Consider the following 144,179-nt stretch of genomic DNA (forward strand, 5'->3'; position numbering starts at 1 on the left):
CCCGGACTCCTGTCCGCTAGAGATAGCGCCAACTTCTTTTAAATATTTGGGGATCCATATTACCCGAGACGAGGCAGAGTTCGCGCGGCTTAATTTGCAGCCTCCCTTGCTCCGACTCCGTAATGATGTGCAACATTGGAAGGAACTCCCTTTGACACTACTGGGAAGGGCAGCGCTCTTTAAAATGATGGCCCTGCCACGTTTCTTGTATATTCTTGAAAACTCTCCACGTTTGATACCGGATAGCTTCCTCCAAAAGATAACGGCACAGATCACGGGCCTGCTCTGGGGGAACCGGCCAGCCCGGATCTCGCACATAAAGTTGAATAGGAGCTGGTATGATGGGGGCATCGCATTGCCTAACGTACGACTGTACTACTGGGCGGCCCAGCTTAAGATCCTCAATCAGTGGATACACGCCCCGCAAGAGGATCCAGCGTTCAAAGCAGATAGGGCACAACTGGGTACGAACAGTTTGTTGGCCCCACTGTACCACCGCGGTATTGCGGCGAAACTCATTGGGCCCACGAACCACACTGTTCGTCTATGGTATAAGGCGCAAGCAAAACTGAAATGGGATGGGACCATTACAAAACTTACACCTCTATGGGACACGAAAGCATTGGGACATTTACGACGCACTAAGGGCTTCACCCAGTGGGACAACATCGGGATCTCCACGGTGGGGGACCTGTGGACGAGGGAAGGGGTGATTCCTTTTGCAACTCTACAGGAGCAGTATGAACTGGGGGATAATGAGCTATACAGATATATACAGGTTAGACACGCCCTACAAGCGGCAATTCCACCGGACACTTCCCCACCAGAATCCTCACCGCTAGAGGACCGCCTGCTTACGGACTTCCTACAGGAAGGGGCGACCTCGATGACTTATCGCAAATTGATTAATAACATGCCTGACCCACTGGAGAAGCTGAAAGACAGGTGGACAACGGATGTCGGAGATTTAGATGAAACCGACTGGAATGCAGCCATGGCGTCCCCTCGTGAGGCAGGCATATCCTCCAAATTCCGCTTGGTGCAGTTAAAGATTCTGCATAGGATTTACTACACTCGCACGACACTACAGAGACTGCACAGGGCGGATCATCCATATTGTCTCAGGGGTTGCGGGGCAGAGGGCACGTTTATTCATACAATATGGGAATGCCCGTTGATTGTTGGCTATTGGCAAAGGGTTATACGTACCATAGCCCAGGCACTAAACACCTCACTCACCTTGGACCCACGAATATGCTTACTAAATGTCTGGGGGCCTACTGACCTTACCTTCTATGCAAAGGCGTGGACCACAATAGGGCTGGTCACGGCCAAACGAGACATAGCACAGAAATGGGGATCGGCTGATCTCCCCACACTGGCTCAATGGATCCGAAACATGGACATGCTCATGCTGACTGAAAGAGCAATATACAAATTGCGGGATAATCCGCGTAAATGGAATGGGGTCTGGCAGCCTTGGAATTCCTATAGGGGGGACATATGTGAGCCACTGGACGAGGAAGATCTTGAGGATTCTGAGAATGAAGAGGAACACTGATTGGGACTGGGGTTGGTTGATGAGCAACACATAGGGGAATGGGATGGTTTTGTGCTGGGGGATTGCTAGAGGGGGATGGGGTGGGGTTTGGGATATGGGAATGTATGATTGGTCCCTTTTGGCAACAGTGATGCTAGCTGCTATAGATACTACCTCAACGACATGCCGATTTACGTGTGCAGTTTTTCTAGTTTATGTTCACTGTTATTTTCAAACAAAAAACACAAAACGCAAATTGTAATTTTTACGGTATACTTATGCTTTCTGTTCATCGGATCACCTTGACTAATGACATCGCTACAAGATCAGTGGGAGCTATCACGGTACATATCGTTTCACATTCACCTTGTGTTATGGATAGGCCCTACGAATGTAAGCTTTTATGTGAGTGATGATTATGATACTATTTGTATTTTGCAACAAAAAAAAAATTAAAAAATAATTTAAAAAAAAATCTGGAAATCTGGCTGAAAGTATGCAGGTCATCCACAATAGCCGGTAGGTTGGTTAAGGGGTGCGCTACCGAGAAAGTGACATCATCCGCATAGAGGCTGATGAGTTGGCGATCTAACCTGAATGGAATACCTTGTTCCAAAGGGTTGTCTCGGACCGTTGAGCCAGGGGCTCCATATAAAGGGCCAACAGCAGAGGGGAGAGGGGACAGCCTTGTCTCGTCCCTAGCTCCACTGCGAAGTAATCAGAAAGTAGGCCATTGACACGGACAGCCGCCTGAGGGGCACTGTAGATGTTTGCTACTCAGTCCCGAAAACAGGGCCCCAACCCAAAACGCTCGAGAGTAGCGAGTAAATACGCCCAATGCACGCGGTTGAAAACCTTTTCTGCGCCAACCGCTAGCAGGAGGGCTTCCTCTTTGGACTGCTGCACATTATCAATTAAATGGCAGATACGTTTGGTGTTGTCTCGACATTGTCTTCCGGGGATGCAGCCTGAATGGTCCGGGTCGACCAAACCCGGCAGTCGAGAATTCAGCCTGTGCGCCAAAATGCTTGAGAACAGCTTTGCGTCTATATTCAACAGGGAAATCGGTCGGTAAGAATTGCAAAGTTCTGGATCCTTTTACAGTTTGGGGATGACCGAGATAGAGGCCTGTAGCATGGAGGATGTAAGGGACCCCGTATCAGCAAAGCAATTAAACAGACAGGTGAGCAGTTGGGCGAGTTCTACGCAATAGGTTTTGTAAAAGAGAGCACTGAAGCCATCTGGCCCTAGGGCCTTCAGGACTTCAGCCGGACAAAAGCAGAGATCACTACATCAGTGTGGATAGGAGCTTCTAGGGCTTCAGCTTCACCTACTGGCAGAGGGGTCACCGCCGCGCCTCTCTGATATTCATTAATGTCGGGCAGCATGGAGGAATCAGCAGCATAGAGAGTTTGGTAGAACGATTGGAAGGCTGGCACTATACCAGCATCGTCTGTTATCGTCTGTCCACCCTCCCCCCAAAGAGTTTTGATAGTGTGCTTCTTGCTGGCTGCGCAGGCAGTGAGCCAACATGCGGCCGCCCTTATTAGTGCCAACAAGGTATTTGTGCTTCAAGCGGACCAACGCATGTTTAGACCGGTCAAGATCTTGGTGCCAAACCTGGAGGCGCTCCTTTTCAAGCTGCCACCAAATTCTGGGAGCACCAGTACGTTTGTGAATAGCTTCTAATTTTCTAACGGTAGCTTTGAGCTCTGCGCGCTTGGTCCGCCTGACCTTGTTCTCGTAGGCTGCCTTGGCAATAAAAGCCCCCCTCGCAACCAACTTAAGTGCCTCCCACACTGAGGAGAGTGGTGTGGAGCCCCCATTATTGGTTGCTGAGTAGTCGGTCAAACAACGGCTGATGTCTTCTACCACATCTGGGCACTAAAGTAGCGAGTCTCTCAATCGCCAGTGTGAAGTGGGGGAAGGTCGCGCAGGAGGATGGAGCAATATGTGGGTGGTCAGACAGGGACCGGGCTACAATAGTGGAGTCTGTGACATAGGCCCAAGCGGATGCAGTAACAAGGAAATGGTCAAGACCGGCATATGTCTTGTGTGCTTCTGAGTAATAAGAAAAATCCCGCTCGTCAGGGTGCAAGCAGCGCCAGGCAACCTTAATCCCTACATCGCGCAGCCAGTCGCCTCCTCTCGCAAACAAAGCACCCATGCCCCCAGCCTATGAGCAGAGCGATCCAGCCTGTCATCCATCACTAATTTGAGGTCACCCCCTAACGCCACCATAGGATAAGGAGTGTGCAGCACGTTGGCACAGGCATCCAACAAGAACCTCTCCGGATGGTCATTAGGGGAATAAATGGAGGCCCCAGTGCAGGAAGAGGAACTCAAGCGGAAGCGCAACACCAATTGACGCCCCTTTATCTCCGTGACAGGCCCCACCACAGAACCTCTGAAGTGTTTGGAAAACAGGATAGACACCCCTCCCCGTTTATCGTTCCCAGAAGACCAGAACTGATATGGGAAGTGACCATGGTGCATGCAGTGTGTGTCCCCATGGAGCAGATGGGTTTCTTGGATGAGACACATATCGACCCCAGAGTTTTCAAGCAAAGAAAGGACGCCTTCCACTTAGTAGGATTGTTAAGACCTTGAGTGTTAAAGCTAACTAACTTAAGTTCCAGTTAGGAAGGAAGGGACTGAGTAAGCTACTATGGGGTCTCAGGCAACACCGTGGGGCAGGGTACTAAAAAGAGTGCCAAAGAGGAGGGAGGTCAGCACTGCCAGACCGGGGTGCGTGCAACAGAAAAAGGGCTCACTGGGGAGAGAACTCATCCTATCCACCAAAAAAACAGCCCCAAGAACAAGACAACAGTAGTCATTACAAACAAATTAGGACCAGCCCAAGGCAGGTCTGTACTGGAACCAAATGAGGAGCTGCTGCAACAGTGCAGGAATGACAAAGATCCGTCAGGTTGACGCAGTTCGGGGATAGAGGGCCCGATTCACAGAAAGAACTTAAGACTAAATCCTAAACTTACTACTATTTTGGCATTCACAGAATGCACTTACTACTTTCAGTATTCACAGAATGCACTTACTACTCTCGGGATTCACAGAATGAACTTACTACTTTCGGGATTCACAGAATGAACTTACTACTTTCGGGATTCACAGAATGAATTTAAGACTACTAAACTTACGTCCGCCGCCGGGCCGCCGGGCCGCCGGGCCATATTTTACGGCACCGGGCCAGAATTTACGGCACTCTGGTGAATTTTGCGAATTCGGGCCACAATTTACAGAAGAGTGCCGTAATTTACGATTACAGGCTGGAAATTCCGATTACGGGCCGGAACATACAGATTTTGGCAGTTGGTCATATAATACAAGGGTAAACACCTGTTTAAGTGCCTACCATCCCCCACCAGGGATCAGCTGATACACTGCAGCCAATCCCAGCCCACCAACATGGATAAATGCAGAGCAGACACAAACAAACCTTTTCAGGATGTCACTGAATGTGTTCGTAGCACTGCCCCTTGCCATGCGGCAAAACTACTTGAGGAGGAGGAGGAGAGCTGAAAGGACTTTCAGGCAGGGGATCAACCTATTTGGAATGACCAGCCAAGATGTAAGGGCCAGGTACCGTTTCCCACCAAAAGTCATCTTGGATATGGTCTGTGAGTGGGAGCAGGAACTTGATTCTGTGACCTGCTGCTCACATACAATACCAGCATATCTCAAGATCCTGCCTGCCCTACACTTCTTTGCCACTGGGTCATTCCAAAGGGTCACCAGTGACCTTGCGGGCATTTCCCAGTCGAGCCAGTCGCGGTGCCTGCATCAGGTACTGAGATGCATCACTGCTAGAGCCCCCAACTACATACAAATGCCACATACACTGGCCATGAGACAAACCGCAGCAAGAGATTTTTATCTCCTTGCACAATTCCCACGTGTGCTGGGTGCAATTGACTGCACCCATGTGGCCCTTCAGCCACCCTGCCACATTGCACACATCTTGTGCAACAGACACAGATGGCATTCCATCAATGTGCAAGCTGTCTGTGATGCCAGTGGGAGGTTCATCGACGTGCATGCAGTGTTCCCAGGCAGTACGCATGACAGCTTCATATTCCGCATGTCACCTCTTTCCCGGCGTATGGCTGCAGGAGAATTTGGCAACATGTTGCTACTGGGTAAGTACCAAGCACTGAAAATGAGTGATATGTGCCATTGAAATATCTGAATGTCCCCCAATATTAACCATTGTACAATGAGAATCAGGGCCCAACAGACACTGTATGTACAAATGTATAGGTCATGTTCTGTGCAAGTTAAAAAAGGGAAATGTTAACAACTGCCCTTTCTTCCCTCCTCAGGTGATGCTGGCTATGCACTCTCCCCACATCTCCTCACCCCTTACAGGCGTGCAAACACTGAACCTCAGCGTAGGTACAATAGGGCACACATACCGACTCGAGCCATCATAGAGCGCACTTTTGGGTTGTTGAAGTCGCGATTCAGATGTCTCCACCGTACAGGGGGTGTGCTGCAGTACTCCCCCGAAGTCGTGTGCAAGATTATTTTAGCCTGTTGTGTTTTGCACAACATTGCTCTAACGCATGGATTACACATGCCTCTGGAACCTCAGCTAGCTCTGAATCTGGGAAACCGGGTCATTGCACATGACCGACGGCAGGGCGTGCAAGTCCGTGATCAGCTCGTTGCCACGTTTTTCACATGAGCAACCTGTAGTGTCATGGACAAAATGTGGTTTGCTGTCTGTTGTCAATGATGAAACTTGGATAGACATGACAGTGTCAATAAATCCCACCCTGAGACGACTTTGCAAGCCAATGAACTGCATGCAAATCACAGCCGCTGACAGTAGTCAAAAGGCGTAGTGTGCCTCAGGTCATGTGCCCATGTCAGCGATCAGTGTAGTGGACATCCCTAAAACCAACTATGCACGCTGTTGACAAACAATACATGTCCTGAGAGACATACCTGGACCACATAAGGATGGGTCACCAATTCACAAAAGGTTGCCTACTTAGGCATGTGACCTCCACAGATTTGACTCCACCACAAACGATGGGCCTTGAATGTGAGTGATGATGTCATGGGAGAATCAGGCACCATGGCCCAGACCTACAATAACTGGTGCATCCCAGCATATCAGCAGGGATGCCACAGTTATTGTGCCTCACAGCAGACACCCCAAGCTCCATCATGGATATGCTGCATTTACAATGTGGCGCGCCATGAAGCAACTGTAGACAGAAGCGTGAAGGTGAAGCACTGCTAGAGTGGCGTTGCAAGCGCAATGCAGATCCAGCAAGGCAAGTGGTGACCCTATGCCTATGCCTAACATGCTGCATCAATCCTTACGCCTCCAACAAGCAGGCACAGGGTTCTGACGCAGCGTGGCCATTAAAGTGACTGAGTGAAATGTTTTAGATTTCACTTTTGAAAATTTAACGAAGATGCACTCCTTTCTTCCTATTTATTCTCAGTATTAAACTTTTTATTCAATCTACTTGACTTTGATCTGCGTGCTGTAGGGGTAGCGCGGTTGTCTTTCCCGTGCCTTACTGTGAACCTCCCTATCTCGAGATCCAAGGTCCCGACCCCCACGCACTGTAGCAATAGGCTATACCTTACTGAAGTAACACAAATTTCTCAAAATAATCTATAAATTACACATTCTTTGTGTTTTATTTTGACACCAAAATGTACATTTTTGACATAAATCATCAGAAAAACAATGCTTATTCATGAAAATATAGTCACATTACATTTCACACATTTTTTCATAAAAAGAATTGATTTCCACAATTTCTTCTGTGTTTCTTTTTAAGTGCTCAATGCATTTCGGGTCATACAAGACCCTTAATCGGGAGCCTTTTTCATTTTATCCTCACATCGAAAAGATTTCTAAGAGTTCGATACTAGAAACTGCCCGCTTTCACTCGAAATTTTCCCAAATGCCGATCTCTCCTGAAGGTCTATTCAGACTGATTACTGTGCAATTGAAGATTCTTGCTCCTTCAATCAAAACCTTGCTTCCTTGCTCTCTTCCGTGATTGAAATGTAATGTGACTATATTTTCATTAATAAGCATTGTTTCTGTGATGATTTATGTCAAAAATTTACATTTTGGTGTTGAAGGACCAGTCACTTTTAGGGCCATGCTGCATCAATACTCTGCACCTGCTTGAAGCAGGTGTAAGGATTGACGCAGCATGTCAGCGATCGTGCACCCCCGAGCCTTGCTGGAGTGGGGTTGCACTTTCCACGTCACTCCAGCAAAGCACCGCCATTACACCGGGGATGCATCCGGCATCTGCCCACCCAAGCGCCACGGTGTGCCGCATTGTAAATGCGGTGCTTCACGGGTGGCGCACGGGTGGGCAGATGCGTCGCAACTCTTCTGGCTCACCTCTGTTGCTTAGCAGAGATGCGCCAGAAGTAGTAAATCGGCCCCTGACAACTGTAGAGTGTGATCAGAGGAGAAATTAATTCTGACCTTGGCTCATCTATGTATGTGCATCGTCCTGCATGAAACAACCACCACATCAGGATTTTGCTTACACTTCTGCAGGCACGGCTGGTGAGACAGAAGATACACAGGAACAAGTCCGGAGCAGGAGGACATCATTTTGCCGGCGGCTACACCCTCTTTCCACCAGCGAGGAAGAGGAGGAGGAGGGGCCCTCTACATCTGCAGGCCAGGGGGTTGCGCCCACCCGGGATGAGGAAGAAGAAGACTCTGGTACTACGTCCCGGGAGGAGACTGTGGACATTGTAGGGGTGGTAGAAGGACCGGACACCTCGGACCATGATGTGGTGGGGAGCTACTCACCACCCACACACTCTTCACCAGTGGGTAACGAAGAGGTGTCCCCTTTGGCAGGCCAATATTCAATCTAGGCCTGCCACCTGCCCCTCACGACCTCTAGAGATCCCCATGCCATCGGGGGTTCCAGCTCGATCCCCTGAAACCTCTCCCCCTCCTCGTAGCGCCAAGCCGAACAAATCAGCTCCGGACCAGAGGCACCACATCCCTTCTGTCCCCCCCCTTCCCACCCCTCCCAGTGTTGTTCCTCCTGTGGCTGTGCCAGGGGACTTGGGTTGGATGGTCGAGGGTCAACCTGACAGGTACGCTCGCATGTTCCTACAAGTGTGTCGCGAGATACGGTCTATGCGAGCGGACCTTGCACGATCAATGGACAACTTCGGCACCCACATGCAGTCCATGAGCACAGCCATGCTGTCTTTTGTCTCACAAATGCCCTCCCATACCACCGTCAATGTGTCCCCCTGTCCGTTGCCCCACACAGTTTCCCCCCGCACTCCTCATGTGTCACGTCCCCATGTGGTGCTGTTCCTGCACAAACCAGCCGTGTGGATTTGTCAGACCCTGAGGATCTAGCTATTGTGGTCCTGGAGGATGACCAGAAAGACACTTGACTTTTGGACTGAGTCATTGTTCTTGACGAAGATTACTTTTTCCCCTTGTAAATAGACTGGTTTCCCTGACGCTCCCTGACATATTATATTTGTTTTGCCCCCCCCCAATCCAAGTTCCCTTCTCCATTAAGATCATCATTTGTTTTCCTTTCTCCCTTCCAAACGGACGGTCAGTTATTTTTGTCTACATAAATATCTTTGAGTAATTCTACTTTGTTTAACTTGTTTGACTTCATTTTGGATGTCTGTTTCCAAAGATGGACACATATTTATTGAGTCAGATGCTATGCACATAATAACGTGTTGCTATGATGTGTTACACTTGTAACTGTCTCAAACACACACACACATGCTTACATCGTTAGACAGGACATGATACACAACAGGATATTACTTTTGTAGATCTTTATTTTTCAACCCCAACACAAATTGCCCAGTTGATCATCACTGGCGATCGTGTTTGCGTTTCCGCAATAGTGGGGGTGATGAACGCGGTGAGGGGTGAGGTTGTGCTTGTCGCCTTCATGTATGTGGCTGTACTACAGGGTGATCAAGAGGTGCAGGTGGAGTCTGCACATTTGGTGTCTGTACCTGGACAAGGGCTGGTTGTGCAGGTGGTGGGAGTGACTGTCCAGAGGTTTGTGGTGTTTGTGCGGGTGGTGGGGTGGTGGTGGTGGTGGTGGGGGTGCCTGTCCAGAGGTTGTTAGTGTTTGTGCAGGTGGTGGGGGTGCCTGTTCAGAGGTTGTTGGTGTTTGGTAAGGTGGTGGGGTTGCCTGTTCAGAGGTTGTTGGTGTTTGTGCAGGTGGTGGGGGTGCCTGTTCAGAGGTTGTTGGTGTTTGTGCAGGTGGTGGGGGTGCCTGTTCAGAGGTTGTTGGTGTTTGTGCAGGTGGTGGGGGTGCCTGTTCTGAGGTTGTTGGTGTTTGTGCAGGTGGTGGGGGTGCCTATTCTGAGGTTGTTGGTGTTTGTGCAAGTGGTGGGAGTGCCTGTTCAGGGTGCTGGTGTGTTTGTGTATCTTGGCTGTGGTGCTGTGCAGTTGATGTTACAGGTGTGGGGATGTGCTGTCCTGCAGGCCGATATGATGGTTCCCCTCCCTGCGTTGGCCGTGAAGGTAGACTTTGGATCACTCTCACCATGCCCTCCATCATCTTCATGGCCAAGGCATGGTGTCTTGCACTCTCTTCCCTTTGGATGGATATTAAGGCAGTCATATTCCTAGACATTTCCTGCCAAGTGCTATCCATCCTATCCAAAGCTTGGCACACCGTGTCCACCCCCTGAGGGATCTGGACCATGTCCTGCAGGGACCCTGACATGACTGACAGTGTAGCCCCTATGGCACGAATGTCCTGCCTCACATCTGCCTGCTGTCGGAAGAAGTCCTGCTCCCACTGGCCACCATCCCCACATGCAGGCCCCCTCTGCAGGTGTCTGCCAGGGATGAGATGAGCAGGTCGAACAACAGGGGGGCTGGCAGGTGGAACAATGTGGGCAGGAGAAGAGTGCCCAGGGGATACCTGCTCCACAACAGGACTGGTATTTCCCACAGATGGTGGAGAGGGTGTCAGGGATCCACTGCGTAGGGAAGAGTGGGTAGGGGAAATATAATGTGGGTCCCGGATGTGAGGGCTGTGAAGGAGTGATGCCTGTGATTGGATGTGTGTGAGCCGTGGCTGGATTGATTTATGCCCAGTTTGTTTGAGAGGAGACAGACGAGTGTTGCTTGGCAGAGGATGTGATGCCGTGATGTCAGTACCGTCATCCTCGGAGTCAATGTATATGTGCTCCTCCTCCTCCTCCTCCTCCTCCTCCTCCTCCAAGTCAACTTCCTCTTGGTCTTGAGCCTCCTCTTGGGCATGAGTTGCTGCCAACATCACTGCCTGGAGGATCAGGGGATTCTCCCCTCTGAATCCCCATCGGCCAGCACTGGTTGTCGGTCTGTCAGCCTCTCCGCCAGCATCATCTGAAACACAGAGGTTGCAACCGTATTAGTGATTGACCAGGTATTACATGTGCTGCGACACCAGGGTTGTTTTAACTTTACTTTGCAACAGCAGATGAGCATCATGTGATCTGGTCAGGGTACCACCACAAATGACTGCTCACACCATAGCACTGAGGTGTTACACAGAGATGTACATAATACTAGCAACTCACCAGCTCCAGCCACAACTCTCTGTCCCTTCGCGTTCCCCCCTAGTGTATCCTGCTGCACCTGTCACCTCATAGTTGTTGTAGACATAGCTGTAGAGGGTAGAAACTACATTCTCAATGATCTGCATCACCAATTGACAGACAGGCATATGTGACACTCCTGGTTAGTTTTTCACTTTGTAAAAAACAACTGTTGATTCCATGCAGAAGGGGATCTCGATCTCTGTCATGGCTAAGTATTCTAAGCTGGTGACACACCTCATGCCCAATTTACCTGAAGGACAGGTGCGCAACGGTTTAGCAGCTGCAGCCAGGATGTCATGCATCCCCCGGGATGGTGTCCGCTGCAGTGGTCTCATCCTGTCAGCACCTGTGATGAGAAATACATGTCCATATTTTAGTACGACAGATTGTAGCTATGAGCCAACATGTTATTCTCATTAACCATTTGCGGATAATCAAGGACGATGTGCAGCATGTTTACCTCATCGACTTTACATGTGGGCACCTGCTCACAAGCAGCATTTGACAGCTGTTACATCCATGCAGTCTTGACATCAATAAGATGACACATCAACTGACAAACTTGTATGAGAAGGTTACTGATATTTCAAGGAAGGGGATAAATCTGCATCACATTGATTTCACCGTTACCATTGAGACTAACTTTTATCATGGGTGTAATGTTGTCTGTTAACAAGTCAGTAAGGAATTAATGTGTGAGATGTGCAGTTGTCAGGGCCATGATCTTGCCCATTTGTGCTTCCTTACCCATGAGGTCACACAGCTCATATTTGAATGAGAGAACACAGATTACTAATGTCCATCCTTTGAGTGTTCTCTGTTCCCATACTCCATTTCCAACATCATGGTACTACTTACATGACAACGGATGGTGTCTTGTACAGCAGACATCCAAACCTCTTATGTCAAACACTCACCTATACATGTGAATACGATCGAAGGGAGGCAAGCAGAAAACAAAATTTGGTTATGATCACACACTGCAGATGAGCTGAAAAGCTTTGAGGCTTCCCACCTGCACTGGATTATCGTGTAGCTCTTTAGCCAATTCATTTTGCAGGTGTAACTGCATGAAGAGTCACCTTAGCAGCCCCTACACCCATCTGAAAGGTACACAACTGGCACCAGTGTGTGCCTCGGCCATACCAATTTGACCATGTACAGTTTTCTACGGATTAATCCTATCATTGAATTGCAAGCCTGTTGTGTTTTGGTCAGTTCATATGAGACATTGTTCTATTGTATGTCCATTCTGCACACACTTGGCATACATTTTGTGTCAGCCTCTCATTTGCACCAGGGTCTGATTGTCCATGTGTTCAGATGTCCTATGTGAGCATATTGTGATGCAGGACAACAGTTTTATACAACACATACGGTGGAGGTGAAAGGCACAATTTATGTGCATTCAGCCAGGTTGACTTACCTTGTCCCAGCACCGGAGCAGTGTGTGGTCCCTGGACAGATGTCAAGTCCAACCTAGTAGCAGGAGTCAGTGTGCGTCTTTGTATCTGGGAGGACCGCATTGTACCTACAATGATAAGTGTGTTTTGCAACTTTACATTCCTGCTGCCACATGTGATGCTTTCAATTTCTGGCACAGAGGACAAGCACAAGCAGTTGTGGACAACACCATTGTAGAAGTGTGTAATACATAATGTAAGGAGTGCTCCCACATATCACTTGGAATGGGCCCACTACCTTGATGCTACCTATATCACAATGGCATGCCTACAGATTCTGAGGTAAGGTCCACTATCGTGTTTTGTTGATGTCCAGAAAATTATCCATCCAATGTACGCAGTACATGACCAGCTGTGTGGACTGTGCAATTTAATGTTGGTTGTTAAGATTTGAAGTTAGACAGTGTATGCATTGTCAATACTACAGAGACTGGTATCTCACTGTTTGTTTTTCATTTCCATATCTGTGCAAATAGACTTTATTGATGAGTTCTACAGACACTATGACAATATAGTGGCTACACCCTTTTGACTAGTTGTGGCCTTCGATTACAGGAATGGTTTCCCCGGTCTGGGTCTGTTGGTGAAATACAAGTTGTGTACCACATTTACAAAGGTATGATGAGCCAAGACATATTACATTTTATCTTTGGCTGTTCACAAATGTCATATGGTAAAGGTGAATGTCCATTGACAACTCCAATTGTAATGAAGCTAATTTTGCATCACTGGTTGATTACATATCTGGGCACTATTTGTCCCTCTGTTGTCTCATGACAATGTATGCATTTTGACCATCTCCTGGCCAGCATGACTTACCAGTTCTTGTGGTTGTCATGCCTTCCTCTGTACATTGCTGATTCCTCCCATTAGATGTGGTGACCTCTGCTACTGCAGTTGTCCGTGCTCTAGCTGGATGTGTCAATGGGTGAGAATAGAGAAAAGTAAACAAATGGGAAATGTGTTTGTGGAACGTTTTGGGGATTTGCCCATATCTTCTGCGTGCTAACAGTGTTGTGAAGTACTGCCGCAGACGGGGCAGGTAGGAGCAGTGGTGTGTTAGGGATGTAATGGCGTGGCAGAGTAGAAAATGGACAACAGAATATGTGAATGACATATTTACATCTGATGATACTCTCACCTTATGCTTTGTGATTCAGGCTGGCACAGGGTGATGTACTCCTTATAGATTTTGTGGCAGGTTTACAAGCCCCTTGAATGAGATTTACACTGCTGTTGCATCACTTCTGTGACACAACGGTGGTGTACAACAGATGACACATTTAGAATAATTCACAAGGTGACGCGTCTATGGTGAAGCGTCACATTGTGAGGCCCTGTGCAACATTGAACCTGCATATTTCAAATATAACTAATCCTAGGCAACTTGAGGGTCCTGAAAATTGTCAGGTACATCAACACAATTTGAATCATTATGACAGTGTACTGAACTAATAACGGCAAATACGTTTAAAAAATATATTGTTTATTTATTAAAAAACATATACACAGGAAAGTTTAAAAACCACATGGGGTGGCAGGAATACAGTGAATGACAATAATGTCTAGAACAATATAGGACATGAAATGACATACAATGCATATATAAAATTAAATGAAAATACTGAACAACAAAACAGTGGGTAAAAGGTAATCTCTACACGCATTTTGGCGTTACACACGCCTTCTTCTGGAGAACCACTGGAAGATTCTAAAACACTGAAATATGGGCGCAAGATGACGCAAAAGAAGAATTTCAGAAGGGTGAAATGTATTCAGAAAGGTGTGCACTGTGTTGCATGAGCCAAAGATGGATGGCGCCTGCAGTGGTTGAATAAAAGTATATCTTCACTTTTCATATGTAAGTACTGATCAAATGGCAGATGAAATTCTGCAATTGAATAGACCTTTTAACAAATGGCCCAATTATGGAGCACTTCAATACTAAGCAGAAATGATGTACTGCTGGTTACAGGGCAACACTCGGGACCCTTAGTGACCTTAAATAATTTTCCAAGTACAGATGATTTTGAGGTATCATCGGGTAAGTTTACCAGTTGGGTAAATTATGGACAAGACCATCACGGGCGCAAAGGATTCTCGATATTAAGGGTCCCGAGGCAGAGGACATTGAGCCTGCGTCAGCTATGGTGTAGCCAGGGTGGGCATTCCTTTGGGAGGAGCAGCGTACAAGTGGTTCCGTGAAATCTACAAGGTTTCACAGAGTCACATTTCAGAGGCCCCTGCAACGCAACCTTACACCTGATTGAAGCAGACGTAAGGAGTGGCGCAGCACGTTAGGTATGGGCAGTGCATGGACATTATTGGGGTTGCATCGCTCTTGCGACACGACTCCAGCAAAGCCCCCCTACACACCATCCGATTCAACACACATCTGTCTATCCCTGCGCCACAGTGCACCACCATCTAAACACAGCGCATCCGTGTATGCGCAAGTGTTGACTTGCACGTCACATTGGTACTGGCACTTCCCTGCTATTAACTGTCAATTGCTACTTTATATTTGTAACTTTATTTAGCATTTCCATATAGCATTGCACATTTTCAGTCAATATGAACAGTTATTAAATTAGCAGAGTTGTGTATGTACGGCTGCAGTACTGTGTCCATGTTTTCAATAGGGAGGGGAGGGATTTGCCATTTCTAATGCAAAGGATTCTGGGACTTGTGGTGCTATATATAGAGGGTGACACATGAGTCTCTGACTGACTATATTTTAATTTACACTTTGGACAAGTTCTTTAATACCAATAACAGTGTAACGCAGACAATCTTTTCATGCACTTTTCCTTTTCATTCCACTTACCTGGTACCACGTAGCGGACGTCACTGACAGGCAGCCCATGGATCAAGGAGGGGTGTATTGTTAACAGGATATCCTCCTCCAGTGGGGTGAGCTGGATGCGGGGTCCAGGGCATGCAGCAGGGAGGATCCTGGCGGCGGACGTAAAGTTAGTAGTCTTAAGTCCATTCTGTGAATCCCGAAAGTAGTAAGTTCATTCTGTGAATCCCGAAAGTAGTAAGTGCATTCTGTGAATACCGAAAGTAGTAAGTGCATTCTCTGAATACCAAAATAGTAGTAAGTTTAGGATTTAGTCTTAAGTTCATTCTGTGAATCGGGCCCAGAGTGTCTACTTAGGTCCATGAGAGCAAGGAAGCAGCGGTCCTCCGGCCCTACCGCAGTGACTTTCCCAGAGGTGATCTAGACAATAGTATCAGGCGGGAGACGAGTGCGAGGGATTGTCAGTCAGTGAGGCCAGAACATCTTCCCTTTCTTTTGCCATTGCCACTGTGTCAGGTCTATGAGACGGAGAGGAGGACTTGCCCACTACTTGCTAGCGGTCCAGTCTGCCGTCACTGGCGATAGCTGCGGTTTGCTGACCGTATGAATCTGGGGGAGGAAGGCCCAGAAGGTCGGCGGTCTCTCCTAGTGATCACAGTTGGCGTAATGTGCCTTCAAATTTGAAGATAATGCGAAAGGGATGTCCCCACGCATAGGGAATCCCCTTCTCCCTCAGATGTTGGGGGATCGACCAAAATCAAAAGATCCAGCGCCAATTGGTCTTTGAGTTCCTGGAGATCTTCCTTGAGCGCAGAGAAGAGTGACGTCATGAAGGCCTTCGTGGCCGCACATCCGCTCTGTTGCGCGGTCCTGCCGTCGTCTCTGCGCCCTGACTCGTGGCCTTAGAATGCAGCATGTCTTTCACAGAGCGATTCTTCTTGGGCAGTACATTTGCCATGTCGGTCCATGTGGTATTTGCCTCCAGCCATTGGGCTCCTGCAGGTGAATCAGTTATCCCCTCCTTACAGGGCCAAACACCTCTCCGGCAGTGATGGGGTTTGGAGCATGGGGGCACAGGTTTCGAGGGCTGATGATAGCGGTTCCACTGGAACGAGGGGCTCAAGAGCCCTGCAGGCCCCTTACCAGAGCTGCCTACTGTGTCCACAGGAGACCTCCACGGATGCCGCCGGCTGCTCCGCTCAGTGTGCAGAAAAGTGTGGGCCCTTGCCATAGTAACTCCTCCACCCGGTGTCCCACAGGCCACAGCAAGTGCTTTTACCCTGCTCCAAGATGGCCAGCACTATCTTATTATCCCTTGCTGCCAGACAGAAGTGTCGGCCCCGGGGTAATCTTCTCGGCCATGCCACGGGGCTGTGGGTGCTGACAGGGTGGCAGCGCGATCGCCCCGGTCCCTCTCTGCTCACTCACGGGATGTAGCCGTGGGCTCGCCAGGCAGCCACTCTTGGGGTGTGGGGTGGAGCGATGGCTGCTGCTCCCGATATCCGCTTTCACGGCCCCTTCCACCAGGCCGCACGTTAGGCTGTACACGTGCCAGGAGGGTACTGCGATAGTAGCTGAGGGAGCCAACTGGGGGCGATGCATGCTGGACTACCGGGTGGCCTTCACCGAAATGGTAACTCCTCCACCTGGTGTCCCTCAGGCCCCAGCAAGCGCTCTTACCCCACTCCAGGAGTGCTGGCACCGTTGTACTGTCTCTTGCTCTCAGTCAGAAGCATCGACCCCGGGGTAGTCTTCTAGGCCATTCCACGGAGGCTGTGGGTGCTGGCAGGGGGGCAGCGCGGTCATCCCAATCCCTCACCAGGTTGCCGCTCGCGTAGCGCTGGGTGGGCTGTTGACTGCTGAACCCTACTAGTGAAGCTCTCCAGGGCCTCCGGGTCTCTGCCTTGTGTGCGCTACTTGCTGGCACGGCCCCTGTCACAAGGCTGCACGTTAGGCTGGACCCGTGCCAGGTGGAATCTGCTACTGCAGCTGGGGGAGCCGGGTGAGAGGTGATGCACGCAAGACCACCAGGCGGCTTCCACTGCGATGCTGCTGCGACATGTAACTCCAGCTGGGGGAGGCTTGCTTACTGATTTCTGATGGACCTCCGGGAGACCACAGTGTCGTACCGCCACACCACAGGCCTCAGCTCCCTGTAGCCACGCGGTCTTCGCTTGCGCCCGCAAGGGTTATGACCCTCGTCTGATGGCCCCTCAGGAAGTTGCAAGTCATCAGAAATGCTTTATTTGTGTCCCCCGCCCTTTGGAGCGGTGAATGGGGTGCAATAACAAAGCTATAAGGAGCGGCAGGCCAGAGAGACCGCAAAACACGTCCTATGCGGTCACCATCTTGGACACGCACCAAGAGAGCCATCTTTAAACATAATACATAATAGCATGGGCGGGGCACTCCTCCACATGGTATTGTAAAGGTGACATTTTAAAGTGGTAAAATAAAAGATGCATAATATGGCTCCATACATTTACAGTGGCCACAGTACCATCATATGGGAAGTTAATAAGTGAAGAAATATTGCATTAATTTATAAGGTGGATTACAATGAGATCCTCTCCCAACAGAATGATGGAAGTAGATACTTGAAACTAGATATGAACCCTATCCCTGAAATTATGAAGACTAACTGAAATATTGGTTATGTAAACAATTGCTTAATGAGGAATCCATGTCACATCATTGTTTACGGACGACATACTTTTTATCATTTTTTTAAAATAGTCTGTATTAAGCATTTTTCCACTGTTAACTAAAGACCACCCCACACATCCAACCCTCATGATAGGGGATAATATCAGAGAAGCAATACATAATTATCGTACAAGCGAGATACAGGGATAGAGCTAAAAGCCATCAGTGATAAAAAGCCCAAATGTAAACATCAGATCGTACTTTACAGTGTAAAGTGTGGTGAAAGGATAGAGACAAGGCTAAAAGGGGCATACCTGTTAGCAAGTCTTCCTGCCTTATATATCAGTTTCACGAATATGAATGCAAATGCCCATATTAGCTATTCGTGCCTCTTTTCGTGCACCCCCATAAAAAATTTTTTTTCAGACAATGCCAAATAATCATGAAGGTAATAATAAGGAATTTAAGGTTTTAGGCTGAAAAACATCGGCAATCGAAATCGTGTAACACAAAGAGATCTTTTATCATTAGATAAATCAACATAACTGTGAACATCAGACTTGTTTAAAGTAAAAAGTGCATATATAAGAAAAGACAACATTAAAAACCAATAAATCTCAGCAAACCATCCTGTCTTTGCGGACACCAACAATTAGCCAATCTAGATAGTGGTGCCCATATTACTTGCCTTTTTTTCCTCGCTTTAACGCCTTTTCTGCAATAAATCGCCTTCTCCAGGTTGGAGGTGGAAAGTAGGCAGGCAAGCAAGTGTTGGTATTGAGGGGGCTGCGGGTCAAGCCACACTGAAGCAATTAAAAGTCTAACAAGCATTTGCAATGCAATAGGTCTCGCATTTACAGAGTTTGAGCTATTGGCATTGCAAATGAAAATGCCTTTTATTTATGCCTTATTTTTTAAAACATAAGTAAAAGGCATTGTCATTCACAATGCCAATAGCTCAAACTCGTGTAAATGCGAGACCTATTGCATTGCAAATGCTTGTCTACAATATGTTGTGCTTATGTAGAAAGTCTACACCCCCTTTCACAATGTTCAAATTGTATTGCCTTGTAACTAGAATTGACAGACATTACATATTTGTACTCGTCTCTCCAACCTACCTCACGATTCCCTCGCTTCACTTATACTGTCAATTTGGTAGGCGCTATTGAAAGACAACTGGTTAAACTTGAGGTACTCCAAGATTAACTGTCCCCTAATGTACAATGGCATTATTAGCATGATTTCAGGACAGATTCAGCATTCCCCTCCGGTCTCCCGCGGTCACAACGCAAATGCTCTCAGGGGATGCCAGATTAAGTAGAACATGTGCAATGTTACAGGCACAGCGTTGCAGCTATGGTTTAGCTGTAGGGGGTTTACAGCTGCTGTTGAGAAATCTATCAGCGATTTTCCTTGAAAAGTTAAGGACATGGCTGTAGAGCCCGAGAACAGTTACTTGTAGAACCCGGCACAACTTGCCCCTCATAAAGCCACAGTCCAAGATTCCCAAACTGGGTTCTCCTTTCCACGAACACCAAGTTCCAGTCCTGGGCTTTGCTTTTACCAATCATTGTTTTCACGTGCGCTCCTCCAAGTGCACTAAGCCTACAACTCCCAGAATGCACTAGATTATTGAAGGAAAGTCCTCGACTGGGAAGCGGAGTCTCCCCAGCAGCTTGCAACGTATGATGAGGCACTGAGTGAAGGCAGAGGCACGGACAGCAGGTCTCGGCTGTGTGTGTGTCATTGGACGCATGCACTGCCATGCTGACAGCCTCCCGCGCTCGATGCGGTCTGCATAGAAGCGACGCTTCCCCTGAGCCCACACAGAGGCCTCCGAGGGGAGGTGGCACGGGGATACACCGTCGTGCTCGGTGTGCGGGAAAGGTGCCAGGGGAAGGATGCCCATACATGGCGCTCACGCCGCCCCCGTGGAAGTCCTGCATCAGCGCCCCCCGCCCTTCTATTCAGCGCCGAGCCGAGCGCACTCACCGCCGGCCCCGCTGCCCCCTCAGCAGCGCGGCGGACAAAGGACGCAGCACTTAACGCCTCGGAAGAGGGCAGCGTGCGAGCCGGAGGCGGCCGCGCTCCGGTTCTGCCAAACACAGCCGTTCAACCAGTCTCTGCAGCCAGGCCCGGCGCCTCCAAAGGGGGGCCCTGGCGCCTCCAAATGGGGGCGCCGCCGCCCCCCGCCCGCCGCCATGGAACAACAATCCAACGTGCAGAGAGACACACGCCTGAGTAGAGGTGTGCTACAGACAACTACGTGGGAGCTTTTCTTGCGCTTTCAGCCATTGCAACTACTTCGTAGCGCTGTAAACATATAACGTTTGCTACCATCAGCCTACACAATGATACTATTCATCTGCCTCGGAAGGTTGACAATCTGAGCGCAACACGTATTGTGAACGTGCAGTGAGATCTCAGCAGTCACCGCTTTGCTTGCGAATGCATGGGTGGCACCTGTTCACACCTACAGGAGAAAAATAACCCTGACACGCCTGATCGAGCCCTCGTCTCGTCTGTGTGCGTGAAACCCCCTCTGCTTCCGGGCAACAACCGAGGCAGCTTGTGTGATGCCGTGGGTGCTGGAACCGTCTTCACACTGCCATCTATGATACATCACAGGGATTGTGAAAAATCCTACCTTCACACAGAACACAAATGTAGCAAATCTACTGTGCGGGAGAGTAGTTGGGTGTGGTATGTGTCAATGGGGCATTTTAGTGCACCCTCTCGCACGTATATCACGAAACCATGGTGTAATGGCACGCCCCTTTACAGACAGTAGCTTTACATTGACATAGTCACTATATTTTAACAAATGCACAATTACCATATTTTCCCCATGAAACGGATATGCTGACACAACAAAAAGTGAACAAGTTCATGTTGTAGGGTGCCGCCGCGCTGCCCGCGGCGACCCGGAAGCTCTTAGCCGGCCGGCCAATCCGGTCGCGGCCGACCGGAAGTCCCGCCTCCCGAGGTCCGCGAGCTGACGGCGCATGGAGCGCCCTGCCGGTCCGAATCAGCCCGGGTCCCCAGGAGGGGGCCGGGGAGAAGGAGAAGTGTGGCGCCTGTTGCGGGGCTCCTCGGACCTGAGGGAGCCCCGATTGTGAAGAGGAGATGAGACGCGCCGCGCCGTGAGGAGCGGAGTGCGAGAGGAGCCCGCCGGAAGAGCGCAGTCGGTGAGTGGGGGCCCAGGGCTAAAGTGAAGTGCGTGCGTGCCTGTGTGTATGCCTGGGAGGGGTGGGAGAGGGGGGGGGGAGTGTGTGCGCGCGTGTGTGCGCGAGGGAATGTGTGTGCGCATGCGTGACTGTGTGATTGAGAGAGAATGCGAGGTAGGGGATAGTGTGTCTGTATGTGTGCCTTTATGTGTGTCGTATGCCTGCGTGTGCATGCGCGCGCCTGTGTGTGTGTGTGTGCGTGCATGCAGAGGGGTGGGGGCTGCCTGTGTGTATGTGAGCAAGGGATTTGCTTCGCTCATGCGCAGCTACCAGACGCTCGCTCCCGAGGTGAAATCTGACCTCGTCAAAGCGCGCGTCTGGTAGCTGTCCACATTCCTAAATACGGGCCACAAAAGGTCTGAAGCAGACACTCTCAATGCTCACGCATTGAGAGTAGGTCTGCTCGACCTAAAAACTGGTATTGTAAGGGAGGAAGTAATCATATCAGGGGCTGATTTCTCGTCAAGAACCCCTAGTAGGATTAGTTGGACTCAATGAAACTTTTATATCTAATTTACTAAGAAGAACATTTAGGGCCAGATGTAGGTAATCCATTTTTACCGATTCTAAAATACCGAATTTAACCGATTAGGTATTTTAGAATCAGGAAATGGGATGTAGATAATAATTCGGTAAATTTTACCGATTCGGAAATTCTCATTCATTACAATGGGCCTGGCGGTATTTACCGATTCATGTTTACTGAATCCTTACTTTTTGCCCTCCTACATCTCGATGGGCTAAATACCGGTCGGTAACGGCTAATTTACGGAATATCGGCCGTTACCAACCGGTATTGGGCTACCTACATCTGGCCCTTACACAACTTGAACATCATCTCCTATGCCAACGACACCCAGCTGATCCTCTCACTCACCAACGACCCGGCCACCGCTAGAGCCAACCTCCGGGAAGGATTGAAAGACGTGGCGGAATGGATGAAGCTCAGCCGGCTGAAACTGAACTCTGATAAGACGGAAGTCCTCATCCTGGGAACATCCCCCTCCGCCTGGGACGACTCCTGGTGGCCCCCCGCCCTGGGCTCCGCACCCAAGCCAACGGACCATGCACGCAACCTGGGCTTCATCCTGGACTCCTCCCTCATGATGACCAAACAAGTCAATGGCGTCACGTCAGCCTGCTTCAAAACACTGCGCATCCTCCGAAAGATCTTCTGTTGGATTCCCACCGACACCAGGAAGACGGTCACCCAGGCCCTCGTCATTAGCCGACTGGACTACGGAAACACCCTATAAGCTGGAACCACAGCCAAACTACAGAAAAAAACTCCAGCACATACAGAACGCCTCAGCACGACTCATCCTGGAAACCCCCCCTCTTCAGCCACATCACTCCCCAGCTGAGAGACCTGCACTGGCTCCCCATCAGCAAGAGGATCACGTTCAGACTCCTCACCCATGCACACAAGGCTATCCACAACATGGGACCCACATACCTCAACAACCGCCTCACATTCTACACTCCCACCCGCCGTCTCCGCTCCGCCAGCCATGCCCTTGCCTCCATCCCACGCATCCGCATGACGACCACCGGAGGAAGATCCTTCTCCTACCTGGCGGCCAAGACATGGAACTCCCTCCCCATCCACCTACGACTGACCCAGAACCATCTCGCCTTCAGGAAACAGCTCAAGACCTGGCTCTTTGAGCAATAGCGGATCCCCCCCCTCCAGCGCCTTGAGACCCTAAGGGTGAGTAGCGCACTTTACAAATCCCGTGATTGATTGATTGATATGAGCCAAGTTTGGGCGGTGGCTTTTCTTTCTACAAAAAAACTGCTATTTTAGCCATCGACCAAGAATCTGGTGATGTGGTACCATTAAATATATATTTAAAAAGTGCAAGTATCTGATCTTTCAGCTGAGGGCAAAAATGTTATAAAATTCAGAGGGAGTTGTATCGCCCCCAGCCCCTTTATCCGGTGGGAGACTAAAAATTGCAAGAAATATCTTTTCCCAGGATAACTCCTCCTCTAGGACTTCTCGTTTGTCTATAGATAATTTACTTACAGGCACTGCCTCGATGAACTCATCGGTTTACCTAAGGCAATCCCTATTATCTTTCGTATACAAGGTTTGATAAAACACTTGAAATGCCTCACTATTTGTACACCTCTGCCTTGCTCTCACTGCCAGATGGTGTCCAACCTGAACACTACATTCATAAGTTCTTTCTTTCCAAGTAACATATTTTTCAGCTGCCCTGTTTGCCAATATCCTCTCAAATTCTCCCCTTGTGAGTGTTACCTTAATTAATGCTTCCCTTATCTCCCCTGCCCGTTGTATTGCTTTTACTAAGTTTTTCCTCAGCTGCTGCTAGGTTATATTGTTTGGCTTGTATCAACCTTCTGTCTTGCTTCCCTTTGTTCAATTAGAACTTCAAGGTCTCTCCCCTTAGGCAGGCCTTACATGTATCCCAGACCATACACACAGAGACACTACCATTATTCTCCTCAAAGAATATTGAGAGCCACCTGCTGATATGTTTGCAGTAATCCTCATTAGTGAGGAGTGAGCGTTCGAAGATCCATGAGCTTAGTGGTTTCCCCCTATTACTTGCAGCTCCTTTACAAAGGGATTATGATCTGAGAGGAACCAAGGCTATCTATCAATTTGACAGGACATGATAAACTTATTGGACATGAAAAAATAATCAAGGCAAGCATGTTTGCTATGTAGCACAGAAAAATAAGTGTTCCCATCCCCCATCAGATTCTTTTTGTGCCACACATCTATCAGACCATGATCTTTACATATCCCTTTGAGAGTTTGCCACTCCTTAGGTTTCCTCCCGATGTACAATGACTGGCCTCCTATATTAAAATTTACATGAAGATTAGTATTAAAATCCCCACATAAAACTATAGGTAAAGGGCGGTGCGTTACCTCTTTGGAAATCTGATGAAAAATAGAAGGGTCATCAGGTATACTACCATAAATTGAGCCCAGCGTAAACTTGCCACCACATGAAGAGTGACACACTGTTACTACCCATCTCCCATTGGTATTGGATCCTATTTGGCAAAATTTTAGCAGGCTACCTTGGGCCAGAACTGCAACACCCCCAGAGCGAGCACCTTGTGAAGTACGGCTACTAATCTAGTAGGAATTTAAAATAACCCTCTGCAACGCCTAAATGTTTGTCTCCTGTAGTCAGACAATGTTTGCCCTCAGGATTTTTAGGCCTAGGGAAGTCCTAGCTTTTTTTAGGATCATTTAGACCACATATATTAAAAGAAGCGATTTGGATCGTCTGGTTAATCATCATTGTCCTATTTCACCCTGCGTCCTTAGCATTACCCCTTCAGTATCATAATAGCAGTGTAACATCCCCCTAATAACCAACCCCCAATCTCTAAGCTGGTCTCCCTTTTCAACCTGATCATGTTAGGCTACCCATCCCCCGTCCCCCCTGAGCCCACCACCCCCTTCCAACCCCCACACTCATACCCCTCCACTGAGCAACTAGGCTTAGCCTGAATGGTGTTGACTGACGAGATGGATCCACTCCCTGCGCTCCCACCACCAATCCCCTTATAGAACACCCTGCTCCATAAGATAAGCTATTTATGCTTTTCTCTCCATTTTTTTCTTTTTTTTCCCTTTTTAAAATTATTTTTTTATTCAGTTTCCCCTTTTCCTCTCCCTTAGACAGTGCCTCCATTTCCTTCAACTCTTTCTCCCCTTCTGCTTTGTGTCCCCTATTGTTCCTCTTTTTTTCTGGTTGTGTTTTTAGTCCCACTTAGCCATTCTTGCCTTACACTCTCCCAAGGGATCAGAACCCGCTCTGCTAAGTATTCTTGGCCTGAATCTCAAATAAGAGTGTGCGGGTATGGCCCTTCAACATCCCTTTCAATTTTGGGGGGTTTTGTAGATACACTTCAGCAACTAGCTTTTGAAAGGGAGAAAACATCTTTCTTAACCTCCATCTTCGCTCCACAGTGGTATGGGTAAAGTCTGGTCATGTTAAGAAGGATACTCCCTCAAATTCTCTTTTAGCATTAGGACACGCTAGATCGAAAATACTTAATTTTAGAAGAATATTTCTGAAATAAACGAGCACAGCCCTAGGGTATGCATTGCTATCTGCCTGTTGCTTCTTAAGGGTTAAAGGGAATCAGTGCACCCTCTGTACTTCCGTTTGCCATTCCCAGCCCGACACTTCAGGGAACGCTCCTTTTAGGAATTTGCCTACATACTCGCTGGGATTCCCTCCCTCTACCCCTTCTGGAATGCCCAACAGTCTCAAGTTATTCCTCTTTGCCTATTTTCATGCTCATCCAACTTCCACATCATGTCAGTAAGCTTAGGGTTTTGGGAGGTCCTCAGAGTTAGTAGTTCTGCAACCTGTGCCTCAACACTAGTTATCCTGTCAGAGATCTCGGTGCAGGTTTGACTTATTTTCCAGACTGCCTCCGCAGTTTTTTAGATGCCTGTCTTTCTCATCCTATAACAGTCCAGATCTCAGCTTGCATCTGCTTTATCATGACCAAAATCAGGGAGGGTGGGGGCTTCAATGCTGTTGTAAGGGCTTATTCCTTATTTTGTTTGAGTTATCAAGGAGTTGAATGGTACAATAGTCCCATCTGAGCCTGGAGGCCTCTTTCTTAGAGTGATCTTCGTGATTTTTGCTTGTTTTTTAGTCGCTTGCCATCTGATTCTTTTTCGGGCTTGTGGACCTTTTCTTCTTTTTAGAGCCTCCTGATCGCTTCTTTTGATTTGCAAAAACAACAGACTCAGCCATCAAGCTGCTACTAGAAGGGTAGACAGTGAGTAAGTTGAGGTGCTTAGTTCGGACATGAAAGAGTCCGAGTCATCTTTCAGAGAGAAGAACTTCTCTCCACCTCCAATAGGATCGGGTGAGGTCAGCAGTCTAAGACTCTCTAAAGGGCCATAACCTGATGATATAAGGCCTGCCTTAATTCGTTGGGCGGAATGGGATCTCAGGGGCCCTCCGGTATCAGCCGTCTCAATGGCTCCGGACCTGGGCAGATTCAGCTCAGTTGGGAGTTGCTCCCCAATATCTACCAATGGGGTGGCTGCACAGTTTACCTTTTCCCCTGATTTTGGGCTTCTGGGCAGAACTGGCAAGGTCGGCTGTTCCCCTCAGGCTGATGGCTAGAAGCAGATGCTACAGCTGAAGGGAGGGGGCAGCAGTAACCATATCCTGTTTTTTTGAGGGCCTGGAAAGTTTTAAGGGAAAAAGATCAGATATTGCTGGTTGGCCTTCCACAGCTGCTGAGCTATTCCCTCGGGTTGATATCTTACTAATATCACAGGCAAACTCATCCCCTTTCTTCATGTTCTTTGCCTCTGCTCCAGATTCCTTGGAACTCTCCTGATGCATACTGGGCTTCATAATCCCAGCCGGGGGCGGACCCACCATGGCAGAGACTGTGTTCGTAAGTCTTGTCATGGTGGTTTAAGATCCTCTGCCAGCCATCTGTGTGGTAGCATTAGCCTTTCCAACAGTTGTGAGGGGAACGCGTCTCAGCTTTTCCCTGAGAGCCAAGTGGAGCACTGCAGCGAACTCCACCAACACTGTGCGATGTCTCCCACTGGAGCTCCACCTCGAAAATGTGCTGCAGAAATGGACCGAGGGACTCCAAACAAACCAAAGTATAGAGAAGGTCCCACAGGCAAAAAAATGCACACAGGTTTCTTTGTTCTTGCCCTTATCATCGCCAAACCGACACCAAAATGACCATAAGCCTGAAGTGGAATCTTCGGGCGTCCCTGTCTGCCTGCAAGCGCTATGTCGCTGAGTGAAAGCTGAGGCTACAGCCCTGCACATAGAGGAGGCGAGAGAACTTCTCCACTGCTCTATAGCCCACGACTGGGAAGCATTGCTCTCTATGATAGCAATAGATAAGCCTGCGGGTTTACCCAGTGATTTCACATCCTTGTACCGTCACTGCCCCCACCAGGTCACTAGTCAATACCCCCGAAGGGAGATAGTGGACTGGGCAGCTAATCAATATCTACCTCTATCCTCGCTGTTTGTGATTATGAACTGCCGACCTATCATCACATGAATTGTTATGTAGTGCCCTTCTATTATGTATAAGTTATACAATGCTAATAATAAAACCTATCTTCCCTTTGCCTCTCTGTCTGGGAGCAATGCACTAAAAAACAATTGCCTGCTACAGCTAGTTATGAGACACAGGAACACGCTGCAGGCACCAAATTGTTAGGAAAATAAAATGGCAACTTTCTAAAAGTGAGAACAAAAGAACCTAGGATCAAGTTCTGGCCTGCATGTGCACTACAAAAAACACTCAAAGAGTGTAGACACAATGTGAACAACACTTGAAACAACAGTAGGAGGACTTGATCAATTGATAATAAAAAGCAAATGTCTGTTTTCAAAGTAATCCTGTCTTCAAGGGGGAAGTAACCAAACTCCAACTTTGGCTCGTCAAGTTCGTGTTTATTCAACAAGCGAGACAGTCAACATTTCGTGCAAAACTGAAAATTTCATCCCGAAGCATTTCGGGCTATAAAAAATAGCCCTTCTGCAGGGGATTCTGTGAACAATGTGACAAAACATGCAGCGCAATACAAAATTGCACTTATTACAGCAAACAGGCAAAACAGTAAACCTCAGAAAATCAACAGTGCATGCTAACAGAACCATTAGCTATGATGATAGTCAAGATTGTCTAGGACTCCCAGAGTAACAAAATGTTCGTGGTGAATAACAAAATGAGCACATCAAAATTCATGCTGGCGTTTAAATTAATAGATCAAGCCCAGAGGTGTATGGAGTTCAGTGTGTACAGAAGGGATGACGTGATCCAAACTAAAAATCAACCGAATTACGAACACGAGTGTCCAAAACCCAAAGGTGCGTCCATGTGTGTAAAGCATATGTGTATGCTTGTGTCATGCTGGACAAAGCTACCTCAAAGAATGTGCTGTGCAGGTAAGTAGAGACATACCTTGTTGCAAAAATTGTAAAGAAAATCGACCAAATGACCACAAGGACTTCAGACTACATAAAGAGAGCCAAAGTGAGTTTAGAGCACGAATCTCAGTGGCAATAAAGAATAAAAAGAAAGAAAGCCTTCACTTACCCGTTCCACAAAAGAAGCAGTGGGCCAGTCAAGACTGCAACCAGTGATGGAGCAAACAGCCTAGTTCCCGTGGTGATAGGGAACAAACTCGCACAAACCGGCGCGCATGCGCTGTGTGTAGTGTAAAAAGTCTGACCCGGAAATGGAAGTAAATAGACTTAATAAAGTCAATAGAAATAAACAAAGGGTCAAACCAAGGTAAAAGTGGTGATAAAAATTCAAAATAACGCTGTATATTGCAAAATGTGTAAAAAAAAGTGGAGATAACAAGTGATCCATGTGAGGAGAAACCAGAAACTACTGAGGTCCAACGAACAACAAACATAAATATACATAAAGCACAATGAGCAATGATGAATTGGATGCAAGAAAGCTCAATTACATAAATGCTACAAAAGGATAATAATACTGAATCCTGAGAAACAGGAAAGTGTGCGCAAGCATTATGTCAGAGCACAAGCATGAAAAACATCACAAGTGCGACATCAAATATTATTAGTGAAATCCAACAGTAAATTACTAATATACTATCTAATTTGTATATTTAGACAGAAGAGAATATTGAACCTCTGCATAAACAGAACTCCCAGTGATCATAAACGAATACAGGAGGATTGGGCGGACCCTCCTCTGCTGGTGCACACACCACTATTTTACTGTGGTTTAGATTGTTGATTGGGTTTACTATTTCATTTTAAAGAGTTCCACGTTTCACTTAGTCAGAACTTTCTAAAAGTGGCATTTTCAGAATTGTGACAAGAAATCTAACTTTACCATTATTAGAGAGGGCATTTAATTACAATTTTTTGGATACCACGTGTGAGCTGTCCACCTGTTCCCAACTGGAAATTACAGCTTATTAAATGTAATAAGGTCACCCCAATGCTAATCTATGAGGGAGGAAGGCTTTGCAGTAGTGAAAAATGAATTTAGGAGTTTTTCACTACCAGGACATATAAAATGTAAATGTACAACTTTTCAAACACACTGCATCCTGCCCTCTGGGCTTCTTGGAGCATACCCTAAGGGTGACTTATATGTTGTAAAAAGCGTTGGGTCTGGTGAAAGATTTATTTCGCCAGGTCAAAATGGCAGTTTAAAACTGCAGACAAAGGTTGCAACGGCAGACCTGAGACATGTTTAAAGGGCTACTTAGGTGTAGGTGGCATAATCAGTGCTGCAAGCCCACTAGTGCATTTAATTTACAGCCCCAGGCACAGGTAGTACCACTTTATGAGGGACTTATAAATAATTTAATTTGGCCAATTGAGTCTAAGCCAATTCCTCAATGTTTTAAACAGAGAGCACAAGAACTTTGCGAACAGTGTGCACATTGCTACTTCTAACCAGTGCTAAAGTCCTAAGGCTAGAAAAAACAAAGTCAACAAAACAGAAGATTTGAAGCTAGGGGATAACCAAGCCAAGGATAACACCAAGGCGTTTTTTCTGGTAATGACGATCATCGTGCAGGGTGTGCTGATGTCATTACTGTAAAGTGAAAGTAAAACAAGCTGAAGGGATCATTTTTCTTTCACTGCATCAGCACTCAGGGTATATGGTATCTCTGCCCAGTGGATCCTTGATTGGGGATCACCAGAAAGAGCGATCCCTAAGCAGGGATCCACCTACTAGACCCCAAGGATTTGGGGGAGTGGCCCCTCATACAGGGGATTGAGTTTCCCCAACTCACCCCCAATAATGTAAGTCTTCCACCCCCGCGGGGGCCAATTAGGTGATTACCCCCAATCTGCCACCTTGTGGAGCAGAAGCCCCAATAAACACCAGGGAAAACTTTTCAAAAAAACAGTATTGCAGAAAGGCCACTAGACACCAGGAATAAATGTTTGGAAAGAAACATAGGGGTGGTGGCAGTACACATGAGTACAGCCATAAGCCCACACCAAAAAGGTATAAACAGTCTTTCTGCCCCTCTGGGGGGTGGATGGCAGCAATTACCCCCAACCTCCACCCCAGGGGAGGGCATAAAGTCCACTAGACTCTAAGGACTGCATTTCTGCTGTTTTATGTTGGGGGTGGGGGTCCCTGTAAGGATCGATTTGTGCTTCCTCCACCCTAAGGACCAATAAATAGACTTTCTGCCCTACCAGGAAATTAGTTGGAGGTATTCAGTCTGAATCTGTCTCCCACCGAGGGGGGGGCAGAAAGGTCTCGGGAAACCAGGGACTACATTTATGCAGTATTTCTTTGGGGAAAAGGGGCCCCCTTCAACACAAACCCTTGCTTCTACCCTAACCCAGGGGCCGATAGACTTTCTGTCCCCTGGATAGGAATATTCCCTCTGGTCAAAATAGGGCCCGAAATGGAATATTGGCCTTAGTAATTTCGATTGGAATGCCATCTAGGCCTGGAGCTTTAGCCACCCTTTGATGGTGACCTCTAGTTTAGGGGCACTATCCTTACTTAAGAATGGGGCATTATTAACACACCAAGGGCCCGATGTAGGTGGCCTTTACCGGTCGGTAACGGCCGATTTCGGCCGTTACCGACCGGTAAATGGGCCAATGAGATGTAGGGGGACCTTGTTTACCGAATCGGTATATTTACCGAATCGGTAAAGTTACCGAATCTGTAAAATACCGAATCGGTATTCATACCGATTCGGTATTTTACATATGTAGGTGGGACTCTTCTGAGTCCCAGAGGCCTTACAGAATCGGTATTTTACCATGAAATAAAACCTCATGGTAAAATACCGATTCCGGTGTGCATGCACATGTGTGCATGCACACCTATGCCATGTGACAGGCAGACCTGCCCTTAGGGCATGTATGCCTGCCACATGGCACCCACGCCTGTTTAGGGGGTGCCAGGGGGTGTCAAAGGGACACCCCCTGCACCCTTGTGAAATTCGGTATTTACCGATTCGGTAAATACCGAATCGGTAAAGCCTATTGATTCCTATGGGCTTTGAAGCCCATAGGAATCAATAGGCTTTACCGATTCGGTATTTACCGAATCGGTAAATACCGAATTTTACCGATTCGGTAAAAGGGAACATCTGGATTCCCTACATACCAACCCCTCACATTTACCGAATCTTAATTACCGAATCGGTAAAATTCGGTAATTTTCGGTAATTATGATTCGGTAAATGTTACTTACCTACATCTGGCCCCAAATGGCTGAGCAATCTTAAGTCAAACTGGCTTCAACTAAAGATTCCCAGGCAGCATCAGTTAGTTCTATTTTCCTTTGTTTCAATGCTAAGCTGTACTCATGTCTACACATTCTCACTTCCAGGATGCAACGCAAAGTATTGTGAAGGGCAACCATAAGGGGCTTATGAGCTTTGGAGCATTTATGATCGAACCAACCTGGACTATTATAACTAGTCTGAGGAAAGAATCTGGTTAATCGTTTTTTAATTCTGTGGTAAATACTAAGGAGCGCCTCCTTGATGTCAACGTCATTAAAAGGATCACCTAAACAGATATCAAACGCACCCTTATAATCGATAACCAATTTTTTGAAAAAAGTTATCCGGACTGTCCAAAGACCATCGTAATTCCATTATGGGTGGCTAACGCAATGTTGTCAACGGTGCTCTCGGTGTGAATAATTTCTTGACAGCATGCAGATTATGTCAACACTCTGTGGATAGGGATCACTCATCGATACAGGGTGATTAGTAAAATTGGATTATACCGTACCAAGTTTTATAGGAAGAGAGAATATAATCAGTAACAGTATTGTGACCACAGCCGTTAAATGTGCAATTAAATGAGACAGGAGGGGGACACAATTCATTAGCAAAAACAGAATTATACTTTGACATTAGATCATTCAATTTCACTTCATGATAACTTTGAAAAAAGGGGGTTTGATCAGTATCATGTATATCTACCCTGCCACAAACCTTTTTAGGTGGGGATGGCCTAAATGTACATTAAAATCACCACCTCATATTAGAAAGAGCTCCTTCCCTTCACAACAATATAAGATTTCAAGATCATGTTCCAGTGGATACAATACAGTATATCAGTTAGTGGAGAATTACTATAGAAGTTTGCATGAGCAAAGTGAAGATTATAAGAAATGTCAATAACTAATATATAATAATATGGACAGCTAATCACTGCTTTCTTTGCAATATAAAACAATACATTTGAAATAAAAATAGACAGCCCACCCTTGGCTCTATCAACTTACAAACAAACTGCCGGTAGGTGAAATGTCCTGAAACCATTCATATGAATGGGCTCTGGAGCCCACGTCTCGTAGAAACATAGATTGTGGAATTTAGTTAGAAAATCAATCCAGAGTGGAAGAAGCACCCTAAAGCGTAAACCTGCCAATTTGCAAAATAAAAAAAACACACTGTGGTTGACATCCCTGCGCCTCAAAAATGAGAACTAAAGGAACATGATTAAACACGCTGGTCAGTAGAGAAGGCCAATGAGAACATGACACCTCCAAATGACCCTTAGAGCTGAGTGGAGAAGGTCTGGTACCCAAGGTCATAAAGTTAACAGAAGGATCTGACTTCCTAGGCCTAACTGTGAGTCAAGCTGTTGTATCCAGTGCAGCCAAAGGTGCAAAACGATTATGAGTAGTAACCATGGGATGAAGTTCATGAGTCTGTATAAGACCAATACGAGGGGTGGGTTGTGGCCAATCATTAACCGTCAGAGGGCGATAGAAATAACCAAGAGGGAGAGTTAGAACTTGATTGGGAGGAGCATTGGATCGACTATTTCTACACAAAGTTTCCTCAACAGTTCGGCAGATTCAAAGGACATGACTATTCAATCACGGGGTAGAGGTTCAGCTCCCCTGACAACTCAACTTACTCTTCTGGCCATTTTTAAATCAGCAAAAAGAGCCTTAGTCAGTCCAGTTCCCTTACCACCCAGTGAATTGATTTATTCTTTAAGTTAGCACAGGTCTCAAGCTCTGGTTGAGCGAGCGTCGGCACGGTAGCCAGTATCATCCCATATGGAGTTGCTTCTGGGGAAAGATCAAGAAAATTGGGCATGCCCCAGCTCTAACAGGACCTGAGATTTTTTTGGGTTGCATGCGGATGAGGGGGTCAGATTTCCTTTCGGATCAACATAAGTTTAAACAGTAACATTCTCAAGGCTAAATAATACTGAATGGTTATTAGAACAATGTGGTGGTTGGGGGGAGTATGATAGAAGGAAGTGGGCACTAGTCAGATTCAGATTATGGTGAGAGCAGGAGCTACCTTTAGACAACTAGCAGTCATTTCTCTCTACTAGTGTTAATCTTGCAGAGAGATACTCTAACAATGACTTGACTAGAACATCTAGGGCTTGAACTGAGACAAGTACATATTTAAGATCTGCTGTGTTGATTACTGTGATTTTGGCAGCTTACTCATTTTTAGTGGTAGGCCAGTGAGACATGGCTGCTGTTACAAACTTGTCCTGCGCGTTAGTGCCTAAAATTTTTATGAATAGGCCACAGATTTTCATATGCTTAAGAGGTGGATGGGATATTGACTCGGATGGAGAAATCGAGATTGTACAATCTAGGTTATTCTGCACATCCTATTAACTGCCTTACCCAGAGCAGCCCCACTTGTCCCCACATTAATTCTAGGTGAAGAAATTAACGGTAAAGTACTTTTAATGTAGTAATCTCTTGATCGCTTCTACTGCACTAGTTAAAAAGTTCATAATCAAAGAAAAGTCTTACCCTGAGACACGGATGGAGGATGTTTTCTCTTCATAATGGAAGGGTGCGGTGTAGGGAAATAACACGATTAGGGTGAAAAAACACACTAAAAACCAAGACAGTAGGTCCAGCCCAGTCTCGTCTGGGTTCAAATGGGTGCTGACGGGACTGCTCTTGTCCTGGTAATCACCAGGGCCATTCCTAGGTGCACCCCACATACGCCCCACACCTCAGGAAGAGTGGAAGCCTTATAAAGTGCCCAACTGGTGCACTGTGAATGTTCTCCGCCATCTTCTGGCAAAGCACTCTGGGGGTTGAAGTCAACACCCGGACCAGCAAATCCAGAAATGCGTACCGTACTCCGAAGAGAGTCGAATCCTTATAAAATGCCTCCCTTGTGCGCTGTGAAAGTTCCCTGCCATCTGCTGGCAATGGATTCTGGGGGTTGAAGTCCTCGCCCCCACCAAACCTCCAGAAATGAATCCCTACTCATTTTCAATATTCCTTTATTTTAATAGTTAGTTTCTGTGGGAAAACCCTGACAGATCTACACATATGACCCCTTGCTGAGTTCAGACGCTTGTCTGCTTTTCAGAAATCTATAGCTTTCCTGGATCACCAATCGGTTTTACACTGCCATCCACCTCAAATTGGAAGTTGTTTGAAAGAACATATATAGGACATTTGGCTAACTCTCTGAAAAAATGCCAAAACAGTGGTTAAAAAAAATCGTTTTTTTTTTATTCAGCTCTGCATGTTCCTGAAAGCTGGGAAGATGATGACTTTAGCAATGAAAACCTTTTGTTGATCCAGTTTCAGAAAAAAACACAGACACTTTTTTACGGAGTACCTTTTTTTTTAACTTTATTTTTCATTTTATTGATTGAATAACAAAACATACAATTGGAAGAAGGAGTTTTTAGTGCACAAAGTATACTCCATTGCAGGCAGCAAGGTACAGCAATGGGTGGGAGGTATTGTTGCAGGTTTTTCAATGGGAAACATAGACTTACATCAACATCACATATATATATATATATATAAATACATAGGTCAAGTCTCGTACCTTCTTAATCGTCAGGTATGGATTAGACATCGCAGTTATTATTAACTTATTTCTGGCCTGCCGCGTGAAAGGTCTTGACTTCCCCCATCTGCGTCTAAGTCCAGATTGTAATATTTTATTCACAGCACCCAAACTTTTTGTAATGTATGTGGGCTGCCCCTCACCTTATAAATCACTTTCTCCGTAACCATGTATAGGTCCATGCTAGCCTTCCATTCCGCAAGTGTAGGAAGTTGCTGAGCCCCCCAGTACTTAGCTATGTCTCTTCAAGATACTACTAATCCTAGATTAGTCAGCAGGAGCCTGTATCGCAGCAGGTCAATGTCTGTGGCGATACCCAGTAGCAGAAGTTTTACATCTGACTCCAGGTGAACTCCCAGTATATTGTTCAATTCTCCTAGGATAGTGTGCCAGTAGGTTTGGCTGTATCTGCATTCCCAAAGGGTGTGTATATATGTGCCTCTCTCCACATGGCACCTGAGACAGGCCTGGTCCCCCACCCTCCCCATCACTTGCAGGCATGCCCTGTCAAAGTAGACCCTGTGGAGGATCTTATATTGTATGAGACGCAGCCTCAGTCTGATCGCAACTTCGTGGGGGTGCATAAGGGCCGCCTCCCAATCTATGTCTTCAAGTGAGCCAGTGGTGAGTTCCCACTTGGCCGCAGTGAGCCAAGGTTGTTGGGTATATTGTTGATTTGCGTCTTATAAGTCAGATATATCGCCTTGGTCAGCATTTCTTCCTGAAGAAGCCTACCTTCTAGTGGGGCATATTCTGGCAGCATCACACCATCCAACCCCTCAGCCTGCCAGGCGTGTCGAAGTCCAAAGTATGCATAGGCTTGGGAACTAGGAAGCTGATATTTAGACTGCAGGGAAGAAAAGGAGGCTAAGGAGCCTCTCTTCAACAAATCTCCTATCTTAGAGATACCTATAAGGTCCCACCTCTCAAAACCCCTCAGCTTTCCGATCTTAGTCAGTCTGGTGCCCTCCCACAGGGGGGTCTCACGCGTAGGTTTCCCTTCTCATTTCATCTGTTTTTCCACACTCTCCCAGGCCGCTAGCACATGTTGGGTAGCGGGTAGGAGGCGTGCGATCCTGGCTCCCCATATATGTAGTGCATGTGAGTGTGTGTATGGAACTGCAGTCTTTCCAATCTATATGTCGGGTGATCTCCTGGTGCGTGGCTCCAGTCGTTAATGACTATGAGGTGGACCGCCCTATTATAGGTTCTGATATCTGGTAAGGCCAGACCTCCATTGTATGGGTTACATTTTAGGATTCGAAATGATATTCATGGGTGGGCTCCGTCCCATAGAAGGAGACATAGTTCACAGTCAATTAAAGCAAAAATAGCGTCTGGTATTTTGTGGTAGGTGTTTTGGAGAATATAAAGGAGTTCAAGGAGTGTTACCCTTTTATACATGGCGGCCCTCCCCATAATGGTCAGAGGGAGTTTTCTCCACCTCTTCGCGTCTGCCATTTTCTTCAAATTTTTGCAGTATGCAGAATATAGTCCGCATATAGTGATATACGTTCTTCTTCGAGAAGGCCTGAGTCATCAAGAAAGCCGCCCAGCCCTGGTTGGGTTCTAACCAGACAGGCCAGCGGTTCTAGTATGAGGGCAAACAATAAAGGGGATAAGGGGCATCCCTGCCTGGTGTCGAGCTGTATCGGCCAGTTGGCAGAAAGTATTCCGTTAAGGAGTACCTTTTTACTCTTTATCCCACAAAACTCAATTTTTAGCTATATTTTGCCTATTTTCCCAGTCCCCTCCAGGGGAATGCACAAACCATGGGTACCTTTAGAATGCTGAGGATAATGGAAAAAAAGGATGCACATTTGGTGTGGATAACTTATGTGGAAAAAAGTGTAGGAGGCCTAAGAGTGAACTACCTTCAAAGTCCCTATGAATTATTTAAAGACTTAATGAATTAACAATTTTGCCAATTCACCATAAATAACATGTACAATTTATAAATATTTGTTTAAAACACATTTTCCCTACTTTCCTCTAAACCAAACCACCCACCAACAATAAACAAATTTAAATAATTATTATAATTAATCAAACACAATAAACACAAAAAAAATATAAAAAATAATAACAGATATTTCAAAATATATTTAACAATTTTACAAAACAACCAAATGCTCATAAAATGTTACCCAAAACTGTATTTAAATAGTTTATATCATATTAATAAACAAATTAATGAATTCATCATTAATAACTTATAACAATAAATAGGTATTTTAATATTACCACAACTCTATAAATCCAACATGCCAACAAACTCAAAAGAATGTTATTTCTTTAAAAACAATTATGATTTTAAAATAAACACAAACATTACACTAAGGTAATAATTAATCAAATATATATCTATAACAATAAAATACACAAAAATGATGCAAATTGACTTGATTAAAATAAATTATAATCTAATTAACCAATTAAAATGTAATAAAATATTCAGTAATACATAAAACATTTTACAAAGCATATATTTTAAAAACAATTCCGATCCTATGCCCCTACAATCCGAACAAACTGCCAATAAGTTTTAAATAGAACATAGTTTCTCAAATAATATTATTATTGTTATTATTTAAGTCTTTATTGCGTGAATAAGAAAAATCATTGCAATTAATAAACAAAGCAAAATAAAACGAAGCTCAAATCCCAGGATCTATAGCAATATGCGTCTGTACAAAAAGAACATTTCTACGGTTACATGCCGTACCAGACAGTGACACCCACATATAAATATCTTTTAACACAAACGCTATGGAATCATAAAACTGATAAGGGATCATTGTTACATTCCCAGGAATATACAATAAAAACTATAACATTATATTACATTGTGCAAATGTGCTAGAAAGTGCCTATGTACACATTCTGTATCATTGCGTACCAAAGTGCATTAGCTTTAAAGCATTTTATCTACAATTGCCTAAAGGTTAGAATTTTACAGAAAGTTCCATTGTGCAAATGAGCAATGAAAGTGCATTATTGTTTTCATATTTTCTATAGGGCCTAAATACCGTAGTAGCTTAGACACTAAATCTTACAAGGAGTCGGCAATCTTAAAACAACCACTATGATTCATAATTCGTTAAAATGACCTTCAGGTAGCAGATACCAATAATTTGTCTGCATTAGCAATTTTTTTCATCAGTTTACATAACAATGGGATCAACTCGCCGATAGACATAAAATAGGGGCCTGACGACCTGATCCTACCCCAGCCTTAAGGAATAGAGGTTTTAAGAATGTGCAACGTATATTGTGCAATTAAGGGCACAAACATGGCCACCCACACAGTCTACATGCCACTCTACTCTGCATCACTAGACTCTACACCACTGTAGGCTATGCTACTGAACTCTACAGCACTATATTCTACTCTGCACCACTCTACGCTGCTCTACTCTGCACCACTCTAATCTACTGGGCTATACTCTGCACCACTCCACTTTACATCATTCAATGTCACTGCAGTCAGCAACACTTCACTCTATTCCTCTCTACTCTACTTTGCACCACTCTACTTCATGCTAATACATTCCACGCCACTCAACTCTACACCACTGCACTCTTCACCACGGCACTCTACATCACTCCAGTCTAGGTCACTCAAATCTACTCCACACCTCTATGCCACTATACTCTACACCACTCTGCACCACTGCACTCAACACAACTGCACTCTATGCCAATCCATTTTACAACAATGCACTTTACTCTTGTTAGATTCAACTCTAAGCCCTAGCATTCTATGCTAATCCACTGTCGCCAGTCTAATCTACTCTACATCACTGCACTGTACGCCACTGCACTCTACACCACTTTGCGCTATGACATTACACACTACACCCCTCTATTATATTCGACTGCACTCTACCCGGCACAACTCCACTCTATGCTACTTCACTCTACGCTACTTCACTCTTCTCTGACACTCTACTCTACAGCACTGCACTCTAGGATACACAAAAGATGGCTTAGCACCCTTCTGATAAATCCAATTTAAAGTGTGTTAGTAAATATCAAACATTATACATTATTATGTACAAATTTAAAGATCCATGTCCATTTTCCCAAAGTGAAGTCAGTCACAGGCTCTTGAAGTTTAAAACCTAGGGCCCGATATAGGTGGCCCATTACCGGTCGGTAAACCCGAAAATCAGTAAATTTCAGGTTTACCGAACGGTATTAAGCCATTTGCTATGTAGGGGAGATTCAGTAAATACCGAATCGGTATTTACCAATTCTGTATTTATTGAATCAGCATTTACCGATTTGGTATTTACCGAATCGTTAAATGACATGTAGGAAGCACGTTGAAGAGTGCTTCTGTGCTTTAAGGATTCGTTATTTACCACCAACTATTAGTTGGTGGTAAATAACGAATACCTCTGAAAATGCAAATCTGTGCATTTGCACCAGTGCCATGTGGCAGACATCCATGCCCTTAGGGCATGTATGTGTGCCACATGTGCACACAAGCACTATTCAGGGGTGCAACAGGGTGTCAATGGGACACCCTGCCACCCTTGACTCTTTCCCTATTTTACCGAATCGGTATTTACCGACTCGGTAATTCACATTCATTCCTATGGGCCTCAGACCCATAGGAATGAATGTGAATTACCAAATCGGTAAATACTGATTCGGTAAATACCAAAACTTAACGATTTGGTAATACTTACTGAATTTTTCCCTACATAGCATTTACCGATTCTAAAATACTGAATCGGTAAAATTCGGTTTTTTAGAATCAGTAAATGTACTTTACCTACATCTAGCCCCAAGGCTTTTTTCAATTTTCTTATCAATGAAATAGCCAACGCGTTTCGTCCGTTGCCAGACTTCTTCAGGGCGTAATCAGTTTATAATAATCCAAGGTATATGGACCTGTTGTTCATCAATTGAGCCCAGTTAGTCGCAATAGTGTGCGTAGCGTCGTTCAAGTGGTCATTTGGTTTGGCGGTTTCACTGCACTCTATGCCACTCTAATCTGGCCCTCTCCACTCTATGCCAATGCACTCTACACAACTGCATTATACAACACTGCACTGTACTCTATGTCATTGCACTCTGGGCCAATGCCGCGGCGCCAAGGCACTCTACATCAATGCACTCTATGCCATGCAACACCACAGCACTCTTTGCCACTCAACTCTGCAACACTGCATACCCCACCAGTGAACTCTCTGCCCCTCTGCTCTCTACACCACTGCACTCTTATCTGCATCACTCCACACCACTACACTCTATGGCACTATAATCTACCCTTCACGACTCTATGCCACTCTACTATGCAATACTCTATTTCACTGCACTCTGTGCCACTCGACTCTACACCACTGCACTCTATGCCACTGTACTCTAAGCCAATCTACTCTGCACCACTGCACTCAAACCACTGCACTCTAGTATGCAACACTCACATCCACTGCATTGCACTATGCTGCATTGTACACCTCTGAATTCTATGCCACTGAATGCCACACCACTGCTCTCTACGTCACTGTAATCTGCAACTCTCTTCACCAGTACACTTTTCACCAGTCCACTCTACTCTACGCCACTCCATTGTAAGCCACCCAAAGGAACTTAACTTTATGTCGTTCCAATACATGGCAGTTTCTGCTACTCCACAACATTTTACTCCACTCTTTGGCATTCCACTCTACGACACTCCACACAACTCTTTTCTATGCCATTAACATTTATCCATGATGAACAGCAGTCATAGTGGTAAACAATATGGCTAAAACACTTTGGCAAAGCCAATAGTTCTTGCATAGGTGAGACCTGTAGCCTTTTTCAATGTTTGTTTTTCAACTGTCCCTCTTACAATGGAAAGAGGCAAGTAGTAATATCCATAAGTGTGGATAGTGGAAGAAAACCCAAGAAAAGAAGGAAAGAAAAAAAAATAACCATAAATATCACCAAAAAACACCTGGTGCATGTACTTCCCCTCCCTCCTCCCACCTTACTGAATCCTTCAAATTCATCCAAGTTGTCACAGCCCTCCAGGGCTGTGGCCACTACTCCAGTTCTGTTGGCAGTGATGTAGCGCAGAAATCCATTTTAATTTGTAGGGGTGCATTATAATCACAAGTGTAGAAGGCATCAGTATATATTCTTCTGTCGTGATAACCTACGTTTTAGGATCTTGAAATGTAATAACACAAATGTGATGTTTTTAGGCCAATATGTAGAATACGTGAAGAAGTAACGTGGAAAATCAAATGTAACCAGAATGTAGATGGGTATATTAACTGAATGTGTCTTAAATCCTATACAATTTACAAAGCTAACTTTCCATTTCTCTTATGTTGCCTGATCCTTGAAGGCCTGATATATATTTTCCCTGGAAGCTCTTGCATTAGAGTTAATACTTTGAATTTCATGTGCACGTTGGATTTTGCTCTTTCTAATGTTTGTGTTGCAGGTGAAAGTAGTACCCTTGTTGGTTAGAATAATGTCTTTGTTTTAGGAGGTAGCAAGGAGAGGCGAGAATACCTTGGGAGTTAATACGTAAAAGGGGAACTGTTGCATTTTCTCACAGGAGAAGGTCTGGGAATCAAGGTCATCTTGTTACTGTTCGGGAGCATCACCGTCCTGTGGAAAAATACCCATGAGAATGTAGGCTGATCGGATGGAGTGACCTGAAAGGAATCCTAGGAAGACACCTATGATATTGGAAATCTGAAAGTAGGGAGAGAGCCTATTAGAACGAGCTCTGTCTACCAGACCCATTGAAGTGGAGAGACTTCTTATATGGCTGAGATACCCGCCACCCCCTCTCAACACAATCCCCAAGGATGGGAAACCGGAAACAGTTCTGAACTTTTGGAAGACGGGAGGGAGTGACCCTCCCGGCCGTATTTATTAAAATATGAAACAAAATTAAAACATTAAAATAACAGTTTCATATTATGTACAATTTCATTACCACATTGCGATGTTTGGCTAACCTTAACATATTCTCTAATACAAAGGTTCTCCTAGCCGAACTAACATCCTACAAAACATTTAACTTGAAATTTTGAAATTGTACATCCTAACGTTTAAGGGCCAACGGCAAGGTCGTAACCGGTATCAAGATCCCTAAACCAGAAATATCCCCCTCACTTGTGAGGGGCGACCGCACAGAGGTGTACCTCGAGTGCAACTACCAATTTCCCTTGACTTGACGGGGGCCCCAATAAACTCGACGCCACTTAAAGGTCGTCCGAGGACTCGTGTGAGGTATCTAGAAGGTAGCGTAGACCCCCCCCCAAACCCCACACAACTTACCGCATCTGCCGTCGCAGATGACCTGGCCCCGGGAAATTCTCCAGGAGGGGGCTGTAGCCCCTCCTACCCAGGAAGGGGCCTTGACCGCCTTTCCTTTCCTTTCGGCGGCCCATCCTTAGAAGGGACCGCCTACCCCGTTGAGGGGCCAATGGCCACCTCCCTCGAGCGCTCCCATCCGTAATGGGTGACGCCCACTCATAGGGATCTTCCAATTAGTGCTCACCGATCATGACCTTACCGCCCGACCAAAATAAATACGACAGTTCTAAACTAAATGACTAAATTACTTAAAGGACAGTTAAGAGCAACCACTTTATTAAAAGCATGCTACTGATCAACACTAGAGCAGGATTACTTTATTTGCCAAACCTACCACAATTGACCATTTCTTTATTGCATATTCAAAGTTTATCACGATAATAATCCGGTACCTGCAAAACAAAAGAGTTATCACATCAAACTTTATTCAAAACCACTTGCTGTCCTCAGGGGCTGGTGGGTGGGTCAAAATTGGCTCTTCGTTCCGTCTCGAGCTCACGTGCAGCGAGGTGGTGCAGCTTCAGAGCACAGGAACAAGAGGATGCTTCCTTGGCTTGTTGCTCCTTTTATCCGTCTTCAGGGCGGGCGTAAACCCGCCCCGGCCTGCCCCGTGGGCGTGGCCCGGCCTCGTCAGTGTCTAGTCCAGCCCACTCCAGGGCGGGAAAAGGCGCGCCCCGGCTACGCCTCTTCGGGCATACCAGCCGAGACTCGCCTCCCGCCCAGATGGCTTCCCGGGGGGATCGTGGTACTCTGCCATACGTTCGGGGGGACCGAATGGTCGCCCCTTTCCATATGGCTGAGATACCTGCCACCCCCTCTCAACACAATCCCCAAGGATGGGAAACCGGAAACAGTTCTGAACTTTTGGAAGACGGGAGGGAGTGACCCTCCCGGCCGTATTTATTAAAATATGAAACAAAATTAAAACATTAAAATAACAGTTTCATATTATGTACAATTTCATTACCACATTGCGATGTTTGGCTAACCTTAACATATTCTCTAATACAAAGGTTCTCCTAGCCGAACTAACATCCTACAAAACATTTAACTTGAAATTTTGAAATTGTACATCCTAACGTTTAAGGGCCAACGGCAAGGTCGTAACCGGTGTCAAGATCCCTAAACCAGAAATATCCCCCTCACTTGTGAGGGGCGACCGCACAGAGGTGTACCTCGAGTGCAACTACCAATTTCCCTTGACTTGACGGGGGCCCCAATAAACTCGACGCCACTGAAAGGTCGTCCGAGGACTCGTGTGAGGTATCTAGAAGGTAGCGTAGACCCCCCCCCAAACCCCACACAACTTACCGCATCTGCCGTCGCAGATGACCTGGCCCCGGGAAATTCTCCAGGAGGGGGCTGTAGCCCCTCCTACCCAGGAAGGGGCTTTGACCGCCTTTCCTTTCCGTTCGGCGGCCCATCCTTAGAAGGGACCGCCTACCCCGTTGAGGGGCCAATGGCCACCTCCCTCGAGCGCTCCCATCCGTAATGGGTGACGCCCACTCATAGGGATCTTCCAATTAGTGCTCACCGATCATGACCTTACCGCCACAGGCCGGATAGTTGACCGGCTATCCGGACCCCCCACAACACTCCTACCTAAAGGTCATGTCTTAAAGTCTTTAGCCAAGCTATACAGTCCCCTATGAGTAACTCGTTCCCCACCCGGGACAAATGAACACCATCCCCCAAATACATACTGTCACCAGTAATACAACCATGTGAAATAGAATGCAGTGTATTGGAACGGAACAATCTACTCACTTTGTTATTAATTTTCCTTACTGAATGATTCAGAGCAGAAACAGAAATAGCCCCCCGCCATACTTTTCGTGGGATCATATGTGACCATGCAATCGTGCACCCTGGAACTCTCCTCGCCAACCAACTTACAGTGGAAAGCATCGCCTCAAGGAGAAGTCGTCTACCAGTGGTGACCAAATCATTGCCCCCAAGATGTACTATGATTATAGACGGCGGTGACCTCGTCCGCCCTAGCAAACCCTCAAAAAATGATTGAAACTGGTCAATACAGAGTCCGCCCTTTCCGTAGAAGGACATACTGTACCCGTATTCCCCAGCTACGTGAATCATGTCACCTGCTTTGAATACGTCCGCGGCACGCCTCACGTATGAGTGGCCCACGACCCACACCTCCTTTTTCACAGCCGGTGAAGTCTGACCGCTGGCCCGGTGTTGGGTCGACTGCATAGTCCGCCCCGCCTCGTAGGCTTGCGCAACTGAAACCAAACAAAAACAATTGGAGGACCAACGCCCCACACGTTTAATTTGTTCGACATTCAGCCCCCTGGCTGTAGCCTCTGTAGCAGCCCCTATCCGAAAGGAATGGGTCCCAAACTCGCCCGGGTTCAAGCCCGCAGCCGTAATCGACATCGCAAGCACCCGCTGAAACTGAAACCTCGTCAGTGGGGTGGTGTCAGCGTGTCTCAACAAGGTCCCCCCCCATGATGCCACCCTTTGTGCCAAATATTCCTCTACACAACTCACCGGGCACATGGAGGACCCGGGGATCCTTTGTATGATTATGCAATCACCCCTTGCACCCTGATCGGTCTTGGACCTGACGAACGAGAGAGTCATCGTCTCCCCTCTGATCTGAACGTGCTCTCGGCACAGTCCCCCCATAACGTCCTGCTTGTTCCTCGCCACTAGTTCGCTTACTCGCATAGCCCCATGGAATGCCAGCGTAAAAGCGGCTCGGAATAACACCGTTTCATACTGGGATGAACATGTTGCAGGGAGTCTAGATAATAACAGGGCCAACCTATCCAAACCTATCGGGCGCCTTTCATCTACTCTGCGACCCTCAAGGCGTTGCCACCCACGTAGCGCTTTTTGCACAACGAAAGACGCTGTCGGGTCCTGGATCCCATGAGCCCTAGCCACAAAGGAAATGGCGGCCCGATGCCTCTGGGCCGTAGCCACTGATTTGCCTGCCTGACGTAAAGACAGCAGGAAGTTCACTACCAACTCCTCCTGGCCCCAAAGCTCCCCTCTAGCCGCCCCCAAAAAGGCCCAATAGGAACGGAACGCCCCTTCATATGCCTTCCTCGTCCTGGGTGCTAAACTCTCTCCCACGAGGTTCTGTAGTTCTGGGCACCGAGAGACCAGAGAGCTTCGGGAAAGGGTGCTGCCACCGGGTCCGCTGTGGGCAGAAAACCCCAGAAGGCCTGCATATGAAAACGAGAAAGCGCATCAGCCGCCTGGTTCATCACCCCCGGGACATGTCTTGCCCTAAATAGTACATTCAATTGCATACACAATAACACAATTTCCTTGAGCAATCTCAGAATCCATTTGCATCGTGCTGCCTGGCTATTGATACACTCAACAACGGTCATGTTATCAGACCAGAATACCACAGAGTGATCTCTGAACCCCTCGGGCCAAGTTCTCAGGGCCACCAGTATGGGAAAAAGTTCTAGGAAAGCAATGTTGCTTGTCAGACCACTATCATGCCACCATGTCGGCCATTTTTGTGCCGACCACTGAGTGCCGAATATGGCACCAAAACCAATGCTCCCTGCCGAATCTGTCCACAGCCCTAGCTCCTCAGAGGACACGGCCGGTTTGTTCCAGACAACTCGACCATTGAAATCCGCCAGAAATGCCAACCATATGCGCATGTCCTGGCGAACCTCTGCCGAGAGCCTTGTGCGATGATGACCCTCCCTCAGGCCGACCATGGCTTGAGCGATCGAGCGAGAAAAGGGGCGGGCCATCGGTACAACTCTTAGGGCAAAATTCAACTGTCCCACCAATTGCTGTAATTGATGTAGCTTCACCTTAGACTCACTTATACACATTTGCAAGGATGCCCTGAATCTTAACACTTTGTCATCTGGTAAACGAAAACAACCTTCTTTGGAATCGAGCTCGATCCCCAGAAACTCAAGGCAAGTCGAGGGACCCACAGTCTTACCTGGTGCCAATGGCACGCCAAACTGATTCATCAAGACACAAAATGCAGTCAAAGCCTGTCCACATTCTGGATCCCCGGCTGCCCCCAGAAACAAAAAGTCATCGAGATAATGCATAACATGTTTAAACCCCGTCTTCCTTGTGAAGACCCATTGCAGGAAGCAACTGAACTTTTCGAAATAGGTACACGATATAGAGCACCCCATCGGCATACACCTATCCAGGTAGTAGTGACCCTGAAACATGAAACCAAGGAGACGCTGATCGTCTGGATGTACCGGGAGCAACCGGAACGCTGACTCGATATCAGATTTTGCCATCAGCGCTCCGGGCCCCAGGCGATTCAATATGGCTACGGCCTCATCGAAGGATGCGTACCGCACCGAACACACTTCCGGGTCTATTGCCTCGTTTACGGAAAGACCACGTGGGGCTGATAAATTATGTATCAGCCGAAACTCACCCGGGTCCTTCTTGGGGACCACCCCTAAAGGGGAACAAACAAAGTTAGCAACTGGTGGCACATTAAATGGACCGGCGACTCGACCTCGAGCCACCTCTTTTCCGATCTTTTCCTGTACCACGGTCGTATGCTGTAAGACCGATATCTGGTTTTTACATTTTGCTATACCCTGAAACTCCCTCACTGGGATGCGGAAACCATACGAAAATCCGTCCCGTAACACCCCAGCGGAAGCGTGATCCGGGTATTCACTGAGCCAGGGAATCATTGCCATGGTATCAATCGGAGTAGGTAAAGGCGCCCCTCGGACTATGTCAGACCTGTTTGGCGCCTCCTCTACCCCCGTTATCACCCGTTTTGGCTCTGCACATGGACTCAGGATGGGATGATTGCCCGCACCCCCCACATTCGTGCCTAAATTTGCATGACCCCTGGGGCCTAGTACATTTCCCCCTGTTAAAGTTCCAACAAACCCCCCTTTTACCTGCGTTGCCGATTGGCCTCGAGTGATTGTCGTTACTCGTACCTGATCGAAAGGGCGTCCCCGCATATTGGCGGGAGGATTTACCCACGTAACTCCCTACCAATGGCACCTTCAACATACCAGAATCCTCCATTTTGGACCAGGACACAGAATCATAACAATCCCAAGTTAAGTTTTTATCATGCTCTTTTGCTTTTCTGAAAATATTGTCGTAACAAAACCAATGGTTGCCCTCGTGAGATACTGAATACCCCATGATCCGTGATTGATAAATCGGCAATTCGGACAGCAATTCGGGCCTACGTTCACCCAAGATGGATGTAAAAACCCCCCATGCTTTGCCCCAATTACCAATGTTTTCATTTACCTTAAAGGCGGCCATCTTTGCGCGCCAAACACTCGGATGCATGAGCTCCTTTTGACTCTTAACATGCTCCATCTCATAATGATCGGTAAGCAACGAGAAGATGTTTATATACTCCCCTGCCCATATCTTCTCCTTGATAGCCAGAGGGACATGTTGACCCAACTTTTCCCTTCGAGAGGGTGCCGACTCATCCCTCGCAATCGGCAATGGCCGCTTACCTGAACCGGAAGCTGTATCTGCGACTGGACCTGACCCAGGTGGTTTCTCAACTGCCGCAGCCGGCGATGGTGCCTTCGTCGCTTCCCTTGTTTCCCGCAGCTGTTTCATCAACACCTGCGCGTCGTCAGCCGTGGCGCCCTTGCTACCTTTACCCAACCACGCTGCTAATTGTGCTGCCAGCTCGGGCGGCATATCCTCCCCGGACACGGGGGTGACCACTACGGGAATCGGATTTCCTTCCTCCGGGACCGGAGTGGGTGCTTCGAGCGGGGTACAGGGAACTGGGACGTCTCCCCCAGCTGTTCCCCTCCTGGGCCTCTTGCCTTTTCCTCCTGGAGCTGTTCCCGCCAGAGGACGTTTCGGCCCCCCTTCCTCGTCTTTCTCCGCCATTCGTTTCTTTAGGTCGGTCACCTCTTTCATGAGAACACGCAGCATCTGCTCGGTAGTCATTCGCTTTCCCGCCTTCTTAGGCATTCTCCGACAGAGTATCTGCAAAACAAACAAGAACATTATAACGCTCAAAATTGGCTCTTCGTTCCGTCTCGAGCTCACGTGCAGCGAGGTGGTGCAGCTTCAGAGCACAGGAACAAGAGGATGCTTCCTTGGCTTGTTGCTCCTTTTATCCGTCTTCAGGGCGGGCGTAAACCCGCCCCGGCCTGCCCCGTGGGCGTGGCCCGGCCTCGTCAGTGTCTAGTCCAGCCCACTCCAGGGCGGGAAAAGGCGCGCCCCGGCTACGCCTCTTCGGGCATACCAGCCGAGACTCGCCTCCCGCCCAAGATGGCTTCCCGGGGGGATCGTGGTACTCTGCCATACGTTCGGGGGGACCGAATGGTCGCCCCTTTCCAGGAACACTCCACGGCTGACACCTTAACTTATCCTGCCTCGAAGAATTCTTAAATAGGAATGTCACATTAGTGCTAGTGTAGGGACAGATTAATGCTTTATTTTAATGAACCCTCAATGGTGGGAACTTGGACTCATGTTTTCTGATTTTCTGCATCCTAAATCTTGAATTAATTGTCTTGTGCATGTTGCAACGCCTCAACCTTATTTGCAGATTTGGCTTCATGTTGATCTTAATGTATTTCTACACCCTTATCTTGAGGTGTCTGTATGTTCAGCTATTTTTGGCTTTGTAATAAATCAACTAACCTTACTCAGTAGTCTGTGGTAACTATGGATCTAGAGAAACTGTGATTGAATTGATTGACATTGTTAATGATTTCTCTCCCAAACACGCTTTCATTCTGAGAAAAAGTACCATTGAATTAAGGTTATAGATCAGATCTAGACCATACGGGTCCGGCTCCTTCAGTAGGGTCCATCAGTCTTCTGTCCTGATGTCTTCACCCTGGTCTTTATTGTACTCCTTGTTAGCCTTGTTCCTTTCAGGCTGGATTTGTTCTAACTTCTACTCTTGATTACATTCACTGTCAGTCATCCTGGGCTTCGGACAAGTGTTTTTCCTTCACACGCTCTCTGTACGTTTCAACTTTCTCCTCTGTCTGCGTTTCCTGACTCAAGCTCCTCCCCCACTGCCAAATGTAGTCCTTCTTTAATGTCAACTCATGTGTTTTTTCCTTGTCATTCCCAGCCCTCTATTGTTGTTGTCCTTCCTTTCTTTTCCACTTTACCCACTGATTCAGTTCTCTTTTTATTTCTAGGTTGCACTCATGAGGAGAAGGAAAATTCATGGAGGAGTTCCTAACAGGGACCACAGATTCAATGTAGAGTGCAGTGGTGTGGAGTTTAGCGACATAGAATTCAGAGGCATACAATGCAGTGTTGTAGAATGCAGTGGCATGGATGCAAGTAATGCATACTAGAATGCAGTGGTGTAGAGTGCAGTGGAGCAAAGTAAATTGGCTTAGAGTACAGTGGCATAGAGTGCAGTGGTGCAGAGTAGAGTGGCACAGAGCACAGTAGCATAGAGTGGTGCATAGTAGAATGGTATAGAGTCATGCAGAGTAGAATATAGTGCAATGGAGTGAAGTGGGGTGCAGGTATGCAGAGTAGAGTGCAGTGGTGTAGAGAGCAGAGGGGCAGAGAGTTCAGTGGCGGTGTGCAGTGCTGCAGAGTTGAGTGTCAAAGAGTGCTATGGTGTAGCGTGGCATAGAGTGCATTGGTGTTGAGTGCCTTTGCGCAGAGTGCATTGGCCCAGAGTGCAATGGCAAATAGTACAGTGCAGTGTTGTAGATCGCAGTCCTGAGAGTGCATCGGCGTAGAGTGCAGTGGTTTAGAGTAGAGTGGCGTTGAGTAAAGTGGCATAGAGTGGAGAGGACCAGAGTAGAGTGGTGTAGAGTGCAGGGTTGTAGAGTAGATTGTTTCAGAGAAGAGTGAAGTAGCGTAGAGTGGAGTGGTGCAGGGTAGCGTGCAGTGACGTACAGTAGAGGGGCGCAGTGTGTAATGTTGTGGAGTAAAGTGGTGTAGACTGCAGTGGCGTACAGTGCAGTAATGCAGAGTAGATTAGAGTGGCGTACAACGGATTCTCTTAGAATACAAGGGCGTAGAGTTGAGTGTTACAAGAGTAAATTGCATTGGTGTAGTATGAATTGGGATAGAGTGCAGTGGTGTAGAGTGCAGTGGTGCAGAGTGGCATAGACTAGAGTGGTGTGGAGTTGTGCAGAGTAGATTGGAGTGCCCTAGACTTGAGTGATGTAGTGTACAGTGGTGAAGAGTGCAGTGGTGTAGAGTTGAGTGGCATGGAGTGCATTGGCATAGAGTAGAGTGGTGCAATGTAGAGTAGAGAGGACTAGAGTGAAGTGTTGCAGACTGCAGTGACATTGAATGATGTAAAGTGGAGTGGTGCAGAGTAGAGCACAGTGGCTTAGTGTGGTGCAGAATAGAATATAGTGCAGAAGAGTATAGTGGCATAACATACAGTGGTGTAGAGTCAAGTGATGCAGAGTGGAGTGGCATAGAGGGAATTGGAATAGAACCCAGTAGGGCAAAGTAGATTTGCATTGAGTTCAGTGGCATGGAGTGGTATTCGAGCAGAGTGGGGTAGATTGCAGTGGTGTTGAGTACAGTGCCGTAGAGTGTAGTGAAATGGAGTGGCGCTGAATGGACTGGTGTAGAGTGCATTGGTATAGAGTGTTGCAGAGTGTAGTAGTGCAGAGTGCAGTTGCATAGAATTCAGGGGCGTATAATGCAGCATAGTAGAATGCAGTGGCGTAGATTGCAGTGGTGCACAGTAGAGTGGAGTAGTGCAGAATAGAGTAGCAGAGAGTGCAGTGGTATAGAGTGGTGCAGAGTGAATGAGTGGCATAGAGTGGACTGATGCAGATTGCAGAGGTGTAGAGTGCAGTGATGCAGAGTAGAGTGGCTGACAGTTCAGTGGTGGAGAGTGCAGTGTTGTAGATTAGAGTGTAAATGAATGCAGTTTTGTAGAGTAAAGTCGTGTAGAGTGCAGTTGTGCTGAGAAGATTAGAGAGGCATACAGCCGTAGAGTGCAGGGGTTTAGAGTTGAGTGTTGCTGGGTAAAGTGCATTGGTATAAAGTGTATAGGCATAAAGTGAAGCGGTGTGGAGTGAAGTGTTGCAGAGTGGTATAGAATGGGATGGCATTGAGTGGAGTTGTGCAGAGCACATTGGAGTAGCCTAGACTGGAGAGGTGTAGAGTGCAGTGGCGAAGAGTGCAGAGGCATAGAGTAGAGTGGTGCACAGTAGGGCAGAGTGGAGAGGTGTAGAGTGGAGTGGTGCAGAGTGGAGTAGAGTGCAGTGGTGTGGAGGGGAGCAAATTACCAATACATTTTCACATAGGACCTGATTCACAAAGGGCCTCCACACTTGTGGCAGAGGCCCCGCAGTCATCGGGGAGTCTCCACACTCGGGAAGGAATCTTCGCAATGAGAATTCTCTTTCAGTAACCCCGACCAGGAAAGTTAAAGTAGAAAGAAGGAGACTACTGGGAAATGGTTGAAGCAGAAATCTGAAATGGCTGAATAAGAGGGTGGAAAAATAAACCCCAGGAGAACGTGCACTTTTTATTGACTCCAATTTTTTGTGTTTGTTTAAGATTTCAGTATTCTGTTCTTTTATTCTGTTCCGTTGGCCGGAATACCATGGGAGTCGCCATACAGCGAGAAGAAAAGGAGTATTGTTCAAGCCAGCGGAAGAGGAGGAAGGTTCTTTTCACAACGTGATTCAAGGCAGGGCTGCTAACAAGCTTGTTGAATTTTATTATGTTTACCCAAGACTGTAAGCATAATATAGTCACCATTGAGAAAAGAATAATAAGCAAGCTTCAAAAGCCTAATTTCCGCCCTTGTATAAACATGAGCACATAAGGGGGCTTGGCTGGTCTACAAAACTGATTTCACCTAGGCATTGTTGCCAACTTTGACCTTAATATTGTTGCAAAAATATTGTGGTACCCTTGTTATGACAATACCTTGTTTGTAGAATGCCAACACCAGCTTCTTGTCCTCCACCACAAACATCGCGTCCATGTAATGGACCGCTGCCTTAGTAGGTCTTCCAGGCAGATGAAGTGGTTGCACTGCAGCGCCAAAGGAAACTGTTTCTCTGCGAATGTATCCACTACCGCAGGCGTGCGACTGGTTGAGTCATGCATTGTGGACCAGCTTTTTCACTGAAAAGTGTCTCCTGCAACCTGCACATATGTCTTTGGGGAATATCAGCTTTCAAGAGCCAGCAGATACTGTATATAGCTCATAAACGTAAACAAATGCAATCTTCAAACTGCCCCCTCAATTAAGGAAATTGAGACTGGCTCCAGTTTTGTACGTGATAAGCACTAATTAGCTCCACTTGACACTAAGCAGTTATGTAGGGCCGCTGTCACGTTTAACCGTAGCCACAGACAGGAACCGTTCTTCACAGAGCTATCGATCACAGTGACGGCTCTGTTCTGGGCTCCCCGGTTTCCTAGGTGACACTAACGTAGACGTACAGCTTGGATAGGCAACGCGCAGCGTGCATGTTGCATCAGCTTAAAACAGAGCTCGCCCGCCAGTCAGTCCCTTCGGATATCTGACAGAGCAACTTCTCCGCGGTGCAGCACTTCTTTGAGGTATGTTTCCTATTCAGGTCCCCGCTCAACTTCCCAAATAGCTTGGTTTGAGCTTGGTTTTTAGTAAGCCTTTACTCTGTGTTTTTTTTAGGATTGAATCGCCTATCTTAATTAATTCAGACTAAGCGCATAAAAGAAGACTTCACTACTGGTTGCCTTCACAGCGCGGTTACACCGCGATTGCGGGTAAGTTACCTTCCTCGCTTTATACACCATATAATTAATTTAACAATGTCAGTTCTCAATTACCCATATAGCATGACTTGAGCTTGGTTTTTTGGTATGCCTGCACTCTCTTTTTTAGGAATTGATCCCCTACCGTAATTAATTCGGATTACGCTTATAACTAAAGATTTTACCACTGGTTGTCTTCCCAACGTGGTTACACCGCAATTGTGGGTAAGTTGCCTTCCGCGCTTTGTGCGCCCTACACCAGATCTAACTAAGCGATGCTAGTTCTAATATGTCTGTCTCCCATCTCAGACCTTCCATTCAAGGGTTTGGATACCACGCTCGACTTATAACGCATACAGCGGGTAAGTCTCTTACAATGTTTTTGCATACTCCCGAATTAAATCAATCAAGCGCTGCTAGTATTAACTAGTCCCTGCCTCCTTCCTCAGATCTTCAACTCATGTGATTAGACATCAGGCTCCTGGTTGCCTTGGACTGTAATACTGATGCCAAGTGGGGTATCTACATTAGGTTAGTATACAGATTTGCCTTTTCCCATGCTTCCAATTGAATTGGAGGTTACACCCACTAGTTCACCCCATTCATATCCTAGGTAACCTCCACCTTGTCCTGAAGAAGACCCCATGCAGAGGTTTCAAGTCGCCCTCTTTACATAAGACGGGCTGAAATATCAACACATCTCCCCATCAAGGGCCTGTACAACTATTCACCCCCTACAAACCTGATGTTGCATTAACTACACTCATGAATAATGTAAATAGATGTAAATAAAGATCGTAGACAGGTCTGATCATAGTGATTTTCCTAAAGACCAGTGACCCCTTGTAATAAGGAACAGTGTGTATTTTCAAACTTTCTGATTTTCACTTTTCTTTCATGAGCACCTCTTTTTCCTATCACTTGTGCAACCTTTTATCTATTCCAAGTGGTAATAACGTTACCTACTGATTAATTTTTTTACTTTGAAAAATTATATAAAACAATGAACTTACACAATTGAAATCAGTGTGGGTGTAATTTGCATATACATTTTTGCATTATATGAGGAATTTATTGTTTTTCTAGGGTGTACATTCATAAGTGCGTTTATTCATTACCTTTGTTTGACTCACCTGGCAACCCCTATATCATTAACTTTTCCTATTCAAATACTTCCTTAAAGTCAGTCAAGGACCAACCTTTTCATATTATACCGTACCCAGGTCCTGTGACGCCTATTGGGTTACCCCATTATTTTATAACGGAAGACCTACTTAGGCAGCGTGCCATTACATGCACATGGTGTTCGCGGTGGAGGACAAGAAGGTGGTGTTGGCATTTCACAAACAAGGTATTTTCATTACAAGGGTAATATTTTTTCAACAATGTTAAGGTCAAAGTGTGCAACAATTAGGTGAAATGAGTTTCAGAGGCCAGCCAAGCCCCCGTATGTGCTTATGTGTATAGAAGGGTGGAAATGAGGCTTTTGAAGCTTGCTTGTTATTCTTTTGTTAGCAGCACCACCTTGATTTACGTTGTGAAAAGAATCTTTCTCTTCTTCCTCTGGCTTGAACACTACTCTGTTTCTTCTAGCTGTAGGGCGACTCCCACGGTACACCAGCCAAATGTTTCCCACAAAAAGAACAGAATACACAAACGTTAAACAAACACAAAAAAAATTGGAGTCAGTAAAAAGTGCACTTTTATCCTGGGGTTCCTTTTCTACCCTCTCATTCTGCCATTCCAGGTTTCTGCCCCAACCATTTCCCAGTAGTCGCCTTCTTTCTACTTTAACTTTCCTGTTGGGGGTTACTTTTGAATGAGAATTCTCATTGTGGAGATTCCTCCCCGAGTGTGGAGACTCCCCATGGCTGTAGGGCCTCTGCCACAAGTGAGAAGTACCTTTGTGAATCAGGTCCTATGTGGAAATATAATGGTCATTCGCTGCACTCCATGACACTGCACCCTACTCCACTCTGCACCACTCCACTCTACACCTCTCCACTCTGCTCTACTGTGCACCACTCTACTCTACACCACTCCAGTCTAGACTACTTCAATCTACTCTATACCACCTTGCAACACTGAACCTCTCACCACTGCACTCTACACCACTCCAGTCTAGGCTACTCCAATCTACTCTGCACAACTCTACTCAGTGCCAACCCACTCTACACCAATATGCAATACTGCACTCTACGCCACTTCACTTTATGCCAATACACTCTACACCAAGGCACTTTACTCAGCAACACTCAACTCTAAACCCCTGCACTCTATGGCAGTCCACTGTATGCCTCTCGAATCTACTCAGCACAACTGCACTCTACACCACTTTACTCTACGCCATTACAGTCTATGCCACTCTACTCTGTGCCACTGCACTCTACCCTGCACACCTCCACTATATGCTACTTCACTCTTAAACAATCCACTCTACAACACTGCATTCTACACTACTCTACTGCACTCTATGCCACTGTTCCCTATCCCACTGCACCACTGTGCTCTATGCCACGGCACTTTATGCCAATTCACTCTACACCAATGCACTCTACACCACTGCATTCTTTAACATTCTAATCTACAACACTGCACTCTCCACTACTGAACTGTGTGCCACTCTACTCTGCATCACTGCCCTCTACGCCTCTGCAATGTGCTTCAGTCCACTTTATGCCACTCCTCGACTCTGCACCACTCTATGCCACTGCCTTCTCTGCCACTCTACTTTGCACTACCCCACTGTACTATGCACCACTTCAATCTACGCCACTGCATTCTACGCCACTGCATTGTAGGCCCCGAATTCTATTCAACTGCACTCTTCCCTAATATACTCTGCAAACACTCTATATCAATGCACTCTTCACCAGTTCACTCTGTGCCACTCCACTTCACTACAGTTTACTGCACTCTACTCAACACCACTGCACTCTACCCCACTCTACTTAATACCACTTTATGCCGCTGAACTCTATTCCACTCTACTCTGTACGAATGCATTCTATGACAATTTCCTCTATGCCACTCTGCTCTGCATCACTTGACTCTACACCACTGTAGGTTATACCACTGCACTCTGCGGTACTATATTCTACTCTGCACCACTCTACACCACTCTACTCTGCATCACTGCCCTCTACGCCTCTGCAATCTGCTTCAGTCCACTTTATGCCACTCCTCGACTCTGCACCACTCTATGTCACTGCCTTCTCTGCCACTCTACTTTGCACTACCCCACTGTACTATGCACCACTTCAATCTACGCCACTGCATTCTACTACACTGCATTGTAGGCCCCGAATTCTATTCAACTGCACTCTGCCCTAATATACTCTGCAAACACTCTATATCAATACACTCTTCACCAGTTCACTCTGTGCCACTCCACTTCACTACAGTTTACTGCACTCTACTCAACACCACTGCACTCTACCCCACTCTACTTAATACCACTTTATGCCGCTGAACTCTATTCCACTCTACTCTGTACGACTGCATTCTATGACAATTTCCTCTATGCCACTCTGCTCTGCATCACTTGACTCTACACCACTGTAGGTTATACCACTGCACTCTGCGGTACTATATTCTACTCTGCACCACTCTACACCACTCTACTCTGCAACACTCTAAGTTACTGCGCTCAACTTTGCACCACTCCACTTTACATCATTCAATGTCTCTGCAGTAAACAGCACCACTCTATTCCCCTCTACTCTACATTGCACCACTCTACTCTTTGCCAAAGCACTCCATGCCACTCAACTCTACACCACTGCACTCTTTCCTACAGCACTCCACATCACTTCAGTCTAGAGCACTCATATCTGCACAACTCCACACCACTCTACTCTTCGACACTCTGCACCACTGCACTCTACAGCACTGCACTCTATGCCAATCCATTCTACACCAATGCAGTTCACTCTTGTAACACCCAACTCGATGTCCTTTCATTTTTGTATGTCAATCCACTGTAAATGCTACACCCCTCTACTGTAAGCATCTGCGCTCTACCCTGCACCACTCCACTCTACATGACTTCACTCTTCTCTGACATTCTACTCTACAACACTGCACTCTATGCCATTCTACTCTGGCCCTCTCCCGTCTATGCCACTGCACTCAATGCTACTCCACTCTAAATCAATGCACTCTACACAACTTCACTCTACAACAATGTACTGTACTCCCTGAACTGCACTCTGTGCCACTCTACTCTATCACCACTGCACTCTATGCCACTGTACTCTAAGCCAATCTAGTCTGCACCACTGCACTATACACCACTGTAATCTAGTATGCAACACTCGCATCTACGCCACTGCATTCTACAATGCTGCATTGTACGCCTTTGAATTCCATGTCACTGAACTCCATGTCACTGCACTCTACATCAATATAATCTGCAACTCTCTGCACCAGTGCACTCTACACCAGTCCACTCTTCTCTACGCCACTCCATTGTATGCCACCATAAGCGACTTCACTCTTTGCCTTTCCAATACATGGCAGTCTCTGCTACTCTTCAACATTTTACTCCACTCTTTGGCATTCCCCTCTATGACACTCCACACCACTCTTTTCTATGCCATTAACATTGAGCCATGCTGAACAGCAGCCAAAGTGGTGAACAATATGGCTGAAACACTTTGGCAAAGCCAATAGCTCTTGCATATGTGTGACCTGTTGCCTTTGTCAATTCTTGTTTTTCAACAGTTCCTCTTGCAATGGGACGAAGCAAGTAGTAATATACAAAAGTTAGGATAGTGGAAGAAAACCAGAGAAAAGAAGGAAAGAAAACAATAACCATAAATATCACAGGAACACCCGGCGCATGTAAATTCCCCTTCCTCCTCCCACCTTCCCTAATCCTTCAAATTCATCCAAGTTGCCACAGCCCTCCAGGGCTGTGGCCACTACTTTACTTCCGTTGGTATTGATGTAGCGCAAAAAAAACAATTTTCTTTTAAAGGGGTGCATTATAATCACACATGTAGAACGCATCAGTATATAATCTTTTGTTGTGTTAACCTAAGTGTTAGGATATTGTAATGTAATAACACAAATGTGATGTGTTTAGACCAATATGTAGAATATGTGAAGAAGTAACGTGGAAAATCAAATGTAACCAGCAGAAAACATTAACTGAAACTCTCATGTTGTGCCACTGACAACCATTTATTCTTGAATGCGTTTATAAATCGTGTAGATAGCTATATTAACTGAGTATCTTAAATCCTATACAATTTTGTAAAGCTCACATTCCATTTCTCTTCTGTTAGCTGAATCTTGTAGGCCTAAAATACATTTTCCCTAGAAGCTCTCACATTAGAATTAATTGTTTGAATTTTAAGTGCACATTGGATTTTGCTCTTTCTCACATTTGTGTTGCAGGTAGAAGAAGCGCCCTCGTTGCTTAGAATAATGTCTTTGTTTTAGGAGGTAGGCAAGGAGAGAAGAGGATACATTGGGTGTTAATTCCGATAAGGGGAACTGTTATATTTTCTGACCGGAGAAGGCCTGGGAATGAAGGTCATCTTATTACTTTCGGGAGCATCGCCATCCTGTGGAAAACACCTATGAGAATGTGGCCTGATTGAATGGAGTGACCCAAAAGGAATCCTAGGAAGAAACCTGTGATATTGGAACATTGCAAGTAGGGAGAGAGCCTCTTGGAACGAGCTCTGTCTACCAGACCCATTGAAGTGGAGGGACATTAAAGGAAGACTCCACGGCTGGCACCTTAACTTATCCTGCCCTGAAGAATGCTTAAATAGAGATGTCACATTAATGCTAATGTAGGGACAGAATATTGCTTTATTTTCATCAACCCTCAATGCATAGGGAACTTGGACTCTTGTTTTCTGATTTTCTGAATCCTAATTCTTGAATTAATTGTCTTGTGCATGTTGCACCGCTTCATCCTTATTCGCAGATTTGGCTATATGTTGGTCCTAATGTATTTCTACACCCTCATCTTGAGGTGTCTGTATGTTCAGCTATTTTTGGCTTTGTAATAAATCAACTAACCTTAATCAGTAGTCTGTGGTTACCACGGATCTATAGAAACGGTCATTGAATTGATTGACATTGTTAACGATTTCTCTCCCCTCCACGCTTTCATGCTGAGAAAAAGTACCATCGACTTGAGGTTATAGACCAGATCTAGAGCATACGGGTTCGGCTCCTTTACTAGCGTCCACCAGTCTTCTGTCCTGACATCTTTGCCCTGATCTTTAGTGTACTCCTTGTTAGCCTGGTTCCTTTCAGGCTAGATTTGTTCTAACTCCTCCTCTTGGTTGTGTGCACTGTCAGTCCTCCTGGGCGCCTGACAAGATGTTTTTCCTTCAGACGCTCTCTGTACGTTTTGACTTTCTCCTCTATCTGCTTTTCCTGACTCAAGCCCCTCCCCCACTGCCAAATGTAGTCCTTCTTTAATGTCAACTCAAGTGTTTTTTCCTTTTCACTTCCAACGCTTTTTTGTAGTTGTCCTTCCTCTCTTTTCCATTTTACCCACTGATTTGGTTCTCTTTTTATTTCTAGGTTGTCGTGAGGAGAAGGAAACTCCATTGAGGAGTTCCTCACAGGGACCACAGATTCAGGTAAGTTTAAACTTCTTCCCTCACCCCACATCTTCTCAGAGCCCAGCAACATTATTTTTATAACCAAATTTTACTGCTTTTATGAAAAACATAATATTAAATACAGTGCAATTCCGTAATGAAATCCACACCAGAAACATACATTACAATTCATAACATATTTACTCGTGCAATCATAATAGTCCTCCAGATTTTACATTTTGTTATGCAAAAAGCTTCTAGCAGTGTAAATGGGCCTCTTTTGTTTTGCACAATTCAGCAAAGGGTATGGGATCAGAAGACTTTCAATACCTTGCCATGTCTTTTTTGGCTATCCAAGGACCAAACTAGAGTATAGTTCCCATGATTCCCTCCCAAGTCCTCCAATTCACAGCAATGGTTCCACAGGTCTCCCAGGTTTTTGAGAAACTGTAGCAAATATTACAGACCAATATTTAGAAATAACAGAACACCCCAGATTATGTGAAAGAAATTGGCACACTTATCTGGACAGCTAAAGCATGTGGACAAGGTGAGCTTCTTCACCCACCATAGATTCTTGGGGGTAAAGTAAATAGTATGTAAGCATTGTAACAATGCTATTTGCTTTCACTTGTGCCAGAGGTAGGATATAGATGTCTTGAAAAAAGGACATAAACTATGTGTCTTAGTGCCCCATTAAGGAATCCCCATTGAGAGAATGAAATGGTTTTTAAACTCTATAAGCATGAGGGCAGTAGGGTCTTTAAGGTGACGTAGGCATGCTAGGACATTATGTACTCTCTATATGTTATGACTGGCACTTCTATGGGGTATAAAGCTGCATTAGTCCGCTCAAACCAAAGATGTTAAAATCTGGGGGAGTCTGTTTACTACAACTTTATCATGTGGCCCTGGCATTTTTGAGGGTTTCTTTTCCTTAAAGGCCTCCTCAATTTCTGCATGGGCTCGACATTGAGAGTCAAGAAGTCATTATCAACTTGTGAATTGGCCTGAACATGCTGGCTTGTCCGATTGAAAGCTCCAGAGTTCCTCGCTGTCGACGTCAAGGACAAAGACTTTCAGAGGCTCAATGAGGTTTCGCGCTACAACAGGCCGCCATTGTAGAATCAAACTCCGAATAGAGGAACCAAGGACTCGTCATCAAACAAATAGCTCCAAGTAAAAGACTGAGTCCACAGATAAACTTTCGATAAGGACCTAGCCCTCAACCAATCCAACCTGCGCTCTATCACGTTCAACCTAAAACTTTGACTTTGTCCTGATCGAGGGCGACCAGATAGCTGTGAGCTGCTCTTTAAGCTTTTTGGCGCTGGAACGCTCAATTTTTAAACGTAAACTTTAAAAGTTTATATGTCCAGTTCCCTACATTGTATTTTTGCTGTCTTGGTGTTGATGGAGCGAGTTTCAGAATTCATTTTATTCTGGCTCGTAAAGTTAATTCTCTGTAACATGAACTAATTTATTAATGAATTGTTGCATGTATTGTATTATTAAACCAACTTAGAGTAAACTTGCATTCACAAACACGCGGGTCTAACATTTATGTGCTCATGTTGCATTTGCGAGTTGTTCTTGTAACACATGCTTAATTTTTGTCTTGTTTGTCCTATTGTCTTTGTCACTATTAATGCGGCTGATCATTTTATGGTATGTGCTTTCATTATGTGTGCCTATGTGTTTGTCTATGTTGTGACTGTTTATCTATGTTTTGTTCGTCAATCTTTTTACTCTTTCAGATATATAAAGACTTCAGCTGTACCTTATGAAGAATGGTAGATATTAAATGTGCTGCTTTATTTGTTTGCTTTTGCTAGCTGACATATACTAATGGGTTAACATATTAGCAATGTAGGGTGGGTAACAGAAGGGTTTATTTTACTTGAATTAATCAGTTTTTTGTGTTTGTTTAAATACTAGCTCGAGTGAAAGGTTTGAGGCCTAGTCCTAATGAAAGTTGGTTGGCCTGACAAAAAGGAGCTGAGCACGGCAGTGATGTGCTTTCATTGAAAAACTTTCACGGAAACGTGCAGAAGCTCAAACAAAGGACGATGTGTGGATCAAGCTCCGAAAGCAAAAGCGTCAAGGCCAAGGAAGCGTGTAGAGGCAGCTTGGCTAAAATCCTGGAGGAAATAAAAAATGAACATTTAGTTTAATGTTACAACTCTGGGAAGTCAGTTTTGCTTCGTGTCAATGGACAATGACATAATGATGTCACTAGTAATGATGCGTTGGCCTCTCGGTGGTCTGATGGATGACAACCAATTAGGTTGCTGCTTTTTACAAAAATATCATTTTAGTTAGATTAGTGAGCAAGAATAGGTATAAAAACCTGGCCTCTTGAGTGAAGCGGGGCTGACTGTTTCCTGAGGGCGAAGTGCTGTCCGTTTTCCTTTGGACACGTAAGACTGTTTGCTTAATAAATGATTTTTTCCCCTTACAGGTCAGAAAGCTAACATAGGGTTTAGGGTTGATGTTTTCTTTCTTTAATTCGTTTATTCTATGCAATGTTGAAGTGCCAGACCTTTTGAGCCAATAATCTAATGATTAAAACTGATTAATAAAAGTGTTTGATATTAATAAAGAGCAAATAAATGAGCTAATAAAGATTTGAAACTTTGAAATTTAAAAAAAAAAGACTTAAAACGTCAAGCTGGTCTTGATTATTTAGTCGTTACCATCAGTTAGAACCATTGGCCAAAGTGGTCTAGTTAAATATTATTTCTTTTTACATATGAATAATATGTTATACTGCAGTTGTAAATATTGTACATGTGAGTTTGAATAGATAGATTAATTAGGCCACATGATTCAGCTTCATGATTTTCTGTCATAAGTTGTATGGGCCTTAGTATTGATTAGTATGGTGAGTATTAGGTAGAGAATGGTGACGCATGTGTGACAGAATTTCCATAGTGACGCTGGATCAATTCTTTTGGTAGCAGAGGATGGTTACTATGGTAACATACATGTTACATGTAAATTACATAGGATGCATGTCTAAAATATGTTGTTAGGTTTGTTCACTTGTTGAATGTAGTCGAAATCATTTTTCCAGCAGTGTGAAAAATTCCTAGTTATTTGCCGGCAAAGAGTAGTGTGACTAGAAGAGTTACACAGTGCATTTGTTCTGTTTCAAAATTGTGGTATAGAATATATCACGTGTTGTGGACGTACAACACAAGTTTAGGGACCTTAGATGTGACTGGTCGAATGTAATAGTGAGGATTGTCTATGAAATCGTAGCATTAAGCATAGGGACCTGGTGAGCCAGTTTTAAAACTTTCTGTGAAAAGAGTAATAGAATTTATCCAAGCTTGAGAGAAGGGTGAGATAGCGTCGTCTATTCTTATTAACGTTTGACGTTTTCTATGGTTGGTTCAAGTCCTGCCAAGAGTTCGTGTGTATATGATTAGGGTTTTCGTATGAATGCGCGAATGATCGTATAGAAATAGTGTCGTCTATTTTATGCGGAGAAAGTTCTGAATGTTTGTAAAACTATCACTTTATTAGCGAAACAGACAAGTGGTTTGTTTATTTGTGGTTACTAATTAAAATTCATTGGAAAGCATTGTTTAAAATGGCGCTGTGAAAATTTTTTGTAAAGGAGGGGTGAGTTTACGGAGTGACACGCAGAGAAGCTGTAGCGGCAGTGTACGTCATTTCGGTTCGCGCTGTGATTCGATAACATACGTCACAGGACGCACTGATTGGTTCACGTGACAGTGACGAGCTGGTACCAGATTGGTCAGTTCTGAATACTGTATTTCTATTGATTGAGCAAGGTGGTGACGTAGCCTAACCTGATTGGCTTGTTGGTGTCTTTCGCGCACGGATTGGCTGGAATAGCGGAACACCAAGAGAACATTTCAAAGCTTTCGGAATAAACGATTTTGATTTAAAACATGAGTTATTGGAATGATACTGAGAAAAAGAAGCCTTCATGGTTTCAGAAAGTGAAAAATTTGTTTAAACCTGACAAGAAAATTGAAACGCGCGGTGGTAAATTACTTCATAAGTATAAAACACCCGCAGCCTATATGGAAGGCGAATATGGCTATCATACTGTAATTTGGTTTGACAATTGGATGCATTATACTAAAAATGATGGCGTATTAGCCTGGCCGGAAGATGGGTCATTTAATATGAAAGTTTTGAGAAACTTGAGAGGAAAAAATGATGGATCTTGTGCCGAAGCCTAGACCTACACAATTTGAGGCATTGGTTGAATGGGAAGTTGAGATGATGGAACTTGAGCGTGAAAGCAAATGCTTAGCACCTAGAAATTCGAAGTATATTCTAAATAGAGAGACAAATGAAGACAAAGTGAGACGCTGGAGAAAGGCAGACATGTATGATGGTCTGTATCCAGTGAGAATAATGATTACTGAAGATCTAGAACAAAAGAAAGCTCAAAAGAAACTTGATGAGGAATTAGATGACGCAGTTTTAGAAGACATTTATGCTACTAAACGCAAACCGCCACCTTATCAAGTAAATTCTTAATCTACCCCGAGAGTTTCTACAGGAACTTCTCCAAGTGCACCTCCTAGAGAAGCTGAGGAAGGTTCTCCCAGATTTTTAAAATTACCTGAAAGAGTAGGGTCGATAAATAATTGTAGTACACCCAGAGAAAATAGATTTCCTCAACAGGAAAATAATTTTGTGAGAAATCAGGAAGCATTACTTGCTGACATGTCAGAAATTTCTAGTTACAATAAAGCGAAGGAAGATCTAATTCAACAATTGACAAAAAGCATGGAAGCAGTGACAGTACCAGTAACTATTGGTCCTGTTGTACCAGTTTTCGATCAAGGAGAAAATAGACATACTGCTTTGACAGTTCCTTTAAATGCAGAAATTCAAAAAGTGGCTGAAAGATTTTATTCGGAACTTTCGGAAATTCATAGAGAAAAATCTATGATGCCAAATTTAACTCTAAATGGGAGTCTGTCAGGTTCGCAAACACCATCTGTGGCAGAATCAGATCCAGGTCCGTCAGAGAGAAGCCTAAATAGAATAGATTTAACCCAAAATGCATTGTCTCCAGAAGCTCCTGATTATAAAAAGCTTGATGTTGCAAGATTAAAAACTGATTTAGAAGAATTGATTATTGGCACAATTGGTACTGACAGGTTGAAATTGTATCAGGATGATGAACTCCTTTTTATTTGCAAGAGTATCCAGTGGAAAACGAAAAACAGGTATGAACAACTGGAAGAAATGGCTTCTGAATTAGAAATTGATTTGAGTAAACAGAAACATTTGCAAAAACACTACAAAGTGGATTTTTCTGAAAGGGATATTGACAACCTCAATGCTGCTGGAAGAATGGCCCATATAAAAGAATTAATAAGTTTTCTCAGAAAACTAGGTGAATTAGGTAAATGGAGAATAAAATGGTCAAAGAATAAAGAACAAGATAAAAGGTTGAGAAACGAAGTGGTTTCAGAATTTCCAATGAGGGAAATAGCAGGAGGAGGGTATGTGCATGTTCCTTGGTCCAGACAGGATATTCTGCTGTTTACCAATGATTTCCCTCGTTTGAGAGAGAAGCCAGTTGAATGGTATAGACAGGTAGACAGATTTATAAAAGTGTCAAAAGTTCTGTGGATTGATCTAGATGGATTCTTTGACATTGTTGTCCCATCAGATCTTTGGACAGAATGCAAAATGTCTGTGGATTGGCCAAAAGAAGAACCTGCCTGAGACACAATTACAGGTGCCCCGTCAAAAGATGTCATGGACATTTATAATAAAGTAATTTATTGGCTGAAAGGGAAAATACCTCCAAAAGAAGTGGACTGGGTTAAAAGTGACAGAACAAATCTGGAACCAAAAGAATCAGTACATTCATTTTATGAAAGGTTACTGTTAGTTTTGAAACAGTACAGTGGCTATGAAAAATTAAGCGAAAAGGACATGAGCCACTTTATTTACAGATGTGTTTATGGCTTGAGACCTGAAATCGGTGAAATGATTAAAAACGGGATTGTGTGCTGGCAATCACTTTCAGTTGATGACATCCTGAGAAAGGCAAAATATTACAGTGACGAGATAGATGCAAAACAGAAAAATCTCAAAGAGAAAGCAATGTGGGCACAAGTGAAGGTAGCAGAGCAGCAACAACAGCAGTTAGCTTCTATGCAGCAGCAGAATCAAGGCAAATTTAAGAATAATTTTATTAATAATAACAAGGCTAAATTTAATGTAAATGTTGAAAAGCTAAAGCAAAAGCTCCCATGTTTTAATTGCGGCGAAATTGGACACTGGAAACACGAGTGTAAAAACCCGCCCAGAAATTTTAAAAATAATTCATTGAATCCACAGGTGCAGTGTGAGTTAAATCAGCAGCAACAGCAACAGCTACAGCAACAGTTAAATGAGTTAAGTCAGCAGCGACAGCTACAGCGTCAGGTAGCAAATCAGCAGAGCCAGATTCAGCAGAACCAGATACAGCAGAGCCAAATTCAGCAAAGTCAGGTACCACAAGCACCATTTCCTAATAGTGCAAATGCTCAGAGGTTTTCACCCGAACAGGTTTTTGTGGAGGTAATCAGGTAAATAATGTGTCAAGAGTTAACATGTCAAATGCTTCCCAATTTTGGCTGAAAAATAAGGAAGAGAGTGATTCATCAGAAGTTTATTCATGACGGTGCATGAGAGAGGAAGAAGAGTGTGTGCTTGGACCCACTCTTGAGGTAGATCAGTCTGGTCCATTTGTGAATGGTAAAGTGAACGATGTTGATATCACTTTCCTTGTGGATACAGGTGCTACCCGTTCTACTGTTAGATCAGCAGAAATAGAAAATCTTCCTCTCTCTGGTGAGTCCATCCAAGTTGTAGGTGTAGCTAATCAGCAAATTAAAACAAGTTTAACAGAACCAGTTGAAGTGGAAATTGAAAATTACAAAGATAAACACAGATTTCTAGTTTGTGACAGCAGTCCTGTGAATCTGTTGGGTCGTGATATATTATGCAAAATGAATTGCAGGATATATTGCTCATCGGATGGCATTGAAATGCAAACATCAGAAGAAGATGGGCTTTATAAATTGACAATGCTGATGGTTGATGAAGAAAAGAAATTACTGTTTCCTGTTTTTGATAAAAAATGATCTGCCAGAAGAGCTCAAAAAGCCAGTTAATCCAGAAATTTGGGATCTAACTGGGAATGACATGGGTCTTATGAAAAATATAGATCCAGTAAAAATTATTGTAAAGCAGGGAATAGATTTTCCACATGTTCCTCAATACAAACTGAAAGCTGAGACAATTGAAGGTGTCATTCCAGTGATTGGAAAATTCATAAGTCAAGGTGTGCTAAAAGAAATTGAGAGCAGCCCATGTAATTCACCGATTATGGGTATTAAAAAGCCAAACGGAACATATAGAATTGTTCAGGATTTCAGAAAAATTAACCAAATTGCTGTTCCATGCTGCCCAATTGTTCCAAACCCTGCGGTAATTCTTTATCAGATTCCGCATGATGCAGAATGGTACACGGTCATTGACTTGTGTAATGCCTTCTTTACAGTTCTATTGCATCCCGAAAGTCAGCAAATGTTTGCATTCAGGTTCCAGAATCGCATTTTAGCATGGTGTCGTATTCCACAGGGGTATACTGAGAGTCCATCTATCTTTAATCAGTCAATAAAGAAGTCTCTGGAAGATCTGATATTGCCTGGAAATTCTACACTGGTACAGTATATTGATGATTTGCTTGTGGCAGCAAAAACACGAGAAAATTGTGCAACTGATACCATTACTCTTTTAAATCGATTGGCAGATGAGGGACATAAAGTGTCACCTGCGAAATTGCAGTTTTGTAAACAAGAAGTAAAATATCTTGGTCACAGAATTGCAAAGGGAACAAGACAAGTGACAATTAAAATAATTAAAATGATTCGAGCAAGACAGCCTCCGACAACACAAAGACAGGTCAGAATGTTTCTGGGAATGGTTGGTTACTGTCGACAATGGATTAGTGGATTTTCGGTAATTGCGAAACCACTGCAAAAAGCTGACATAAAAGATCCAATCAGATTGTCAAAAATTGAACGGGAAGCTTTTGAAAAATTAAAAAGAAGCTTATGTGAAGCTCCAGCTCTGGGTATGCCAGATTATGAGAAAGAATTTGAACTGTACTGCAGCGAAAGGGAAGGATGTGCATTGTCTGTTTTGATTCAGAGACATGGGAAACTGAGAAAGCCAATTGCATATTTCTCAGCTGTTTTGGATCCTGTTGCAAAAGCTTTGCCAGGTTGCTTAAAAGCAGTGGCTGCAACAAGTGTAAGTCTTGAACAAAGTGAGGGTATCATTATGGGATTTCCTGTAAAAGTATATGTACCTCATTCAGTTGAAATTCTTCTTACCAGAAGTAAAACTCAGCATTTGACAAGTAGCAGACTGACAAAATATGAGAAAACAATTCTGGGATCAGATAATGTTTCAATTGCAAGATGTGTGAACTTAAATCCTTCCACATTATTGCCAGATGGAGTTGTTACTGAGGTAAATAATGAAAATGATATTGATCATGAATGCCTGGATGTTGTAGATTACTGTACAAAACCACGGCAGGACATAAAAGATGTTCCTTTCCCTGAATCTGATTTGGTGTACTTTGTGGATGGTTCTTGCTTAAGAACTGATGAAGGGATTCTGAGAGCAGCATATTCAGTGTGCACAGTCTCGGATGTTGTTGAAGGTTCACCTCTTGATGGAATTCATTCTGCTCAGATCGCAGAGCTAATTGGTCTAATTCGAGCTTGTGATAAAGCAGCTGGCAAAAAGGTAACCATAGTGACTGATAGTCAGTATGGATATGGCGTAGTTCATGACTATGGACAGCTATGGTCTCAAAGAGGTTATTTGACCTCTGCGGGTACGCCAATCAGAAATGCGAAATTGATCAAGAGATTGATCGATGGCATTCAGTTACCAGAGCAAATTGCTGTTGTCAAGTGTGCGGCTCACAGGAAGGGAGAGGATTACATCACTAAGGGAAACGCTTATGCAGCTGAGATCGCAAAGTACTGCGCAAAGACCAATTATTCAATCAATCGGGAAAAAGACAAAAGTCACATGTTGAATTCTCTCATGCTAATATCTGTAGTTGAAACATGGCAGGAGGTAAAAGAATTACAAGATGAGGCAGAAGATGAAGAGAAAAACTCATGGTTCAAAGCAGAATGCAGACAGCGAGAGGAAGATGGAGTTTGGGTTTACAAAGATGGAAGGCCTGTAATGCCAAACTGCATGATTGCTGACATGGCACGGATGTACCATGGTACAGGGCATTTAGGAAGAGATTCAATGATTAGGCTATTCAGAGAAACATGGTTCAGTCCAAAATTTAGAATCATTGCAGAATCACTTTGCCAAAGATGTTTGACCTGTCAACAGATGAATCCGAATAGGAAAACTGTTGTAAGCATGGGAACCATAGGACGGGAGGGTGTTCCATTTACCAGAAGGCAGATGGATTTCATTGAGATGCCGATGCACAGCAGGCTAAAATATGTACTTGTGTTTGTTTTCTGTTTTCAAGATGGGTGGAAGCTTTCCCAACTCGCCACAATGTGTCAGTCACTGTGGCAAAATTGCTTTTGAGGGAGATCATACCTAGGTACGGATTTCCAGTGACCATTAAAAGTGATTGCGGAACCCATTTTGAAAACGGATTGATTAAATTGATTTGTGAAGCTTTAAACATTGAGCAAAAGCTGCATTGTGCATACAGACCAGAAGCATCAGGTGTTGTTGAACAGATAAATGGAACTATCAAAAACAGGATTTCAAAAATGTGTCTAGCCACAGGAGTAAAGTGGACAGATGCCCTTCAACTTGTTCTGATGTCATTGAGAAGCACCCCAGAGAAAAAGTCAGGCCTTAGTCCCCATGATATTCTAATGGGAAGAGTGATGAGGCAAGCATTTGTTCCAGTTGGCAAACTATTAAGTATTAATGATAGTGCAATCATTGAATACTGTCAGAATCTTTCTGATGTAGTTAATTCTGTATTTCATCAGGTGGGAACAGATGTAATTACAAAGGAGAAAGAACAAGCTCATGATTTGTTGCCTGGAGACTGGGTGAGGACTAAAGTTCATCGAAGACGAAATTGTTTAGTACCAAGGTGGCAAAAAGCAAGACAAGTCATTTTGGTCACAACAAATGCAGTCAAGTGTAAAGGGCTGAAAAGGTGGGTGCATGCGAGCCATACAATTCGTGTACCACCTCCTGAGAATCCTGATGAAGATAGTGGAGAGACGACTGATTCAGATTCAGAAGGAGATCCTGAAGATCCTGAGTCTGATGATCAGCAAGAAAATCAACATCAAGAGAATCTAGATGAGAATCAGAACTTGAATGAAGAAGATCTGAATATCGAAACTGGAGATCAAGGTGTTGATGAAGACCTGCTAGAAAAAGAATCTCAAAAAGAAAAAGAAGATTCAAGAGCAGAAGATTCTGAGCAAGACAGAAATCTAGTCCAGGAGTGTATTGAAAGGCAAAGAAGTAACTCTGTGTGCAGGAGCAAGAAACCTGAAACTGGGAAGCTAAAGGTGATTCCTGAAGAAGAGGAAGGATTACCAAGTACCAGCTATAAGGATGATGATGTTCCTAATGGAGTGAAGCTTCCGAGTAAAGAAGTTCCTAGGTACAGATTTGAAGTCTCAGATACAGACACTGATGTAAGTGATGAAGAATCTGAAATAAGAAAATTCAGAAAAAGAGCTTGGAAAGCTGAATGTAACGAAAGTGTGCCAAAGAAGAAAATCTTGAGAAAAGGAGATATTTGGCCTGAACATAATTTGAAATTCAAACTGGTGAAGAAATCAAAAGAGCAGATCAACGAAGTATCTAGCCAAAAAGAAGAGTCTGATAAGAAAAACGAGAATAATAAGAAAATTGAAGGGATCACTCGTAAGACAAAAAGAGTGATAAAGCCGAATCAAAAGTATAAGTCCCCAGAATGGACATACATTATAATACCGCCAATTGTTGAGGTGGAGAGTAGCAGTCAAGAAGACTTAGAAGAAGCTAGTGATAATGATTGATGCTGTTTAGCTTTAGATAAGGGTTTTGATTCCTGGCATAAGGCTGAAGAAAATGTGTTAGGTGACTTTAGGTCGAAGAAATTGTGTTTAGCTGAAAAGCACATATTCATGTGACGCAAGGTCAAAGAAAAGCTGTTTAGGGTTCTTTTAAAAAAAAAATTAAAAATGGGGGTATAGTTTAGTTTTAGTTTTACACTTATATTTTAGTTGATTTACATTATTTTAAATTTTTGTTTTTCAATTTTGATCGTTTTTCAAAATGCCTAGTTCAGATACTTCAAGGTGTTCGATATTGAAAAGATGTTGCAAAATGTCTTCAATTTGTGTGATTTTATTAATTTTAGTTTGGTTAATATTAGCTGTAGTGTACCCTTTTGGTATTGACAAACAGAAACTCAAGACTAACATAACAAGTAAGGCAGAGACTAAACATGAGAATCATGCTGGCAAGTCTAGCAGAGTTATTGAGCATAATCCAGAGATCCATCAAGATAGATCTGTTGGAGATTTCTCTAGCAATTTGTTTTCAAGGCTTCTGTCTGAATATGTCAAAGTAATGAATGTTAAAGATTGTTATGTCTGTGTGAAGCTGCCTGCTTCTGTTTCAGAGGGGGTAACTTATAATATGTTACCTCTCACTTATGGCATCACTTGCAGTGTAATTGCTAGCCTGTTTTATCAAACTGGTCGTCTGGAGTACTATTACTCAGATTTTGATGAGGTTTTTGCAAATCTCAAAATTGTAAATAGCTTAAACAAAGTAAAACCTGCGAAACAGATGAGGGAATTCTTTTTAGTTACAAATGAACTTAATTACGAGTATGCTTATAGAAATAATTTAACATGCAAAATGAGAGCAGAAGAAAAGACTTTCCTGAACATGGTTGAGGAGAGAAGGGCTGTTTACAAGAGAAATGAGATGCTTAAACATGCCACGTCCAAGTACTGGCAAATGGAGGATGCTAAACTAAATGGTGTTAACACAAACGCAGCTATTCATATAGATGAACCAGTTAGTGGTAAATTTTGCATTAGAAGAGATAACACACTCTATGATAACTTTTTTCTGGGTGCTAGTCAATGTGAGGATACCTATCGTATCATAGGGGGATGGGGATTTAAAGGTGGTAAGGATCCAATTTTTCCTGGAATTTATTTTATTTGTGGCAATAAGGCATATTTTAGCCTCCCAGACCATTGGTATGGGACATGTTATCTTGGATTAGTTTTTCCAAAATGTTTTCATGTTGACAGACATGAAAAAGGTACTTTTGAATTTGGTGAACATCTGAATAGGTACAAAAGAGAAAGTTTTACAGAAGTCCTGGGTGACATCTTTGGTGCTGTCATTCCCATGGCGGGAATTACCATGAATTCAATCAAGATCAGAAAGGTTTCTACAATTGTAGATAGATTGTCAACAGATACTGCAAGTGGTTTTCAATTAGTCAATACAGAACTTGTTGCTACCAGAAGAATGGTTATGCAGAATCGTCTTGCATTAGACATTCTGCTTGCAAAAGAGGGAGGAGTCTGTGGGGTCTTACATGTCCAGCATTGTTGTACTTATATTCCTGACAAGAGTCGGAATATAGAGTCGCTTATTAAGAATATTACACAGTTTCATGAAGAAATAGAACCCCTGGAAGAAGAAAGTTTCACAGAACGAATAGGCAAAAGAATGGAGGCAATAAAAGAATGGTTTTCGGAAATTGGTGGCTCCATCATTGGCAAAGTGCTCTATCCAGTAATTGTCATCATTATAGTGATATTGCTGCTAAAAATTAGTTGCATGATTCACAAGAGGAAGAAGCATCAGAAAGAAAAGAGGAGGATTTACAAACTCAGAAAGGAACAGGAGAAGGAATATGAGTTAGAAGAGATGCGAAGGGTTCAGTTTGAAAGTATTGACCAGACAGCAGAAATAGGGGTTTAGGGAAACTAATACTGAGAGAATTTAAGGTGTGACGTCTCTAAAATTGGGTTCAAAATTTTCCTAAATTTTGGGTGTTGTTTGGTGATTTTTAAATCACCAGATGAGGGAGTTGATGGAGCGAGTTTCAGAATTCATTTTATTCTGGCTCATAAAGTTAATTCTCTGTAACATGAACTAATTTATTAATGAATTGTTGCATGTATTGTATTATTAAACCAACTTAGAGTAAACTTGCATTCACAAACACGCGGGTTTAACATTTATGTGCTCATGTTGCATTTGCGAGTTTGTCTTGTAACACATGATTAATTTTTGTCTTGTTTGTCCTATTGTCTTTGTCACTATTAATGCGGCTGATCATTTTATGGCATGTGCTTTCATTATGTGTGGCTATGTGTATGTCTATGTTGTGACTGTTTATCTATGTTTTGTTCGTCAATCTTTTTACTCTTTCAGATATATAAAGACTTCAGCTGGACCTTATGAAGAATGGTAGATATTAAATGTGCTGCTTTATTTGTTTGCTTTTGCTAGCTGACATATACTAATGGGTTAAAATATTAGCAATGTAGGGTTGGTAACAGAAGGGTTTATTTTACTTGAATTAATCACTTTTTTGTGTTTTTTTAAATACTAGCTCGAGTGAAAGGTTTGAGGCCTAGTCCTAATGAAAGTTGGTTGGCCTAACAAAAAGGAGCTGAGCACGGCAGTGATGTGCTTTCATTGAAAAACTTCCACGGAAACGTGCAGAAGCTCAAACAAAGGACGATGTGTGTATCAAGCTCCGAAAGCAAAAGCATCAAGGCCAAGGAAGCGTGTAGAGGCAGCTTGACTAAAATCCTGGAGGAAATAAAAAATGAACATTTAGTTTCATGTTACAACTCTGGGAAGTCAGTGTTGCTTCGTGTCAATGGACAATGACATAATGATGTCACTAGTAATGATGCGTTGGCCTCTCGGTGGTCTGATGGATTACAACCAATTAGGTTGCTGCTTTTTACAAAAATATCATTTAGCTAGATTAGTGAGCAAGAATAGGTATAAAAATCTGGCCTCTTGAGGGGAGCGGGGCTGACTGTTTCCTGAGGGCGAAGTGCTGTCCGTTTTCCTTTGGACACGTAAGACTGTTTGCTTAATAAATGATTTTTTCCCCTAACAGGTCAGAAAGCTAACATAGGGTTTAGGGTTGATGTTTTCTTTCTTTAATTTGTTTATTCTATGCAATGTTGAAGTGCCAGACCTTTTGAGCCAATAATCTAATGATTAAAACTGATTAATAAAAGTGTTTGATATTAATAAAGAGCTAATAAATGAGCTAATAAAGATTTGAAACGTTGAAAGTTAAAAAATAAAAGACTTAAAACGTCAAGCTGGTCTTGATTATTTAGTCGTTACCATCAGTTAGAACCATCGGCCAAAGTGGTCTAGTTAAATATTATTTCTTTTTACATATGAATAATATGTTATACTGCAGTTGTAAATATTGTACATGTGAGTTTGAATAGATAGATTAATTAGGCCACATGATTCAGCTTCATGATTTTCTGTCATAAGTTGTATGGGCCTTAGTATTGATTAGTATGGTGAGTATTAGGTAGAGAATGGTGACGCATGTGTGACAGAATTTCCATAGTGACACTGGATCAGTGTCATTTTAAAAATAAAAATATTCTCTAATTTTATTAATTGATGTTAATGGCATTAAATGCTTTACACAAACCTGTCTCGCAAGTTAAGCCAAGCTAACAAGGGTTAAGTGATTGAGACTTGGCTGGACCTGTTATATCATGGCATTATTACTAGCTTGAGGTAAATACTCCTACCTACTAATAATCCAATTTCCTAAATGTTGTGCACAGAGGTGAGATATAGAACTTGTGATTAATAACAACATTCATTATCTAGGTTGGGCGATTGCAAATTCTCTACAATTGAGCTAGTGCAAACATTGTTTTTGAGTTTTAAATTGAAAAAACCTCTACATTTCTCTGACCTCAATTTTTGAATGTTTTTGTGACTCAATACTAAGGGATACATTGAAGCTAGGACTAGCCAGCCTAACCACACTTCAAATCACCTAACTTTGGGACCTGGTTAGGGCTAGGGGATTACCAGCACCCTCTAATTCTAGGAAGGCAGTACTGATAAAGGCCCTTGTAGCCTGGACAGAAGCCCAGAGAGAGGATAGGGTGTCTGAATTAAAGGAATGTCCAGGGTTAGATGAACAGGAGAGGAAGACCCCATAGACCTCAGTGATGAGAAATATGAAGACCTCTCAACACACACAGTGACCACGGCCATGCCTAGAGCTGGTGGTGAAAGACAATCCACCAAAGGAGAGCCAAGACGGTCCCTTAGGAAAAGAGAGCCCTTGAAGCAGAAAAATTCACCCCTTCTCCGTGAGGTTGTGCTGTTTGGTGGGCATTCTGGTTTGAGTATTATTCAGTATAAACCCTAATATTCCCATTTACTGTGGCTGCCACACTTGTGTAACTAGAGTATCCCTTTCAGTGGACAATGGACTCAGTGCGGTACCTGAGCATACAGGTTCAAATTGACCTCTCAATGATGTTGTTGGACAATTATGGCATGGTCATCTATCGACTTATGGAGGCCGTTGAGAAAAGGACGCTGCTTCTCTGCTTTCGCATGCTAGCAAGCTACTCTATAGGCCAATACGGCACTATAATACTTTTGACTTGCTTATATCTACAGCAGACTCTTAGGAGAGGCTGTCTGAGCTCCTGTCTGGGCCTCTCCTTTATTCACCTCTGTTGCCGATGGACTGGTTCATGTGGCTTCACTTGGGGCAGGAGAGTGGTGCAATCAGAGTACTACTAGGGTTACACTTGAGATGCATGGGCCACTTCTTTCGCGATGGAGTAATGCGTAGCGGGGAGCAGGTGTGTGCGCAGGATGACACTTTTACAATATTAGCTGTGCTCCGGACTTACACGCCTAACACATGATGCATGATCTGTTAGGGGAAGGATTGACAGAACCTCTAGAGTTGCCAACCCTGACTTATTTGCTGAAGACTGCAACCCCAGCACCTCATCATGAAACTGTATACTTATTCCCAAAATGAGCTGCGGTTGGGAGTCGCTAAAGTTAGGCTGGATTGTCAAGAAGAGTTAGGGGTAGTTATCAATGATAAGCACTGGACTTATTCCTGTCCCATTGACAAAACGGTACCATTTAACAGCCAAAATCAACTGATACACATTAAGAACCTTAACAAAGTGTATTACACTCCCAGTGCCTACTTTGGTACGGGCTGTGGGAAAGCTTGGGTTGCCCCAGATGCAGAGAACAAGGGTCAGACTTTGCCCATGTGATGTGGTTCTACCCAGCGATGCGTCACTACTGGTATGCAGTACTGGGAGACATGTGTGAGATTATATGAGAACACATTGAGCCGTCTCCTCTACTGGCACAGCTGGGTTATGACAAGGACCTCTTGAAGTCAGTAAGATGTCAGGTGGCGTTGAGACTGCTGCTGCCGAAGCGTAAAATAGCAATGCGATGGTCAAAAGGACCACTCCCAAGGGTGCAGGAATGGCATGTAGACATGGTGTATTGTAATGGCCAATCTGATGCATACCATGACCTAATTCCGATTCAAAGCCAACCGAGGGACATTTGAGGATATTACCAGTCTGTCAAAGCCCAGCTCACCTGAGTTTCTGTTCAGTTCTGATGGAGGTTGAAGACAGTCTGACCCCACCCTGAAACTGCTTGTTCCAGCACACTAGTTTTAAAACAGTGCACTAAGAAGCAGAAGCTCAAGGAAAGGGGGGAAGTGGATAAAATAAAACAAGCACTGGCGTTGCCAATAGGTCTCGCAGTAGGAAAGTTGGAGCTCTTGGTTTTGTAAATGACAAAGCCCTTTATGTTTTTAAAATAAAAACAAAAATAAAAGGCATTGTTATTTGCAATTGTAATAGCTCCAACTTTCCTACTGCGAGACCTATTGGCAACGCCAGTGCTTGTTGATTAAGTATGCCAAATGTCGTGTGGAGGAAAGAATGGAAACACTGAGCCTGCCAACTTTTGATTGACCATTAAAGCCAATGATATATGTGCCTGTCAAAAGATGGACAATTAAATCAATATTGCTGCCACGATGGATTACCCATCCACCATCATGCCCTTGTCAACTTTCAAACCTTTCATTTAGAAAAAAAATGGTAGCATTTCAAGTTGCAGTCTCTGATTTCCCTTGCATTTGTCCTATAAAGGGGAGCCATGGGTTAGCGTTGTGCGTAAAAAACTTATAGGGAACCTATTAAGATGTACGCCCTTGCAATTTGTCCCTGTAGGTGGATTCTGCTGAGACGATTAGACCTTTCATTGGATCAACGCAAACAATCTATGGATTTGACCAACATATGTTAGCTTCCGGGTCTAAATGTCCCTTTTATTGGGATAGAGCAGGTTCTTTTGTTTTACCTCACAACCGAAAATCTAAGAAGCATAGACACTATGGGGCATATTATCAAGGGGGTTTATCTCCGCTTTTTTGGCTTTAAAAGCCAAGAAAGCGGAGATAAAATTATCTCCTTATTACCTAGCTGTCGCTAACACCAGTTAGCGACAGCTAGTAGGAGATAGCGACCATCTTGGGCCTCACTTTGCATGTCAGTGATATTTATCACTAATGACATGCAAAGTGGGCGTGCCAAGATGTTAGCGACTGAAAACAGTCGCTAACATCGCTATCTCCTATTACCAACTTTTGGAGATATTCGCGCTAAGCGCGAATATCTCCAAAAGCTAACACCTGCCCTGAGCAGTTCTTAGCCATGTTATCCAATGGGAGGTGGACAGCATGGCTAAGAGCATTAGCTCGGTAATGCATGAATATCGCTGACTTTTCAGCGATATTCATGCTTTGCAGCGATTTTTATCGCATTTGCGATAAACCTTGGTAATACCAAGGTTTATTTGCGGTAAAAATCGCTGCAGCTCAGCGGTAAATTTTTGTCTCTAACCAAGCAATAGCGATAATTATCGCTATTGCTTGGTAATATGCCCCTATATTTGTATGTTTGCCCTCAAAAACCGTGCCATATGCTCCAGAATGAAAAAGAAACAAGCGCTGTTCAGAGGAGGACAAGAAGGCAGGAATGAGTAGGAAAGCGCCTACGCCTGCTGGGGAGCTGGAATTAAAGTTAGTAGACAGCCTACATCCTGGAAGGGTACTTTATCAGCGAGCGTTTAGCTGTGTTTTGTAGCACAGGGGCAGCTGGGGGCGCGGTTTACAAACAAGAAATGGCATGTAGGCAGCTAGCACGCTTTTGTCGACAAGCGCCTCGACTGTCTTTCGATTGTAAGAGCATAGGTAGCGCCTTAATCACAGCGCTCAGAAGCTGACACCGCTTCCATCTGACGTCTTCTCAGCGTAAAAAAAAGTGTGTGAATATTGTTTAAAAACGCTACACTCCTGGTCATAAGGATTCCCCATTCTGCTAGGGATGGAGACCGAGGGCTGGGGGGGGGGTGTCTGTTTATAGTTAACCGATTTGACGGCTTGTGTGCCCTGACTGTGTTCAGAGCATAGCAGTGAAACCTTTTGTTGTATGCGGAAGTGTAATGAATATTTAGTACACCGCCTAGTACCTTATCGTTATATTCCCACATTCCCTCGTGACGTGCATTTTTGCTACATGCTCCAAAGACGCACCTAAGTAGGGGCATTGCCGTCTTACACCGAGACTATTTATCTAGGTCGCCAATGGGTAACAGCAGTATTCACAAATGGTTTTAATGAACAAAGAAGTCCTCCTAGAAACAAAGGCAAAGAAAGCCACCTCTAATCCGTCACGGTGTGTTCATTATTTGTGAACTGGATGTACAGCCTTGAACAACGACTGGAAACGTCGAGGTTTTAGGCACGTTTTCCGGTGACAATATGGAAACGAGGAATTATTTCCACAAAATGCAACATGTTTGTATTTCACGCAAAAATTAGAAATATTTCTTTTGGTGTACAGGCTCTTAGCTCGGGAAATTTCAGAAAAGGCTGCATATGTAAATCCGCAAAATGAATATCTTCAGGCACTTTCACTGTGGTGTGAGAGAACTGTCCAGAGAGAAGGAGAGGGGAGATGGAATGGACGTACGAAAGATGGAATATGGGAAAGGGGCAGGCGTGACTAGAGGTCAAAGAATGATGGAGCTAGAAAAAGAAGGCAGAAAGAGTGAGGTAGACAGAAAGAAGAGAAAAAGAGGGAGAGAGAAGGAGGGGGTGAAAGAAGCAGAGGGACTGTGCAAGGGCCGACGTGTAGGAGACGGATAGAGAAAGAAGCGAGAGAGGCTGAGACTGCAGACAACAAAGTCGTATTTTCAATTGCGCAAGGAAGGCAGAGAAGGGGAGGGGGGAGATTACCAAATACACACTATCTGAAACAAGGGGGAATGCAGAGCTGCCGGGAAACTGAAAGTACGGCCGGCCTGCGGCCGGCCATGAATAATTAGGGAAGGAGAAGCCCTTCGGGAAACTGAAAGTACGGCCGGCCTGCGGCCGGCCATGAATAATTAGGGAAGGAGAAGCCCTTCGGGAAACTGAAAGTACGGCCGGCCTGCGGCCGGTCATGAATAATTAGGGGAGGAGAAGCCCTTTGATGTGCTGGGCTGGCCGTGAATGCGCGTGCTTGTTTGCTCACGTGATTCACGTGAACTTCAAGAAAACCACAGGAACGAAGCCTTTGGTTTGACGAGGATTTTCGAGACATGAATTCTCGCTCCGCTCAATGCGCTTGTGCACATTGATAGGTCGCGAGACCAAAAAAAGAGAGACAACACCGTTCTTGCATTTCCACTGTAGATGAGCTGCTAAAATCTGCGGCCCTCTCTGACTTCTGTAGAAACTGGTGCCTCTTGGATCCTGGTCTAAAGCTTCCAGGTTTGGAATGTGTTACCGTTCTGGGATGTGCTTTCTATTACTGTAAAACTTTTTTCACACATTTCCAGACTTTTTATAAAACAAATACTGTACTTTTACATCAAAATACAGCAGGTAATTTGTGCAAGTCCTTGATTTACTGTTTGCCTTGCTGTCAATGGTTTCCTCTGTTTGATTCTTAAAAAAGTTCCATGTAAAACAATGTTTATTTCACAAAGTTCCACAAAGTATTCTTTTAACAAAGGGTTTGAACCACAAAGTTCGTGGGAGATATCTTGTTCCAAGTTGTCTTTACATTAATCCAGAAATCGCCAATAAAGTTCTTTCAGGTAATAAAAAGTTTTGCACTTACTTGTTGCTGAAAAGGGATACTGATCAGTCTAACCTTGACCTCTTGCTCATTTGCAGGTCGATGGCAGTGGACAGAAGAGGGGCTGAGGCAAGAAGTAGCCGGAAACTAGAGGAAGGCAGAGCCAGAAGCCACGCCCGTTGAAGTCAATGAAGGTCTGGAGAGAGCAGGAGTGCCAGCGCCGAAGGATCTGCTCTCAGGTAAGTGGGAGGTAGACGAGCACAAGCACTGGGTGAGGCTCAGGGGCTGCCTTTTATAGACAGGGCTGGGTGTGGTTCGAAGAGCTGGGTGTGGTTCGAAGAACTGGGTGTGGTTCTCACAAGCAGGCGTGCAGAGCTTCAGTTATTATGCTATTGAGCTGAAGTAACACATGGCCTAGGGAGGAGTGTTCTAAATAAGCCTTGGTAAAAGCAAGGTCCAATGTGCAAACAAGACAGCAATGTCCAAACTTGTGAAAACATTGAGCAATATACACAGAAGTCTTAGGGAGGGGATGAGATAACAAGAAAGGCTTTCAGGAGTATGCTTAAAGAGAGCTATTACAGAGACGACTAGTGCAATGAGAGGGAACATACTCTTTGCTGTGCACAAACCCTAACACAGGCATACCTGATTCAGACAGTGTATGCCAAGAATGACAGCGCTGAGAGTGGTGATGAGTCGAGCAGCTTTGGAGCAGGTGGTATAAACTCCTGAGATATTTAGAGGGAGCTGGGAACTTTGTGGAGATCCCTGGATGGCGGGAGTCTGCGTGCAATGATGGACATATCTGTGCCCAGTGATTCATTTGTAAAAAAATATGTGCTCGGGGTCTCGCCAGGAGGCAGCTTCCACCAGTCCAGTTCTCCTGTTAGCGTCACCTAAAACAACCGACTGCTAACAATGAAAGTGGGGAGAGGATGTGGCGTGATGGCCAGAACTTCTGACTTTGGAACTGGGGAACCGGGTTTGAGCCTCTGCTTTGGCTTAACATCCTGTGATTATGGGCATATTACTTAGTCTCCCCATGCCTACCACAAATGAATATGCCCTTAACTGGTGCTCATGAAGCACTGGTGTTGATGATTAAGTTTTGGTGCTGAGCACCAGAAACCACAGGCTCAAATTAAGCACTGCATGTGTCCCCAATTAGACATATATGAAAATGTATCGAGTACCCCTTACTTGTATGATGTGACACGTATGTAATGGGTCATAGAATATCCATGTCCTTGCTGAAATCTTCTGAGATATAATTTGCTGCAATCCCGTATGTGCACTCAGTTTTTTTAACTACCTTAATGTGCTCCGTATGTGAACAGCTTTTGAGCAATATGTCATTGCATTTTCCATGGTTGTCTACAATGAAAATAAAGAGTTAAAAAAAAAACCCATTGGCCCTGGTCAAGAAGAAGTAGGTCCGTGAAGAGAAGAGACTCCTCGAGGCACCCTTGTGTCTATTATAAGTCTCGGGTTGAGTATGTGTAAAATTGGTAGATGCCCCTAGAACATAGAACGAATCAGGAGAAAATATGAATCTGTGGTTCTCACCGTGTTGTGTATGGTAATGTGCATATGTCTATTCACAGCTAACCGCTTTTGACTGCATTGAGCTACATGGAGGAGGCTACCCTTTGGGTCCCCTCCCAGTGAGTTGCTGGTAGGAGTCCACCTGGCAACCACCCGGTAATTATGGTATACTGGAAAGACACAAGTATGAGGTGTGTCGCAATTTGAGGCTTTCAATTTTTGTAAGGTCCTATTTTAGGTCGACCTCTGCCAATGCGCTTGCGAATTGCAGATGTCGATCTATAGTAGCTGAAACAAACTCTTGAAACCAGCGAGGATTGTCCCCAATGCATGTGAGGTACTCAAGCGCGACGCTTCCCCAGCGCGTGCTTAACTCCTTCCATGCTCATGACGAGCTGAGCTCGTCATGAGCTACGGCGCTCCGGTGCTCATGACGAGCTCAGCTCGTCATGAGCCGTGGACCGCTTGCATGCGGGGATAATTCCCCCGCTGTGCTGAGCGTTCCACCGGTAATGGGTGTGGTCATTACGAGCTGACCTCGTCATGAGCATGTGGGCACCGTGCGTGCCCCCCAGCCCAGCGGGAAAATAACCGCCGCAGCGAAGGGGTTAAGTACCTCACATGCATTCCCTCCCACTCGCTCGTACATCAAAGGCTGCTGCTCCCCCGCCAATGCGCTCCCACCCCGCCCCCCCACAGCAATGCCAAGAGCTTGTTTTTTTTATTGCTGCGCAGCGTCACTTTTACAGCTTCGCTTAGCCAATGCTTGTTTGGGTAGGGACGCTGACCAAGTCCGAGACTCGAACTAGGATCTTCCGATCCAAAGTCAGCAGCCGTGGCTGTTGGGCCACAACATTTACCGAAGTCCTTCTAGATTGTGTGCATCTCACGTTTCAAAGGTATGTAAATACCATAATTGAAATATAGTCACTAAAAGAGAGTTAGGCTTCTTTCTAACTTCTCTTTCATCTAATGACGGCTGCGCTCCTTGCATCTAAGTTCAGGTAGGTTTTCAAGCGGCCCCTGCTTCAGTCTATACTTATCCGCCCATATTGTGCCCTCAGCGTGTTCCTTTGAAGTGTATAGTTCCAGTCGCCGCCTCTGTTCTGTTATATGTGGTACTGTCCGGGTCACTAAGGGGCATCTGCTGTTGTAAATCCTCATCTCCGAAGGACTGCGTGTTTAGGGGCAGGTTCCATCTAATCAGGCGTTGCGGCTCTGCGCTGCAGCTTTTGTAGCGTTTTAAAGAGTAGGTCAGAGAGCAAGGGAAGGGGAACTCGGTTTTTATTTGGCTAAGTCACACTTCTACTGGGTCCTCGTTAACCTTTTTTGGCTCTACACCCACCTCCGTGGTTTACACATGCGGGTAATTTTCGCCTCTTGTGAATGCAGCTAGAAAGAGAATCTGGTTCCCCTGCTTAGTGCTCGAAATGGACTGCACGGCTGCCTCAATAGTGCACCGGGGGCTGTCATGTGAATTTCTAAAAGCGCTAGTGACCCTATGCTCGGCGATTGAGATAGTGTAGACATACCATTTCTAAGACTGTTTATACATTTGAGAGCATGGTCGTTCCAAATACAGTTTAATCTTCAGCGTCGACAAGAACTAGTCTTGGACGTGCGGGCTAAGTGTCTGTCAGGCTAGGAACACGCCTGTAACACTTCTTTCCAGAGACAAATGCTTTACTGTTCTGGGTTCTGGCGCTTTCAATTTCGTTTGTATTAATATTTTGTGGATTTAAACATAAAAGAATGAAAAAGACAAAAGGAAGAACAGCAATTCGCTCTGCTACTCAAGGTGAATGGTCAGTATGACCAGTGCGGACGCAGTGACTGTTTAAGACGCCTGCTCACGTTTGTAAATGTTGTATTTTTTACATACATTAGCACCTATTGTTGAACATTTAATGGAGAATAGGTGAAACTGGCAAATATTGAATTAGGTTCTAACATGTACACACCCACCCTGTGATGAGAACACTTCCACCAAATATGACAATAGTGAGGTAATATGGGCAAAGGGTGAGGGGGGTTATGACCGTTGTAATAATGGGGATGCCCCAGCTAAGGAGTGCCTTCTTGAAGCCACCCTTATGAACCCAGAAAATGAAGAGGGTTGATTGGGTGATAGAGCCGACAACGGTGTAGTGGGTCTGGCTCCTCGCATGGAACCGCACACTGTAGATGGTACGTCGCAGGACAGTGTGATATCACCAGTGGTACCAATACCGGTCACTGTAAAGCCAATTTGTCCTGGTAGCGGGACAAATCCACCACTGCTCTTGATCTCTTGGAATATTGCGGGGGTAAATAAAAATCTGAGGGGCCCAGAGTGGGCGGATTATATTGATTCTAGCGACTTTTGTCTATTGCAGGAAACATGGGCAATAGACACACCTCACAGGATAGGGTTTAAAACATTTGGCATTGGGGCAGTTCAGTCCAATAGGGGTAGGCCTTCGGGGGGGACTCATCACATGGGTCAAAATCACACTGAAGATCAAGGCTGAAGTAATAGAAGCTGGCTCATCGGACATTTTGGCCCTAAAACTTACAAATATGAATGGGGTAGAATGCTATATAATTAATGTTTTTAATAGACCCTTAGCACACTCTATAGAATCTCCCACTCTTGAAATCCTGGATAGCTTTCTGAAAATGGTGGTTGGTGAAGCCGCAGTGATCTTGGGTGGTGATATAAACTGTAATTTTGAACCCGTTCTAGGGCTTGCAGACGTTTTTGAGGATGAAGATCAAGCTAATAACATTCCTCAGCTTGAGACCACAAACTTCGTCAAATGTTCCGCTTTGGTTGTGCAATTGGTGAGGTTAACGGCAGATCACGGTCTTAGGGCGTGTAATGGTCGCCTTCCCTCTGACCTTTTAAAACAACCCACCTTTGTGAGGTCCGATATTAAAAGCAACTTGGACGTTATATTTGTCTCACTGAGCATCTGGCACCATATGGTTGACCTCGTGGTGGCAAACAGGGCTGAGAGTGATCATTATCCATTGGAACTGTCCATTGATGTAATTATGTTTAGCGAACCCTCTCTATTATCTGCCCCCGAGGTTACCAATTCCATTCCGTGTGATGTGGTACATGTCAGTAATAACAGAAGCACATTGAAATGGTCGCATGCTCTCGCACATGTTAATGCTCTCGCAACTGTATATTCACTATTTGATACAATTTTTGGGCCCATAGTTGAATACACTTCTTCACCTAATTACTATGAACAATTCATTGCATTACACAAGACATTTTTTCAGGAGTTAAAAACATGTTTGACAAAAATGCCAAAAAAAAAGCAGCAAAACGTAAGGATTGGGTGTCATGGTAAATTATGGTATGACCAGTCATGTAGGTCGGCCAAGAGGGAGCTTTTGTTTGCAATCAAAAACAAAACGAAAGACGATGTCAAAGTTGCCAGGGAGACATATAAGCATATCCAAAGGATCTCAAAAAAGAAATGGGAGGAGACAAGCTGGACGGACATGCTGGCTGCTGCCAAATCCAAGGACAATGTTGGGTTTTGGAGGCTGGTCGCTAATGGGTGCCATGCAGGTAGAGCTGTGAAGGACGTCTTTCTAGATGAACTGACTTGGGTGACGCACTTCACAACCCTTTACAAACAATACGATAGTGGTTTTGATGAGTGCCTTGATTTCTCAATTGATGAAACCAAAAGGGCCATCGCTGAACTGAAAAGTAGCAAAGCTCCTGGTCCTGATAAGATACCCGGTGACCTGTACAAGCATGAGATTGAAGTTTGGGCTCCATATATAAATCACTTGTTTAATGCTCTATCTAGTAACTGTCAGTTTCCAGATAGTTGGTTTGCTGCAGAGGTTGTTCTAATATTCAAAAAGGGTAGCAGGTTTGTTCCATCAAACTACAGACCGATTATTTTGATTGACATCTTGCAAAAACTCTACGCCAAGCACTTACTATTTCGGATAAATGACTGGCTGGAGGAAAAAGCGATACTCACCAAACTTCAAGCCGGGTTCAGGGGTAAGGTCAGCACCATGGACCAGGTTTTTAGAGTTTGTTGTATATATTGGAAATATGTACTCATTAGGAAGGGGCACTTGTATGTCACCTTCGTAGACTTGAGAGCAGCATTTGACCTCGTTCCACGTAACTTGCTCTGGAGGTCCCTTAGTGAGGTTGGGTTGCCAGGGTGCCTCCTGGCTCAAATAGTCGAGCTGCGCGCTAGGAATCATGCCAACATCAGGTGGGGTCCTAATGGGGAATTGACGCGCAACATCCCTATAGAGCGTGGCGTCCGCCAAGGATGCGTTTTGGCCCCTACCCTATTTTCATTATTTGTCAATGATATTCCTGATCATTTGAACGGTTGTACAAATGACTCACCACAACTTAATGGGGAAAGGGTGCCTGCGTTACTTTTCGCGGATGATACCATCTTGATATCCCAAACTAAGAAAGGTCTCCAGGCACTCTTGAACTCCTTTAGTATGTATTGTGTGAAGAAAGGATTGGAGATAAATGTTAATAAAACTAAGTGTATGGCATTGAATCCATGTAGGCCCGATAGGGGGACCCTAAGTCTGGACGGCCAAGTGCTAGAAACAGTTGATAACCTTTCCTATTTGGGGGTGGTGCTAGACTCAAACCTTACATGGAAGGCCCAAATCGAGAAAAGTAAAGTGTCTTATGCCCAAAACTTTAAGCCAATTATTAGCAAACTCAATGCCAGTACCAGCAAATGTGTGACTCCTGTGCTTGAGCTTTTTAAATTTAAAATTCAATCTGCCACCCTCTATGGGGCTGAGATATGGGGGCCTTGGGCAAGGGATAGCTTCCATGGTCTGGATAATAAATTTATGAGATCCATTGTAAGGGTTCCTACTAGTACACCTCTGACACCTCTTCAATTGGATTTGAACCTCAAAAGAACTGACAATCATACAATCATCAGACCATTAATGTTCTGGATAAGAATATGGCCTACTCCAGAACTGATTGATTACAGGAAAGGTCTTCAGGAAATATTGGGTTTAGATTTTCTTAATTCTATTTTCTGGCTCAAACACATTAAAAAATGGTTCTCAATCTTGGGCCTGTCACAGTTAGAGGAGAGTCCGGAAAGGCAACCACACTATGCGAAATCTATGGTGAAACAAGCCTTCTGGTCCTTCATAACTAACCAGTTAGTAAATGGAAATCGAACTGGGTCTCTAACTTATAATTTTCTAGGCTTCAAAGACGAACCCTTTTTTGAGGTATTTCTAGATGAGATAGAGCCTCCCCTTGCGAAGTCCTTATTTTTGAAGTTCAGGTATGGGAATCTCATGATAAATTCTAACCTGGAATGTTGGTCCAAGAGAAAATTGGAAGGGCCGAACGTTACACAGGGGAAGTGTATCATGTGAACAGGTTTTCACAAGGAGGATGAGGTCCACATCCTGTTCTTTTGTCAAGCATATACTAAAGCAAGAAAAAGGTGGATCAAACCCTAGTGCAATCTTCTAGGAATAAGATCTTGTATCATGGCATATAGAATTATTAAAACAAACACTTCCCAATCCATTGTATTCAGCATTAGTAGATTCCTTTATTCTGTGTATATTGCTCGAAGGAATATTGGTCAATTACTTTGAGCCGTTAAACTTTTGTTGGTTTATAACGTTATAGTTGCTTTTATATGATGATGGTGTATGATTCGCCCTCTAATTATGATATATGCCCAGACCTTAGATGTCAACTGCCATGAAGCTCTGTGTTTCTAATGCATTTATGTACTTATTTCTTATTGAGGACGATTATTATGACTTCTGTAACTAATGGATACGTTTGTAATTGTTTTTAGACTTGTATGTGTAAGACGACATGGCTCTGTGTTTTTATGTGTGTATCTTTTATGGCTAAAGTAGCCGAAATAACGATTTCTGAGTCTGAGTCTGAGTCTAACATGTACTAGATATTGCTCGGATTGCATTGCTTCTTTAATACCTCCTCCTGCGAGAACGTTCTTTTACTAAAGGCCTGTCAGTATTCAGGAGTCGATGCAAACATCAACGTTGGTGGAATGGTTGCAATCTTTGTATTCCTCGGTGAAAGGTAATGTGTGAGGCTGGGTGGGTACGTTTTAAAGTTTGGATAGTTTAATTACTTTCACGCTTATTGTAGTCATGGTCGTTTATGCCGCTTGTGCAGGCTAACTCCCTCTGAGGCCTGCTGAGTTCTGTGATGGAGTATGTGGCTTGTGACTGTTAGTTGTGTATATGGTGAAGTACGTGGCAATAGTGTGGGCATGTGATGACATACACAGAAAGAGGTAACAGTCAGCATAGCATTTCTGCCCGGCACTTATTATTCTAAACACAAGCATTTAAGGGCATACAGTAGTTTCCTTGTTCACAAGGGTTTTCTGTTTCAGGACTCAAAAGTAGTGGTACATTTGTGTTTTCCGTTCCTTGAAATAGAGCTGTAAAAGAGGTGTTGCAGTAAATATAATATTTAAATCCTTTGTGCCATAGCCTTCTTTCCACTGATTCCCCTGGATACCCTGTCTATAGTCCTAAAGTTATTATGGTTATTCTCTGTCCCGTTTCCTCTGCTCCCCTCTTAGCAACAAATAGGGAAATGGTGTGTCTTTGGCACAGTTGTAAGTAAAAAATAATCTAGCACACTAGTAACCACATGCTTCCAATTACCCAATATATGTGGACAGGCCTAGTGGTGCACACCCAGGTGTCAACACAGGCAGTATTCCTGACCAGTCTCACCTGTAGCAGAATATGCCGTTTTTAACTTGCATACAAAACAGTGTTCAAAAGTGCTATGCCCCATATTTTTAAATCTGACAAATAACAGTTTTATCTATCTAGCAAATGATTTGTTAGTAATTCTTAAACACATGCTTACAGGAGTATTGTGGCCCACCCACAGGAGTATTGCTGTTTCTCCCCATGGCATTGGCTGTTTGGTTATCAGTCTGCCTATTGAATGCTTGCATTACAATTCATGAGAAATGCATTAGAGACTATTTTACAGCCAGTCATCACGCATAAAATGATTTATGCAATACATGCAAAAAGCAGCCTTCTTTTTGATGTTTTTTCTAATGCAGCAGCCCTGTTACTTACATGTTTTTGAGCAAACCTGATTTTCGATGGAAGTCTTAATGCAGATTGGAACATCTTTCCCCGGGATGGCTGTCCACAAATATTGAGATTTTGAACAGTTATCTCATGGCCTGGTGTAGCAATCAGCAACCACCACTTCTTCTGTCCAACCTCTCCTCTCTCCTCCTTTCCATTTGCTTTCCACTTCCTTGTTTGCACCACCACTTCCTCCTCCTCCCCACTTACCATCATTTCTCTCTTCCCAACGATACTCTATCCTCCTCTCCTCTTGCTGAGGTCCATAGCTTTTGGGAGCGTAGAGCGGCTCGGTCTGGTTTTTTGTAGGCACGGGGAGATTAAGTGATATGCCCAGAATCACAGGCTGTTGAGTCGACGCCGAGATTATTAAGTCCTTGCTCTTCAGTGTATCAGGTTTAAAAAGGCTCAGCACCGCAGGATGCGGCCTCTTGTGCATTTCTGAGTTATTTTGCTGACCCACGGGCTCTCCAGTGATCCACCTCCTCCTCCTCGGGAAGCAGAACAGCACCACTCAGCACCACCACAGCACCACTCAGCACCACCACAGCACCACTCAGCACCACCACAGCATCACTCAGCACCACCACATTATCACTCAGCACCACCACAGCACCACTCAGCACCACCACATTATCACTCAGCACCACCACAGCACCACTCAGCACCACCACAGCACAACTCAGCACCACCAGAGCACCATTTAGCACCACCACATTATCACTCAGCACCACCACATTATCACTCAGCACCACTCAGCACCACCACAGCATCATTCATCACCACCACAGCACCACTCAGCACCACCAAAGTATCACTCAGCACCACAACAGCATCACTCAGCACCACCACATTATCACTCAGCACCACCATATTATCACTCAGCAGCACCACAGCGCCACTCAGCACCACCACAGCACCACTCAGCACCACCACATTATCACTCAGCACCACCACATTATCTCTCAGCACCACCACAGCACCATTCAGCACCACCAGAGCACCACTCAGCACCACCACAGCACCACTCAGCACCACCACAGCATCACTCAGCACCACCATAGCACCACTCATCACCACCACAGGACCACCACAGCATCACTCAGCACCACGACAGCATCACTCAGCACCACTCAGCACCACCACAGCATCACTCAGTGCCACCTCAGCATCAATCAGCACTGCCCCAGCACCACTCAGCACCACTCAGCTCCACCACAGCACCACTCAGCACCACCACAGCACCACTCAGCGCCACCACAGCATCACTCAACACCACCACAGCACCACTCAGCATCACTAAGCACCCCCACAGCATCACTCGGCACCACTCAGCACCACCACAGCTTCATTCAGCGCCACCCCAGCATCACTTAGCACCACCTCAGCACCACAACATTATCACTCAGCACCACCACAGCACCACTCAGCACCACCACAGCATCACTCAGCACCACAACAGCACCACTCAGCGCCACCACAGCACCACTCAGCAGCACCACAGCATCACTCAGCGCCCCCAGCATCACTCAGCGCCACCCCATCATCACTCAGCACCATCACAGCACCACTCAAGCATCACCACATCATCACTCAGCGCTACCCCAGCACCACTCAGCACCACCACAGTATCACTCAGCACCACCACAGCACCACTCAGCACCACCACAGTACCACTCAGAATCACCACATCATCACTCAGCGCTACCCCAGCATCACTCAACACCAACACATTATCACTCAGCACCACCACATTATCACTCAGCACCACCACAGCACCACTCAGCACCACCGCAGCATCACTCAGCACCACCACAGCACCACTCAGAACCACCACAGCACCACTCAGCACCACCACAGACACCTCAGCACCACAGCACCACTCAGCACCACCACAGCATCACTCAGCACCACCACAGCATCACTCAGCACCACTCAGTACCACCACAGCATCACTCAGCAATCCTCAGCACCACCACAACATCACTCAGCGCCACCCCAGCATCACTCAGCACCACCCCAGCACCACCCCAGCACCACTCAGCACCACCACAGCACAACTCAGCACCACCACAGCATCACTCAGCACCACTACAGCATCACTCAGCACCACCACAAGACCACTCAGCACCACTCAGCACCACCACAGCATCACTCAGCACCACAACAGCATCACTCAGTGCCACCCCAGCATCACTCAGCACCACCTCAGCACCACAACATTATCACTCAGCACCACCACAGCACCACTCAGCACCACCACAGCATCACTCAGCATCACCACAGCATCACTCAGCACCACCAAAGCACCACTCAGCACCACCACAGCATCACTCAGCACAACTCAGCACCAGCACAGCATCACTCAGCGCCACACCGGCATCACTCAGCACCACCTCAGCACCACTCAGCACCACCACAGCATAACTCAGCATCACCACAGCACCACTAAGCACCACCACAGCACCACTTAGCACAACCACAGCATTACTCAGTGCCACCCCAGCATCACGCAGACCCACCCCAGCATCACTCAGCACCATCACAGCACCACTCAGCATGACCAAATCATCACACAGCGCTACCCCAGCACCATTCAGCACCACCACCGCATCACTCAGCACCACCTCAGCACCACCACATTATCACTCAGTACCACCACAGCACCACTCAGCACCACCACAGCATCACTCAGCACCACCACAGTACCACTCAGCACCACCAAAGCATCGCTCAGAACCACCACAGCACTACTCAGCACCACCCCAGCATCACTTAGCTCCACCCCAGCATCACTCAGCACCATCACAGCACCACTCAGCATCACCACATCATCACTCAGCGCTACCTTAGTACCACTCAGCACCACCACAGCATCACTCAGCACCACCACAGCACCACTCAGCACCACCACAGCACCACTCAGCATCACCACATCATAACTCAGCGCTACCCTAGCATCACTCAGCACCACCACATTATCACTCAGCACCACCACAGCACCACTAAGCACCACCGCAGCATCACTCAGCACCACCACAGAACTACTCAGCACCACCACAGCATCCCTCAGCACCATCACAGCATCACTCAGCACCACTCAGCACCACCACAGCATCACTCAGCACCACTCAGCACCACCACAGCATCAATCAGTGCCACCACAGCATCACTCAGCACCACCACAGCACCACTCAGCACCACTCAGCACCACAATAGCACCACTCAGCACCACCACAGCATCACTCAGCACCACAACAGCATCACTCAGCACCACCACAGCACCACTCAGCGGCACTCAGCACCACCACAGCATCACTCAGCACCACTCAGCACCACCACAGCATCACTCAGCACCACAACAGCATCACTCAGCACCACCACAGCACCACTCAGCAGCACTCAGCACCACCACAGCATCACTCAGCACCACTCAGCACTACCACAGCATCACTCAGCACCACCACAGCACCACTCAGCACCACCAAAGCACCACTCAGCACCACCATAGCATCACTCAGCGCCACCCCAGCATCACTCAGCGCCACCCCAGCATCACTCAGAACCATCACAGCACCATTCAGCATCACCACATCATCACTCCGCGCTACCCTAGCACCACTCAGCACAACCACAGCATCACTCAGCACCACCACAGCACCACTCAGCACCACCACAGCACCACTCAGCATCACCACATCATCACTCAGCGCTACCCCAGCATCACTCAGCACCACCACCTTATCACTCAGCACCACCACATTATCACTCAGCACCACAACAGCACCACAACAGCACCACTCAGCACCACCGCAGCATCACTCAGCACCACCACCACACCACTCAGCACCACGACAGCACCACTCAGCACCACCACAGCATCACTCAGCGCCACCCCAGCATCACTCAGCACCACCACAGCACCACTCAGCATCACCACATCATCATTCAGTGCTACCCCAGCATCACTTAGCACCACCACATTATCACTCATCACCACTACATTATCACTCAGCACCACCACAGCACCACTCAGCACCACCACAGTATCACTCAGCACCACCACAGCACCACTCAGCACCACTCAGCACCACCACAGCACCACTCAGCACCACCACAGCACCACTCAGCACCACCACAGCATCACTCAGCACCACAACATTATCACTCAGCACCACCACATATCACTCAGCACCACCACATTATCGCTCAGCACCACCCCAGCACCACTCAGCACCACTACAGCACCACTCAGCACCACTCAGCACCACCACAGCACCACTCAGCACCACCACAGCATCACTCAGCACCGCCCAGCACCACCACAGCACCACTCAGCACCACCACAGCACCACTCAGCACCACCACAGCATCGCTCAACACCACCACATTATCACTCAGCACCACCACAGCACCACTCAGCACCACTGCATCATCACTCAGCACCACCACAGCACCACTCAGAACCACCACAGCACCACTCAGCACCACCACAGCACCACTCAGCACCACCACAGCACCACTCAGCACCACCATAGCATCACTCAGCACCATCACAGCATCACTCAGCACCACTTAGCACCACCACAGCATCACTCAGCAATCCTCAGCACCACCACAGCATCACTCAGCACCACCCCAGCACCACTCCAGCACCACTCAGCACCACCACAGCATCACTCAGCACCACCACAGCATCGCTCAGCACCACCACAACACCACTCAGCACCACTCAGCACCACCACAGCATCACTCAGCATCACCACAGCATCACTCAGCACCACCACAGCACCACTCAGCACCACCACAGCATCACTCCGCACAACTCAGCACCAGCAAAGCATCACTCAGCACCACCCCAGCATCACTCAGCACCACCTCAGCACCACCACATTATCACTCAGAACCACCACAGCACCACTCAGCACCAACACAGCATCACTCAGCACCACCACAGCACCACTCAGCACCACCACAGCACCACTTAGCTCCACCACAGCATTACTCAGCGCCACCCTAGCATCACTCAGAGCCACCCCAGCATCACTTAGCACCATCACAGCACCACTCAGCATCACTACTTCATCACAAAGCGCTACCCCAGCACCACCACAGCATCACTCAGCACCACCTCAGCACCACCACATTATCATTCAGCACCACAACAGCACCACTCAGCACCACCACAGCATCACTCAGCGCCACCCCAGCATCACTCAGCACCACCCCAGCATCACTCAGCACTACCCCAGCACCACTCAGCAACACCACAGCATAACTGAGCACCACCACAGCACCACTCAGCACCACCACAGCACCACTCAGCATCACCACATCATCACTCAGCACCACCACAGCACCACTCAGCACCACCACAGCATCACTCAGCACCACCACAGCATCACTCAGCATCACTCAGCATCACTCAGCACCACTCAGCACCACTCAGCACCACCACAGCACCACTCAGCACCACCACAGCATCACTCATCACAACCACAGCATCACTCAGCACCACCACAGCACCACTCAGCACCACCAGAGCATCACTCAGCACCACCACAGCATCACTCAGAATCACTCAGCATCACTCAGTACCACCCCAGCACCACTCAGCACCACTCAGCACCACCACAGCACCACCTCAGCACCACCACATTATCACTCAGCACCACCACATTATCACTCAGCACCACCACAGCACCATTCAGCACCACCAAAGCATCACTCAGCACCACCACAGCATCACTCAGCACCACCACAGCACCACTCAGCACCACCAAAGCACCACTCAGCACCACCACAGCATCACTCAGCGCCACCCCAGCATCACTCAGCACCACCCCAGCATCACTCAGCACCATCACAGCACCACCACAGCATCACCACATCATCACTCCGCGCTACCCCAGCACCACTCAGCACCACCACAGCATCACTCAGCACCACCACAGCACCACTCAGCACCACCACAGCACCACTCAGCATCACCATATCATCACTCAGCGCTACCCCAGCATCACTCAGCACCACCACATTATCACTCAGCACCACCACATTATCACTCAGCACCACCACAGCACCACTCAGCACCACCGCAACATCACTCAGCACCACCTTAACACCACTCAGCACCACCACAGCACCACTCAGCACCACCACAGCATCACTCAGAGCCACCCCAGAATCACTCAGCACCATCACAGCACCACTCAGCATCACCACATCATAACACATCGCTACCCCAGCACCACTCAGCACCACCACAGCATCACTCAGCACCACCACATTATCACTCAGCACCACCACAGCACCACTCAGCACCACCACAGCATCACTCAGCACCACCACAGGACCACTCAGCACCACCACAGCATCACTCAGCGCCACCCCAGCATCACTCAGCACCACCCCAGCATCACTCAGCACCATCACAGCACCACTCAGCATCACCACATCATCACTCAGCGCTACCCCAGCATCACTCAGCACCACCACATTATCACTCAGCACCACCACAGCACCACTCAGCACCACTACAGCACCACTCAGCACCACTCAGCACCACCACAGCACCACTCAGCACCACCACAGCATCACTTATCGCCACCCCAGCACTACTCAGCACCACCACAGCACCACTCAGCACCACCACAGCACCACTCAGCACCACCACTGCATCACTCAGCGCAACCCCTGCATCACTCAACGCCACCACAGCATCACTCAGCACCACCACATTATCACTCAGCACCACCACAGCACCACTCAGCACCACCGCAACATCACTCAGCACCACCACAACACCACTCAGCACCACCACAGCACCACTCAGCACCACCACAGCATCACTCAGAGCCACCCCAGAATCACTCAGCACCACCACAGCACCACTCAGCATCACCACATCATCACTCAGTGCTACCCCAGCATCACTTAGCACCACCACATTATCACTCAGCACCACCACATTATCACTCAGCACCACCATAGCACTACTCAGCTCCACCACAGCATCACTCAGCACCACCACAGCACCACTCAGCACCACTCAGCACCACCACAGCACCACTCAGCACCACCACATTATCACTCAGCACCACCACATTATCACTCAGCACCACCACAGCACCACTCAGCACCACCACAGCATGACTCAGCACCACAACATTATCACTCAGCACCACCACATTATCACTCAGCACCACCACATTATCACTCAGCACCACCACAGCACCACTCAGCACCACTACAGCACCACTACAGCACCACTCAGCACCACCACAGCACCACTCAGCACCACCAGAGCATCCCTCAGCACAACTCAGCACCAGCACAGCATCACTCAGCGCCACCCCAGCATCACTCAGCACCACCACATTATCACTCAGCACCACCACAGCACCACTCAGCACCACCACAACATCACTCAGCACCACCACAGCACCACTCAGCCTTACCACAGCACCACTTAGCACCATCACAGCATTACTCAGCGCCACCCCAGCATCACTCAGAGCCACCCCAGCATAACTCAGCACCATCACAGCACCACTCAGCATCACCATATCATAACACAGCGCTACCCCAGCACCACTCAGCACCACCACAGCATCACTCAGCACCACCACATTATCACTCAGCACCACCACAGCACCACTCAGCACCACCACAGCATCACTCAGCACCACCACAGCACCACTCAGCACCACCACAGCATCACTCAGCGCCACCCCAGCATCACTCAGCACCACCCCAGCATCACTCAGCACAATCACAGCACCACTCAGCATCACCACATCATCACTCAGCGCTACCCCAGCATCACTCAGCACCACCACATTATCACTCAGCACCACCACAGCACCACTCAGCACCACTACAGCACCACTCAGCACCACCACAGCACCACTCAGCACCACAACAGCATCCCTTAGCGCCACCCCAGCACCACTCAGCACCACCACAGCACCACTCAGCACCACCACAGCACCACTCAGCACCCTACAGCATCACTCAGCGCAACCCCTGCATCACTCAACGCCACCACAGCATCGCTCAGCACCACATCACACCTCGCCATCACAGCATCATTCTGTGCAACCATCCAACAACTGGTTCAAATATGATCTCTCAATGGTTCAAGCTTTATTTCAAATGTCACAAAAAGATGTTAATATTTCACTTCTGTTCTTGAATTTTCGTCACAATAAAATACACTGAACATAATCTTCACAAAAGGTATTTACAAAAGTTTAAGCTATTGCCATTATAAATTACAATCACTTTTATTTAAGTATTAATTATTTAAAAAAATTAAAAGCCATTGTTATTTGTAATATCAATACATCTAAGTCACGTAAATACAAAACATGTTGCATTACAAATGCTATCGGTGTCACATTTGCGAAAGTTATAACTATTGGCATTGTAAATGACAAAGCTATTAATTAAGCTATTTTCAAAACCAACACATAAATAAAAAAATTGTCATTTACAAGACCAATAGCTCAAACTTTCCTAATACGAGACCTATTGCATTGAAAATGCTTGTTTGAAAATATGTTTCTTTTGTCTCTGGCACTCTCATTCCTTCTTTTATTTTCATCAACCACTGCAGGTCCAGAGCATCATTGAGGTGGAGATGCGTCCCAGTGCCCTGATGCAATTGCAAAAATTGTTTAGGGCAATGAAACATGTCGGCCATTCAATTTAAAATGGTCTAAACATGCTGTTTCTTTTAACTTACTGTGAATACTACTAAGTAATGAAAAAAAATTAGAGATAGATGTTTTCAACTCGATTTTAATGGGGAGAATAGGTTACTCTTTTTTTCACATAATGGGGCTTTAGATGGTAGATAGATGACACTATTGTTTACACCTCACTATTTCACCCGTGTATTTTCTATATTAGCTTAGGGGTTAGGTCACATTTCTGTTTCTGTAAAGAAAGTGCCTATGATGACTGAATGAGTAAATTGGTGAGTATCAACCAGTAGCTCCTTGGATGGTGCTTATGGGAGGCACTTTCTGACCCACTTCACAATTTTTCTTCGACACTATTGATGGGCGTGTGACCTAGGATGGGTGGTTGATGGCTTTTTTATTAACGAGGAACACAGATGAGTGGGCATGACTAGAGAAGTATAGTGTTACAAAGTACAAGGGAAACTCAATTGAGCAATTGGTCAGGGACCTTGGGTACATATACTGTTTCAAAAGACAATGGTCCCTAGGCAGTCAGGGATAATCATGAAAAATAAATATAGACCAAAAATTGATTCTATATTGTCTGTCCAGCCGGACAGGGTTTAATAACGCATATAGCTGTGTAGTCAATTATCTAGACAATATCAAGTGGGACACGGCCTGTGTCCTACTACCACATATAGACAGGTGTTACATGCATAGAAGGTGGGTATCAGGCAAGAGGAGACAGTCTGCATACAATCAAATTTTGCAGACTAATGATTCACTATTGTGACTTTCCATATGATATATTCAAAAACATATAGTGTAGGGTGTCGACGATGTTTCGATCCCTATTTAAGGATAACGGGATCATCTTCAGGACATTGTGATTCATGCCTTATTTACATTTCTTTTTTAAAATTTCTTAGGTTTTCCTCATATACCTTAACTGCAATCTACTATGGAGAAAAGGGAACCCACAGGGCCCAGGAAAAATCATCGGAAGACTTTTAATCTATTTTGCCAAGCCACAAGGGGCGCCCAGATTTTAACAAGACTTGTAGGGTCACATGCCATGTTCGATTGAGTTGTAAAAATGATATGTTTTAAACAGTTTGAAACGGTCGGAGGAATTGGATCTTTCCAAGCTCTGCATATTTCACGCCTTGCGAGAAGAACATGGCCCAATATGAGGAGAAATTTGTATATATTAACAACCCATACAAAGCCCATATAGGGCAGTGGCTAAGATATATAGATGACGTGTGGCGTATCTGGAACGGTACACCACAGTCTCTAGAAGACTTCCATGGGTGGTTGAACAACCGCAGTCCTGATATTAAATTCAGCCTTGCGTACGACTGCAGAACGATGCCATTTCTAGATGTGGAGATTAAATCTACACCTGAAGGTCTGAAGTCCACACTCTTCCAGAAAAAAACTGATAAGAACAATTCCTTACATTATGCAAGTTTCCACCCCAAAAGTTTAAAGAACAATCTCCCCTATGGTCAATATCTTAGGGTGAGACGGAACTGTTCTAGAACGGAAGATTTCATCACCCATGGAGAAGCACTAACCAACAAACTGAAGGCGAGAGGCTATCCAGCCAAACTTTTGAAGCACCCCATGCAGAGGGCAAGATGGACACCCCGGGAACATCTCTTGCAGAAGCGAGATAAACCACAAGTTGAAAGGATGGTATGTGTGTCCACCTTCGGACCCCACACCACCCCGGTACAGAAAATCATCCGGAGCAATTGGCACCTGGTTGAAGAAATTCTACCTGACATTGGCAAACCATTGTTCGCACTTAAAAAGAACCGAAGCATTGGACAGCAGATCTCGTCCACTCGGGGGAAAACCAGAAGAGAAGTACAGGGCACCCTTTTCAATATGGGCCCAGTAAAAGGACATCATAAGTGTGGCACATGTTCTGTGTGCAATCTGACGACGGAAGGTACCCTCTTCATGGATGGCAAAAAACACTGGCGACACGATGACTTTACAAATTGCAAGACAAAATATGCAGTATATGCCATCACGTGCCCGTGTGGACAGGTCTATATAGGCAAAACCACCCAAGAAGTGCGTCAACGCATTATCCAGCATAGATCCAGGATCAACAACAAAGTCTTGACAGCACCTTTGGTGTCCCATTTTCTGAGGAAGGAACATTCAGCCAATGACCTCAAATGGACAATTCTAGCAAGTATCAAGAACACTCCAGGGGCAGGTGGGGACCCGGACGTACGTCTGGCACAAAAAGAGGCCTACCTCATTTTAAGATTCAATACTGCCATGTCTGGACTGAACGATCTAAATAAATTCAGCAATTTGTAAACAGTTTGTCCGTGGCGATTGTCTGCTTTCGCTTGCTGCAGCTCATGTGTCCGTAGTGCACATCTCCCAACAGCGTGAGGGAACAAGTTCCCTATTGTGTACACATTCCTAGTCGAGACCCTTTCTGCACTCTATCCACGTATCCTTCTTGTAAAGCCGAACTACATATCCCAAGATACACCAGGATTTGGCCGAAGGTAAATACATGCAGACACGTCCCCAAGGCTCCGAGTTGTTTCTCAGAATCGTTTGGGTGCCGGTCGCAGCGCTTCAGTTCATCTTCAGAGAAGTAAGTTGCCTTTATAATCTTGTCTGCAGTGAGCGGGCGTAAAATGACAATCCTCTAAAACGCCAGTTCTATGTTTTTCTAGCTGTCTAAGCAGCGCGGCGGTTGCCGCTTTTCTCACGCGCGTAGCAAAGACCCACAAGCCGAAAAACGAAGGTAGGATCCCACACGCCTTATAAATTTTACATTCAATGCAGAAATGTTTAGGGCGGTATTAAGAAGTCTTCTTACTTCTTTCAGGCGGTCTAACTTGTACACAGTATAACTTAGGTGCGCTGGCACCCCCACCATTTACGAGTGTTTCCAACATTGAGGTATGTGTCAATTTTACAATCTAGTAGTGCAGCACAGACGGTCTTTAATGGACTGAGTGTAACCGAGGTTTGTTTACCATCTACCTTACAGGGAGTGACCCAACCCCCCGGAAAGAAGGTACCTTTATATTTTTAGAGTGTTCGTGATTCAGTGAGGAGTGGATGTCAGATAGCTTACCATTGATACCCCCCTTTTTTTAATTAATTCACAGTGACAACGACCCCCCAGTCCATGTCCTGAGGAGAACCCGTTAATCGTCACTGGGTTCGAAACGCGTCGACGTCAAGCACCACCAAGATACCAAATAACTAGGGCGTAATAGGAATAAACTTCATACATTTTGACACTGCTGTTTAGTCTTTGTGTGTCTCCTATTTACAGCACCGTGTGACAAATTCACTGTGTATTCTGTGGTGTGTGAAACAAGTAGGCTAGTATTTCATCTGTTAGTCCACTTGTACAATTTTCATTCAGGATTGGTGCCTCAATGATAGATTTAGTTGAGGCATTGTACAGTTGTCCATACTTAATGTTTATCACAATTGTTTATGTGTTGTATATTTGATTTGATTTGTTGTTTTTGGTGTATTCAATGTATTTGTGAACCTTTGCAAATGTTGTGGTGTATCTTTTGATGCTCAAAAAATTCTGCTCATAATCTTTTATAAAATACAAAAAGTGACTCAACACTAATCGTTGTCCAGCCTAGCAATTGTTTATACTAGGTTGTGCATTACTTCATAAAACGTTAGCTGCCCGGCTCTTGTTTTGTTTATTGTATTAGAGTGGTCCAGGCCGGTCAGGGACAGGGCCCAAGCCTTCCCCAGTGTTTGTTTGCGAGAAGAACAGCATCGAAAATTAGTCTTGTAGAGGGATCATTTAAATTATAGTCCGAGCTTAATCCGAAGAGGATAGTTCTTGAGGTAATTACCAGAGATTGTCGAAGAACATCTTCCAAGAAGTCCTGAATCTTGATCCAATAGTTTCTTATCTCTGGGCAAGCAACGAACATATGGAGATCATCCGCGGCTGGGTGCCTGCATCTAGGGCAATAATATTCTAGGTTGGAAAATTTAACTCGTTTTTTAGCAGTTATGTAAGCCCTATACATAGTGTAAAGATGGTTTCTTTTTAAAGTAGCGGGCTTAACGACTGTCTGTAGGATAGTAAAAGAGTCCGTCCATTAATATTTAAAATTTCCGATGTTTAAGTTTAAGGAATTACCCCAGAGTTTTTGTATCTCTAATTCTGTGACATTCTCAGCCTCTAACATAGCCGAGTACCAGTACGAAATTTGATGTTTCCATCTGCCACTACTAGATACTAAGTCGAACTTTGGATTAGAATCATTGAAGTTCCATGATCTAGTTGACCACCATCCAGTAAGCTGATAATACTTAAATCTGGTAAGTGTCCCCCCGGTCATATTGGAAAGAGCTTCCCAACTTAAAAGTTGCAAATCTTCCTGGAGGTCCCACCAACATTCCAACCCTGCCATTCTCAAGGGCCGAGATAATTGATCATCTAGACATGCGGGGGTACCGGGGGAGTCCCAGATTGGGGCCTGTGATGTATAATAGGGAATATTGAGACTTTTCCTGACATATATCCAATTTCTTAAAGCTGTCCCCAAGATCTTAAGCCTCACTTTCTTAAAAAATTTTGGATCCCCGAACTTAAATAGAAAGAACTCTTGTCCCTGCTGTATGTCTTGTAGTAGTGCTTTGAAAAGTATGCCTAAAGAGGAAAGATCAGTTTTATCAGCCAATAATCTGAAATTTTTAAAATTAAATGCATGGCAATAAACAAGTATATCTGGGAAAGCCAACTCTCCTGTTCCTAAACTTCTCCTAAGTTTTTTCCAGGAGATTCTTGGAGATTTTGTATTCCAAATAAAAGATCCTATTTCTCCTTGTAGTTTTTTAATGGCCGATATATTGAAGGATAAAGGAATGGTGTTAAATATGAATGTTATTTTTGGAAGAATGATCATCTTAATCAGATTGACCCTCCCGAAGATGTTTAGTGGGAGGGATGACCACCGCTGAAGAAGGGCACAAACTTCCTTTGAGACTCTGTCTAGGTTGATTTTTGGTATATCCTCGATTTTTTTAGCCAAATATACCCCCAAATATCTCATTCGAGCCTTCACACCTGATGTCCCTGCCTCCTTATACCACTCCATAATCTCTGTTTTTTCTTTATTAATAGTGTAACCTGAGATATCTCCAGAGGCTTCGGCTTGATCTATTATCCTATGAAGAGCTTCAGCTGGATTTGAGGTGAGCATAAGTAAAACGTCAGCTTATAGAGCAAACTTTAATTCCAAGTTTGAAATCTTAAAAGGCTTAATTGCTGGGTCGGACCTAAGCTGACAAATAAAGGGTTCTATATATAAATTAAATAACAAGGGTGACAGGGGGCAGCCCGGCCTAGTTCCAAGAGCAATGATTACCCAGTCTGTAAGAGACCCATTAACTAGAATTTTTGCACGCGGGGAGCAATAGAGGGACCTGATGGGTGTTACAAAATTTTGGGGAAATCCAAACCCCGCTAAGACTTTCCACAGATATGGACAATCAACTTGGTCGAACGCCTTAGCGGCATCGACAGTTACCAGAGTCAGAGGGAGCTTCTTGTCAATTGCAACATCAATTGCAGCAATGACTTGAAATGTTAATTCATTGAGATGTCTGTCAGGAATGAAACCCCTCTGGCCATGATGAACAATGGTTTTAATTACTATAGCCGTTCTTGCTGCTAATACCCCAACGAAAACCTTATAGTCCGAATTCAATAAAGAAATCGGTCTGTAAGACTCGATTTTTAAAGGGTCTTTGTTTGGCTTTAATAATAAAGTACCAGTAGCTTCAGACAACGAGTTTGGAGCCCTCTCCCCATCCAAAAGGATTTTATTAAATAGTATCATCAGGACAGGTACTATTAAGTCACGAACTATCTGATATAACTCCACTGGGAGTCCATCTGGACCGGCTGCTTTCCCTTTAATCTGGGTTTTTACTTCGCTCTCTCTAATATCTGAACTAAGATGGACTCTAGCAGTAATCATTTTATTCAACTGTGCGATTACTTAAAAGCTTTACAGTATAAAACACAAGGAACATCAACTCCCCCCCCAACGCACCCATCTCCCAGTAAAACCATATGTACAGCTTTAAGATAAAATACTTTTTGTCCAATCAGAGTTCTGTTAAAAGAAGAAGGATTTTGTTGAAGTCCTTAACTACACTCCTTCTGGAGTCTAGGGAAAGTGTGGGAGTTTTGCAAGAACATTCACACTACACCGCACAGTGGATGAGTTCTTCATTGGACCTTTGTCCAACCCTGATTTAATTTCTGGGTCCAATGGTTCTGTCCAATAGATCTGTTACAACGCGGGAACTCCCCAAGTTAACTGTAAGCTGATAACATTAAAGCACCAGACGGCTCCCCTTGCTCGGTGTCAAGACCCTTAGGATCATTGGCCTTTTGATGGAGGTCTAGTGCCATTTTGTTTGATGGGTGAACTTGCTGACCCTGGCTAATAGACAGGTTGTAGTTTCTGAGAGGCACCAATTCGAGGCCTCTCTGCATGTTCTGTGGCCTAGATTCCTCAAGACCGGGGGCAGCAATCGATGACGATCGCTGGCCAACTTTGAGCAGCAACACAGCAGATGTAACCAAGACTCTCTATGCGGTAGTTGCATAATCGGCCAGCAATGGCACCGTCCGTTCGTGCCCATTTTGGGTTAAAGTCCGCGATTATGAGGGCCAAGAGGCGCAGATACAAGATTTTCTTTCTCGCCTGGGTTGTTAGTGAGTCTTGCAGGTATGGTTGGGGTTTGCCAGGAATATAGGTCTTGTCCAGGGCCAGAGTAAATGGATTGTGCCGTAGTGATAGGAGATCAAGCTCAAACGAGATGGTCAGGACTTGGAGCTTTATGGCTTGGGCCCAGGCAGAGTAAGAAATTTCGTGACGGGGCAGGCTCTTACCCTCAATTTTCAATAAGTCAATGCCTAGTGCCACCTTAGAGTGCCAAGGAGAGCCCACTTCACCAAATATAGTTTTTAAGAAGTGCTTTAGGGTGTTTTCAGGCGCTTTCAGTACTCTGATGTAGTATTTTATCAGGTCCCCCAGTAGTGCCAACTCTGGTTGTTTCAGGCCTATCTCTAGCCTTAGCCTGTTATTCCTTGCGTGTCTAGGTGCCTGTAGCACCATCTTATACGCTTTCGCCTGGGCAGCGTTAACCACTTTCTCGAGTGCACCTGGATAAGCAATGTGGCCGTACGTAATGGAGGGAATCAATTTTGCCCTAAGTACTGTCAGCATCGGTTCTGCTGAGGGACTGGCCAGGCGGTGGCTTAGGCATCTTAAGGACATAATTATTTTGTCTGTTCTTGGTTTTAGCTCTTTTAGGTGTTTGACCGCAGTGGCCCTCTCAGACACCCAGACTCCCAGATAGTTATAGGATGAGGCAGTGGTGATTCGATGCTCCCCCAGGGCCCATGTAGCTTCTTCTTTACGGTGATGTTTGCCAAAGATTACTATCTTGGTCTTTCTCACGTTAATTCGTAGGTCATTTTCCTTGTTGTACATTGCCAAGCTGTTTAAGGCTCTTTGAAGACCCATCCTAGTGTGGTCCATGACCACCGTGTCGTCAGCGTATTGGAGCGTGCCCAAGACCAAATTTCCCAATCTTGGAGGTACTAAGTTGCGTCTTTCAGAGCTTGCCCCATGTCCGCTGTATACAAGTTAAAAAGTAGGGGGGCCAGGACGCACCCCTGCTTAAGACCAGAGTTGGTGTCGATTCTTGCTGTAGTAAATGTTGGACTTAATTTCACCTTGACCCATGTCCCCTCATAAAGTGCTTTTATGGCTTTTAACAGAACTTGGGGGAGCCCCCAGGACTCAAGTTTTGCCCAGATGGACTCTATCAACCTCAGATAAATTAGGGAGCTGTACCTTACCTAGCCAGTCTTCTGTTCTCTGTGGGCAGTGACAGGTTTTGGCTTTATATAGGTTTTGCATAAAGACTTAAGCCTCCTCCCTGATTAAATCTTCATCATGGGTGGTGTCTCCTGTGCTATGTAGAGATAGACTGCTAATCTAGTTTCTAGTCCTATCTGCCCTGGATTTCCAAGCAAGAAGATGGCCACATTTTTCCCCATAAGAGAAGTTCTGGAGCTTACTGGTGTCCCATCTGCCCTTTAGAATCTTATCAAGACTTGATATTCTGCCCGTAAGCAATCTAGCTCTTTTTGTAGGCGCAATCTAATATTTAGCTGGTCGACCGAAGCTCTCTGAAGCTTCTGTTCTTTTAATTTAAGCTTTAGAAGACGCTCTTTCTCCATCTTACTCCTTTGTTTATTTCTTCCAATCATCAGGGTGCTCAGTGAACATCTGATAAAGGCCTTATATGCCTCCCATATCACCTGCTCCCTTGTGGAGCCACTGTTGTGCCTAAAAAACTCCTCTGTCCATGTAACTAATTCTAGCTTAACCTCCTCTTGGAGTAGCAGAGATCTGTCTAGTGTCCACCTCCTCTGCTGTTCCCTCTGTTTAATATGGGTTACTAACTCAACAACAGAATGGTCTGACAGCATGGCAGGAATGTAGGATATAGACTCTACTGTGGAAAAAAGGGATTGATGTAGTAAAAAAAGTTGATTCTAGAATGATGTCCATATCTTCGACTATGAAAGGAAAAATACCTTTTTGTACTATTTTTAACCCTCCATTTATCAATCAAGTTGAAATCTTTAATGATATTCTTAAGCTCGATTCGAGATCTGAGAGGGGGTGTAAACTTAACCCTAGATGTACGATCCATTTTTTCATCAAAAATTAGATTAAAATCGCTGCCTAAGATAATGGGTCCTACAGACTCCGTCAAACCAGCTTTTAGCTTCATAAGAGCCCCCGGGGCATCTTGATTAGGGCCATAGTAAACTGCACATGTAAGGGGGGTATTATCCAATGTTAATGACGCGACCAACCACCTCCCAGAATGATCCGTCTCGAACTTCTCGAGCCTAATCCCAACGTTTGCTCTAATCGCTATTGCCACTCCTCTTGTGCTACCACTCTGTTCTGAGCATAGAATATCTTGGACCCACCCATGTTAACCAAGCAGTGACTTACATTCTCGCATCTCTAGATGGGTCTCTTCGAGTAGTCAGATATGTGCTCCGGAATTATACAGGTATTCATTCACCCTAGACATCTTACTCTTGCCTCTCAGGCCATTAACATTCCAGCTGATGATCTTGATTTTTCTGGTCGTATTGGTCATATCAATGTTTCCTTATATAAATCGCTGCTCAGTTCCCATCCAAAATCCTGCATCTCTTCATGCGTATATGAGGAATAATTTTTTCCCTTTTTACCCCTACCACCCAACAAACTACCCCCATCCCATGAGGAACCCCCCCTCCTATTTTGGCGATCTTATCACCTATTGGGGACTCACATCATCTGGTCGAGAAAATCCCGATTCTGAAGTGTGGGCATCCAAGTGTAATTTAAAAAAAAAAAATAAAAAAAAAAAATAAAATAAAAAAAAAAAAAATATATATATATATATATATATATATATATATATATATATATATATATATATATATATATATATATTACCTACTGGCGGTCGCCAGTAGGTATATATAGTTAGGATTTTTTCTCTATGGGACTTTTGAAAATTCTATGTCCAATAACTTTGGCGTTTGTGGACGGAATCGGCTGAAATTTTCAGGAAAATGGCACATTTTGTTTCTGAGCAGCCCCTGAAAATTTGGGGGGGTTTCGTCAAAGGGGGGCCGAGAAAAAAGGGGGGTCCCAAAACGCATTTTTAACATTGAGTTTTCCATAGGGCGTTTGGCCTCACTTTTAGCTCGAATGGCTGAATGGATTTGCACAAAACTTGGCAAAATTGTAGGGACTGTTAGCCCGATGTGCCTTTGCTGGGTCTCAATATATGTGCTCCAGTGTATTTTGAGAAATTAACGTTTTAAAAAACAGATATATCTGTGACAGCGTCCCGGGTAGCGCTCCGGTTCGCGTACTTTTCGCGTAACGGAGCTTTGCGAAGCGAAGCTGATTGGCTCTCCGGTGTCTGTCAACATTCTAAACAGTCCGGAGCGGCCGCCATCTTGTCTCTCGGTAGGATCGAGAGACAAGAGGAGGCCAAAACGAAGGGGCAAATGACCATAAGGGGTCATAGTAGATCCTCCCTGACCCCCTATGTTTGATGTGGAGGCTTTAAAAGGGCCCCGCGGGGCCAAAAAAAAAAAAAACGTTTTTTTTTGTGGAGTGCGCCCGGTACGCGCACCGGAAAGCGGTCCGGGGAGCGTACTATAAGGAAACAAGAATGATTGACTTTTAAAATATTGTATGTTTATTGATTGTAGGTTTTGTTGTTTTTTTTTGTTTATTTTTATTTACGTAGCAACATGTAGGTACCAATGTAGAGTCTAAAAATCAATAAACACCGTCTCCTTTGTAGATATCTTGCAAGTTGTTTCTGAAGTTTTTGTGGTATATGGAATTCATACCATAGTCTGTCTGGAAAACCGAAACAATCTGGAGGTAGGAGATGATAAAGAGATGTTAAATACACATTGGAGATAATATAGTGGAAAAAAGGAAGTAACTATGAGCAAACTTAGGGGCCGATCAGGATCGCGGACGGACTTGCGTCCGTCCGCGACCCCAGAGCAGGAGGGAACCTCCGCATGGCATGCGGAGTTCCCTCCTGTGCAATTAGGATGTGACCGCCACCCTGGCGGTCACATCCTCTATTTTTAACATTGCGGCGGGTGCAGCTTCAAGCTGCACCCGCGGCAATGTTAAAAATGCACGCATTGCTTTTGCATGCAGAAAGAGGCAGGCACCGTGCGGTGCCTGCCGCTTTCTGCATGCAAATGCAGGGGGGTACCATAGGTACCCCCCATGTGCACCCCCCACCCCCCCTTCACCTAGGGGGCCCGCAACGGGCCCCCGCAGTGAAGTTCCGTATGCTTTTCCACGGCGGGAAACGCGCCGCGGAAAAGCATAATTCACTGCCCATCCTAATATGGTGGACGGTGTTTGAGAGACACCGTCACCATATTAGAGCTTTTCCGCCGCGGTTGTAATCCGACCGCGGCGGAAAAGCTGCGGACGGAAACCAGGACCCACCAGCCATCCTAATGTGGCGGTGGGTCCTTGGTCAGTCCGCTGCGGTTTTTCCGCATCCTCGGGGCCGGCGGTGGCTTCCGCCGGCCCCGAGGATGCGGAAAAACCGCTATCCTGATCGGCCCCTTAGTATGTAACACAAAAAAGTTGCACAGTATATTTAAAGTCTGACTTTACATTATAATCAATATGCTACTAGTTTACAAAATACATATAAAAATGAATAATGTCTCAAACAATTTTTGAATTATTAAATAAAAATTTATTTTTCTGATTCTTTTTCAAAATTTAAAAGAAATTTTAATAATTCATTATCATTTTTTTTTTCATTTTGAAGTAGGAAATCTACTGCTTCCATACATTGCAGAAGTTCAAAGTCCCGTGAATCATCATTGAATTCATGGTCAATTTCTGTTTCTGTTTTGTTTCCTGCAACAATTTCCAAGTTATTTTTCTGTTGTCCTTCCATTTTGTATGCTGTAAAATGAATTTTAAAAAAATATATCGGTACAGATAGGGCAATGTTGGGTTTAAGTACAGACAGGTAGTTTGGTTTTTTAAACAGTGATTTTTTCGTTGGGCAGTGTATGGCATCAAACTGGAAGTAGAAATATCAAAAAAATTATGAAATAAACTCTAAGTCAATTCTTAATTATACAAGACAAGTCTAACTCCATCCATAACTAAAACAGAGAAGTCTATTTTATTCTATAAGTATTACAGAGTGATAGAATATAACTATCAGAAAATGTTTTCCTAATTAGCTTACAGTACAGAACATACTTCAGTTTTTAAAATAATATCTTACCTTTCAAATAGAACTTGAAGTTATCAGTTGAAATGTAGTTGATATGTACTTCAAGAAGTCGTAGTCAAAATGGCTGTGTTTCTCTCTCTTTCTTTATATGTATTCAGGTACATAACCAATCAAATGTCATGATATAATAGTAGAAATTGAAAGTAACATTTTAATTGGTTGTCAATTCCAACACTTCTGATGTGTTTTGTGAAGTAATTTACCTCAGGGAATTTAGAGAGTTCTACATGCTAAATGGCTAAATGGAATTCCAACCAAATTTGTGAAAATGGTAGGGATTGGTATGTAGTATGAGCTAATGTTTAATTGGTGAAAGTGTCTCCAGTGGTTTTTCTGTAAATTACTTTCCCACCTTTTTTGAGCGAGTGCTTGTCAGTGCGTGTCCCGGTACGCGAACCTGCAGCGTTACGGGAGTCCTCCATTTTGTGTTTCGGTAGAATTGAGATACAAGATGGAGGGTAAATAATGTTCAGAATGGGTAGAAGGGGGTACTTTAGACGTATTCTGACCCCCTAGGTTTTCTGAGGGTGGCTGAGGAGGCTCATATATGTCGAAAAAAAAATTGAATTTTTCGCGCGGTTAGCTGCCGGTACACGAACCGGGTAGCGAACCGGGAAGCGAACATAAGTGAAAATTAGTGAAAAAAGGTACATTCGAAATTTCAAAAGAGTAAATAAAGTTAAGGTAGCTCTGAAAAGAGCTTTTGTGTTCTGTGTAAGTTCTATGTACTTATAAGTAGGAACCAATACACATTCTTAAAGTTAGTATGAAAACTCTGTTCCCCTCATCTGAGAAGTGCACGCCATCTGCTCTGTAGATATCTTGCATATAGTAAGGCAAGTTATTGTTGTAGATAGCACCCATTCCATGGTCTCTCATGTAAGCTGAAACAGACTTATTTACATGCTTCCTCGATTTCTCAATTTGTGGACAAAATTGATTGGACCACCTCCATTTTTGTCTTTGGCATATATTGGAATATACCAAGGCAGTTTGAGGAAAAAGTGTCATCAATTGCTCAAAGGTGTCTTTTAAGAGCATTTCCAGACCTACCCCAGTCAAAGTGCCCAAATCATTTCCTCCACAGTGCACTATTATGAGGTCAGGGTTTGGCAAATGTAAAAAGGTTTTCACCAATGGTATCAATTGGTGACATTTCAATCCTCTTCGGCCAATCCATTGATTTCCACATTTTGTAAATTGAGGTTGTGTAAATTTCTGTTATCAGCATACCTGTGAGCCCAGTGGATGTAGCTATGTCCAAGAATCCAGACTGAAAACATGGCTAGAGGAGTTTTTGCTGCAGTCAGATGAAGTGTGGGAATGAAATGGCCTTGAAATAGTGAAGTTTGTAATGAAAAAAAACTGTGGAGTTTGAGTGCAAATGATTCATAAGTAGTGATTGGTGTATTTCCATTGCTGAAAACAGAAAGTTAGGGTGCATGGATGTGTTCTTTGAAAGATGTAATTTGAATGGTTATTTTAAAATGATGTTATGAAAGATTGCAGTGGATTAGCAGGTGTACTGAGAGTTCAGAGTTCATTTGAAACATTGTTGTGTGAACTTGTAAACATGAGAGGTCTGGCAGGCGGTAGTTGCTATGGAAAAAGGGCAGAAAGGGCAGAGGGGGGAAGGGTGTTGATTTGAAAATAGTGAGGGAAGAGTTTTGATTGGCTGACATGAGAGATATGTGTGATGAATATCAGCATTTCAGTGCCTTGGTTGGTTGCAGCCTCCGGAGTGCATACCTTTAATTCTGTTAAAGAAAAATTGGTGTGTTTCTGAGACTGTTTTGAAATTCAAAAAGAATTTGTAAAGGTGAGTTATCGTTGTCTATATTTTAGATAAAGACTAGTATGCTTTTTTGCGTAAATAAGAAAGCCAGCTGTGTATTTAAAATGATGTTTTGAGTCAAGTGTTTGCATTATGCTTTCAAAGACGATTTTGCATTCTTTTTCCAATTGTAATTGCAGATAATGTAAAGTATTAGTACTGACAAGGTGTGGTTGTACATAGGAGCTGTGCTGTGTTTTCAAATTATGATCAGAAAATCGTTTTAAAGGAAAAGGAATGCTTTAAAAAATTATAAGAATTTTTTTACTTGTGATGTGACTCCTGCAATGCGTCGTTTTTGCGGAACAGATGCATGATGCATCTGTGTTGTTATTGCCCCATGCTGCTCTACAGTGTACATGTAAAAAATGATGCATAAATGTTGCACTGGCATTGTAAATACTCTCCTATGTGTGCTTAGCCATTTCAAGTCACTTCCTCCTGGTTCAAGGGCCTTGTAAATACGTCCCCATGTGTGTCTGGTCATTTGTAGTCACTTTCCCCGTGGTGCAAGGCCCTTGAAAATACGCCCCCATGTGTGCTTGAAAAATTTTGATTTTGATTGTTTGAGTTACATAGCCATGTTAAAAGGTGCAAATACCTTAAAAAAACGTTTTCATGTGTATTAGGGCATTTTAAGTCAGTTCCCCATGAATGTAGGTATATAATTGTTTTACATAAAAGGTTTAAAAACGTTTTTTGAAATCAATTAGGTTTCTTGATATGTACTGCTAGTCTTTCATAGGTTGTTTGGGGCATATTTACAAGGCCTTTGAGTCCCTTTGATGTAATTTTTCAAATTTAAATTTAAGACATTTCCCCTGGAGCAAGGTCCTTGTAAATACGCTCCCATGTGTGCTTGGGTAATTTAAGTATTGATAGGGTGTGCTTCTACATAGGACGTAGACTGCATCTGCATAATGAGATAAGTAAGCTGAAGAATCACATTGTGCAGATGAGGTTTAGGTGTGTTCAGGGAGATAGAGGAGGCCTGGCCTTTGTTCAAGAGTGCAGTGGACATGATTCACTTCATTGGTAGGCCTGCACATGTATTATCACCTCTGTACTCTTCAACAAGCCTAAATTTCATCTGCAACCCTGAGTAGGCCTCACCTCAAACAAACTTCTAGATTGTCCCCACCTTATCGTCATCCTGAATCAATCAAGTTTCATGTGGGCTTTTTGTTGCAGGGTGGGCAGTCATTTGCATGAAAGCCCTGTAATACTATCACTATCGCAGTAAAATTAAGAACATTTCACTGAATTAACTTTATAGCATTGCTGAATCAAATTTTTACTGTTATTGATTTACTGTTTGGTAATAGTGGTTAATAACATTTTTTATTATATTTTACCACAGATTCAACTGCAGATTATTTAGAAATTAGACAATGCCGTCTAAGGATAGAATCCGAAAGGCTACGAAACGTCAAAGACAGCAGATTACTAAATGCTTGCAGCAGTCCTCTACATTAAAATCACCTCAACGCACGAAGAAAGCTCCGGGTAAGAGAACAAAATCATTTCTTAGAAACATTTGTAGAAACAAAAGTATAACTACAGAACAAGTTTTAGTCCAGAAAAAGAGAGCCAATTTAAATGGAAAGGAAAGGCCCGTCAAAAAAGTTTGTGCTAGAGCAGGAGATAACTCTGTGCATGGCAGTAGAAGGGAAAATACATTCAGGGACATTCGTAGGCGAATGTTCCGCAACAGGGTAATTGTCAATTTGCTAAAACAATTTAAGAAAGGTCAACAGAAAGTGGCATTTTATAAGAAAAAGAAAAATGTAGAGAAAATTATTGATCAGGCTTTCGAAATTAAGCGAAAGGTATTTATTTTGGTAATTAATAGAATTAGGAAACTAAACAAGGTAATCTATGTTTTCAAATCAAATAGTAGATGGAAGAGAGAAGTTAATTGAAGTAATTTTTGTGAAGTTTTCTTAGGAGAATGGATGCATAGTTCAAATAGTGAGGCATTTTTTAATGAGGAGAGTTATTTTCAGGACAATGATTTGGTGCATGCAGTTGACACCAGTGGTCGAGCTTATGAGGTAAAAGATGGTCGTCCGGTTGAAAAAGAAATACTTGTGTCTGCAGATGCAGAAGAGGTGTTAAGTGATGAGGTTTTAGGGAGACGTCCTAAGGGACCAGTGTACACCTGGAAGTGTAGTTCTATTTGCAGTGTGCGACAGGATTCCATCAATTTGCTTTGTGATTTTATACGGACATTTAATAAGAAAAGTTTAAAACAAAAAATTAAGTTGTTGCAAGAATTAGATCCTTGCAGAGTGAGACAAGTGACAGGTTTGCATGGTCATTCACTGGCTTGTCTTTCTAGGAGAGTATGCCAGAGTGTTTTTCATCATTTCAGGATGCTAGCAGTGCATCATGATAAAGTGAGGAAATTAGTTAGAATGTTGTATTATGCTAAGAGTCCAGCAATTATGCTTAAAAAATTAAGCAGTGCTCTTTTGCATGGTTCTGAAGTAGATGTGAAGAATATTTGTCAAGAAATTGAGTTCTGTTACTTTGCTGGTAAAGAGAACAATGTTGATATTGAACCACTAGAAGAAGGTAATGTGGAAGACAGTGTACAGATTTTCAGTACACATAAGTTTCACAAGGAAATTTCCACGTTTATGGTGAAAACATGTGAGAGGCCTAATTTCACTTGTGTGTGTTGTCGACGGACTTAATATAAGAATCAGACTAAGTTAGTGGATTTATTTGCAAAAAGTGATATGGAAAACAATAGTGAATGGAAGGATTTTGTCACATACTTGATGGTAGAAAATTGTTTTGATTTGGGAGCGGACCAACGTATGTGTACTTATTGCTATAACAAATTAAACCAAAACCAGATGCCTGCTAGAGCGGTTTATAATAATCTGGAATTAGTTGACATTCCTTCTGAATTGAAGGATTTAAATACTTATGAATCTATTTTGATTCAAAGTGTCCATCCCTTTCAGGCTATTGTACGAATAGAGCCAAAGACAGGGAAGTTGCCTCCATCAGATTTACAGAGAGGATTAAAGGGAAGGGTTGTTTATTTGCCTTTGGATTTGAAGAAAAACATTAATACAATTGGAGTAGAGAAAGTGGAAGAGGAACCTCTGGTTATCATAGTTAATGGTGTTCCGACAAAGTGTAAGAAAATCTGGCAAGATTTAGTGGATGTTAGGAAAGTCAAAAAGGCAACATTGTATTTGATAAAAAATAATGAGTACTACAAGAATGTATGTGTTGCAGAAGAGGAATTAAGTGAAGAGGAGGACAGCGATTTGTGTCCTGGACAAATTGAGAAAGTAGAAGCCTCTAAAAAGGAAGAAATATATGAACATTATAGTGTTCATCCTTTGCATTCCAAGGAAGTCATGGGGAATGCTATTGAGTTGTTTCAAATGAAACAAGCCAAAGGGAGTCCCATTAGTGTTTGGGAGGAAAGTTTGGAAGCTCGATGTTTCCCACAGTTATTTCCCACAGGTCGAGGAGGACGATATGATGAGCGACCTGTTCAAATTTCTGCTTCAGAATACCGGACTTTACGATTGTATGCAGAAGATCCTAGATTTCGTCAATGCATTCCCTATTTTTTTCATCTACTGTTTGAAAGTGATCTCTCTGGATTGTCTTATGCAGTGAACCACATCTTGAAAAGTGGTGTACAACTGCGAAATATCTCGGCAAGGGACTTTATGGATAAAGTCAATGTGCAAGACAGTATTTTGGATTCTCACCTGATTAATCTCATGGCATGTCAGCGTGGTACTAATGAGTATTGGTACCGTCGTCATGGTGACTTAAAATGTATGCTGAGGAACTTAGGAACTCCCACATGGTTCCTCACTCTCAGCTGTGCTGAGTATGGCTGGGAAGACTTACTTGAATTTCTACGAGAGGCAAATGGAAACATTGAAAATATCGAATTCAAGACACCCGGAGAACTGTGCTCTTTGGATCCAGTGAATGTATGCAGGTACTTCAATCATAGATTTGAAGCTATGATGTCTTTCATCATGAACAAGAAAAATCCACCTCTTGGAGAGGTGTTGGATTTCTTCTGGAGAAAGGAGTATCAAGCAAAAGGAGCTCCTCATATACATATGCTGCTATGGATCAAAGATGCACCCAAATTTGGAACAGATCCGGATGACTTAGTGATGAGTTTCATAGAACAGTATGCTACATGTGCTGTTCCAAAGACAAACGAAGACAAAAGTCTAAGAGAACAAGTTTTACGGTTTCAAAGCCATCGTTGTGGAAAGTACTGTCGTCGTAAATTCAGAAACAAGAACAAGTACTACACCAAATGTCGTTTTGCATTTCCACGGTCGGTGATATCAAAAGGAAGAGTTAACAATTTGATGTCTTCGCTGCGACATAATGTGACGAGGAAATCACCCAAAAACACATACAATTTGAAAAGAAACGAAGAGTCCAAGTACATTAACGACTACAACCCAGTGATGTTGTCCATGTGGAATGCTAACATGGATATACAGTTTGTGGCTGACAACTATATGGCTGTGGCTCGGTATGTGACTTCTTACATCACCAAAAAAGAAAACACAGAACTGAAGGATATGTGGGAGGATATTTCCCATGAAAAGAGCCTCAGTAAGAAGTTGTACAGTTTCAGTCTGAAGATGTTGTCGCATCGAGAAATCGGAGCTTACGAATGTTCTGACCGGTTATCTTCAGCAAGTCTCTATGCCAAATCTAGGAGTATCATTTGGGCGAGTCTTGGTCTTGCTGCAACGCGTAATCGAGTTCTGAAACCTGTACGGGAAATTGAGTATTTGGCGGAGAAGGAGCCAAACAGTACAGATATTTTGAAGACCAACATGTTGGATACATATTATCCAAATAGAAGCAGTCACCAGGAGAATGTTTGTCTGTATGATGTTCTACAAAATTACGTTTTCAAGAGGAACATCAAAGAAGATATTGATAAAGGAGTGTATGCTGTAATTGGAAGTGAGGGATGTCTGGTCAAGCAAAGAAAATGTCAATTGGTAAATCATCGAAAATTGGATTGCGAATCTCAAGAAAGAAAAGAGTTTTTCTATTTAGCTCTTTTGCAACTTTTCAAGCCTTGGCGTGCAGAAGAGGAACTGCTTGGGGATTTCCTCTGTTACGAAGAGTCTTTCAATGCAGCCAAGGAGTCCATAGAATGTCCTGTTTTTCCAAAATATCTAGAAATGTTGAATGCAGAAATCGAGCAGGAAGCAACAATTGCAGCTGAGATTGCTAGAGACAGTTCTCAGGACAGTCAGAGTTCTGTTTCATTGAGTCAGGATCCACTAGGAGGACCAGTTATCGAAAATGAAGCTGCCACTGCCATGATTGAAGTGGAAAGAGCCATGGCACATGCTCAGGTGGATGCGGTTAACTTAGAAGATTTGGAAAGACAACTCAATGTTGAGCAGAGGAAAATATATGACGAAGTTACCAACCAAATTGAGCATGGATTAAGTCATGAGAAGAAAAAATGCTCATGTACGTTGTTGAAGCCTGTCCGACTATACGTGAGTGGAGAAGCAGGAACTGGAAAAAGTTTCCTCATTAAAGCAATTTCATGTTATCTGTAGAAAAGGACTGAGTCATCGCTGTCTTGTGTTGTGACCGCTCCAACTGGACTGGCAGCTCATAACATTAAAGGGATTACTTTGCATCGGCTACTGATGCTGCCAGTGGAGCATGATAAAAAATTACAATACCACAAGTTATCTGGGGATGCTTGTTGTGAAGTATCTAGAGTGTTGAAGAAGATGAAACTTCTTATCATTGACGAAGTAAGCATGGTTTCCAATGTCATGCTTGCCTTTGTGCATTTGAGAATGCAGGAAGTTCTTAAAACAGAGTATGATGTGTTATTCGGTGGCAAACACATCATTGTTTTTGGTGATCTTCTGCAGCTGACACCAGTGAAAGGACAACCAGTGTTTAAACTGCTTACACATGAAGATACCAAGAAGTGCCTAGGGAGCATTGGCAACGTTAACATATGGTTAAACTTCAGTTATGCTGAGCTGCGTGAAAATATGCGTCAGGCGAAGAACGAAGATTACAAGAATATTCTACAAGATGTTAGAATCGGGAAAGTGACTGAGCATGGGAAAGAAGTTTTACATGCACGATTACTGTCAAATTTATATCCAGAAGAAGACGTTTTGCCAGAGGATATTTTTCAGAAAATTACTGTGAAGAAATCTGGAATATGTTTGATGCCAACTCTTGCAGAATGTTCCATCTTCAACAACAAAATGTTGAATTTAGAAAAACAAGAGATTGTGAAACTGGAAGCTATTGACAAAATAGAGCATATGGGAGCAACAATTATTTTGTCAGAGAATTTGAAATCTAAATTGGATTCGTTAGAGAAGACTATATCTAAAACTGCGGGTTTTGAAAAGACTCTGAATGTGTGCTTAAATTGCCGTATCATTTTGAGAAGGAATTTACATGTTGAAAGAGGTCTGGTAAATGGATCAATGGGTAATGTTGTTGATTTTGAGAAATACAGAAGTAGAGATGGAATTGAATTTTAAAAAATTTAATTTGATGGCATTGAGGAAGTACAGCTAATTGGTCGTTGCACAGCAAGGTTTTTGCGTGTAAAAGACTTATATGTTCGCCGTAAGCAGTTTCCTGTTTGCTTGGCATATGCGGTGACAATTCATAAATCACAAGGTTTAAGTGTAGACACTGCTTTAGTGAATATTGGCAGTTCTGTGTTCAAAGAGGGTATGGCTTATGTAGCATTGCCACGAGTCAGAACTTTATCGGGATTGTACTTGATTGACTGTGATGTCACAAACATTTGTGCGGATCTAGATTGTGTTAAGGAATACAATAGGTTAAGAAGAGAGTATGCGCCACATTTGCCTCAATATCCTTTGTTTGAGAAACGTGTGGTAGGCCGGAAACGAAGAAATATCAGTAATAGTAGGGAGGTTGAAGCAAAAAGACCAAAAGTCGATGAAACAAAAATTGTAAGCAGGAATAAAATGAATTCTGTTGAAAATGTTGTTGGTTTTGAATTTGAAAATAGTCTGGTGTCAACTGCTATGCTAATGTAGTTGTTAATGTTCTCTTTTCACTAGAGACTTTAAAAGAACAGATTGTGATCAATTCGGAACAAAGTTTATGCTGTTTGTTGAATTCTGTGTTAGAGAAATGTAGCGCTGATAGAACAAGAGTAGAAAGTGTGTCTGAAATTCGTTTTCTGTTAGACGAATGTTCAGGTCAAACACATTTCTCTGAAAATATTCAGCAGGATTGTCAGGAGTTTTTAATGTATATGCTTGATGTATTGCAAGATGAAGGTGTAGATGTAGATTATCTGTTTGGCCTTTCTTATCTATGGCAGCATGATTGCGAGAACTGTAGGCTATCAAGTACTACTAGTGTAGACTCAGAAAGATTTATATATTTAACTTTGCCTGACAGTAAGTCAGTATCCTTCAATAAGCTAGTAAAGGCAGCCGATCAAAACATGGAGTGTAGCCAATGTAAGTCTGCAATGCTGTCCACATTAATTTTACGAAGTTATGGCCAGTATGTAATTTTAATGTTCCAACGATGTAGGCCTGATGGAACTAAATTGACAACTTTAATTAATAATTTTGTTGCTTCGCAGTTGTCAATATCAGGAAGGACTTTTATAACTACAGCAATTATATATCATGACGGTCCTTCAACTACTTCAGGACATTATACAGCTTATTTAAAATCTGGAAACGGCTGGTCATTCTGCAATGATTCTGTTTTACTTTCAAAAAAAGATTGCCTTTCCACCTTCAAAATTCTTACCTGGTGTTCTTACAACCACAATTTTAGGAAAGGAATCTTGGGATTTGTTCTAAGGAATTTCCAGAGGTTCTAATGGCTCCTACTCTATATGGTCTTGTGGATAATTGTAGTACAGAGCGAAAACTGTTTGAGTTTATAAGCTAAGTCAAGCAGCAGATCAAAATAAGGAGTAGAGGAAATGTAAGTCTGCAATGCTGTCCATATTATTTATGGAAACTTATGGGTGAAATGTCATTTTACAATTTCAACTACAAAAACTGGATGAAAAAAAGTTGTTAAGTCTAATTAAAAATGTTTTGGCTACAAAGTCATCGATTTCAGGAAGAACATTTGCAACTGCAGTTATTATATATTATGATGGTCCTTTGACAACATCAGGATATTACACAGCTTGTTTGAAATATAAAAAAGGCTAGTCTTTCAGCAAACATTACCAATTGAGTATGAAGCAATGTTGCCTTTTGACTTGTTTACTGAAGTGAGAATTTAGGGTAGGTAACTGGACTATAATGATTCTAGGTGTTGCTGTAATTTAGTGTGCTGTTTTAAATTGCTTTGTATGTCTCATTTTTCTTAAAACGATGGAGTTTATTTTTCAGAAAGTGGCGGGCAGAAATTAGTAACAGCACAACAGAGTATAAGCTGTTCATAGGACATCCTTTGACGTCATAGAAAGTAAGTTACTTTGGAGGAGTTCTAATTTCTAATTAGTTATATTATTTGGGTTTTTAAACACAATCATTTTGATTGTGTTTTTTTTCCCCGCTGTTATATGATGAATACCTTCAACTCACTGTTTTCAGTGAAATTTGATATTTTCTGATAACAGCAAAAATAAACCATTAAATATGTATAATTAATTTTGTACTTTGAATTGTGATTTATAATATGTATTCATTTTGTCTCATGCTCACTCTTTTTTTACTACCTTCTATTAATTTAAATTTTTTTGTTCTTTCTTACACAGATTAAAAGTATAAAAATGACAATTGACTACGTTAATGACAATTATAAGGTAAGTGTTTAGTACTCTTTACGTTACATGTCTATCACATTTAACTTTTATTAGTTCCACTGCTTCATTTCTTTAACCCTTAGTTTCCTGCCTTTGCTACTTCCTTCATTTCTTTTTCTATTACTTATTTATACTACTCTTTTCACTTCTTTTAATCAGTCCCTCTTTCAACAGTAACTGTGTGTTACCCCCTCTATTTGTCTTTCTTTTCACATTACTCTCTGTTTACTTACTCGTCTTTTTATTAAAAACATTTTTTTTTTAGTTCGCTTCCGGTTCGCGTACCGGCGCGCGAACCGGGAAGCGAATCAAAAGAAATAGAGGATGCTAGAGTGCTAAACATTCTAGCAATTTTTCTTAAAGGGAAGGTAGTTCTGAAAATAACTTTTTTTTATTATTTGTGTTGTTTTATATTTTTTTGTGTTTTTTTGGAGGGAGGGGAAACAAAAATGATTCATTACAAAGGGCTCAACAGGAGCAACAAAAAAAAAAGAAAATTTACTTTCTGGGACGTTTTGGACATTGATGATGTTCATATGCTCTATTTATTAGAGTAACACTCCTCTCTCCACATGAAATTAATTTGCCACAACTTAAACATGTCATTTTCATCTTTCCAAAGTTCTTCTGAATATTTGGGACCATTTCCCTTGCCTCTGATTCTGTCACTGCCACTTCATTGGTGGATGTACTGGCAGGTCGGGGGTTATCCACCAAATCTCGAATTTGGGCAGCACTATAATTAATCGGGTGCCACCTCTCCATATGACGATGCATGGTATAATTACCATAACTATATTTTTTTTCCGTTCCTCTGGAGAGTACATCGTGGCAGATGAGGCAGGTAACGTACCTGGCATTTACTTTTTTTTCATGTGGAGGAAATGAAAAAAATTGCCAAATAAAATTTTCTTTAATATGGGACGTCCTTGGCTTTACTTTTAAAAACACCCTTGTCCCTTGCTCCTGTTCCTCGTCTTCCTCTTCTTCCTCCTCTTGTTGGAAGATGACCTGTGGAGTTGGTCCTCTCTTCCTTGGAGGTGGTGGGGATCCACCAGCTGCAGCTACTACAGATGCCATGACTGAACAAGCAGAAACAGGTCTTTCTCTCATAAAAATGAAAGTCGGAGTGAGGAAAAAAGGTGGGACTTTCATCATTTGGGAAAAAAAAATGTTCTAAACCAATGAAAAGTGTTTATTTTACGTCATATGATGAAGCGTTCCATCATTAGGAAACTAAAAGTAAAATGAACCAATGAAAAGTTTTATGAACTAGTCACATGACCTGCTATGCTTACGTTACGCGCTCCGCGCCGCGCCTCGGATCTTTTCCGGGGCTCTGCGTTTCGCGCCTTGGTTCGCGTTCCAGAGCGCTTCCGAGTGCGCTAACGCGGCGCGTCATAAGGCGCATTACGCAGTAACGCGATACGTTGCGATTACGCGACGCGTCACGATGTGGCTTTCTAACGCGGTACTTGCACTAACAGGACGTTTACCGGTTCGCGTACCGGCAGCGAAACAATAAAAAATAATTTAAATTATAATATAAATTAAATTTAAAAAAAATAATACAAAAATATATAAAATATATTTTTGAATTAGAATAAGAATACATTTTACAGCTTTTGATATTTGATATTAAAAAACCATTGAAATTCACTGAAAAAACCATAGGTTATAGACCATATATAGTTAGGGATTAGCATTTACAAAACCTTAATTTACTCGCACAAAACCATTGAAATTCGCATATATAGTTAGTTGCAATAACTATATATCGCGCACCCGCAATCCACTGCTGATGATGTCACATATTACATCATTCATGACATGGTCAGTGACATCACTGATGACATCACTGATGACATCTCAAATGACATCACTGATGACATCACTGATGACAACTCAAATGACATCACAGACAACATCACTGATGACATCAATCATGTGATAATACGATTAACCTCTTCAGACTCTAATATAACCTTAGATACACTCAGAGTAAACAGACACTCACAGATTGTCACTCATCCATTGAGTTACTCATACACCTAGTCAGTCATGCAAAGAATCAATCACACCTCCATTTCCTCAACTATACAGTTATACACACCTTACTTATTCAAACATATTCTAACACATATTTACTCTCTTATACAATCACTGATACAAGTTTTTAATGATCCATGCAGCCACTCACACATTCACTAGCTCTTATACACAGTAATTTATATATGTGAACTCTCACATGTACTGTGTTTTACATATGTACTTACTTTGACATGTAGCACTGAGATATCCATTCACTCACCAATACACTCATGCACACAGTCAACAGCCCATACAGCTGTTTCCACATGCACTTTTGAACCCATACATCTAGTGAATCAACTGCTCACACATCTATGCACAGAGTCATACACCTCCCAGCCACCCACACACACACTCAGTCTCCCATACAAATACTTGGGCAACCAATCAATAACCCATATATTTACTCATATAGATACTGATCAACACATGCAGCAGTTTACAGAACAACAGACATAATGATGCACAAATTAAGACAGTTTAGTCACTAACCCATGCACTCAGTGAGACACATTTAATCACTCACTCATACAGTCAGTCATGCACCTACTAAATCCTTCATCCAGACACTTATACATCCACTCATTCTTCAATATGTAAGACATATTTTAACTTTACAGAAACATACAGTCACTGGATGTTGTCATCAGTGATGTCATCAGTGATGTCATTTGAGATGTCATCAGTGATGTCATCAGTGATGTCACTGACCATGTCATGAATGATGTAATATGTGACATCATCAGCAGTGGATTGTGGGTGCGCGATATAAAGTTATTGCAACTAACTGGTCTATAACCTATGGTTTTTTCAGTGAATATATATATATATATATATATATATATATATATATATATATATATATATTTTCCCTTTTTCTTTTGTTTCATTTTATTTTCTCCCCTCTCCGCTTTTTTTTTTTTAGTATTCCCCTAAGAGGATTAGGTCTAGCTCTTTTTTTTTTCCCGCCTGCCCCTCTTCTCTTTATTGAAAATCCCCCCTTTTTTTCCCCTTTCTTTTTTACCTAATACTATAGATTGTAATCAAATTATGAGTTGTGAGAAAAAGGAGAAAACAAAAAAAGTGAAGGAGGAACGAATATTATTCTACTGAGCACTCTCTCTCATTAGAGTGAGAAATGTATCAACTTCTTGGGGTGATGAAAAGTTATGCGTTTGTTCCTCCAGACTACTTTTAAAAAAGCAGGGAATTTCATTTGGACCTGTGCGCCCATACTTCTCAGGTCCGGCATCCTACTCCCCAACTCCCACTGCCTCTGCGCCGTAACTTTTTCCACGAATTAGATATTTAGTAGAATCTATCTGAAGTGTGGTGTCTGACAGTGTTCTTCCCAGTATCAACTCCTTTGTTGTGTAAGTAAGAAAATTTACCAGGATCTTCCTGGACGTTTTTCTTTCAGTGTGCATTCTAAAGGGATCCCTATGGGCCCTCTGGATTTCTGACTCGAGATCTATGTCGGGTCTATCTTTTAGGGCACCCTCTCTGAGGAGTTTACATATTAATGACTTAACGTCTCCATTCTCTGCCCCCTCCGGAATCTTTAGAAATTTCAAATTGTTCCTTCTGGAGTGGATCTCAAGTCTCTCGATATCCATTTGAATGGTTTTATTCTGTGATCTGAGGGATACTAGGTCTCTCTCGTGGCGTTGTGAAGCACCTGAGAGCAGGGTCACCTCCTTTTCCAATGCACTGGTCCGCTTACAGACATCGTCCAATTTAGCCTCTAAGGTAGAGCATTTCTCATGGATATTTTTTTGATTAGCCTCAGAGATCTCAAATTTAGATAGGAGATCCCCCCTCAGGGCATGAAGAAGTGATCCCAGTTGTAGAAGGCCGCTGCCTGGATCTGCCTCCTGCAGGCTCCCACCTTCCTTCTCCACTGTCTCGACTTCTATATGAGAGGACGAACAGTGCACTTTATCTGGGGGCATTTGATGATTAACTACCTCCTTTTCTATGGAGGCCTGCTCCTCTATATCTGGATCACACGCTAGGACAGTATATCTGTTTTCGGCAGACCCTGAATGGAGTGTAACTACAGGGACTGTGGTTTGTATAATAGGAGACGGAATAGAGGTAGGAATAGAGGTAGGAATAGGGCTAGGACAAGGAGACAGGGAGGGATGCTTACCCCCTTTAGAGTCAGCCACCTGCTCCATAATTTTAAAATAGGACTTTAATGAAGGGGTGTGTTTTAGTTGGGGGGGGGGAATTTTTCTGTCTCTGTCTTTTGGACTCCCCTGAGCATGTAATGTTCTCCTTCCTCTCTTTCTTTCTCCCCCTAGGGGTTAATGGAACTACCTCGGCCCCTGCAGAGACGTGTGATGGAAAAAGACCTGTCTTGTGTAGATCGGAATTAGACCGCAACTGGTATCTGTTTTTTGTAAGTAATGCTGATGACGAGATAGCAGATACTGATGTCACCTCTTTGCCCTTCTTAGCACCTTCTGGAACTAAGGCCAGAGAGTCCCCTCCCTTTAGATACACAGGCTGACACAGATTAGAAGTCTGTTGAGCAACAAAGTCCATCCCTTCGCGCCGTGATGATTGTGGGGGGACAGTAACTAAACCCAATAGCTTACAATGACCTCCTGGTAAACCACCAAAATAACAATTCCTTACAAAACTCACTGTGTCAGTATACCCTGTACCTCTCAGGCTCTGCGGTAAACACAGCAAGCACCCCTGCCCCCCCCCCCCGACTGACCATGTTTGAAAGTCACCGTAGAGCGTTTGGAGGTTGATTCTTGCAAGTGCCATCCTCGAACTCCACCAAAGGCTTGCCCGGCACTCTCGGGTTTTCGCCTGCCTTTCTCCTGCCACAGCGCCCTTCTTGGCTTCCAACTCCAACGTCTCCGAGGCTGATGCCACTCCCATAGGAGGGAAGCGACTGTTCTCTCGGGTCCTACCGCCGGGCTCTCAAGACACAACAATAGAAAATCAGGGGCCAAATCGCAGTATAGGGCATGGAAACGGGAAGAAGGTAATGGAAAACGTTTTAAAAGGGAAAAATGCTATATAGCGAAAAGTGAGTCATACACTTGCTCACCCCTCAGCGGATCTCGCACTGCGAAGGGATTTCTCGAGCAGAGTGGAGCTCCCGCAGCAGGCGTCAGCCTGCCGCCATGTTCCTCGGCGCCTCACTCTCACCAGGCCACTTCCCAAACGCCGCACAGTCTTTACAAGCATCGGCTCGACTGTAGGTTTGGACTCCCATTGAGGACCTCCTTCCACGATCACAATCAGTAAGCGCGACTGCTGGCTTTCTACTCTTCCCCTAGTTTCATACACCCATCTTAGAGCCTAACCCCCTTTTCGCCTTTCACTTTTCCCAGGTACTTAATTCTTATACATCTCGACTCGCTGCATATCTCAGACTGCTGTAAGGTCCTGCCTGATTTCATTATTCACTGAATGCGTCTTGTAGCCCCCAGAGTCTTAAACTCACTCCCCCTTTCCACCCGCAGGTTTTAACAACACTTCATTTTATCGGTCTCCCACCTTGACCGACGCCTCCAAGTAATCTTTTGAGGTAAGTCAGGTATTCCGCGATGTAACCCTCATCGGTGCATGTCCTATTCTCCCACAATACAGGCACCTATTAAAACATTTAGTGCGTCGCGTTCTACCTACACCGGTGTTCGCCTCATTTTTCGAAGCACATGCATCAGTCACACCCCCGTGCACAATATCAACTTCTGATTTTCACCCCGCTTTCTATTTAAACTATCGCTACCACTTATTAACCTTATACCTTCCCATTCATTAACTCTCACACCATCAAGTATGCTTGCTGACTGTTTCAAGTACTTCCTCACGTGAAGTATCTACCATAACCCTGTTCACTGCGCCGAACCAACACGGAATGATTTATGAAACTCCTCCCGGCCTTTTAACTCTCCAAGTGTATTACCAAACCACCTTGTTTTACGATTTTAGCATACCAGGCCACGTTAACACCCCAGTAAAAATAACAATTCACTCAATTCTTTGATAGAATTCGATGGCTAGACATGTCTAAATATATGTATATTGTATACTGCACTAAACCCACGTATATATATCCCCCTTTTCTCCCATTTCCTTCCCCGTTTCTTTCCCTGTGATACACCAACTGTAATGTTTTCTTCCTATATGTTTGGCCTTGATTTTTGATAGAAATGTAAATAAGGCATGAATCAGAATGTCCTGAAGATGATCCCGTTATCCTTAAATAGGGATTGAAACGTCGTTGACACCCAACACTATATGTTTTTGACTATATCGTATGGAAAGTCAAAATAGTGTACTCTTGAATCATTAGTCTGCAAAATTTGATTGTATGTAGATTGCCTCCTCTTGCCTGATACCCACCTTCTATGCATGTCACATCTGTCTATATGTGGTAGTAGGACACAGGCGGTGTCCCTCTTGATATTGTATAGATAATTGACTACACAACTATATGCGTTATTAAACCCTGTCCGGCTGGACAGACAATATGGAATCCATTTTTGGTCTATATTTATTTTTCATGATTAACCCTGACTGCCTAGGGACCATTGTCTTTTGAAACAGTATATGTACCCAAGGTCCCTGACCAATTGCTCAACTTTGTGACACTATGTTGCGCAATCGCTGTATTGCAAGGGTTTAGCACCCCTACCACTTATTCTCAAGTGGGTATACCCCTCATTCCACTACCTTCACATAACTTGTTTTTCCCCACATTCACCACCTCCATTGGCATGTCCGAACATACACCCCTATTCTCCGAGGATTTTTTTCAGAAAATTCTTGAGGGCCCCTCCTTACTCTCAGAAACCACAGACACCCCGGGGCAACAGAATAGCTCATTAGGAGAACAATTGGAAAAAAGCAAGAAGAAATCAGTTCGATTGGAATTAATGATACGTTTACTCACACAGTATTTAAGGGTCAAAATAATCCCTGTAGGGCTACAGGTCCGCAATATCCCGGGGGTGTTTACTGACAACCCCAAATACACCACAGGATTCAGTTATATCAGCACCACATGTTCCAGGCACTGGATGGTGCTTGGTATAGATATTGCTACAGAGGAACTTAAGAAGGTCACCTTAGAAATACAGGACCTGGAAAAACAAATAAAAGACCATTGTCCCACGAGTGAAGGAAAGAAACTCCTAGAGGAAGTACAAAAAACAGTTGACGAATTCTATAGAATTGAACAAAATAAAAAAAACAATAAGGTAAAGAAAGACATAAAAGCATTCTCCCAAGAATGGGCCTACCCTTATCTTACAAAAGATTATTACACCAATAGATCTTACAGCGGCCCCCAAAACCAACGACAGTGGGAGCGCTTCAAAAGAAGACAAAGCATTGTTGGATTCTCTGATATTTCAGCAGAATCCTCAGACAACTCAGAACAAAGTGACGGCCATGACACCCCACACAGAATGCCTTTTTTTGGCAGAGGCCAGACCGAACAACCCAAAAAGGGCAGAGGGAAGCAGCCACAACGTTGGCCAAACCCACTGGGAGAACCCTACAAACGCAGACAACACTACCAGTGGTGACAATATCCCTTGACAACACCATAGCTAGCATGGCCACCGCCAACACTGAGCCACTACTCGACAATATGCTACCTATCTTCAACTTAACCAAACATTGTCTATCCCCCCATGAACTTTCAATTTTCAACGAAGGACTCTCTTTTGTTACCACCACTAGGCCTAACTTCCTCAACCTACAGACTGAGCTTTTAAGATTCTTTAGAAAGATAAGATTACACAGTTTCTTTCTTCTCAAACCCTCAACTCCAACAGTTGCCAAAACTCTGTTCCGCCCACCGTCCACCTTCTCCCCCACAGGAAGCATGATTCCCAGCAAAATTTTAACTTTTGAGAAACTGGTACTTAAAGATCTGACTAAATTGTAAAACACAAAAATATTCATCCCCTACAATATCTCACTGGCGGAGAAGCAAGCACTGGCTGATCTGAAAGTAAATAGCTGTATAGTTATCAAGCCAGCTGACAAAGGGGGTGGAATAGTCTTGCAGGAGAAAGACAAATACCAAACTGAGATCCTACGTCAACTTAGCAATACAGCCCATTACTGCAGGTTACCAACTAACCCCACTAAAGAGATACAAAATCTTATAGCCCAGGTTACTACTGAGGGTCTCAATGGAGGCTATCTTAGTAAAAAGGAATTTCAATTTCCTAATACTAAATCTCCCAGGACTCCGGTAATAAATACATTACCAAAAGTTCATTAAAACACTGAGAATCCCCCAGGTAGACCCATTGTCTCTGAGTGTGTCTCCATTTTGGAGCCCCTAGGTCAGTCAGTCAGTCAAATTAACTTTATTCGATTTGATTAAAATCATACAAAGTACATAAAAACAAAGTTATTTACAATTAAAAAAGGATTAAACAGTTTCTTTGCAAACAAGTTAATTTGGCATAGTGTTATGATTAAAAAATTTAAAAACGAGTTATACACACTGGTTTGGCACTAGCCCCTAGGTCAATATGTTGACCATTTTATAAAAGACTTTGTGCCCAAAACAAAATGCTACATACGGGAAAGCATGGCAATGATTAACATGATTGAGGAGTACCCATTCAACCCCACATCCAAGACATTATGTACCTTGGATGTGGAGTCACTCTATACCAATATCCCCCAGATTGACTCATTGCTGCTCATAGAACACACTCTTGAAACACGCCCTCATCCCCACGCTGTTCCAACACTGTTTATTCTACAATTGTTGGAAATATGCTTAACCAAAAACTTTTTCCTGCTCAATGATCAATACTACAGCCAGTACAGGGGGACATCAATGGGAGAAATTTTTGCTCCCAACCTGGCAAATCTGTATATGGATAACCTGGAGTGTAATCTCATCCTGTCCTCTATGAATTCCTTCCACAGCGGCATTGCCCTGTGGAAGAGATACATAGATGATATCTTCCTCATTTGGCAGGAATCCCATGACCTACTACTACATTTTTTACACAGGCTAAATAAAAACTGCAGTGGACTTAATTTCACACTCTCTACCAATAAGCAAACCATCCCATTCCTTGACCTTAACATTCTACACAGTGATGGTAAATTACTCACAAGCCTATATAGGAATCGCTCACAACGAAACACGCTACTTAGCTACCAAAGCCACCACCCAAGGGCGTTACGGGACTCACTGCCCTACTCACAGTTTCTCCGTATCAGGAGAAATTGTTTTTGAAAAAATGAGTACTTCAAAGAGGCGAGCACCATGAGTAACAAACTACAAGTGTGAGGATATCCTAAAAAATTAATTCGCAGCTCCTTAAAAAGGGCCTGGTAATGCCCCAGGAATGCATTACTAGAACCAAAGGAGAAAAAAACTCAGAATCGGCTAGTATGTGTCAGGTTTCGCCTCAACTGCGCCTGCATTGCGCAATATACTGAATAGACTACATTGCCCATGACCCTTTGCGGTGCTGCCAGGAAGTTACTTTAGTGATTGGAACACGCATCCTGGTGCGTGTTATTCTGGTTCCTGTTCCTGCTTCCGGACGTGGCAGCGGCCGCTCTGCACGTCGATTCCTGTTTTCAAGTCAGTTCGGGGCTGCCATCGTTTCTGATCTCGAGGTAGGATTTCCCCGGACTCTCCGACTGGTGTTCTTACCCTGGTCTGCAGTTCTGGGATACCTCCGGTGATTTCAGAACTTTACTGTCACGGAACCCATTCGCAATCTGCAGCGGGTGTCTGTGCTGTTGTGAATACTGTTTACCGTTTCTGAATTCAAGAGGCTGCTTGACTGCTTTCTTTGTGTCTTGCTCGTTGATTCCTCTCACGGAATATACTTTGGAGTCAAGGAGGTGTTCATGTATTGCAAAAGCGGAGCGCTGTGGTGAAAGGAACTACGTGCTTCCATGTTTTGGGGCATTATATCTTCTGTGGATTACAAATAGTAAAAGCGGAGCGCTGTGGTAAATGGAACTACGCGCTGCCGTGTTTTGCTTAACTGTTGTGTATTGGGAGAAGGGAGCAGAACGCAGTAGTGGACGCAACTACACGTTGCTGTAGTGTCCCTTAATTTTGAAGACTAATTCAGCTTCTGATAATAAGTAATTATCTATGGACTGATAGGAGCGGAGTGTTGTGGATTTTGCCTCCTACACATTACCGTGTCCAGATCTTACAAGACAGACTATTGGCTTTGTTCAATCCAGAGTTCATTCCTTTTTTCATTTCTACAGAATCCCTTATTTCTCACGTCTCCATGCTGCCCAGTGGTAGGTCCTAAACAGCGATAGACTCTCTCATGTGTTCTTTGTTCCACGTAAAGGCCTGTGACCATAATTCCATATGCTTCTCGTTTATGTTCCCCTAGGAGTTACGAAGGCAGTATTGGAGGGTGAAGATTGTTACTCCATTGGAGGGTCTGGTTCTTTTTCTTTACGCAGTTATACATGGCTCCTATTAGCGAGAATATATGAGTGTAGCATTATTTGTATCTGTGGTGTTCATGAAGGTGTCCTTTTGTCGTTTCAGGTTTCCCTTCCCTGCTGACCCCTTCCTTTCCCCTTCCCGTTTCTTTTTTTTAACTTATATTTTCCCTCACCTAATGGCTCGAACACCTTGTATGTACTATCAGGGTGTTGGTGACATTTGGAGGTGGAACCATTGATTCAACAGCTGGATCCTGTGGAGAAATCCTGACAGAATAACACGCCCACGAAAATTACTCTACCCGATCCAGTTGTTCGAATATGGCTACCATGGAGGACGTAATGCAGGCACTGGTTTTGGTACAACAGGAGTTAGCCTTCTCTAAAACCGAAGCAGCGGCCTTAAGGGACAAGGTAGACAGATTATCTAGAAATCCTTTTGATGCCTCCTCTCCACTGATACAGGTCACGGTCCCTCCTCCTATCCCTCTGGCTAGTCCGGAGAGGTATTCGGGAGATCCCGCCAAAACGCAGGTATTCCTGACTCAGGTCTTGCTTCATTTTTCATGTAAGCCGGCCTCTTTCCCTAATAACCACTCTCGTGTGGCATTTGCCATTTCTTATCTGACAGGTGATGCCGCCAATTGGGCGGTACCTTTAGTAAGAAATGATGATCCGGTGCTTTCAAACTGGACGGCTTTCCGCGCAGAATTCGAAAAGGTGTTCGACAGATGGGCCACTACCCTTAGCGGAGATAGGGAACTGTTAGAATTAAGGCAGGGCAGATGTGATTTGGTTTCATATTTAACCGAGTTTAATAGATTAGTGGCCGAGACCTCCTGGCCTGAAGAGAAAAGAATGTCTCTTTTTTACCAGGGATTAAGAGATGGTCTAAAAGACGTGATTGCCCAGATCGATCCCCAACCAGCCACCTGTATTGATATGGTTAATTTGACACTAAGATTGGATGGAAGAATGGCTGACAGAGGAGGAGATAGGAGAAGATGGGATAGGGGCCCTTTTAGACCTGTTTGGACTACCCGCAGGGCCTTACCTTCCACAGAGAATTTATCAGAGCCCATGGAGATAGGTGCGATTAGAGCTCCCCTCACGAGAGAAGAAAGAGAGAGCCATAGGGTGGCAGGGCTGTGCATGTATTGTGGCAAGAAGGGGCACTATGTTAGAGAATGCCCCTCCAAACCTAAATCTTCAGGGGGATGGAATAGAAACAAAAGAGTAGCCACCACCATGGTAGGGGCACAGGACGAGGTGAGTGGGATGTCTAAGTATAATCAGAGTAAAGTTCAAACCTGGAAAGTCCCTTCTCTCACTATACTCACGTTGTTGGAATCTGAGTCACATATCTTGTTGCCCATGAGGTTAGAGTGTCAACTCCAGGTTCATCCAGTGATGGTCATGATAGATTCTGGGGCCACAGGCAACTTTATTGACAGTGGGTTGGTGTCTTCTCTATCCTTGGACAGAGTACCCCAAGACACTCCGGAAGAGGTCCTAGCAGTCGATGGGAAACCTTTAACTTCTGGTCTTATCACTGAGCAAACCGAAATGATAACATTGTCGGTGGAGGTAAAAGAAGGCAGACACAGGGAAGAGTTGTCTTTGAATATTATTGAAGCCCCCCAGTATGAGGTGATCCTAGGGATGCCTTGGCTTAGTCATCACAACCCTACGATAAACTGGAAGGAGAAAAAAGTACAGTTTTTATCCTCAATGTACAACACATATGGAGGGGAATAAGACTGCTCTGTCATCACCTATGCTGATTCCTTTGTTGGTGTCTACAGCAGCTGAGAAAACAGTGTTTTTGCCTTTTGAATATCACGGTTACAGGGATGTCTTCAGCGAGAGCAAGGCTGAACAGCTCCCTCCGCACAGAATATATGACTGCCGAATAGATTTAGTAGAGGGGGCCACCATTCCTTCATGCAGAGTGTATGCATTGTCCGATCCAGAGACAATCCACCTAGAACAGTATTTAGACCATTACGTGGACATAGGATTCATCAGGCCATCCAGATCTCCTGCCGCTTCTCCCCTGTTTTTCGTCAAAAAAGCGAATGGGGATCTGAGAGCCTGTATGGATTATCGCATGCTTAATAAGAACACGATTAGAAACAGATACCCTCTACCCCTTATTGCTGTTTTATTGGATCAAGTAAGGTATGCCAAAGTATTCACCAGGTTGGATCTGAGAGGCGCGTACCATTTGGTTTGCGTACAAGAGGGGGATGAATGGAAGACCGCCTGTAAGACCAGATACGGTTTGTTCGAGTTTACTGTAATGCTGTTTGGATTGTGTAATGCTCCGGCGGCATTTCAGTATTTTTCGAACGACGTTCTGAAAGAGTTTGTGGACATCAGTGCACTGGTGTACATAGACGATATACTGATATGCTCTGAGGACACCTCCTTGCATCACCAACATGTGGTAGCGGTATTGCAGAAGTTAAGAGAACACAAATTGTTTTGCAAAATCAGCAAATGTGAATTCAGCGTGTCCACTGTTGAGTTCTTGGGTGTTATGCTAAGTCAGGAGGGATTGCAGATGTCTGAAAGAAAGATACAGGTGGTTCAGGAATTGTCTACCCCCACCTGTGTGAAAGAAGTACAGAGCTTCTTAGGCTTTGCCAAATATTACCGCAGATTTATCCTACGGTTCTCACAGGTGGCTGTGCCCTTGACAAGGTTGCTTCGAGAAAGGGGTTACATTCTAGTGATTGACAGAAGCAGTGGAAGCCTTTGAGTATCTGAGGAAAGCTTTTACCACGGCTCCTATTCTAGCCCACCCAAAACCAGAACATCCATATATTGTGGAAGCAGATGCATCGGATGAGGCCATTGGGGCCATTCTGTTCCAGAAGGAAAAAGACACAGGACAACTCCACCCTGTAGCTTACCTCTCTAAAAAGTTGAGCCAGCCAGAAAAAAATTATACCATAGCTGAGAAGGAGCTGTTAGCCATAAAAAGGGCATTCCAAGAGTGGCGTCAGTATCTATGGGGGGCTAGATTCCCAGTCACAGTCTTCACAGACCATAGAAATCTTCAGTTCATGAAGATAGCCCGTCATCTCACGCAGAGACAGATGAGATGGATGCTATTCTTCTCTGAGTATGATTTCACCATCACTTACCGGCCAGGGGTGGATAACCTGAAAGCAGACTCCCTCTCCCGACGAGATCAGGTTGAGGAAAAGGAGAACAACGATGCCATGGTGGCCATCGTGGACCCAGGAAAGGTGGTTTGTGTGATTCAGGCAGGCTCTTTTCTGGAGACGGTTCGTAAGACAAAAGATCAGAACGCCTGGGTTCTTTGGGCTATAAAGGGTAACAATCGCTCCTAGAAACAAGGATTGCCTTTTCAGGACAACCGGCTGTATCTCCCTACTACAGCGTTGCAAAAGAAGGCATTCGCTTGGTGCCATGACTCCCCGTTGGCAGGCCACCAAGGTGTACAAAAGACCTTACATCTCATGAATCGCCATTTCTGGTGGGAAAATGAAAAGACCGATGTAGCCAAATGGATTGAGCAGTGCGAGGCCTGTGCACCTGCCAAAAATGTAACTGGAAAAAAGAAAGGCCTATTGAGGCCTTTGCTTTCTCCAAGAAGACCGTGGCAGAATATCAGTCTGGACTTGGTAACCGGACTACCCCCTGATCAGGGTAAGTCAGACATCCTTGTGGTCATAGACAGTCTCACTAAATTGGGGCATTTCATCCCTTGTGTGAATCTCCCTACAGCCAGCCAGACGGCTCAATTACTAATGACCAACGTTATCCGACTACATGGAGTACCTGAGGTTATTGTTTCGGAGAGGGGCCCACAATTTGTTGCCAGGTTTTGGAAGACATGGTGCCAGGCGTGGCGGATCCAATCCTCGCTCTCCACCAGCTTCCATCCGCAGACTGATGGACAGACAGAGCGTTTGAACCAGACGCTAAAAAAGTATCTCCGTTGTTACGCTACAGACGCCCAGGATTCATGGGTTTCTATGTTGCGGATGGCTGAAGTCGCTTATATCAACACGTGGCATTGTTCTGTGGGGGTTTCTCATTTCCTTACTATCTATGGTTTTGATGCACGAATCCTTCCGGTCCGTATCCCTGAGGAGGTGTCTAGACAACCCACAGTATTGGGTCAGATGACAACACTTCACAACGTACACAGGAAGATCAGGGTCTATCTGATACAGGCGAAGAAGGAATACAAGAAATGGGAGGATAGACACAGGATTAAGGGTCCAGATTATCAGGTGGGAGACAGAGTGTGGTTGTCAACTCGCAACATCAGGTTAAAGCTACGCAGTGTATTTCACCCCAGGTACATAGGGCCCTACACCATAGTGAAGCAGATCAACCCGGTGGCGTACAAGCTGAAGTTGCCTGGTACGCTTCGAATACACCCTGTGTATCATTGCAATCTATTGAAGCCTGCTCATTCGGCTAGAAGGCGTGCAACTCCGCCGGTGGTCTGTGATGCTGGGTCTGAGTACGAAGTCCGGAGTATATAGGACTCAAGAGTAAACAGGGGCGTTTTGTGGTACCTAGTCTCTTGGAAGGGTTACTAGGCGGAGGACGATTCATGGGAGCCTGTGGGGAACGTGCATGCTCCTGCTGCTATTCGTTCTTATCATCGCCGTTATCCTTTGCGGTCTAGGCCTAGTAGGCACTAGGAAGGGGGACATACTGTCAGGTTTCGCCTCAACTGCGCCTGCATTGCACAATATACTGAATAGACTACATTGCCCATGACCCTTTGCGGTGCTGCCAGGAAGTTACTTTAGTGTTTGGAACACGCATCCTGGTGCGTGTTATTCTGGTTCCTGTTCCTGCTTCCAGACGTGGGAGCGGCCGCTCTGCACGTTGATTCCTGTTTTCAAGTCAGTTCGGGGCTGCCGTCATTTCTGATCTCGAGGTAGGATTTCCCCGGACTCTCCGACTGGTGTTCTTACCCTGGTCTGCAGTTCCGGGATACCTACGGTGATTTCAGAACTGTACTGTCACGGAACCCATTCGCAATCTGCAGCGGGTGTCTTTGCTGTTGTGAACACTGTTTACCGCTTCTGAATTCAAGAGGCGGCTTGACTGCTTTCTTTGTGTCTTGCTTGTTGATTCCTCTCATGGAATATACTTTGGAGTCAAGGAGGTGTTTATGTATTGCAAAAGTGGAGCGCTGTGGTGAAAGGAACTACGCGCTGCCGTGTTTTGGGGCATCATATCTTCGGTGGATTACACATAGTAAAGCGGAGCGCTGTGGTGAATGGAACTACGCGCTGCCGTGTTTTGCTCAACTGTTGTGATTTGGGAGAAGGGAGCAGAACGCAGTAGTGGACGCAACTACGTGTTGCTGTAGTGTCCCTTAATTTTGAAGACTAATTCAGCTTCTGATAATAAGTAATTATCTATGGACTGATAGGAGCGGAGTGTTGTGGTTTTTGCCTCCTACACATTACCGTGTCCAGATATTACAAGACAGACTATTGGCTTTGTTCAATCCTGAGCTCATTCCTTTTTTCATTTCTACAGAATCCCTTATTTCTCACGTCTCCATGCTGCCCAGTGGTGGGTCCTAAACAGTGATAGACTCTCTCATGTGTTCTTTGTTCCACGTAAAGGCCCGTGACCATAATTCCATATGCTTCTCGTTTATGTTCCCCTAGGAGTTACTAAGGCAGTATTGGAGGGTGAAGATTGTTACTCCATTGGAGGGTCTGGTTCTTTTTCTTTACGCAGGTATACATGGCTCCTATTAGCGAGAATATATGAGTGTAGCATTATTTGTATCTGTGGTGTTCATGAAGGTGTCCTTTTGTCGTTTCAGGTTTCCCTTCCCTGCTGACCCCTTCCTTTCCCCTTCCCGTTTCTTTTTTTTAACTTATATTTTCCCTCACCTAATGGCTCGAACACCTTGTATGTACTATCAGGGTGTTGGTGACATTTGGAGGTGGAACCATAGATTCAACAGCTGGATCCTGTGGAGAAATCCTGACAGTATGTGTGAAAACTTTTTCACCTGCTTCCAATGCCATCAAAAAAAGTATCAAAAGCCGTTGGGCAACACTTGAGCGCCCTCTATTCGCCTTCAAGAAATCTAAAAACATAAAAGATCATCTAGTAAGAGCTGACTTGCCCACTGAGAACACAAAAGGATTTATAAATGAATTGTGGGGGCTCCCACGATTGAGAGGGCATGTGAAATGTGGCTCATGTGGCGTATGTGACTGTACGATTGAGGGAAAGGACTTCATCTTTGAACAAACTACCTTTCAGAGAAAGCAATTTACGAATTGTAATAGCATGAATGTTATATATGGAATTTTCTGTCCCTGCCGCCGAATATATATAGGACAAACTGCGCAAAAAGCTTCCATAAGAATTTGTCAGCATAGGAGCAGGATTCGGTGCAGAACACCCAACGCACCTTTGGTGGACCATTTCGCTGAAAAGGACCACAGTGAACTTGATCTACAATGGACAATCATTGACGCAATCAAAATCCCACCAAGGGGTGGTGATCTAAGCACATTCATGAATACAGAAGAACTCAAATGGATACTGAGAACTAAAAGTATCCATACTGGCCTGAAACGTCTCGAGGACTGGACTTCCTTGCTATGAACATTCACATTGATCTGATATTACAAGAAATGATACTGATTCCAACTTGCTCATATCAATATTTTCCAAATTGTTTATTTTTAATGGTTCTTTGACTTCTCTGCCCACAATTTTCCATTTGTCTGCTTTTGCCCACAGTATTGCCTGTATGATTACCACTGTAATCAATCTGTACCGCTTATACTTGCTAATACAATATCACCTGTATGATCACCACTGAAATACAACCCATACCGCTTAGCATGCTAATACACTTTACTTGTTTATAGCCCATCTCGAGTTTCTCTTGATGCACCTTCCAAAATGGCAGCCGCATTAACCCACTTCCTTGATTGTACTGGCTACAGCCCCGCCCGGTCACATGTGCCAAGTCACATGACCAGGTGTAACACATAATGGAGGCCACTTCCCAAACGCCGCAAAGTCTTTACGAGTATCGGCTCGTCTGTAGGCTTGGACTCCCATTGAGGACCTCCTTCCACGATCACAATCGGTAAGCGCGACCGCTGGCTCCCTACTCTTCCCCTAGTTTCATACACCCATCTTAGAGCCTAACCCCCTTTTCGCCTCTCGCTTTTCCCAGGTACTTAATCCTTATACATCTTGACTCGCTGCATATCTCAGACTGCGGTAAGGTCCTGCCTGATTTCATTATTCACTGAATGCGTCTTGTAGCACCCAGAGTCTTAAACTCACTCCCCCTTTCCACCCGCAGGTTTTAACAACACTTAATTTTATCGGTCTCCCACCCTGACCGACGACGCCAAGTAATCTTTCGAGGTAAGCCAGGTATTCCACGATGTAACCCTCATCGGTAAGCATGGGCGGAAAATCCGTTTCGCTCGCGGATTTTGCGGATTTTCGGGAAATTCGCAATCCGCGAGATTCGCGAATCTCCCGCAAAATCCGCAAATCCGCGAGCAGCGGATTTTGCTCGCACTGCTCGCACTGTTCGCGTGAGTTCGCGGCTTCCCAGTACAACTTCGCGCCCCGCGAATAAGTGCTAAATTGCAGAAATACGATCTTAGCAAAACTGAAACTACTTACCAGGTTCAAAAGTTCAGGCTCATCATTAGTAGCCATTTCCTGTAGTGCTTCCTGAGGGGCCCCTCCAGAGTTCAGTTGCCAGTTGCAACTATTATGTGACCCTGCTCTGAACCTCAGAATAGTTACACATATGCCACAAAGGTCCTGAATTACAGCTAAGGGAGACAAGCAGGAGCCAGGCTGGAAGTTAAAATCCATTAATCAGCCCCTAATTCATTATTGTCAGTTGGGGCAGGGCAGGTGTTGTAACTAATTTTACAACAATGAAAGCACTTAGCAAGTGCAAAAGATCACTAATCAGGGCGCACTAAGGAAGCAGGTGCCAGCTAAAAAAATATTCTGTGACACATTAATCAGCCCCAAATTAATTCAGGTCACTTGAGGCAGGGAAGGTGTGCTTTGCTTTGCCGAAAATAATGTACACTGGACAACCAGAGGGTGTGGTGATGAAACAGAGGGTGGCATGGGTGGGCCAGAGGGTGGCATGAGTAGTCAGAGAGTGGCAGTGGTGACAGAGAGTGGCAGTGATGAAGAAGAGTGTCCCAAACAGGCTGGACACGTAGAAACAACAAGTTCGCAAAACTTGCGACCCAACAGGTAAGTTCGCAAATTGCGAAATTGTAAAAACCCTCGCGAACTGGCAGAAACACGGGCGAACACAAAAAAAAAAAATCCGCAAATTCGCGGGAATTCGCGGATTTTGCGGATTGCGAGTTCGCAAATCCGCAAAATTCGCGAACGCGAGATCCGCAAAATTCGCTCATGCTTACTCATCGGTGCACGTCCTATTCTCCCGCAATACAGGCACCTATTAAAACATTTAGTTTGTCGCGTTCTACCTACACCGGCGTTCGCCTTATTTTTCGAAGCACATGCATCAGTCACATCCCCCTGCACAATGCCAACTTCTGATTTTTACCCCACTTTCTATGTAAACTATCGCTACCGTCTATTAACCTTATACCTTCACGTTGAGTCACTCTGACACCATCAAGTATGCTTGCTGACTGTTTCAAGTACTTCCTCACGTGAAGTGTTTACCATAAACCTGTTCACTGCGCCAAACCAACACGGAATGACTTATGAAACTCCTCCAGGCCTTTTAACTCTCCAAGTGTACTACCAAACCACCTTGTTTTACGATTTTAGCCTACCAGGCCACATTAACACCCCAGTAAAAATAACAATTCACTCAATTCTTTGATAGAATTCGATGGCTAGACATGTCTAAATCATATGTATATTGAATACTGCACTAAACCCATGTATATATATCCCCCTTTTCTCCCATTACCTTCCCCGTTTCTTTCCCTGTGATACACCAACTGTAATGTTTTCTTCCTATACGTTTGGGCTTGATTTTTGATATAAATGTAAATAATTTATAACCCAAATGATTTAGGTCCTTTTTGGACGTGGACAAGGCTGGACCATATATAAATGCAAAAAACACACAAATCCCTAGATCACTCTTTTTTTTTAAAACAAGAACAATTAATGAAGGTCAAGAATACTCTTTATTGAATTCTGACCATGTACTTATATTTTATACCTTTTACTTCTTTTTTTACTTTCAAAGTTTTTTTACATATATATTCATTAGCAAAGATAGGACAAACTGTACATATTTTTACAATACTATACAAACCAATTTATAAACAAAACATGTCAAAATGTATCTACACAAACTCAAAAAACAACATCATCACAACAAAAAACACATTAAATTTGTGTGTACTTAATCTCAATAAATGAGAGACAAAATCAAAAGGAGGAAAAGAAAGGCAGGAAGGAAGGAGAGTGTAAGGAATAAAGTCGAATTAATGATACTCTTTCATGGTGTTAAAGCTAACAAATAGTTCTTGTGAGTAAATTATTCCTTCAAATCTGCCTTCAAGTGTGCCTGTGCCTCCAAGTATGCCGACGCGTTTCGATTACAGGAAACCGGTTCCTGGAATCTCATAAGGGCCTTTTTTATTTTGTCAGATTTAGGAGGTGGACTGTGGAAGACTCTCTTGTTATGCTCGGAAATTTTTCTTTCTTTAATTCCCCAACGTTTCGGCAGTGAATGGTGCAGAGGGCTTTGTATTCGTTGTTGGCAGATTCCTTTCCGATTCTTCGCGTTGTATGTGAAGTTTACTCAACACATGTACACTTTCAAAAACGCCATGTCGTGAAAATACAGAGCTGATCATCTAAAGTGATCTCTTTGTTGAGATCGACCGGGACGTGTGTTACATCCTGAGTGACTCGAGAAATAGTACTCGAACGTGTGTGGCAGAAAAACGCTGTATAAATCACTTTAGATGATCAGCTCTGTATTTTAAATATATGTACAGTTTGTCCTATCTTTGCAAATGAATATATATGTAAAAAAACTTTGAAAGTAAAAAAAGAAGTCAAAGGTATAAAAGAAATGTAAATAAGGCATGATTCAGAATGTCCTGAATATGATCCCGTTATCGTTAAATAGGGATCGAAACGTCGTCGACATCCTACACTATATGTTTTTGACTATATAATATGGAAAGTCACAATAGTGTACTCTTGAATCATTAGTCTGCAAAATGTGATTGTATGCAGACTGCCTCCTCTTGCCTGATACCCACCTTCTATGCATGTCACACCTGTCTTAATGTGGTAGTAGGACACAGGCCATGTCCCACTTGATATTGTATAGATAATTGACTACAGAACTATAAGAATTATTAAACCCAGTCCGGCTGGACAGACAATATAGAATCAATTTTTGGTCTATATTTATTTTTCATGTTTATCCCTGACCGCCTAGGGACCATTGTCTTTTGAAACATAACTAGAGAAGTAAGCATAGCCTCACCTAGGAGTAATAAACTATACCCATGAGACAAAATCGTCTTTAGTATTATCATATGTTCCCTATAACGATGTTTTGTTGTTTGTGAGGTGTGACACTCCCAGGCATACCTTTTTGTATGGTTGTCTACAATGAAAATTAAGAGTTAAAAAAAAGAAGTTGGCCCTGGCCAAGAAGAAGTAGGTACGTGAAGTGAAGAGAACCACAAGGGGTGGTATAGAGAAAGATGATCAACAAAAATCAAAGGTTTCCCTTTTCCCGGTTGTAGATGATAGGGCAGACTGCGGTATGCAGCCCTTCTATCAATGCGTTTACTCAGCAACTGGGGAGTATAATCAAGTTTGAGGCGCACCACACAGTAACAAATTTACAGGGGAACTAATCAATATGGGTCATATTCCTTTCTTACTTAAACATTCAAAGTCATAACCAAATTCAGGGGTACATGAGTGGTAAGACAAGAGGTAATGATCAGATAATAGAGGTTTGGTTGATTTAAGCCAGTATATTTATTTATCACAAAAATTGATATTATACATGTATTGACATTTCATAAAAACAATATATCATCCATTTTATACAAAGGCATAATCATAAAACATTTTCTGTTAAAAAATACTTAAAAGAAAAAGCACAAAGACTGTCAATGCAGCGTTTCGGTGAACAAGTTGAATACCTTCTTCAGGACGATGCTTTCTATGGTTAAAAACAATCTATACAAAATATGTAAAGAGAAAAACTTTGTTACTAAGCATTCTATTCAACAAACAGACCTCTTTATTCAATTTTTAAACTGTAATTACTCTGATCAGTATTACCTCTATCTTCTATACGTCTCTGTTTATACATTACATATATTTCATTCAACAATAAGAATTCCAACGACAAGGGGGGAGCATCTATACATGTTTGTTGAAAAAGATTTATTTTAACTTCTACCATTTGTTGCCCCGTGGTGTCTCGTTTCTTGATCTACTCTGTTGTCAAAGTCTAAGTGGACAACATGCTAAACTTTACCGTAAGATTCTCATTTCAGCTTTATTATATTCAGCTGGTGTATGTCCTCCAAGTCCTACTAATATAGTTATACTATGCCGTCAAGGAGGTCCTCTTGGGGTAATCATCATAAAAAACGATTTTCACTATTTACTGTAAATTGTAGAGTTGACTTACTTTGTGTTTTATGAGGCAGGGTTTTATATATGTTCTCTGCTGTTGGAGTTATTTCTCATACTGCTGGTTGTTCATGACCAAGTGTTAGCTATGGGGACAGACATACCTTCACTGATTATCGTTTGCTTGCTTAGTGCATGTAAGACAATAGTTGGAAAAACATGCTGACCTTTGATTGGATAAGCTTACTCCTAGTTGGTATTTTTTCTTTTTCCTTTTTATGTTAAACGAACTTCCCCATCTGTGTTATTTTTTAATTTTGCACAGGTAGTTCTGTATTGGACTGCAACTGATAAAAGCAATCGAAAAAGAAACATTTTTATAACTGTCCACTCCTATTAGTGATTCCAGAGAGGTTCAAATAATAACTCTTACCTCTAGTTCGTTATACTAGGGGCCTTTTACAGGTTGGGTGTGGTTTAAGCATCAGGTAACTATAGAAAACATAACCAAGCGTTATTAATTGTCCACAGCTAAAAGGGATACATTTCCTTATTCCCACTGTGCAATATCTGTGTTACCTTTTAATTGTTAACTGCGATAAACCTTCTCTTTTTCTGGTTGATCAGCTTCTTAATACCCCTGCTTTTATATTTTCCGGGATTCTATTTGTAAAAGGATAGAAAAACCAAATTTTATTCTAATAATCCTTTCTAACAAATATGTATTAAGAATAAGGTACTAATTCCTTGTTTTTGAAGTTGGTTAACCAAGGGTTAAACCTACTGTTTGAAAGGGACAGCACTTACTTGTAAATTTTCTCAAAGCTGCTTCCACACCGTCCTGTGTCTGGGCTGCAACTGAGATCGTGGCTCAGTTTTGCTCTTTTACTTATACTCTGGTTAATTGAATAACAAGCACCTAATTGATTCTAATGAGGAGAATTTCAATCGTGTGCCCGGCCTTATCTCTGTTAACACTGCGGCCATCTTGGAACATATTCATCCTGCTTGTCTAAATCTTTGTTGCCCGAGTTTGATTTCTGTCTCGATGCATTGTCTTATTATTTTGGGTCCCGTTTCTCTTCACCATTGATGTAAAGGATCGAATCACATTGTTATTCACATCGCGGTAATTCAAACTCCGCGTATTTTAAGTATGCACTTGGCTAGATTTTTATGTTTATTAATTTATTAATTAATTACGCGCAAGAAAATTGCCGTTCTAGCCCATACCGCCATTCCTCTATGTTTATAATGGATATTTAAATTTCTAGTGGGGGTAATATGCATTATATACTTAAGGCCCGGACGCAATCTTTTTTATGCCTAGTTCCGCCATCTTGGAATGGGTTAGATTGCCTTTTTGCGAGTGGCCAGATTTTTTGTTTATTCATTTATTAATTTATTACGCGCAGAACATTTGCCATTCTCGCCCATACCGCTGTTTCTCTCAGTTAGTTATGGATATTTAAATTTCTAATGGGGGTAATATGCATTATATACTTGCTGGCCTGCCGTGATCATTTTGGTGCCTGGTCCGACATCTTAGAGTAGGTTAGATTACCACATTTTGCAGCGTACCAGATATCTGCTTGTAGTGTCCATCAATTACCCGCCCTCTGTTTTGTATATAAGAGCCTGCGGCATTGTTTGGGGGCCTAGGGATGAATCCTAATTTGCGGCAATAAAATCATTTCGATTTTCAAAGTCAAATATGTTCTCCAGCAGATCAGAAACCGCCATCTTGGAGTATCTGTATATTCTGTGTATTGCGGTTAATTTTAGGTTAGTTCATCCGGATCTCAAAGTAAATATTGGTGCCCGGTTTATGTCTGTCGGTACCATGGTATACAATCTATCGAATTCATCCTGGGTGGTATTACTTAAATCAATTTTTCTCAGGGTTACGATACGAGTTTGCTCAAGTTGATATTGTAGTTCCTTACCTGGTAATGTGATTAACAGTGAAATTACCATCATTCTCTTTTGATTTTGGCTACACTATTCAAGGTTAAAAACATACAGAATATTTATTGCTCTGTTATTATCTACTACCAGATTTTTACCAGATT

The sequence above is a fragment of the Lissotriton vulgaris genome, chromosome 5, assembly GCF_964263255.1.
Source record: "Lissotriton vulgaris chromosome 5, aLisVul1.2, whole genome shotgun sequence".
NCBI classification, from domain to species: Eukaryota; Metazoa; Chordata; class Amphibia; order Caudata; family Salamandridae; genus Lissotriton; species Lissotriton vulgaris.